At 43.4% G+C, this 144,179-nt stretch overlaps 1 protein-coding gene across 1 annotated transcript; it reads right to left on the bottom strand.

Annotated features, from left to right (window-relative positions):
* Nucleotides 1–45,398: 45,398 nt before the first annotated feature.
* On the bottom strand, nt 45,399–109,120 carry LOC132883383 (fucolectin-like). Its single transcript, XM_060916958.1, has 7 exons — nt 109,087–109,120; nt 102,792–102,836; nt 69,575–69,851; nt 51,834–51,973; nt 51,648–51,736; nt 49,955–50,042; nt 45,399–45,487 (listed from the first exon to the last, which is right to left on the bottom strand). Exons 1-6 carry the CDS (start codon nt 109,100–109,102, stop codon nt 49,965–49,967), a joined length of 645 nt encoding a protein of 214 aa, XP_060772941.1. The 5' UTR covers nt 109,103–109,120; the 3' UTR covers nt 45,399–45,487; nt 49,955–49,964.
* Nucleotides 109,121–144,179: the final 35,059 nt, after the last annotated feature.

The following is a 144,179-nucleotide window of genomic DNA, read 5'->3' on the forward strand; positions in this document are numbered from 1 at the left end:
GGGCTCATTATCACTTGGTTCGTTAGTAGTCCGATTTTATATATATATATATATATATATATATATATATATATATATATATATATATATATATATGGGTCTGTCTCAGAAACTGGGTACTGTGGGGGTACCCCACTAAAGATACTTACAGTCAATAAAATATATGGTTTTGAATGGTGATGTTGGTTTTAATTTGAAATAAAATGATGAAAGAAATAATACAGATAAAACTAAATCTTTGATGTGAATACTCTATTCAGAATTTGGCAAAAATTCTGCAAATTTGTTGAAAAATGGTGGCTTGATCTGGGACATGATAAATGGTTGACTACATCGCATTCCCTTCAAAAGGTTGTAGTCCACTGAAAAGTCTACAGTTATCACTAATTGTATTTTAAGTTGTAAGTTTATACACGTAAGGATTGGTGTGCTCACAGAATAATCATAACCGTAATAAAACATCATGCAAAATATTTGATCACCGTTGTAACTTTTTCCACATACCCAAAATCAATATGATCGTGTGTTTTGATCTAAACGGAAAGCCTCAGGGTCAAGGTCACTACCTCACCAAAAGTAGTAACTTAAAATCACTATGCCATATAAAAATTTAGTTATAAATCTGTGATTTTGTTTTTTAAAACAAAAGCTGAAAATTAGGTATACAATATGTTTCTTACAGAATATGTTACAATGGTAGCTGGTCTTGTATGAATTTCTGAGCTATAAAATGAGTTGTGGTCTATTTTTTTCCATAGTGTGTTATTTGTGTGCAGGGAAAGACACACATTAACAATTTGCATGTGTAGAATGGAATTTTCCACTCCAACAGTTAGAAGTTGATCGTGCTTCCATTTGCGGGCTTTCTGTTACGCGAGTGATCTATTCGGACATTATCACTGAAAAGGTGAGTTTTGACAGTTTTATTTTGTTTTAGTCTTGCAGTATAAGGCAATAGAATGTTTCTTTTTCATCTTACTTTTATATTTCGTAGTGTTTGCGTATTTTTGGCCAATATTTTGCAACCATGGTCAATTTAGATTGAACTTTTGATAGAATCTACGGCCAGTCATTTTGCCCTGCCTCACGCTCCATCCGGTGCAGTAGTCATGTCCCGTTGCTCGCGCGCCGCAGCAGAGACCCGCGCGACCTTCAGCTGGTACAGTTGCTGCTCTTTTACCACCGCCGTTATTCTCATCTTTCTGGTGTGTTCTTGATTTTTCCATTGTGTCCTATTGTTCTATTTCACCATATCAAATACCCAAAATGTATCATATTATTCATATTTAAGTGAATAATCAATTCAGTCATCATAACTTGGCATTTTTAACCCAAGCAATCAAAAAGAGGAAATTTATTCAATATTTTCACTCATCTGTGAAGGAGGGGCTTTAATTCTTCATCTCATCTCATTATCTCTAGCCGCTTTATCCTGTTCTACAGGGTCACAGGCAAGCTGGAGCCTATCCCAGCTGACTACGGGCAAAAGGCGGGGTACACCCTGGACTAGTCGCCAAGTCATCACAGGGCTGACACATAGACACAGACAACTATTCACACTCACTTTAGAGTCACCAGTTAACCTAACCTGCATGTCTTTGGACTGTGGGGGAAACTGGAGCACCCAGAGGAAACCCACGCGGACACAGAGAGAACATGCAAACTCCGTACAGAAAGGCCCTCGTCGGCCACGGGGCTCAAACCTTCTTGCTGTGAGGCGACAGCGCTAAAAGATGATGATCTTCATTTTGATGGTCTAGTTATGGACTCTCAGGTGGCTTATGAATCCAATCTTGGCTTTGAACAGCAGTCAGGATAGGTAGTTCTAGATAACAGATTGGGCTTTGGTTGTTTCTGCCACTTTTTCCATTGTTTTCTCTTTTCTTCTAAATCTGCACATCTGTTGGCTTTGAAAGTTGCTGCTCCTTCTCTGATTATGGTTTACCAGAGTTTTCTGTCCTTGGCATTGTTTTCCCAGTCATTGATGTTGATGTTATATGTCTTTGTAGCAAGTGTTCTAGGTGGGTGGAGCACAGAAGCACGGCAGGCCAGAACTGAGTTCTCAATAACTCTTTTATTGTCAGCTTTTCAGCTTCTACATGTTTACTCATACACACACACACGCCACACACATGTGTTCTGGTCGGGAGAGCTCCCTTCCTCCGCGCTCCCTCTCCTCTTATAGGGCACGGTCACTGGGGAAGACACACAAACACAGGTTAATTCCCATCAGGTGCATTGATTCCGCCACTTACCTTCCCTGACTCCGCCCTCCATTCACATACCGACGCTTGACCACGCCCCCGCTGCCACAGTCTTCATTTTGGCTTTTAAGACATCTTTGAATATTTTCTGTTGTCTGCCTCTTTTACATTTTCACCCAAACAGCATGACTCTTAATGATGGTTGATTCTTAATGATGAAAGCTTCAATGCTTGTTTTTGCTTCATTCAGCACACATATACGGTATTCATTCTTCGGTCTTCCCAGGTATTTCCATTTAAGATATTCAAAGACAGTGGTGATGGTCTGTGAAGGTCATCCAGGCCATCATAATCCATAGATGCCGAAGAAGGCAACTGGGATTGCTTGAAATCCTTGAAGACAGTTCACCTCTCATCCGAAAAGCTTTTTCAGTTCTGAAGAAGCCTTTCAGATGGGAGGTGAAATGTCTTCAAGGATTTCAAACAAGTCCAGTTGCCTTCTTTAGCAGATACGGACAGTGGTGATGGAATTTTTCAAGTGTCTTCAAATGACTTTGGTATGTTGTCCAGGTTTCTGATGCATACAGGAGTGTTGGGATCATCACTGCTTTGTACACTAACACTAATATTTTGGTGTCTGTTCAGATGTCATAATCACGAAAGACTCTTTTTCGGACACACTCAAAAGCTGTTTCAGCAGATTTAAGGCAATGTTGGATCTTGTCAATAAGGTTGACATTATAGGAGAGATGACTTCCAGCATATGAAACATTGTCCATGATTTCCAGGGTTGTTTCTCCAAGTTGAATTGATGGTTTTCTCTGATTTGTCTCAGCTGGTGATGATTGAGAGATGATCTGAGTCTTCCTGGAGTTGATGGCAAGTTTTGTATATGTGATTTTGAAAGCAAAGAGTATCTATTGCAGTGTTTCCCAACCGCTGTGCCGTGGCACATTAGTGTGCCATGAGAGATCATCAGGTGTACCGTGGGATATTATCCAATTTCACTTAATTGTTCCAAAAATTATTTATTTACTGCAAATAATTTGTCTTCATTTGTCTATGCCAGCGACGTATAGTGACCGGAAGAACAATTAAATTCTCTTCCAATAGATGGCAGCAGGTAGCTAATTAACCTGTGTATATACAGTGGGGCAAAAAAGTATTTAGTCAGCCACCAATTGTGCAAGTTCTCCCACTTAAAAAATGAGAGAGGCCTGTAATTTTCATCATAGGTACACTTCAACTATGAGAGACAGAATGGGGGGGGGGGGAAGAATCCAGGAAATCACATTGTAGGATTTTTAATGAATTAATTGGTAAATTCCTTGGTAAAATAAGTATTTGGTCACCTACAAACAAGCAAGATTTCTGGCTCTCACAGACCTGTAACTTCTTCTTTAAGAGGTCCTCTGTCCTCCACTCATTACCTGTATTAATGGCACCTGTTTGAACTCATTATCAGTATAAAAGACACCTGTCCACAACCTCAAACAGTCATACTCCAAACTCCACTATGGCCAAGACCAAAGAGCTGTCAAAGGACACCAGAAACAAAATTGTAAACCTGCACCAGGCTGGGAAGACTGAATCTGCAATAGGTAAGCAGCTTGGTGTGAAGAAATCAACTGTGGGAGCAATTATTAGAAAATGGAAGACATACAAGACCACTGATAATCTCCCTCAATCTGGGGCTCCACGCAAGATCTCAGCCCGTGGGGTCAAAATGACCACAAGAACGGTGAGCAAAAATCCCAGAACCACACGAGGGGACCTAGTGAATGACCTGCAGAGAGCTGGGACCAAAGTAACCAAGGCTACCATCAGTAACACACTACGCCGCCAGGGACTCAAATCCTGCAGTGCCAGACGTGTCCCCCTGCTTAAGCCAGTACATGTCCAGGCCCGTCTGAAGTTTGCTAGAGAGCATTTGGATGATCCAGAAGAGGATTGGGAGAATGTCATATGGTCAGGTGAAACCAAAATAGAACTTTTTGGTAAAAACTCAACTTGTCGTGTTTGGAGGAGAAAGAATGCTGATGTAGGTATCATGCCGCCATTTTGTCTCTTTAAGAAACTACATTTCCCATCAGCCTACTTCCGCGTTGACCTATGTCACGCTGGGGCGGGATCATCTACGTCATCCTCCAGGAAGGCATAAGTCCCGGCGGAAGCTCCGCCATTTTGTCTCTCGCGTCCGGTTTTCAAGGGAGCTAGACGCATAAAAGAGATGCCCTCCCCCAAAAAAGACGTCTTCTTTCTTACAAGATCCATCACTCAGCGCGATTTTCTTTCTTACCCTTGGCAAAGGTAAACTCTAGAGTCACGCGATCCTTAAACTCAACCTGAGTTACAACCGGTGTCTTCGTATAAGAAGTGACATCACGACTGCAGCCCAGGCAGTTAAAAGTTAAGAAGCGATTGAATCCTTTTTAACTCAAAAGCACTGTGCATCTTATTCTGATCAGAGACTTTTCCTCACAAACGCTGAGGTTCGGACCAAGAATCCTCTGCTTTCCACGGGAACCACCCAAGTGCTCCGCTGGACCCGAAAGTTTCTACGCCTCCATCACGAGCGGCTCACGTGCTCCCACGGCGAGGCCCGAGACTACACCGGCGAATATTTCTTCATATCTTGCTAAAGGCAGGATTAAGTAAGATTTTGGCATTTGGGCATAATTATGATAGTCTTAGGAATTTGCTTTTATTTGAAATAGTGTGAATTTAAACCCAGGTTTATCTGTTACACTGTTAGACACGCAGCGTGTTGATTTATTTTGGTTCTATGTTCTCTCAATTGTTTAATAGATAGGCTGCGCATGCTCCTCTCTGACTAACACTTTTTAATTTCCTTATCATACATTTTGATCTTATCAAGGTTTCAGTGAGTTTGGTAATGTTATGAGTGTGGAATCTTTTGTTACTGAGAAAACACGTTCTCAACAGGCCTGACCAGGCCTGATAATAGCTACAGCTTCCCTTTGTCTTTAGCAACATGTGCTCAGTAGGCCTCACCAGGCCTAACAAACACACTTTAGCTAGGCCATAGGGCCTTTCACAAACACACTAGCAACACAAGGCTAATTTAGGCCTCCACCACGTGTAGTTAGCTACACGAGGCTAAACACGTGGTCAAGTCCTTCACACACACACAAGCACACGTTAGCAACAGAGCTAATCCTTTGTTCTATTTAGATAACATTCTTTTGTTTTAGCTAGCAACAAGCTAGGCCATACACACACACACCACACATGTATATACACACCTCACTGCTTGTATATATTGATTTATTATTTTTATCTTTGTTATAATAAATTCATTTATTAAACAAACTGTGTTTATTTGTGTGAACGATATATGAAGTCCCCAATCTTAAAGAATTCAAAAAGGTGCATATAAGTTATGTAATATGGTAAGTGATCGTAATAATTTGGAAATATACCATAATCTAGCTGTTTGGTAATTTATCCAGGATTAATGGTATGATTCACTAAATGATTCATTGAACGATTCACTAAACGATTCACTAAATGATTCACTAAATGATTCATTGTATGATTCACTGAACGATTCAGTAAATGATTCACTGAATGATTCAATTCAAAGGATTCAAAGTAAACGATTCAATGGGATTGATTCTTTTTAATTATTAACCTTCAAATTTAATGAGACTGATTTAATGAGATTGATCACTTAATATCAATAATTAACTGATTGCACCCACAGTTAAATTGGTGCCCCGTGTGAGGCAGATTGGTTTGTTGACTTCTGGAATATTGTTCAACAATAAATAAACTATCAGTTTAATTCAGCAACTGCTAAGGTATATCCCCAGGTGTGCTAAAACGGTTAACAGTAGTGTGATAACCATATCACAAATACTCATAACCTATTTAACTTAGGATAAGAGCATTTCCAAATAAACCTTATTAATTAATTACATAGTTAATGTTAATTATGATTAAATTAATAATTAACTCATTGATTAATCTAGTATCCAGCCTAAGTAAAATGGCATCCCCTCGTGTCTCAAACATGGAAGACAATGCTCAAGATGTGTCTCTCCTTGAGGTCATCGCAGACCTCATTCACTGCTCTGCCTCCGAAAAGGCAAACATTAAGTACACGAGTGAGAGTGAATGCCAAAACAACTTAGATAATTCAAACAAACATGAGAGAGATCCAAAAAGAACAACTTTTAATGTCCAAGCGACACTAGGTAAGCTATTCCTATCATACTTCCAAAATGCTGATTCAGAAATCAGACGCCTCCGTGGAGAGGTTGAAAGGCTGACTACCAGCAATGCTGAGCTGACAGCCGATAATAATGATTTACATAGGGAGCGTGAGCTCTTGAAGACCTCCCTTGATGATTGCACCGAATGGCTAGAGAAAGCCGAAATGGTTGCTAAGAGGGCTGCCCAGGAGCAGACCCCCCAAGAGCAGTGCGAGGGGCGTGAAAGACCCCCAACAATGCGCCAAAGCTCAGAGCGGGAAGAGGCGTCCGAACTGGACACCGTAAATGATCTGGTCGAGAACCAGACATCCCGCCAAACTCCATCAACTCGCTACATGACCCCGTCGTCGTCTAGCCAGGATGGAGCCGCCCTGCGCTCATCCCGAGCCCAGGCCTGTAGCACACCTAGGTCAGTGCGCTTCAGTTTCCCTGATCCATCTTCAGATGAATCAGACCACGCATCTCGTGCGAAGCGGGAGCGATTCCAGAGTAGCTCAGACAGTGAGTACTCAGGAGAGCAAAAGGAGTCGTGTAAGGACGCGCACCAAGCCCTCCGCCTACGGCAAATTGACCTACTTGCCCAAGATATCGAACAATTCGATCCCGACAATCAAAGAACTAATGTAAATAACTATTTACGAGAAATTGATCGATGCCTGATGGACCTGCTGAACGCTACAACACGTGAAAAACTTAGACTAATCTGGAAGACCTCCAGTAGTAGCGTTCGTGCCTTTTTAGAGACACTACCCCCAAACATTCGTGATAGTTATTCAAAACTTCGCAATTACATGAGGGAAGAATATGCGCCATACATGGACGAAACCTCCGCGACATTGTGTGCATTACAAATCAAACAAAAACGGTCTGAGGCGCCTCGTGAATATTACAGACGGCTACGTACTGCCTATTTCCAAGGTAGTAGCGCACCAGGGTTGGAAGAAGATAGAGGTTTCATATCTCTCTTCTTACATAACCTCCACCCAAGTGTGCGGACCCGTGTCACACTGACGTGTCGACGAGGTCGCTATTCGATGAGGGAAATTAGGCGACTAGCCCAAATGACCTGGGAGACCATCGTCAAAACCGCAAACGGAAACGATGATGACCCCAGAGTCCTTAGGCTCCAGGATGCAAATGGGCCCCCGCTAACCTTAGAAAGAGGCGAAGCTCCAAAAGGGGGACCCACCTGGAAAAATTCCGGTCCAGCCCGATCCTTGCCGAGCCATCACAAGGGTGAGTGGAAAAATCGACAAGGTAAGGCCAGGAGGGACCGAGGGCGAGTCCACAGTGACTATGGCAATCGCCCATCACATGAAAAGGGTCGTAGGGAACAAAACGGTTGGCAGCAAAACCGTCATCCCCGCTCTGACCAGAAACGGCAGAAGCGTTCCGACCGTAGCTCTAAACGTAAGGGTAGAGACGACCAACACAGTGACTCAGACCAACCTGGTGAGCTCCCCTCAGAGCTGGACTCTTTAAAAGCCCAGTTGGCTGAGATTAAAGAACTGTTACAGGAGATGTCAGACCCCTCAACAGATAAAACAAAAGAGCCCAAGAAAAATGACAAAAAGCCATTCGCTGGCATGCCTAGGCCAGGAACCATGGGTATATCTCGTGAAAGGGGGAGGAGATCCCTCTGAAACAGCAGGCGAGGGTCAGGATGTAGGGCCCCCCCTGGTGGCGAAGGCAAACACACAAAACACACTTCTCATGTGCGCTAAAGTCTTCACCACCATTTCTCAGACACACGGCTCTCACAAGGCGACCCAATCCCAACCAAGCCCTGCGACATAAACTTAGTCAACTTCACACAAAACAAAACCCCACAGTCGTTGGATCCCACAAAATATGCACAAACCCGTTGCAACGAGATTAGTGCGAACACCCATCAACCGAGTGCCACGCAAGATCAAATTTCCGATGAACTTCAGTTCATGTCTTTGTACACCAAGTCCGATGTCGAAACACCCGACATCGCAACTCCCCCTAGTGGAAAAAAATCTCCCTCTATCCATCGACTCAGACACAGACACCCATTTCACTGCTGGTGTAATGGCTGCGCTGTGGAACATGTTAGGCGTCGAGGCGAAATTCCATATCGCGTACCACCCTCAATTCTCTGGTCAGGCTGAATGAGCATTCAAACCATTGTGAGCATGCTGCGAGAGTATATCACAAACCATGGTAAAATTTGGGACGTGAAACTTCCCTTGGTGCTAAGGGCCATTTGGTCCACCCCTCATTGCGCCACTGAAGTCACACCCTTTGGGATGATGACTGGGCGAGAGTCGGTTCTTCCCCCGCATCTCCTATACAAACCAGAGGCCATGAGTGTCGCTATTGCATACACTGCACATCAATATGTCGCCGACCTACAGTTAACCTTTACAGGTGCCCAAAAGAATCTCGATTCGAGAGTAGAAGGACACAAAGCCTACTACGCCCGAATCTCAGAGAAGTTCCTACCACCCTGGTCGAGACCTTTCGATCGTGGGAAAACCGTTCCCCGTCGCGTATCACATTAGGACATCTAGGCCTAATCAAATGCTTTCATATTGATTTCCATGATAATCGAATCAAACCTTTTGAACAGTCCTCACTCCAAAAGGGGGTGGACGACAGCTAAACCCATTCTGTCCACCTAGCTTGTACGCATCACTCAACCATAAGCGTACACTAACATTCCCAGTCAGACTTCACCAACCCTATGAAGTAATAACCCTTCAGTATAACATGGTAGATAAAATACTAAAATCCGCTATTATTACTAGTGTGTATTCATCGCAAATACACCTGGCATATAGTCTTGGCAGTGCTATCCTCATTTTTGTGAATCCACAAAACTTAGAGATGTGCACCTTCACTAAAGACATCTACTGGGTCTGCCCAGGCAACCCATACATAATACATGCCAAGCTAGATAAGATGGTCTGTGTCCCTGACAGCTTTAGCCGCAGTAGCGCACGCTCTCTGGCCAGACCACCCACTGCTATTACCAAACACAGAAGATTTCTAGAAGATTAGGTTTGCCAACCCAAACACTAACACTTCTTTTCTTCCTTCATTTCTTCTCTTTTCTTGTTTTTTTATGCATAAGAAATTAAACACTACATGTTTCATGTTTAATGTTTTTTTTTTGATGTAGTTTTGATCTAGTTAGTTAGATAGTGATTATATGCCCAAAATGCCTACATAGTGATTATATGCCCAAAATGCCTCTGTCTCCAACTGTCTTACTGGAACTCACAAGTTTACACAGTCTTCACAGGACACCATGAACTGTGTAGAACAAGTCTACCTCAAGGACTATGGACACGGCGATGATACGATATGGTGCTCTCAGTGCTACGACTCCGTCATACCCCTGAGACCAAAAGGGGGACTGTAGGTATCATGCCGTCATCTTGTGTCAGAACTACAATTCCCAGGCAACTTCCGTGTGACCTACGTCACACGTGGGCGGGATCATCTACGTCAGTCCGCCATGCGCACATAAAACAATGGGACAACGCTTCTATTTTGTCTCTCGCGTCCGGTTTCCGAGGAATCTGGACGCATAAAGGGATGCTCTCCACCCAAAAAGACGTCTTCTTTCTTGCAAGATTCACCATCCAGCGCGTTCTGTGCCTAACCACTGGCCAAGGTAAAAGTCCAGAATAGCGCGATCTTTAAACTCAACCTGAGTTACAACCAGTTTACTTGTATTAGAAGTGACGTCACGACTGCAGCCCAGGCAGTTAAGAGTTAAGAAGCGATTGAATCCTTTTTAACTCAAAAGCGCTGTGCGTCTGATTCTGATCAGAGACTTTTCCTCACGAACGCTGAGGTTCGGACCAAGAATCCTCTGCTTTCCACGGGAACCACCCAAGTGCTCCGCTGGACCCGAAAGTTTCTACGCCTCCATCACGAGCGGCTCACGTGCTCCCACGGCGAGGCCCGAGACTACACCGGCGGATAGTCCTTCATATCTTGCTAAAGGCAGGATTAAGTAAGATTTTGGCATTTGGGCATAATTAGGATAGTCTTAGGAATTTGCTTTTATTTGAAATAGTGTGAATCTAAACCCAGGTTTATTGTTACACTTTTAAAACACGCAGCGTGTTGATTTATTTTGGTTCTATGTTCTCTCAATTGTTTAATAGATAGGCTGTGCATGCTTTCTTATTCTGACTAACACCTTCATTTCCTTATCATACATTTTGACCTTATCAAGGCTTCAGTGAGTTTGGTAATGTTATGAGTGTGGAATCTTTTTGTTACCGAGAAAACACGTGCTCAACAGGCCTGACCAGGCCTGATACACTTTAGATAGCTTCCCTTTGTCTTTAGCAACACATGCTCAGTAGGCCTCACCAGGCCTAACAAACACACTTTAGCTAGGCCATAGGGCCTTTCACAAACACACACTAGCAACACAAGGCTAATCTAGGCCTCCACCACGTGTAGTTAGCTACACGAGGCTAAACACATGGTCAAGTCCTTTTCTCTCTCTCTCACACACACACACACACACACACACAAGCACACATGAGCAACAGAGCTAATCCTTTGTTCTATTTAGATAACATTCCTTTGTTTTAGCTAGCAACAAGCTAGGCCATACACACACACACCACACATGTATATACACACCTCACTGCTTGTATATATTGATTTATTATTTTTATCTTTGTTATAATAAATTCATTTATTAAACAAACTGTGTTTATTTGTGTGAACAATATAAAGTCCCCAATCGCCCTCAAATTCAAAAGGGTGCATATAAGTTATGTAATGTGGTAAGTGATTGTAATAATTTGGAAATATACCATAATCGAGCAGTTTGGTAATTTATTATTAAGCACCAGGATTAATGGTGTGATTCACTAAATGATTCACTAAATGATTCATTGGTATGATTCACTAAATGATTCATTGAACGATTCACTAAACGATTCATTGAACGATTCACTAAATGAGACTGATTCTATGGTATGATTCAATTCAAATGAGTCAAAGTAAACGATTCAATGGGATTGATTCATTTTAATTATTGACCTTCAAAATTTAATGAGACTGATTAAATGAGATTGATCACTTAATTTCAATAATTAACTGATTGCACCCACACCTGCGACATAAACTTAGTCAAGTTCACCCAAAACAAAACCCCACAGTCGTTGGATCCCACAAAATATGCGCAAAACCGTTGCGACGAGATTAGTGCGAACACCGATCAACCGAGCGCCACGCGAGATCAAATTTCTGATGAACTTCAGTTCATGTCTTTGCACACCGAGTCCGGTGTCGAAACACTCGACATCGCGTTTCCCCCTAGTGGCCACAATTCTTTGAAAAACCTCCCTCTATCCATCGACTCAGACACAGACACCCATTTCACTGCTGGTGTAATGGCTGCGCTGTGGAACATGTTAGGCGTCGAGGCAAAATTCGATATCGCGCACCACCCTCAATTCTCTGGTCAGGCTGAACGAGCCATTCAAACCATTGTGAGCATGCTGCGAAAGTATATCACAAACCATGGTAAAATTTGGGACGTGAAACTTCCCTTGGTGCTAAGGGCCATTTGGTCCACCCCTCATTGCGCCACTGAAGTCACACCCTTTGGGATGATGACTGGGCGAGAGTTGGTTCTTCCCCTGCATCTCCTATACAAACCAGAGGCCATGAGCGTCGCGATTGCATACACTGCACATCAACATGTCGCCGACATACGACGCCACCTACAGTCAACCTTTACAGGTGCCCAAAAGAATCTCGATTCGAGAGTAGAAGGACACAAAGCCTACTACGCCCGAATCTCAGAGAAGTTCCTACCACCCTGGTCGAGACCTTTCGATCGTGGGAAAACCGTTCCCCGTCGTGTATCACATTAGGACATCTAGGCCTAATCAAACGCTTTCATATCGATTTCCATGATAATCGAATCAAACCTTTTGAACAGTCCTCACTCCAAAAGGGGGTGGACGACAGTTAGGCCCATCATGTCCACCTAGCTTGTACGCATCACTCAACCATAAGCGTACACTAACATTCCCGGTCAGACTTCACCAACTCAATGAAGTAATAACCCTTCGGTATAACATGGTAGATAAATACTAAAATCCGCTATTATTACTAGTGTGTATTCATCGCAAATACACCTGGCATATAGTCTTGGCAGTGCTATCCTCATTTTTTTTTGTGAATCCACAAAACTTAGAGATGTGCACCTTCACTAAAGACATCCACTGGGTCTGCCCAGGCAACCCATACATAATACATGCCAAGCTAGATAAGATGGTCTGTGTCCCTGACAGCTTTAGCCGCAGTAGCGCACACTCTCTGGCCAGACCACCCACTGCGATTACCAAACACAGAAGATTTCTAGAAGTTTAGGTTTGCCAACCCAAACACTAATACTTCTTTCCTTCCTTCATTTCTTCTCTTTTCTTGTTTTTCTTATGCATAAGAAATTGAACACTACATGTTTCATGTTCAATGTTTAATTTTTTTTTGATGTGGTTTTGATCTAGTTAGTTAGTGATTATATGCCCAAAATGCCTACATAGTGATTATATGCCCAAAATGCCTCTGTCTCCAACTGTCTTACTGGAACTCACAAGTTTTCACAGTCTTCACAGGACACCATGGACTGTGCAGAACAAGTCTACCTCAAGGACTATGGACACGGCGATGATACGATACGGTGCTCTCAGTGCTACGACTCCGTCATACCCCTGAGACCAAAAAGGGGACTGTAGGTATCATGCCGCCATTTTGTCTCTTTAAGAAACTACATTTCCCATCAGCCTACTTCCGCGTTGACCTACGTCACGCCAGGGCGGGATCATCTACGTCATCCTCCAGGAAGGCATAAGTCCCGGCGGAAGCTCCGCCATTTTGTCTCTCGCGTCCGGTTTTCAAGGGAGCTAGACGCATTAAAGAGATGCCCTCCCCCAAAAAAGATGTCTTCTTTCTTGCAAGATCCATCACTCAGCGCGATTTTCTTTCTTACCCTTGGCAAAGGTAAACTCTAGAGTCACGCGATCTTTAAACTCAACCTGAGTTACAACCGGTGTGTTCGTATAAGAAGTGACGTCACGACTGCAGCCCAGGCAGTTAAAAGTTAAGAAGCGATTGAATCCTTTTTAACTCAAAAGCGCTGTGCATCTTATTCTGATCAAAGACTTCTCCTCACGAACGCTGAGGTTCGGACCAAGAATCCTCTGCTTTCCACGGGAACCACCCAAGTGCTCCGCTGGACCCGAAAGTTTCTACGCCTCCATCACGAGCGGCTCACGTGCTCCCACGGCGAGGCCCGAGACTACACCGGCGAATATTTCTTCATATCTTGCTAAAAGCAGGATTAAGTAAGATTTTGGCATTTGGGCATAATTATGATAGTCTTAGGAATTTGCTTTTATTTGAAATAGTGTAAATTTAAACCCAGGTTTATCTGTTACACTGTTAGACACGCAGCGTGTTGATTTATTTTGGTTCTATGTTCTCTCAATTGTTTAATAGATAGGCTGCGCATGCTCCTCTCTGACTAACACTTTTTAATTTCCTTATCATACATTTTGATTTTATCAAGGTTTCAGTGAGTTTGGTAATGTTATGAGTGTGGAATCTTTTGTTACTGAGAAAACACGTGCTCAACAGGCCTGACCAGGCCTGATAACTTTAGCTACAGCTTCCCTTTGTCTTTAGCAACATGTGCTCAGTAGGCCTCACCAGGCCTAACAAACACACTTTAGCTAGGCCATAGGGCCTTTCACAAACACACTAGCAACACAAGGCTAATCTAGGCCTCCACCACGTGTAGTTAGCTACACGAGGCTAAACACATGGTCAAGTCCTTCACACACACACAAGCACACGTTAGCAACAGAGCTAATCCTTTGTTCTATTTAGATAACATTCTTTTGTTTTAGCTAGCAACAAGCTAGGCCATACACACACACACCACACATGTATATACACACCTCACTGCTTGTATATATTGATTTATTATTTTTATCTTTGTTATAATAAATTCATTTATTAAACAAACTGTGTTTATTTGTGTGAACGATATATGAAGTCCCCAATCTTAAAGAATTCAAAAAGGTGCATATAAGTTATGTAATATGGTAAGTGATCGTAATAATTTGGAAATATACTATAATCTAGCTGTTTGGTAATTTATCCAGGATTAATGGTATGATTCACTAAATGATTCATTGAACGATTCACTAAACGATTCATTGTATGATTCACTGAACGATTCAGTAAATGATTCACTGAATGATTCAATTCAAAGGAGTCAAAGTAAACGATTCAATGGGATTGATTCATTTTAATTATTAACCTTCAAATTTAATGAGACTGATTTAATGAGATTGATCACTTAATATCAATAATTAACTGATTGCACCCACACTGAGTTGCATCCAAAGAACACCATACCTACTGTGAAGCATGGGGATGGAAACATCATGCTTTAGGGCTGTTTTTCTGCAAAGGGACCAGGACGACTGATCCATGTAAAGGAAAGAATGAATGGGGCCATGTATCGTGAGATTTTGAGTGAAAACCTCCTTCCATCAGCAAGGGCATTGAAGATGAAACGTGGCTGGGTCTTTCAGCATGACAATGATCCCAAACACACCGCCCGGGCAATGAAGGAGTGGCTTCGTAAGAAGCATTTCAAGGTCCTGGAGTGGCTAGCCAGTCTCCAGCTCTCAACCCCATAGAAAATCTTTGGAGAGAGTTGAAAGTCCGTGTTGCCCAGTGACAGCCCCAAAACATCACTGCTCTAGAGGAGATCTGCATGGAGGAATGGGCCAAAATACCAGCAACAGTGTGTGAAAACCTTGTGAAGACTTACAGAAAACGTTTGACCTCTGTCATTGCCAACAAAGGGTATATAACAAAGTATTGAGATGAACTTTTGTTATTGACCAAATACTTATTTTCCACCATAATTATTCTTTAAAAATCAGACAATGTGATTTTCTGGATTTTTTTTCTCATTTTGTTTCTCATAGTTGAGGTATACCTATGATGAAAATTACAGGCCTCTCTCATTTTTTAAGTGGGAGAACTTGCACAATTGGTGACTGACTAAATACATTTTTGCCCCACTGTACCTGTTGCCATTCATCTCATCTCATCATCTCTAGCTGCTTTATCCTTCTACAGGGTCGCAGGCAAGCTGGAGCCTATCCCAGCTGACTACGGGCGAAAGGCGGGGTACACCCTGGACAAGTCGCCAGGTCATCACAGGGCTGACACATAGACACAGACAACCATTCACACTCACACCTATGGTCAATTTAGAGTCACCAGTTAACCTAACCTGCATGTCTTTGGACTGTGGGGGAAACCGGAGCACCCGGAGGAAACCCACGCGGACACGGGGAGAACATGCAAACTCCGCACAGAAAGGCCCTCGCCGGCCCCGGGGCTCGAACCCAGGACCTTCTTGCTGTGAGGCGACAGCGCTAACCACTACACCACCGTGCCGCCTGTTGCCATTCAAACAATAGAATTAGTAATGCTTCGGGTGTGACAGCGGTGATAGCGATAGCAGGGATGAGAGTTTTCCACTTTTCGGCAGATTTCCGCTTTTTCTGAGTAAAAATCGACCTTTTTATATTATGCCAAATCCGTTGAGATTTTTTCTTCATTTATTGAGGGGGTTGGGGTATGTTCCTTCGTGATACTTAAGCATAATTCATTCCGACGACGATGTTACAAGTTTACATTTTCGCCATCTTTAGTCTCGCTAAGTCTCACAGTAGAATACGTGTCATCCACAATGTAATTGGCCAAAACATTGATGGTGAGAACATGATAGCCAATCATAACAGTTCTTACATAAGAGAGGACTGACAAGCTTTTGTCTTTGGCCAAAAATCTGAAGAAGTCGAAATGATCAAATGAAAATGAGAAGTGACTGTGGACTATAAATAATTGTATAAAGTGTACATACACATTATCCCATAAACTTAGCATTCGTTTGATTTAATACATTGAACATGTATATGATAGATAGTCAGTAAATCTGAATTAATGCTGACAGTTTTGAAAACTTAAAGATTTCAAAAGACTTTTTGAAGAAATCATATGCAACTAATAAGAGCATAGGGAGAAAACGTCAGTCACCCTAAGACATTTTATTTTATATATGAACATTTTGATAATTAATAGAACTTAAGTTTAATGTGAATTTAGTTTGTCATTTTTGTTGATCATAAATTATAACCATACCCTTGAATGTAGAATGTGATTTTATTTTGAATTCAAACAATACACCTACTGATTTGAAACATATTTTCATGTAAATATATAAAAAAATACAACAAATATTTTTTTTATCTACTACTGTTAGGGTTTTGCTGGGATTCGAACCTGGTTCGTTGGTGTGATAATCCAGCAAACCCCCACTAGGCCACCAGGGGAATGACTCAAATGCAGAGGCGTGAGGCGGAAGTAGAAAAAGAATCAAAAGGTTTATTTAAACTATATACACTATATACAGGGCAAAACAAAAGACAAAAAAAAACCAAAGAGTATAATCCAAAAGAAAAGCAAAGTGCAAAAATTCAAAAGCTAAGAAGATCAAAAAACACAGTACAAAGGAAACTGGAGATAAACATAACAGCACAAAGACTCCGTGACAAGAGGACTGAACTCAGGGGTATAAATAGACAAACTAATTAAGGACACAGGTGAAGATAATTAGGCAATTAACACAAACACAAAACACAGGAACAGTGGCGGCCTCTAGAGGCCAAAATAAACACGACATGAAAAGGAAATAACAGCGGCCTCTAGAGGCCAAAACAGTCCTAGTCCTAACAGGACCCCCCCCTCTAGGAGCGTCTCCTGACGTTCCCAGGGCGATCCGGATGGGCCGAATGGAAGTCCCGACATAGTTCTTTATCAAGGACATCCCGAGCAGGAACCCAGCAGCGCTCCTCAGGACCATAGCCCTCCCAGTCCACCAGATATTGCAACCCGCCGCGGACCCGGCGGGAGTCAAGCAGGCGATTCACAGTGAACACAGTCTGCCCCTGGAAGATGCGGGGGGGTGGGGGGTTCCTAGGGGCAGGGGCATACGTAGACGTCAGTACGGGCCGTAACAGGGAAACATGGAAAGTGGGGTTGATCCTCAGAGTCCGGGGCAACTGGAGCCGGTAGGAGACAGGGTTCACCCTGCGCACCACCTTGAAGGGACCAATGTAGCGAGGAGCAAGCTTGCGGTTCTCCACCCGCAGTGGAAGGTCCTTAGTGGACAGCCAAACACGCTGCCCAGGGCGGAAAGCGTGTGCAGGTCTTCTATGGCGGTTGGCCTGAGTCTGGTTGGTTCTGGAGGTCTGTATGAGGGTCTTCCTGACCTTGCTCCAGGTCTTGCGACACCGTCTCACATATTGGTTGACCGAGGGCACCCCCGCGTCCTCCTCCTGGTCCGGGAACAGAGGTGGCTGGAACCCGAATTGGCACTGGAATGGCGACAGCTTGGTGGCCGATGACTGCAGGGTGTTGTGGGCGTACTCCGCCCATGGCAGCCAGGTGCTCCACGATGTCGGGTTATCCATAGCCAGGCCTCGCAGGGTGGTTTCCAGGTCCTGGTTGAGCCTCTCCGTCTGACCATTGGACTGTGGGTGAAACCCAGAGGAGAGGCTGGCAGTGGCTCCGATGACCTTGCAGAACCCGTGCCACACTCGGGAGGAGAACTGGGGCCCTCGGTCTGAGACGATGTCCTGTGGAAGACCAAAGACTCGGAAGACATGATTAAACAAAAGTTTCGCAGTTTCAAGAGCAGAGGGGAGTTTGCACAGTGGTATGAAGCGGCAGGCCTTGGAGAATCTGTCAACTAAGACCAAAATGACCGTGTTACCTTGTGACTCAGGGAGACCCGTGATAAAGTCGACTGCCACGTGGGACCAGGGACGCCGGGGAATGGTCAGAGGATGCAGGAGACCCTGGGGACGCTGTCGTGGGTTCTTGGTTCTGGTGCAAACCTCACAGGACAGGACAAATGACCTTACTTCCTTCTCCATGTTAGGCCACCAGAAGCGTCTTTTCAGGAAGTCCAGGGTCCTCCGAGCTCCCGGGTGGGCGGTGAGAGGGGAAGAGTGACCCCACTGGAGAACCTTGGCCCGGGCTTGATGTGGGACGTACAAGAGGCCTGGTGGCCCCGTCCCAGGACCGGGGTCCTGGCGTTGGGCTCGTCGGACAGCCTCCTCAATACCCCAGCGGACAGGGGCCACAATCCGGGACACAGGGATAATAGGCCCGACTTCATTCTCCCTGTTAGTGGCAGAGAACAGTCTGGACAGTGCGTCAGGTTTGGTGTTCTTGGAGCCGGGGCGGTATGAGAGGGTGAAGTCAAACCGACTGAAAAACAGGGCCCACCTAGCCTGTCGAGGGTTCAGTCTCTTGGCTTGCTGGAGGTACTCCAGGTTCTTGTGGTCAGTCCAAACCAGGAATGGATGTTGTGCTCCCTCCAGCCAGTGCCTCCACTCCTCAAGGGCCAGTTTGACCGCTAGCAGTTCTCGATCCCCCACATCGTACCGGGACTCAGCAGGACTCAGGCGGTGGGAGAAGTAAGCGCAGGGGTGCAGCTTTCCTTCCGAACGTTGAGAGAGCACCGCGCCGACACCACTGTCCGAGGCGTCCACCTCCACGATGAATGGTTGGGAGGTGTCCGGGAGAACCAGAATGGGTGCCGTGCAGAAGCGGTCCTTGAGGTCTTTGAACGCCTTTTCTGCCTGAGGAGACCAGCCATAAGATCCACCTGTCCCTTTGGTGAGGTCTGACATGGGTGCTGCCACAGAACTGAAGTTCCTGATGAACTTGCGGTAGAAGTTAGCGAATCCTAAGAACCGCTGAACCTCCTTCACGGACTTGGGAGTAGGCCAGTCCCGGACGGCCAGGGTCTTGGCAGGGTCCATTTGGAGTTGGCCTGTCCGTACAATAAATCCCAGAAAGGAGACCTCGGGAACATGAAATTCGCATTTCTGGGCCTTGGCGAACAGATTGTTCTGTAGCAGCCTCTGGAGAACCTGGCGGACATGGTGGCGGTGCTCCTGCACGGTCTTGGAAAAGATAAGGATGTCGTCGAGGTAGACAAAAACGTATAGGTTAATCATGTCCCTTAAGACGTCGTTGATTAGGGCCTGAAAAACAGCTGGTGCGTTGGTGAGTCCGAAGGGCATCACCTGGTATTCGTAGTGCCCAGACGGGGTGTTAAAGGCAGTCTTCCACTCGTCTCCCTGTCGGATACGGATGAGGTGGTATGCGTTCCGTAGGTCCAACTTGGTGAAGACGGTGGCGCCTTGGAGCAGGTCGAAAGCTGTGGACATCAGCGGAAGGGGATATCGGTTGCGCACAGTGATCTTATTCAGGCCCCTGTAATCAATACATGGTCGGAGCCCCCCATCCTTCTTGCCGACAAAGAAGAAGCCGGCTCCAGCAGGTGAAGTGGAGGGTCGAATAAACCCAGAGACCAGGGCATCTTTGAGGTATTCCTCCATGGCCTTGCGTTCTGGCTGAGAGAGTGAAAACAGTCTGCCACGAGGAGGGGTAGTCCCAGGGAGCAAGTCGATGGCACAGTCGTAGGCCCGGTGCGGAGGAAGAACGGCGGCCCTGCTCTTGCTGAATACCTCCTTGAGATCCCAGTACTCTGTGGGAACTTGAGATAACTCGGTGAGATCAGGGGGCTCGGCAGGAGACACAGGAGAGCTAGAGAGCAGACAAGAGGCATGGCATGCAGGGCCCCATTCCACAACCTGGCTTGTTACCCAGTCTATGCGAGGGTTGTGGCGAGTAAGCCAAGGAAGGCCTAGAATAACTGGGAACTCAGGTGAAGGAATCAGGTGCAGGGATATTTCTTCCTTGTGACCTTGAGACTGGAGGAAAACTGGAGAAGTAACTTGGGTGACTCTTCCATCACCTAACGCTTGGCCATCGAGGGCAGACACAGACAGTGGGACTTCAAGAGGTGCAGTCGGAATATTGATGCTTTGGGCGAAGTGAATATCCATAAAGTTCCCAGCCGCCCCTGAGTCTATCAAAGCTTGACAAGAGTGGACAGACTCACCCCAGGAGATGGAGACCGGGATGTAGATTCCTTGGCCAGGGAGTCCGGGAGAGAGGGTAGGCCCCGTCACAACCCTCCCTCGGCTGGACGGGGCGGTCCTTTTCCCAAGAGTTCGGGACATGATGCTCGGAAGTGACCAGGCTTGCCACAGTAGATGCAGCACTTGTCCCTCCTTCTGCGCTCCCTCTCAGATGCGGAGAGGCGAGTACGACCCACTTGCATGGGTTCTGGACAGTCACTGAAGGAGGTAGACGGTCTCCAGGTAGAGGTAGGGAGGCTGGGGGGGCTCAAGGCTTGGTGGTGTTCTCTCATCCTGTTGTCCAGACGAATAGCATGTGAGATGAGGGTTTCGAGGTCACTTGGGCATCCAATAGAGGCCAGACCGTCCTTGATGGGGTCAGACAGACCATGGTGGAAGGCTGACACCAGGGCAGTCTCGTTCCATCCACTTACTGCTGCGAGTGTTCGGAACGAGATGGCGTAATCTGCGACGCTTCCTCCTTGCCGGATGGACATGAGCTTTCGGGCTGCGTCGGTACTGATGTCTGCCTGATCGAAGACCCGAAGCATCTCTTCAGAAAACAGCTGGAAATCAAAGCACTCAGGTCCCTGTCTTTGCCAGATAGCAGTAGCCCAGGCTCGCGCCTTACCAGCTAATAAGGTGATCACAAAGGCAATCTTGCGGCGATCCGTAGTGTAGGTGGTAGGCTGAAGCTCAAAGGTGAGTTGACACTGGGTAAGGAACTCTCGGCACTCACTGTGCTTGCCGTCATACCTCTGTGGTGCAGGAAGGCTGGGTTCGCGAGGTGAAGAAGGCAGCATTGCAGGAGGCACTGGAGCAGGAGTGGGAGCTGGATCAGGAGCAGGAACTGGATCAGGAGCAGGAGATGCAGGCAGAGATGTCAGCTGTGCCAGGGTTTTCCCAATTTGCTGAAGCAGTTCCTCGTGGCGAGCGAGGGCCTCACGTTGGCTGGTGAGCGTACGTCCATGAGCGTCCATGGTCGCTCCGAAGCGTGTCAAAGCTGCCATAATTCCCTGAAGGTTGGCCGGGTAGACAGTTGAAGCAGCCTCTGCTGAGTCGGTCATGACGGAGTCTTTCTGTTAGGGTTTTGCTGGGATTCGAACCTGGTTCGTTGGTGTGATAATCCAGCAAACCCCCACTAGGCCACCAGGGGAATGACTCAAATGCAGAGGCGTGAGGCGGAAGTAGAAAAAGAATCAAAAGGTTTATTTAAACTATATACACTATATACAGGGCAAAACAAAAGACAAAAAAAAACCAAAGAGTATAATCCAAAAGAAAAGCAAAGTGCAAAAATTCAAAAGCTAAGAAGATCAAAAAACACAGTACAAAGGAAACTGGAGATAAACATAACAGCACAAAGACTCCGTGACAAGAGGACTGAACTCAGGGGTATAAATAGACAAACTAATTAAGGACACAGGTGAAGATAATTAGGCAATTAACACAAACACAAAACACAGGAACAGTGGCGGCCTCTAGAGGCCAAAATAAACACGACATGAAAAGGAAATAACAGCGGCCTCTAGAGGCCAAAACAGTCCTAGTCCTAACAACTACAGCTCAGATTGCAGGAAAAGTGGTTTGTAACGCCTTATTTTTCAAAATTTTCCTGGGGGGGTATCCCTCCCAGACATATATATTAGGGCTGTAACGATACACCCAACTCACGATTCGATTCGTATTGCGATTTTTGACCCACGATTCGATACACCCACGATTTTTTTAAAATGTTTTTTTTAAAGTAGTAAATTTGACTTATTTACTTACTTACATTAACTATTTAATAACAAATAATTCAGACCACTGCAGAGAATGAGTAATATGTATGCAAAAATGAACAAATGTATATCCAAAGACTGTTTTATTTCTCAAAATAATACTGTTGAGCCGGAAGCTCTGTTTTTTTCGGTTCTGAAAAAGTCATTTTTCCAAATCGTGTAAATCCGTTAAGATTATTTTTTTTTTGGGGGGGGGGGGGGGGGGGGGGGGCTCTCTCACTGTCTCACTCTCATAGGGCCAATGATTTTCTGTGATCGCGGATAACAGATGGAAATTACGGAATTTTTATAGTGAAACATTGCTCGCGTGTCAAAATGTAACTGCCGCAGAAGGCTTCCGCCCAAGCAGACATGCCTTCAGTGTTGCCAGATACTGCTAACGTTTTCCACCCCAAAATATGTTCAAAACCAGCCAAAAAGCACCTAAACCTGCCCAATCTGGCAACACTGCATGCCTTTCCGGTCAAGTGATTGTGATTGGCTTGTGGCACACCTAGCCAGCCAATGAGCTGCTTGTTTACAGATTCGCTCCCCGTGTCGCAACCAGAATGGCGACCGCTTAAAAGAAACGAATGCTCTGCCAGTGGCGAGTGTGGACGTTGCGTGACTCGCAGAAGATTGTCGCAGGTCGGCAAAAAAACGACTTACTAATAGATATAAAAAAAAAGTAATTTAAGTAAGTTTAAAATGTAATTTAAATAAAAAGTAAAGTATTCATAAATTGAAGTTTGGAAGCGCCTCTATTTTTGGGCTGAGGAGAAGTTTGAAAGGGTGTACCGCGATTCTCCCTTCTTGTATCGCGATACGGATCATGGCTCTGCGTATCGCGATTTCGATTTCGATACGCATATCGTTACAGCCCTAATATATATAATTATTATTATTTTTTTTTGGTGGTGTGCCGTGGGATTTTTCAAATGTAAAATATGTGCCGTGGCTCAAGAAAGGTTGGGAAACACCGATCTATTGCATGTGTTTTTCTGAGAGCGCTGCAACACTGTTGTCATCTGTGTATTGTAACTCGATGAGGGAACTCGTAGATGTCTTGGTTTAGGACTTAAGATGGACAAAACTGAAAAGTTTCCCATCCATTCTGTTGACAATTTTGATACCTGGGGGTAGGTCATCCTTAATTATGTGAGTGATTGTCACAGTGAAGCTGGTGGAAAGTGTTGGGCCAATCACACATCAATGTTTTACTCCTAATCTGACTTGAAAAGGCTTATAGTTGCCATTGCTGAACTGTGGCAAGCATGTCATAGTGGAAGAGTCTCTGGTTTCAAAGATACTTTTCAAGACATCTATAGCAGTTTTGAATGCCTTTTGAAGGTCATGTCCACTGTTGCACATGATGGTCTACAATGCAAAAAGTAAAATCTAACCAAGATAAAATATCTTAAATCAAGACAAAATATGCTTATTTGTCTGCCAAGATAATTCTCCTTTCCAGGCAGGTTTTGTGTACGAGTATGTCACTTACTTTAAGCATTTTTCCCTCAATTATCTTAATAAGGTATTATAACTTGTTATTGAGATTTTATTACTGGTTATGAGTAAGTTCTGTCTTAAAATGAGAATTACCATAATTTCATCGGTGTTATATTAACCATGACAAGTTTGTCAAAGTCAGAATTTCTTATTTCAAGCATCTTATCCTTTCTTTTAATCTCCTAACACAAAACAGATAATTAAATTAAATGAATTGTTGTATTGTCAATCTGGCAACAAATATAGGCTACAAAATGGATTGGTTTGTTGTTTTGATTTTGATTTATTTGGCGGTCTCAGTTGGTATAAACACTTACTTAAACAGAGCACACCAATATGCCCAGATGAAATAGTCAAACTGTTGGTTGGGGGACAAAGTATCTAGCATGTTAAAATGAGTAGTACAACTTTACTTGTTTTTAGTATAAATACACTAGTTTTAAGACATCTGTGGGGTTTCTAAAGCTAGATATATTTACTTGTTTTTAAAAATCTTGCCAAGTCAAATTTTCTTGTTCTGTTGGCAGATAATTTTGCTTATTTTAAGTAAAATATTCCTAATTTTATTACTTTTTTTTTCTTGTTTTTGTAAGCCGGGTTTTTGCAGTGTAAAGCTTTTTGTCTCTGGAAGGATTGTTGTGGAAACTCTCGAAAACTTAAACTCTCCAAGCAAAAATGATTCAAAGTCCAAGAGGTTGCAAAAAAGTTTAGACTTTTATTAAATCAATTAATAAAAGCCGAGTTTGGTCTGCAGAGTGAACTGACTCGAAATCACAACGTTCTTACTTTACACTGTCTCAAAAAAAAAAGCACGGTGTATACAAGTAGTTTCATTGGTGAGCATATCATGTCATACCACTTCAACATTTTCTATTGGGCAGTACATCTCACGCTTCTCATATTTTGTATCAACCGAGACAAATTTTCCAGTATGAATGGTCAATTCAGAAAGAATCAAAACATATGATAAGGAGTGATACATTGTGAACAACACAGTATTCAGAGTGTACAATACATGATTCAAAATTACTGGGGTCAAATCTGCTTAAAGGTCATAGGCAATGGTCGGAGGTGAAACACAGAATATCAACTTTATTGTCTAGAAGAACGACCCAAAAAGTTAATTCAATCTTCCTAGTGTCTAATTTGCACCCTAAAATTGAATAAAATGGTTAAAATATACTGTTTTGCCCAATTTCCGAAGATTTGTTTACATCTCACTTATGCGCACTTTCGCCGTCGTCGTGACTATATTTAAGCCAAACAGACTGGGAGCAGCTCTGTGTTTACTTGCAAACCGAACACACGTGTACGGACTTTGGTCGTGAGAGGTTGTGTAAAATGTCTGAAAGCGATAGCGATTTTGAAGTAGGAAGTCTCCAAATTAAATATCGAGAGGTGAAACCATATATGTATGAACCTATGGCCGTTGCGAAGCAATGTGTGAATGTGGCTCACTGGTTTGACCGTGCGGCCTCGGAATCGGACAGCAACTCAGCCGACTCTGATCGCGGTGACTCCGGACCTCAACAAGACTCGCGCCCAAATGATTTATCCTGGTAATTATGATAAATTCCTACTTTCATCGTAATACTAAATAAAAGCCCTTTTGAATAATAATTAAACCGCCCTCCCTAGTGGATATAGGTAGAGTAGAGTGGGGTAATACGCCCCCGTGGGGTAAAAGGCCCCCGGCCTGTTTTACCCAAAATAACCACCAGATGGCGCAAAGTTACATTTCTATTGTTGCTATGGACTGGCTTGACAACGGGGATATACAAATATCCACTGTGGATCGCATATCAGCAACGCAACGGAGAGAAATCAAATTTCATGGTAAGTGATATAATTTTCAGATATCAGTAAAACTGTATTTAGATAGCTGCTATTTCATCAGATATCACAGCTGTGTATGTGGTATGAGTAGACAAGTCAGTACGTTAAAAAAATACATTAGGTATAAAAAGTTGAATCACATTTTGAAAGTAAGACCCTTTTTTGTAAAAGTGTAGTCTGTGGGGTAAAACGCCCCCTTAATGGTGGGGTAAATGGCCCCCAGGGGGCATCGTTTCCTTTTATCATAATTAGAGTAGAGTGGGGGGAAAAGACCCCTGAAGGAAAATTCAGTTTTTCTCCAAGTTGAAATGAACCATGTGTTTAGTTTTAATCATAGTTTTTGACAACAGTGACATGAACAATAATGCCACCTAAAGTTTGCCTAAAGTTAATACTTAATTTTTTTTTTTTTTTAACAAAAACAAACATTGTGCCAAGGGGGCCTTTTACCCCCCCCCAGTGGGGTAAAAGGCCCCCTGAGGTGGGGCAATAGGCCCCCTCACTCAAAAAAACAAGAAAATATCCCTGAATTAATGAATAGCTTGTTCTTTGTTAATTCATGTTCAATCCACACAAAATTATATTGAAATTAAAATGCGAAATATAATAAAATAATGCATCTATTCATTAATTCAGGGATATTTTCTTGTTTCTTTCACATTATAGGCTTAAGTAAACATTTTTGCTATCCAAACAGCTTTTTTTGAGTGAGGGGGCCTATTGCCCCACCTCAGGGGGCCTTTTACCCCACTGGGGGGGGTAAAAGGCCCCCTTGGCACAATGTTTGTTTTTGTTAAAAAAAAAAATTTAAGTATTAACTTTAGGCAAACTTTAGGTGGCATTATTGTTCATGTCACTGTTGTCAAAAACTATGATTAAAACAACACATGGTTGATTTCAACTTGGAGAAAAACTGAATTTTCCTTAAGGGGGGGCTTTTCCCCATACTCTAACGATTACTTGACAGTGCACCGGTAGGCCACATTAGCCTGCCATCCGCAGCATTATACTATTTATAGCCTACTCTAAGCGAGGAAATATGCCTTTGTCTCATTTCCACAATGACTGTACAGGATCCCTCAGGATTCTTGACTTGTCAATTGCAAGCAAAAGTAAAAAATGTTTACCTCCAATCTTCTCCTTTTTGCTTGAGCGTTGCTGCTCCGTTTCTTCTTTGACTGCTTGATTTTGCTTCACGTGCACAATCCACTCTCTCTGCCTCATCTCCTTTTCTGGGAAAAAAAAAACCCTCTGGCTTCACACGCACAATCTACTCTCTCTGCCTCGTCTCCTCTTTCGGAAAAAGCCAACCCACTCACTCTGCCTCTTCTCCTTTTTTGGAAAAAGCCAACCCACTCGCTCCGCCTTGTCTCCTTTTTCGGAAAAAGCCAACCCACTCGCTCCGCCTCTTCTCCTTTTTCGGAAACAGCCAACCCACTCGCTCGCCTCTTTTCTTTTTTCGGAAAAAGCCAACCCACTTGCTCCGCCTCTTCTCCTTTTTCGGAAACAGCCAACCCACTCGCTCCGCCTCTTTTCTTTTTTCAGAAAAAGCCAACCCACTCGCTCCGCCTCTTCTCCTTTTTCGGAAACAGCCAACCCACTTGCTCCGCCTCTTCTCCTTTTTCAAAAAAGCCAACCCACTCGCTCCCCCTCTTCTCGTCTCTCAGTAAAAGGTAAAAACTTCTTCCTGAACCGGTCCCCTTGTTACAGTTCACTGCACAACAATAAGGCATGGGGGTTTTCTTTGGAAATTCCTGAATGCATGTCTGCACTCAAGCCAAACAGCAATGTAAGCAGGGCCGTAACCAGGATTTTTCAAATACCGAGGTCAAACATTGCGATACATCTTATTTGCCAAAAAAAAAATGTCCTAATATGGTGACTTTTCATACATTTTGGAAACGAGTCAAAATCACAAGCCCAACAAGATGAACATGTAGGTGAACATGTTCTCATCTCATCTCATTATCTCTAGCTGCTTTATCCTGTTCTACAGGGTCGCAGGCAAGCTGGAGCCTATCCCAGCTGACTACGGGCGAAAGGCGGGGTACACCCTGGACAAGTCGCCAGGTCATCACAGGGCTGACACATAGACACAGACAACCATTCACACTCACATTCACACCTATGGTCAATTTAGAGTCACCAGTTAACCTGCATGTAAGACTGCATGTCTTTGGACTGTGGGGGAAACCGGAGCACCCGGAGGAAACCCACGCGGACACAGGGAGAACATGCAAACTCCACACAGAAAGGCCCTCGCCGGCCATGGGGCTCGAACCCAGGACCTTCTTGCTGTGAGGCGACAGCGCTAATCACTACACCACCGTGCCGCCCGGTGAACATGTTTATTTTAACAATTTCAAAACTGCACGATCACAAAAGTATTTTGTGCACGTGAGTGAGTGAGTGTGGGTGAGTGAGAGAGAGAGTGTGTGAGTGAGTGAGTGAGTGAGTGATGGAGTGTGAGTGAGTGAGTGAGAGTGACAACACAATCTAGCCGAGCCTGAATGGACTTCAATTGCTTTTGAAAAAATATATGCCCTTTTCAATAGCAAAATACTAGACGGTTATTGTACAAAACCGACTAAAACGCACATTCAGAGACTGAGCCTCACTGGAGATGGGAGTCAATAAGAGGGGCGGGACAAGACTTCCCGAGAGGAGGCTCATCTCCAGCTGGTGATTGGAGGAGGAGCTGTGAACGCGGCTGGGCTGTTCATGATTGACAGAAAGCAGTCAGAGGTGGTACATCATGTTGTAAATAAAATGTGCACATAATAAGTTTGCTACCCGTTTTCATTTCCGTTCGAAAATACAATCAATGATCAAAACAATAGTGTCTTGTGTTTACGTTAGCCTATAGTCTGGTAAGTTAGCAAAATAGCTCAAGTCTCGTCAGCACCCAATAACTTCATAAACAACAGGTCACGACCGTCCAGCCTTTTCTGATCTGAAACGCACCAAATCAAATCGAGAGAGAGAATAAAAGAGTTTGTGCCGCCTGGAAAACGAAAATCCTATCTAGCTAAGTGGCTTCGACTGTTGTTGCTTGAAATGCTAATTAAAATTGCACTGTTAATGATCATAAGCATTCCGGCACATAACTGTCAGTGACTGGCAAAATTAACTCACCTTCTTCCCTCTTTCTTTTTCTCTCACTTGTTGACTTTCCAAAGCTGAGTTTGGTTTGTTTTAGTGTAGTAGACTTCTTCATCTTATGTCAATTTTCAGATTCCACGACTAATTGACAAACTGCTTGGCTGCGGAGTCGGACCTTGATGAGAATACTTCTCAACTCTTGTATATCCCGCGGTGCTTAGCTGACTATCGCGAGGCTGCCTAATATGAAATGTTTACAATGTCGGATATTTCAGCTTCGTTTAAAAATGATTATGTGGACTTTATGTTTAGACAAACAAATGAGAACAGGGGGATGCAAGCTGAATTTAGAATTTTCCACCGATCAAAGTCAGAACGATTTTCATCATATATTAATTTCACATTTCTGAGTGAAAAAAAAATACCGTGGGAAAAAAATGCCGAGGACATGACCTCGGTGTCCTCAATGGTAGTTACGGCCCTGAATGTAAGTAACCGGAAGTGGACTCAACTCAAGTGGTTTGTTTGTCTTAAATGACGTCATGCACTGAGTGGTCATGAAAATCGCCGAACAGAAATTCGCCACGATCTGCACTAACTTCTCATCTCTCATCTCATTATCTCTAGCCGCTTTATCCTTCTACAGGGTCGCAGGCAAGCTGGAGCCTATCCCAGCTGACTACGGGCGAAAGGCGGGGTACACCCTGGACAAGTCGCCAGGTCATCACAGGGCTGACACACAGACACAGACAACCATTCACACTCACATTCACACCTACGGTCAATTTAGAGTCACCAGTTAACCTAACCTGCATGTCTTTGGACTGTGGGGGAAACCGGAGCACCCGGAGGAAACCCACACGGACACGGGGAGAACATGCAAACTCCACACAGAAAGGCCCTTGCCGGCCCCGGGGCTCGAACCCAGGACCTTCTTGCTGTGAGGCGACAGCGCTAACCACTACATCACCGTGCCGCCCCCTGCACTAACTTATTTTAATTATTACTTATTAACAATACTTACTGTATTGGGGCGGCATGGTGATGTAGTGGTTAGCGCTGTTGCCTCACAGCAAGAAGGTCCGGGTTCGAGCCCCGTGGCCGGCGAGGACCTTTCTGTGTGGAGTTTGCATGTTCTCCCCGTGTCCGCGTGGGTTTCCTCCGGGTGCTCCGGTTTCCCCCACAGTCCAAAGACATGCAGGTTAGGTTAACCGGTGACTCTAAATTGACCGTAGGTGTGAATGTGAGTGTGAATGGTTGTCTGTGTCTATGTGTCAGCCCTGTGATGACCTGGCGACTTGTCCAGGGTGTACCCCGCCTTTCGCCCGTAGTCAGCTGGGATAGGCTCCAGCTTGCCTGCGACCCTGTAGAACAGGATAAAGCGGCTAGAAATAATGAGATGAGATGAATACTTATTGGGACCAGAAGAAAATTACAGAGGGTTTTTTAACATATAAAGTTTCAAATGTACATAAATTGAAAACCGTTGCCTATGAGCATTAAAGATTGATACAGGCTGCAGGTGCAAATGAGCACAACACTCATGGCCTTGGCCAGTCTACCACAACATAGGATTTAAAAAAAAGAAAATGCACATTGCAGCTTGTAACCATACCTGATTCAGAATAACTTGATAAAATGTATTACGTTAGTATACAAAACACAAAGAGAGACATTATGTACTGTACCATTATATCACTCATTGGGATCAAAATTTATCAGAAGAAGAAAGACATTACTGGTCAATAGAGACTTAATTAAGCACAGAGCAGAATGTGTGGGCGAAGATAAATCTCAAGGATTTAATGAACCAAAACAAGCAGCAATCAGAACAGCCTGCCTGTTCCAATTTGATGAACAGGTAACAATCAGACCAGCTTGTACCAGTTCAGTCATACCAAATATATATTTCTATCACATTTCAGATATACATACAGTGTATATATATGGGTCCGTCTCAGAAACTGGTCTCTCATTTGGGACATTATGGTCAAAAAATAAATTTTCTAATTTTACAAATTTTTTTGCATTTACCTAACACTCAATGTTTCTTTTGTCATGTTTAATAAGAATAAAGATAGTATCTTGCTTTATCTGGCCTCCACTGTGGAAATTATTTTTATTACAATTCAAATGCTTTTGTAAAATTGATTTACATATAAAATAAAATAACTACGGCGGCACGGTGGTGTAGTGGTTAGCGCTGTCGCCTCACAGCAAGAAGGTCCAGGTTCGAGCCCCGTGGCCGATGAGGGCCTTTCTGTGCGGAGTTTGCATGTTCTCCCCATGTCCGCGTGGGTTTCCTCCGGGTGCTCCGGTTTCCCCCACAGTCCAAAGACATGCAGGTTAGGTTAACTGGTGACTCTAAATTGACCGTCGGTGTGAATGCGAGTGTGAATGGTTGTCTGTGTCTATGTGTCAGCCCTGTGATGACCTGGCGACTTGTCCAGGGTGTACCCCGCCTTTCGTCCGTAGTCAGCTGGGATAGGCTCCAGCTTGCCTGTGACCCTGTAGAACAGGATAAAGCGGCTAGAGATAATGAGATGAGATGAGTGGTTAAGGATATTAGATATACAAATAATTCTGCCATTTTATTTGTTTGTTGGGTTGGGAAGCTCCGGAAGCTCTTATGATCTGTGGATGCTGGCTGTAGCAAACTCACATGTATAGACAAGATTGTTTAAAGGCAAAACACCATTAAACAAACTGCTGTTCACCTTTCACACAAAATCACTCTGTGGTTTTCATTATCATCAAAGCTAAGAAAGAGAAACTGAGCTGAAAATGGAGAGGGAAAAGTTAGCAATGCAGACAAAATAAGCTCAATCATGGCAAAGCTAGCATTTGGTGGGACTGAGTGGAATAGTTTGGGAGAGAGAGAGAGAGAGAGAGAGAGAGAGATATTTCATTGGTAGACATGTGCATGTACACCGTTTGGAGCTTGAATATGGAATCTAACAGAATCATCATGCTGAATTATAGAAAACAACTTGTTTTCATTAACATATTTCAGATACAACCTAGAACATTCGAAAGTTAAAGCTCAGGTTTACAAACAGTCAGGTTGGTGTAACAGATGGAAAATCACAACTTATGCAAAAAAGCTGAGCACCTTGTTTTTCCCTAAGTTTTCCCACACCCTTTCTCTGTCCCATTCTCTTTCACTTTTCTTTCTATTTCCTCTCCTTTTCTTCCACTGCTGACTCTGACCCTCCCTCACACTTTCTTTTCTGTTCTGTGTCTGTTTGGAGGAGGTCTCCAGACTTTTCAGATAGAAGCTGCATACTTTCAGGCTTGACAGAAAGAGAGGAAGTTGAGAGGTAAGAGAAGAAGAACAGAAACCCCCTTAACATACACACTCTACTGGACAAAATGCTAGGTCGCACACATACTGACCACCCTGAATATGATATTTCCTTGCTATCAGTGCAATCAGACAGGAGAACACCATGCACAGGTCAATTTTGACCATGCACAGGTCAAAACTCTCATCCATGCTTTCATAACCTCAAGACTGGACTATTGCAATGCCCTCCTTACTGGTCTTCCAGCCAGCTCCCAATGACTTTATAGCACTAAATGAAGCTGTGCCTGCTGGTTATACATTTATTGACAAGCCCCGGCTATCAGGTCGTGGGGGTGGATTGGCTGTGCTTTATCGTTCTTGCTTTAAGCCTGTATATGTGACTTTAAAGGATTTTACATCTTTTGAAAGTCTTGCTCTTAGTTTTAATGGTAGCCAACCACTACTTATTTTACTTGTATATAGGCCCCCGAAAGCGTCAACTGTTTTTATTTCTGAATTTTCTGATCTTCTTTCCTCTGTCTGCCCTAAGTACTCATCTATCCTAGTTTTAGGGGATTTTAATATACATGTTGATTCTAACCACTGTAATTTCTCAAGCCAGTTCTTGAATGTTTTAAATTGTTTTGACTTGGATCAGCATGTAAATTTTCCCACACATGTGAAAGGTCACACACTGGATCTTGTATGCACTAGTGGAAAAGCCCCATCTGATATGTCATCTAAAGACCTTGCCATCTCTGACCACACAGCTGTTCTTTTTGGTTTTGCTATCCCTGAGCCTCAGTCTCGTATGCGCTCAAAGCGCTCCATTACATACAGAAACATAAAACACATAAACACTGCTGAGCTCACTAGTTTATTACAAACACGGCTTATGTCAGAGTCTTATAGCTCCGACTTGGATGACCCATTGCTGATTTACAACTTCCATCTCTCTGAAGCACTGCATCAACTTGCTCCCTTAAAAACCCGCACTGTCTCCTTCACACGATCTGCTCCCTGGTACACACCTGAGCTAAGAAAGATGAAAGCAGCCGGTAGACAGCTTGAGCGGCTTAGCAAGAGGACTGGACTGACTGTGCATGCACAGGCTTATAAAGAGCACATTTTATCCTACAAACAGTCATTAAACGATACTAAATCATTGTACTATTCCTCAGTCATCACTAGTGGTCACAATAACCCCAGAGCTCTATTTTCAGTAATTAACAAACTTGTCCAGCCATCCAAACCCTTCCCGCTTACCCCCACAACTGATCTTTGCTGTGAGTTTCTGGACTTTTTTGACAACAAAATTTGCACCATCTACAAGAAACTCCAGTCATTACCAACTACCCAGTGTGACATTCCATTTCTGACCACACCTGTCATGTCACTCTCATCTTTCTCCCCTGTTGATGACACTACAATTCATGACCTAGTCACCAAGGCTAGGCCCACCACCTGTCTCCTGGATCCCATGCCCACCCCTCTTGTGAAGGCCTGTTTGCCTGCTCTTTGCCCTCTCCTTGTCAACATCATAAACTCATCTCTTGTCTCTGGCATCGTCCCTTGCTCCTTGAAAACTGCTGCCATCACACCAGTCCTTAAGAAACCAGGAGCTGCTTTTGATGATTTTAAAAACTACCGGCCCATCTCTAACTTGCCTTTTATTTCTAAGATTCTTGAGCGTATAGTGGCCCTGCAGCTCCAAGACCACCTTACATCATGTGGCTTGTGGGAAGAGTTTCAGTCTGGTTTTAGAGTGAAGCATAGTACTGAAACAGCCTTGGTCAAAGTGGTTAATAACCTACTTATTGCTGCAGACTCTGGCCATTTTAGCATTCTTTTATTACTGGACCTGACAGCTGCGTTTGACACGGTTTGTCATAATACACTGCTCACTCGATTGGAGACACTTTTGGGTATTACGGGCACTGCACTTTCTTGGTTTAGGTCATATCTCACGGGTAGGGAACAGTTTGTTACTATCGGTGATTTCCGGTCCCATAGCTTGCCCCTTGCTCATGGTGTACCACAAGGTTCTGTCCTAGGCCCCCTGCTCTTCACTATTTATACTCTCCCCCTTGGCCATATCCTTCGCCAGCATAATCTTCATTTCCACAGTTATGCTGATGATACACAAATTTACATCCACACTAAGCCCTCACATCCACTCCCACTTTCTGACCTGGCTGCCTGCCTTCATGATATCAGTAATTGGATGACTTGTAACTTTCTTAAACTCAACCATGATAAGACAGAAGCCATACTCATTGCCACTCCCACCCTCCTTAAAAAGATAAACCATTCTCAGTTCTCCATCCCAGGCTACTTTACCACCACCTCATCTGAAGTGAAGAATCTTGGTGTCATTATTGACTCATCACTTTTTTTTGAATCCCACATAAAACAGGTCACAAAAACAGCATTTTTCCATCTGAAAACCATCTCTAAACTCCGATCTTCTCTCACCCTTGCCACTGCAGAAACTCTCATCCATGCTTTCATAACCTCAAGACTGGACTATTGCAATGCCCTCCTTACTGGTCTTCCAGCCAAATCAATAAACAGATTACAACATATCCAGAACTCTGCAGCAAGACTTCTTACCCACACCAGACCATGGCAACACATCACGCCTGTCCTTCACCAACTCCACTGGCTTCCTGTTCAGTCACGCATTCAATTCAAAATCCTTCTACTCGTCTTTAAGGCACAGCATAATCTAGCACCCCCTTATCTCACTCATCTCCTCTCCCCATACCAGCCCACACGCACCCTACGCTCCACTGACACACACCTCCTTGTCACCCCCTCTACTCGTCTTCATTCCATGGGTGACAGGGCTTTTAGTGTAGCTGGGCCTAAACTCTGGAATTCTCTCCCCCTCTCATTGCGGCAGTGTACCTCTCTCTCTTCTTTTAAGGCACAATTAAAAACCCACCTTTTTACTCTTGCTTTTCCCTTTTAATAGATACTTTTTTTAATCGGTTTTATTATTTTAGTGTCAGAATGGTCCAGCTATTTTATTGTTTTGTTTTTTATTGATAGTTTACTTGTTATATATTCCTGTCCTGCTTCGTTTTATTCATCTTATTTTTAATTATTTCTAATTGTTTATAATTGCTTGATTTTATTTTTACACTTTTATTGTTAAGTGTCCTTGAGTACCCTGAAAGGCGCTTTAAATAAACTATATTATTATTATTATTATTATTATTATTATTATTATTATTATTATTATTATAATTTCCAACAAAGTTGAAGAAAAATTCTGAAAAAATATTTGGACAAACAAAAAACCCAAAAGAGATTTCAATGTGTAGTCATTAAAAAAAATAAATAAACCAACACTCAGAAACTGGAAAAAGAGCAGGTGACCCCCCCATCTTTAACTGTCCAGTTTGGATGAGTCTGTGCCCATGGTAGTCTCAGATTCTTGGCTGAGATGAGTGGTACATTATGTGGTCTTCTACTGTTGTTGTGTACTTGTTGAGATGCTCTTCTGCTCACTACAATTGAAAATAGTGATTATTTGAGTTACTAGAGCCCTCCTGGCAACTCAAACCAATCTGTCCATTTTGTTCTGACCTCTTTGTCAACAAGACATTTCAACCCACGGAACTGTTGTTCACTCAATGTGTTTTTTGTTTTTGGTACCATTCTACAGACTGTGTTTGAAAATCCCAGGAGATCTGCAGTTTCTAAAATACTCAAACCAGCATATCTGGCCCCAATGACAATAATGCCATGATCAAAGTCATTGAGGTCACTTTTTTTTCTTCTTTTAATGCTTGATGTGAAAATTACCAGAGGTTTCAGGTATGGGCTTCTGCTCTCCTAACATGAGTAATTCATCAATGTTGGTGAGGCAAACAGCAACAAACTAGCATGATAATCATAAGACAGGGATAAAAAGACAACAGTCAAAACAAAGAAACAACACATATATGGAAGAAGAAAATAAGGCTTGGACACTAGAAATGAACAATAAGCATTTTCTGTGAATTTCCAATTCATCCAACAGGAGCAAATAAGATCTGGCACTCTATGAGCTTTGAGTAGCCTAATGCAAAATTGATGCAAAATAATATATTTTTCCAATAAATGAATGAATCAGTCAGTGTGTTGGAATAAAACCTGAGGCTGTCAGGAAGAAACAGACAGAATATAACTTAGTATAGTACTTATTGCAAAAGGCCTTCTCTGAACCCAAAGAAGTATTCTCCATCTCCATAGACCCTGTTTTATACTTGCAAAAATAACAATAACATAGTTTGCGTATCATATATCTTCTTAATCTCAGGGTGTTCAGCCTTGGCATCCTCTCTATCACTACCTCGCTATCCTGGGTATCTTCACACGTACACATGTTTACAATAACCTTGCAAAATAAAACAGTGTGACACAAAATGACATTCTTCATCTTACATAAACATGAGACACAGTGTCTGACCTAAGAATCTGAGAGGCACAGATTCTCTAAAAATTATATTTTTCCCCGACACAGTGTCTCTGAAGCTTACCTTTCTAAAGATCACTCAAGTCATAAGAATTGTCTAAAAATTAAATTTTCCAAATAAATAAATAAATAAATAAATAAATAAGAGGCCAAACCCCCTGAAACTGTATCCAAGGCACTTTACACAGTGTTACAACCACTGAAATTACCATTTAATTACAAATGCTTGAAAAGTATATTAAAACATATTTATTATTATTATTATTATTATTATTATTATTATTATTATTATTATAACTACAGCAACAACAGTAATCATGTTTATATCGTACTTTACTCACACCCGCTGTTGTTCTACAAGGAAAAAAAAAACCACTGAACTTTTTTTTTAATTAAAGAATGACCATAATATCCTTGTTCCTTGTTCTAATGAATATTATCCTGTTGTCTAATTACTTCTTGAGAACAAGTTCCTCTTAAAATGTATCTGTACATTTTAATAGTTCAAATGAAGATGTTATTAATGTTTTTTCCCCATTACAGATACTGTGTCTTGGCGGCACGGTGGTGTAGTGGTACCCTGCCTTTCGCCCGTAGTCAGCTGGGATAGGCTTCAGCTTGCCTGCGACCCTGTAGAACAGGATAAAGTGGCTAGAGATAATGAGATGAGATGAGATGAGATAAACTGCAGGTGCTAAAAAGGTGTTGGTGCTGGATAACTGAGAACCTTCACAGACATATATCTGTATTATATATTTCTCTATGTATTTTTTAAACTGTGTTACCGATTATCATCTGAGGCAAACTTACTTGCATTTGTAAAATGCAAAGTGCATTTGCCTTTGAAATAAATGACAATCATTCAACGAAACTTCCAGTGGACGGCTCAGAGTTTCAAAGAGATTGTGGTTGTCGTCGAGTAAGGTAAGAAATTTCTCTAAACTGTGTCTTTATTTCTCTTCATATATTATATATTTATTATATGATGCTGTTCATATAATTGGATGTGCACAGTAGAAGTTTGAGTCTGAAGTGTTTAATGCTACATTGCTTTCTTAGTTGGCTAGTTTCCTGTCCTTCCTTGAGTGCTGGTGTAAACTGTCTGAAGTTGTTATTTTAGTTGAGAAGAAAATGGAGAATTCACAGAGGCCCATGCTTCTTTTTTAGGTAAACTCTAATTTCAAGTAACAAACTGATTTCCAGGTTTTTTTTTTTTAAATAATTGATTTAATGTAATTTATAATTGTCATAACAATTTAATATTACGAGGCATATAACAATTCACCCAGTTCACAATTCAATTTGATTCCTGATATTGGGTTGACAATTCAGTTTTCCTGTGATATTTTTGGAAAATAAATAAATGAAGAAAATTGTATAAACTAAAACTGCAACAATACTGATTATTTTTTTAAATTATATAGTAACCTATAATAATATAATAGTAAAAATATAATAGCCTGTTAAGTAAAATATTCTTTTTATTAAAAATCATAAAGTTAATAATAGGCCTTTTCTTAATAAATCTTTATAAACATTTGTACTGCCTCAATGTGCTTCTCTTTTCTTTTGCTTTCAGAAGTTTGTAAAACGAGAGCTCTGATTTCTTGTTGAATCTATTTTTTTTTACAGTCACTCACACAACACCTTTTTCCCAGTTTATACCTGTTTCCATGTGTGCTTTTGTGGGACAAGAGCTACATTATTTCTGCCGAGGGTGAAATCACATGCAAGCCCTTTATTTTAGGTTATTCTCCCCTCTGCTGTTTATGCAATGCAATTACAGCTACAGTGGATATAAAAAGTGTACACACCCTGTTAAAATGATAGGTTTTTCTGATCTAAAAAAATAAGACCACAATAAATAATTTCAAATTTTTTCCCACCTTTACTGTGACTTATAACCTGTACAATTCAATTGAAAAACAAACAAATCTGTTAGGGGGAAAACATAAAAAATAAAAATGTACAATAAGCTCATTGCATAAGTTTGCACACCCTTAAACTAACATGGAGCACAGTGAAGACAGACATCAAGAAGTGGAGAAAATATGGGGCAACAGTAACATTACTGAGAACTGGACATCCCTCCAAAACTGATCAGGGAGGCTGCCAAGAGGCCTACAGCAACACTGAAGGAGCTGCAGGAATTTCTTGCAAGTACTTGTGTGCAAGTACTACATGTGACAACAATCTCCCGTGTTCTCCATATACCTGGACTATGAGGTAGGGCCAAAGAAAAACATCCAGGCCCGGCTAAACTTTGCAAAAAAAAAAAAAATCATCTCATCAAAAGTGTGTGGGAAAATGTGTTATGATCTGATGAAACCAAGGTTGAACTTTTTGGCCACAATTCCAAAAGGTATGTTTGGCACAAAAACAACACTGCACATCACCAAAAGAACACCATACCCACGGTGAAGCATGGTGGTGGCAGCATCGTGTTTTAGGGTTGTTTTTCTTCAGCTGGAACAGGGGCTTTAGTTAAGGTGGAAGGAATTATGAACAGTTCTAAATACCAGTCAATTTTGGCCCAAAACCTTCAGGTGTCTGCTAGAAAGCTGAAGATAAAGAGGAATTTCATCTTTCAGTATGACAATGACCCCAAAAAAGTTTTGGAATGGCCCAGCCAGAGCCCAGACCTAAATCCAACTGAAAATCTGTGGGGTGACCTGAAGAAGGTTGTGTACAAGAGATGCCCTCGCAATCTGACTGATTTGGAGCGCTTTTGCAAGGAAGAGTGGGCAAATATTGCCAAGTCTAGATGTGGCAGGTTGATAGACTCCGACCCAAAAAGACTGAATGCTGTAATTAAATCAAAAGGTGCTTCAACAAAGTATTAGTTTAAGGGTGTGCACACTTATGCAACCAGGTTATTGTATATTTTTTTTATTTTTTATGTTTTTCTCCCTAACAGGTTTGTTTGTTTTTCAATTGAATTGTACAGGTTATAGGTCACAATAAAGGTGGGAAAAGTTTTGAAATGATTTATCATGGTCTCATTTTTTTAGATTAGAAAAACCTATAATTTTAACGGGGTGTGTACAATTTTTATATCCACTGTAGGAAACTCGAAGAGATTATGCAGTCTAATAGTAAACATGGAAATTTTTTATTTCATGGAATCAAATCATCATAAATTTCTCCCACGATTTATCATTGCATGGTATATATGTATTTACATGCCTATAGATGACCATATGTTTTATAGAATTTTAAAAATATCTCTCACATATGCTTCCTATTATATCTTTCCCTAAGCAGGCACAAAACCAAATGTGTAATTTTAGATAATGTATTTTTACACAGGGATGTGCATTTTCTCCTTGCAGTGGATACTGACCCATCGGCAAGGTAAGGAATATATGGCAACATTGAAAATCTGGGATTTTTTTCTCCTTTATTGTATCAATTGTTTATTATATAAATTGGAAATAAAAAGAAAGTTTTACGATTTTGAATCATTTAAAACAAAGCACATATAAACATTAGAAAATATCTTGAATATTTATTATTCGTAATTCTGCACCATTTCTCATTTCCATATTTGTAAAGTAAATATTAACTGCTTTGTACAAATAGTCAGATTTTCTATATGCCTAATCTCTTCCAGTGAGGCATGTGGTCAGACGACACTGATAGATTTGGTCTAAAATGGATTATAAGGTTTTGTAAAAATTCATGGAGTCCATGCCAGCTTGAATGCAGCTTAAAAGACAGCCCAAATACTAAGTAACTTTGACATTCATGTAAACATTTCTAAGATACTACCTTTCACTGAAGCTGTTGTCAATCATACAATTTGAAAATTTATTCTATTAAATGATGCAGAAAAAAAGTTGTGATGGTATGTTGAAATTGAAATTAAAGCTGTAAATCATCTTGGACTGATATTGCATTCAAAATAATAAAGCAGCACATAATTTTACTTTTTACCTCTTCAATTTTTTTTTAAGTAAAGAATGACTTCAATTTTGATTCTTGCAACACATTTCAAATAAAGTCGGGATGGTAAAACATAGGCGGCACGGTGGTGTAGTGGTTAGCGCTGTCGCCTCACAGCAAGAAGGTCCGGGTTCGAGCCCCGTGGCCGGCGAGGGCCTTTCTGTGCGGAGTTTGCATGTTCTCCCCGTGTCCGCGTGGGTTTCCTCCGGGTGCTCCGGTTTCCCCTACAGTCCAAAGACATGCAGGTTAGGTTAACTGGTGACTCTAAATTGACTGTAGGTGTGAATGGTTGTCTGTGTCTATGTGTCAGCCCTGTGATGACCTGGCGACTTGTCCAGGGTGTACCCCGCCTTTCGCCCGTAGTCAGCTGGGATAGGCTCCAGCTTGCCTGCGACCCTGTAGAACAGGATAAAGCGGCTAGAGATAATGAGAAGAGACTATAAATACTATCAAAATATACTCCACAAAGAAATTCACTTGAATGCAAAATTTTAGTACTACCAAAATACACTCACTAGTAATCTTTTACCTTTATACCTCAAAACTTTATCAAAATCGATCACTTTCCAGATAATTCACTTGTAAACTTTTTCACTGAAAACTTTCAAACATAAATTCAAAATAGCACTAAGACACTACCACACTATTCAAATACACTCATCAAACAAATTCGATAGTTATGGCCACCCGACCCAGCGTTAAAAATTTTCCAACTGAAAATTGCTGCAAACAGGGACTCCAGCAAGACTATGACAGCATCACTAAAAGGGAGAGCCAGAAGGTAACACAGACATGAGGGAGTCCTGGGATATAAAGCAGCCAGCCACTACACTGTCAACAAACCTGAGTGAATGCATTAGAGGTGGGGGTGACAGCATCCATACATCCCAGTTTAGCAAAACACTATGCCCGAGGACCCTCCAGATCTACTCCTTTACCTAATAAAAGCTGTTAATAAAAGGCTTGATGAAACAGACATTTTCAATCTTGACTTAAACACTGAGACTTTGTCCGAGTCCTGAACACTACTTGGAAGGCTATTCCGTAACTGAACATTTGAACTGTAATCTATGACTTCTGGATTAACTGGGGTACAAATATGAGGTGACACAGAGGCGAAATTCCCTTTGTCATCCATCGACATAGGAAAGATAAGAGAACACAAACCAAATTAACGAGAAATGTGTTGACTTTCATAAGTCAGGGAGTGGTTATAAAAAAATAGCTACTTGCTTGAAAATACCCATTCTAGTGTCAGGGCAATAATAATAATAAAAAAAGGACACCAATTGGAACTGATTAGATTAGATTCAACTTTATTTTCATTGTGCAGAGTACAGGTACGGTACAAAGCCAATGAAATGCAGTTAGCATTTAACCAGAAGTGCAAAATAAAGTATTATTTACAGACAAGTGCCAGAAGTAAGCACTATAGTATTGTGATGCTTTATGTTACAGTATATACAGTGATAGACAGTGGAGGGTTACAGTATACATTATAGAATATACAAATACTGTTTGTAAATATTTAAATATATATTTACAGAGTGGAAGTGAACAGGATTAGCGAGTATGTTAGGTTTTATATACAGTTAGCAGTATTTAATACATATGTACAGTTGTTGAAATGTACAATAAAGTGGCAGTCTGTGCAGCAGCAGTATGAACACGTATGTACAGTTGTTTATGTACAGTTGTTTAAAGGTACAGTAATACTATCGGATGATGTCTCACAGTCTGTGCAACAATGTAATTGGTCTATTTCGTACAAGAAATTAAGAGTGCAAATGGCATGTTAAAGTACTGAACAGTTCAGAATAAGTGCAGTGACATTCAAATTCGCCACAGTCTTGCTCATTGGGGATAGATTAGGGATAAAATTAGCTCATATTTTAAGTCGTTCAAATTCTGTAAAGCTGCTTTGCGACAATGTTTATTGTTAAAAGCGCTATACAAATAAACTTCTGGATGATAGCACTATTCTGGAGGAAGATGGAAGTACCTTCAATAAATCTATGGGTGAGGGAGATGGCATTTTGTGTTGTACTGGAAAGACTGACTTACCGTATATAACTAGAGGACAGGCAGGAGAATTTGAAGAAATATGAAAACCTATATTGGACTTTCTTGGGCATCAAGAAACACTTTCACTGTGATGTCGCTGTGTTGTGGGTTTTTTCTTCTTTTTCTTTGTGTGTGTGTGTGTGTGTGTGTGTGTGTGTGTGTGTGTGTGTGTGTGTGTGTGTGTGTGTGAACAGACCATGATTAATCTTATTTGACACTTATTGTCATTGTTTATTCCTGTGTTAATGTTTTATATGTAAAATTCAATAAAAACATTGGTTACAAAAAGTGACTTTGTGGACATTTATTTTTATTATATTTTATGTTTTCATCATTTTAAATTAAGAAACAGTAACGGACCAATCCTCTTCTCTTGTGCTATTTCTAAGATTTGTTGCAGCACAAAATGCATTTCAGAAAACAGTGATAACTAAATGCTAATTTGAGAGTAAATTCAGTACACAATCAGTTGGGTGGCACTGATCTCCATAGCCCTCAGCTCTCACCTATTACATACAGTAGCTCGAGTTACAGTGGGTGCCAGTCCTCTGGTAACCACAAGAGATCGACTCCCTACTTACATCTGTATTGCAGTGTGCCTCACCAGAAGGAAGTAGGTAACATTTTAATGATAGTCTTTGGTATGACCCATCGGTGAGTAGAACTCGCAATCTCCCAGTCAAGAGGCGGACACAGTAATCACAAGGACAGCTCACTGTCTTACGCTTCAGCCAGTTTATACAACAGAATAGTTGAGCAAGCAGTACCTTGTGAATGCCACATATTATTACATGAAATGTAAGTCAATTTGAAAGTAATCCAAAGTATTTAGAATATGTTACTCATATGTAATCTAATGGATTACATTACAAATTACATTGTAGAGCATGTATTCTGTGATCTGTCATGGGATACATTTCAAAACACTGGTTGCTTTTAGGAAACTTATCCCAGCCTTGCAACACCGAGCACAATGAATACACAGGACTATACCCATGAATGGCACTCTTTCACACTTAGGGGCAGTTTAACACGGCCAATTCACCTACTGGTATGGTTTTTGTGGGGTGGGAAACCAGGAAACCCAGAAGGAACCCACAGAAACATGAGATGATGTGAAATTCCATGTCAGATGCACAGCATCTGAACTGAGGCGTGAACTAAGATCTGCGGAATATGCTATCAGATGCCCCACCTGGGAAGAAACATCATGCATCACCCAGCTCACAGCTCAAACTTGCACAAGGAACAAACTAGCTTAATTAATGATTCCAGACCAAAATAAAGGTGCAATGTAATTTTTGTGTTCTAAATTAGTAGTTTAACTCAATATCCTGCATGGACACCAATTAACTATGTCTAGTGAGAGTGCAGTGAGATGGCAATATCCTGATGGATGTGGAATGAGGTGTCTTTAGGCCACAACAGGACATTTTGCAGTAGCAGTGTGAAACATTTGCATTGGCAGATACACTACAAAGCAAATCACAATCTTTGATTTTTTCTTTGATGTTTTTATTTATAAGTAAAGAAAGCTGAGTGAAAATTCATTATCCTGAGTATCCATTACACAAATGCAGAGAGGAGTTTAGATTTGGTGAAATAAACCATACAATCTTGAAACAAACAGAAGGATATTGTCAGTGGTTGATTTCAGACACAATCTGTCCTGATATTTATGATAAATTAGGTGCTGGATTGATTTAAGAACTGAGAATCAGAGGGAAAATCTCCTCAAGGCAATATTAAATGGTTTGGGATTGTGCAGTGGAGTGATGATAAGAAATCCTCACAGTCTGCCAGAAAGTTGTCTCAGGAATCCATAGTGAATCAGAGGCTGAAGTGTTTCAGAGATGTTCTGGATATTGTCGTGATTTTGCGTATTGAGAATTTCTTTCTTGGTATTCGTCATAGATGATTGAATTATTGAATATGCTGCATGCTAAATAATATTTTGATACTAACAGTTGTGAAAAGTTTGTTGAAGGGAATGAAATACTCTGAACAAGGAAGAGCCAAATCAGTTAAGGTGTAAAATCATGTGAATGTACACATATTGAATAAAATAATTTTCAAACTCCCATTAATATGTCATGCAATCCTTTATAAATAAATAAACAAAAAATAAATAGCTAGCCTATTAATAATCAATAATGCACTTTACTTATTTCTGAAGTCTACAAATTTTGGAAATTCTCAAGCAGTTAAGTATTTCAGTGAAGAAACACCCTTTACAGTGAGTAAAACCTCATTCCTACATGATCACACCACTTTCTCTGTGATAAACATGCTTCCAAACATACCCAAATTCATCGAGACTCTGATGATTGGTTGTTTCTCAACATTTCTCATTGGCTGGGAGGTGACAATGATTCTGATTATTGAATTAGGTGTCATGGAAATATTAGAAGGTGATGGTTAAAAAAATAAGAAAATATTCATGATCATTAGTACTATTTACCACTTTACAGTGTTTTGATTTATCCTGTTTTGTAAACCATCTTGGTACTACTGTAATGAAAACTGCAAAGGAGTACAAATGAATTTAAGGCTAATTTGAGTGCATTGCTTTTCTATTATGTTTATACAGAAATTCTCACTTTTCCAGGAAGGCTATGAATATGACTACTGAATTATATTTGGGAGAGAAATGAAACTAACATAGTCCTACCATGAAATCAAGCTATTATCTTAAACTCAAACTTAGATTTAACTATGCTAAATCCAACAATCAAGAGGGCATTTTAAATATCAATCATTCACATAGTACATAGAAAAAGCAATGATTTTTCATAGATAAACCTCTCCCCAAAAAACCCCAAACAAGCCTGTACTTCTAACCAATAAGTATATATCATCCTCTAGCTAGTTGTTCCATACGCTACACCAAAACCTCACACATTTGTTCTTTTTATTGTTGTTGTTCTTTGACCAATTATTCTTCTTCTCAGTGTTGTATTTAAGACGTATTTCTGCCACCTGTAAGTCAGAATAAAAAAAGTTTTGACTGTCATATTGCTCATATAAAATAAATAAATGAATGTACAAGTAAATAGCAGTCAAACTGATGTTCTGCAAAATTCAAAACATAAAGAGATTTACGGTAAGTGTATTCAATACAAATAACACTGCAATGCTGTTGCATTCTTGAATCTGATAGGTCAGAAGGCTGCAAATCATAACCCAGGTTCATATTTCCAAATTTTACTGAGCTGTTATGTATATGTGACAAATAAAGGCTTCTTCTTCTTCTATTAATGTGATGATTCTGATAAGTTATCCATTCTACAATAGCAAATCATTCACAGTAACTCGTAAAGCAAATGCTCCACATAATCAACATCTAATAATTAGAAGAATTTTGTCATTTATGAAAGAAAAATCTTTTAGTTGTTGATATGGTGAAACTTTATGCAAGATGTTTATTTCACATTCATGGAAGGAGTGTCAGGCTTCAAAATTCAGTAAGTTCTTTCACGACAGGGGAATCTTCAAGACAGAGGACTTTGCACATTCCAGTTTCTTGGAATGTGACAAGATGTCTTTTTTTCTTATTACCTCAAATAGAAAGTGAGGAAATTAGTGTTTTTAAGTGCTATAAGATAATAATAGGAACTATTCGTGCATGTCAAACAATTAATATACTAAGAGAAAGTTCTTTTTTTGTAATTGAATTCAAAAAGGTAAACATTCATCAGTTCTATATTCATGACACAAAGTGAAATATTTCAAGCCTTTTTTTTTTTTTTTAGAAATGTTGATAATTATGGCTGAGAGCTCATGGAAATCAGAAATATAGTATCTCAAATCCTTAGAATATTTCCTAAGATCGACGAAAAAAAGAGTTACAATACAGAAATGTCCAACTTCTGTAAAGTATGATCTTTTACACACTCAATACTTGGTTGGGGCTCCTTTACCATGAATTACTGCATCAGTATGGCATGGCATGTAGGTGATTAACCTGTGGCACTGCTGAGGTGTTATTGAAGCCCAGGTTGCTTTGATAGTGGCCTTCAGCTTGTCTGTATTTTTGGGTCAGGCATTTCTCAACTTCCTACTGACAATACCAGATAGATTCTCGATGGGATTCAGGTCACACAAGTTGGCTGGCCAATCAAGCACAGCAATATCATGGCCAGCAAACCATTTGGTAGTAGTTTTGACACTGTCAGAAGGTGCTAAATATTGCTGGAAAAGGAAATTGGCATGTCCATAAAGCTTGCCAGCAGATGGAAGCATGAAGTGCTCTAAAATGTCCTGGTTGACAACTGCATTAACTTTGGACTTGATAAAACACAGTGGACCAACACCAGCAGATGACATGGCACCTCAAATCACAGACTGTGGAAACTTCACACTGGACTTCAAAAACCTTGAATTCTGTGCCTCTCCACTCTTCCTCCAGACTCTAGGACCTTGATTTCCAAATGAAACACAAAACTTACTTTTATCTGAAAAGAGAACTTTGGACCACAAAGAAACAGTCCAGTTCTTTCTCTCTGTATCCCAGATAAGACACTTCTGATGTTGTCTCTGGTACAGGAGTAGCTTGATATTAGGAATGCTACAGTTGTAACCCCTTGCCTGGAGATGTCTGTGCATGGTGGTTCTTGATGCACTGGCACAGCCTCAGTCCACTCCCTGTGAAGCTCTTCTAAGTTCTTGAATCGCCTTTTCTTGACAGTCCTCTCAAGGCTGTGGTCATCTCTGTTGCTTGTGCACTTTTTCCAGCCAGTCATTTCAGCAATGACCTTCTGTGGTTTACCCTCCTTGTGGAGGGTGCCAATGATCATCTTCTGGAAAACTGTCAAGTCAGCAGTCACAATCAGCAGTGATTGTAGTTGTGTGTATTGAACTATACCGAGAGATACATGGTATATGTACTGTTTTGCTCAAACTCAAAAGGAAATATGCTAACATTTGGAGACAAGTTTTTTTGTGTGTGCTGTAGGCCATAATTATCAGAATTAAAACAGAAACAAGAAATGTTTGAATTTGTGTTATGAGTCCAGAATAGGGCAGCACGGTGGTGTAGTGGTTAGCGCTGTCACCTCACAGCAAGAAGGTTCTGGGTTCGCGCCCCGTGGCCGGCGAGGGCCTTTCTGTGTGGAGTTTGCATGTTCTCCCCGTGTCCGCGTGGGTTTCCTCCGGGTGCTCCGGTTTCCCCCACAGTCCAAAGACATGCAGGTTAGGTTAACTGGTGACTCTAAATTGACCGTAGGTGTGAGTGTGAATGGTTGTCTGTGTCTATGTGTCAGCCCTGTGATGACCTGGCGACTTGTCGAGGGTGTACCCCGCCTTTCGCCCGTAGTCAGCTGGGATAGGCTCCAGCTTGCCTGCGACCCTGTAGAACAGGATAAAGCGGCTAGAGATAATGAGATGAGATGAGTCCAGAATATGTCAAATTTTCACTTTCTTCAGTAACTGATGGAAAATATTGAACTTTTTCACAATGTTCTAATTGTTTGCGATGCCATGGTTAGAGAAGCACCTTTGGGACCAAAAGGTCACCGGTTTGATTCCTTGGACCAGGAGGAATGGCTGAAGTGCCCTTGAGCAAGGCACCTCACCCCCAACTGCTCCACAGACTACTCTGGGTATGTTGTATGTCACTCTGGATAAGAGCATCTGCTAAATATCATTAATGTAATGCACTAGTTCCTTGTATTGCACCATTACATATGAACAGCTGAAAGTGTTATTCAATACAACATTTAAAATTGTAATTGTTCCCAAATTGTTGAAGGAAGTACAGGATGTGCTATTTTTGGAAAATAATAAACTTCCAGTGGTAATAGCAAGTCCACTTCACATCAGCCCCCTTCACACCAGTCAATCATTGATTATTTTCCTTTAGCAACTTTCTCCCATTGTGTTTTTGCCTTATTTAAGTCATACAATATTTTACTAAACATACTCTAGCATTAATTGTTCAGAGTCATCACAGGAGCTGGAAATTTTTTTACATCAATTCTAGCCAAAAATATGAACTTCTTTTGAGATGTACCCAGTTAACAAGGCTGACCAGTTTATTGGTGGTAGTGGAGGCATGAGTGAAAGAGTGGAAGAAGGAGTAATGACTGGATTACAGTTTTATTCAGGATCCTACTGGCCTGCCAGTACAAACTTTTCTTCAGCCTGCTGGTTCTGGATTGAATGCTGCGGTCCCTTCTGCATGATGGCGGTCTGATAAACAGTCTGTGTGGTGGATGACTGCAGTCTCTGCTGACTTTGTGAGCCTGCCTCAGTCACCATATATGAATGGACTCCTGTAAAGCTGAGAGTTTGTTGCCAAGGAGGACCTTGCAGTCATGAAGGGATCAGCTGCCTACCAGACAGTTATCCACCCAATCTGGATGCTCTCTGTGGTGCATTTGTAGAAGTTGGTCAGGATTTCTTCCTTCCTGAGCTTCCACAGAAAATAGAGTTTCTGACACACAGATTTCACTACTGTCTTAGTATGAAGAGACAAGGCCAGGTCATGAGTGAGGGGCACACAATCATTTTCTTAGTTTTGCTGATGTTGAAGTAGAGGCTGTTGTCACTGCAACACTCAGATAATGTTCTGACCTCATCTCTGTCTGTGATGAGGTGAAGGATGGTGGTGTTGTCACCAAACTTGATAATGATATTGACAGTGGGGAGGAGATCCAGTCACCGATTTCCAAAGTCCAAATTTCTAAAGTCCACTGAAAGTCCAAAATCCAGTTGCACAGGTGAGTGATAAGTCCTTGAGCTTTGCGATGAGTTTGGATGGGATGATGGTGTTAAAGGCAGGGCTGTAGATAATAAACAGCATTTTCACATAACTGTTTTTTTCTTATCCAGGTGCCTGAGACCACTGTGCGTTGCAAGAGCAATGGCATCGTCCTTTGACCCGTTTTCATATGCAAATTGGAGAGGGTCCATGTTGGCCGGAAGAGAGGAACAGATATGGTTTTTGACTAGCCACTCAAATCTCTTTATGATTGTAGTGGTCAGAGCCACAGGGTAGTCATACTTCAGATATTTGACTGCAAAACTTGAATGATCGGTTCAGGGAAGGACCCTATGCAATACTATTTCATGTTCATGGGGTCATAGTTATCTTCAAATAACCATTTCTCAGAAAATGAAATTCCAGTTGAGCTGAAATTTGGTGTGCTCTATCTTTCTGCTAATCCATAACTGAATTACTTCACAGGTTTTCAGCAGGTAGTTTACAAACCTAACATTGAGCTTTCATTAAAAAAAATGCTCATGTCAGGGCTATTTATTGTGATATGTATCTTGACATGAACTGGCCACTTGGGATGCTATGTGCAAGGAGAGCTTGGAAGCTGCAGATTGCTGGAACAACATTATTATTATTATTATTATTATTATTATTATTATTATTATTTATAGTAGTAGTAGTCATTGTCATAGGAGGAAGAGGAGAAGTAGTATTCTAATCTTTCTTACTTTTTTTGTTTTAAGTTTCAGTTTCCAGTTCTGGTTCCTTTGTCCAACTGATCTGAAATATTGATGACTGGACATTGGCAGATTTCATCTGTGGAAAAGAATTACTATTATGTGCTACTATTATGTACAAATACTTCATTTGCAGTATACATCATAACACACACACACACACACACACACACACACACACACACACACACACACACACACACACACACACTCAATTCTTGAAGTTGACATGCTGGAAGCAGGAAAAATGGGCAAACATAAGGATGTGAACAACTTTGACAAGAGCCAAATTGTGATGCCTCGATGACTGGGTCTGAGCATCTCCAAAATGGAACATCTTGTGGGGTATTCCTGGTATGCAGTCGATAATATTTACCAAAAGTGGTCCAAGGAAGGACAACTGCTGAACCGGCGACAGGGCCAAGGGTGTCAAAGGCTCACTGATTTGCATGGGGCATGAAGACTTTTATGTTATGGCTGATCGGTATATATTTAACAGCTATTCCACAAAATTGAGTCATAGCACATGAGCTCAGAGCTGATGAGGCATGTTGCGCTGAGTCGGCTATAAGCCATGTACGATGACATTGAGTAGAATAACTTTTATTCTGTCCACATTCACTGGATTTTGAGATACAGAGCATTTTTATTTTTAGCAAATTTGATAAATAAAAACTTTATACAAAACGTCCGACAAAATCAGTTCCACTAAGAATGTAAACAAACCGGCAAAATGACAGTCGCAATTTGTGAAAACTGAGATAATTCTTGAAAAATAAAAAGGATACTTTCTTATCATCAAATGCTTTTATTCCATATTTTGTTGCTTTTTTGTATTTTGGGGGTTTTGTTTTCAAGTAGAGTTTTTATTTCATCCTGGGTTAGTTCAGGAAAATGCACCACCTTTTTGTTTTTCTCTACTCACGGTATACGAGCCAATAGCCTAGTAGCAGAGTAGCCAATCAGAGTGTGCTACTGCTCGTATCCAGTGAATGTGGACAGAATATAGATATAAATTCACGAGTAAAGGTTTGGAAAATATGTTAATCAGGTCTGGGATGTATTTTGTCTGAAAAATATGAGTTTATCAAAACCCAAAGATAAACTTCATATCTTCAAGCCAATGTGTAGTTTTCTTTTTCTTATATCGACACATTCAAAACTATGCAAGTTAATCAAAACAATTCATCGATATCATCACAAGTGAAGATATTGAAAAATATGTCCAGGATGTAATTATATAGTTCATATGAAAAATACGAGTGGCATATTCCCCGGGAAAACACTCGTGTGTAATATCCATCCATTATCCGTAACTGCTTATCCTCTGTGTGTGTCCCCCCCGAGAGGTGGGGACTACCAAAGGATCACCACTGACAAAATATATTATTTGGATGTAATATATTATTAATATATTCTTTAAACCACTTTCAACAAAGCTGTGACACAAATATGGTGGTGGAATGTTTGCATGTCACTGGTATGTGTGCAACAAGTGCAGTAGTAGCAATGGGTGGGTCACTGCTGGGTTCTCGGTTGAGAAATAGTTAAATGTGAACCAGCTAACAGTGAGTCCCTTTCTACAAATAGAGGACAGGCAACAAGCCATGCAGTGCAACATGGAGAGGACAATCAGTCATGGCCAATGTGTACATTTTCACTGTACATTCTCACAAACACACACCTTTTGAAGAACGTTGTCCCTCATGGTAGACTTGGTGAGATCCTCACTGCTGTTAAATTTTAGTCTCAGAAATGCTGTCTTAGCAAGTACTAAAAAAGTCAATGATGTTGATATTTAGCAACTGTTGTGAAACTTATTTTGACTTAAAATTTATATGAAAGTGTGAGGTGAATATAAAAATCTAACCTGGAAACCCGTATACTTCCACTTCACAGAAATTGAGATACCTGGAAACATTGGGAGCGATCATGTTCACGTAACGACCCCGCATATTGCAGATGTAATTTTCAGAGGCGCCAGCAGGGATGCTAGAGATAACAACACATCTGCAGAGAGAAAAACAATGGAGGGATCATGTATTGAGTTCATGTTAAATATGAAGTTAAATATAAAGTTTCTAAGATTTTAGAAAGCTGTCACCACCCTGAAGTTGTTTATTTTCATACCAGAGTGTGTTGAAGAACTATGTTATTAAATAATGACACATACTTTTTCTCAGTTTATAGTCATGTTTAATGTTCGAGAAAATCTGTGAAACAAGTTGGTTCCTGTTATCCCTTACATTATGGCAGCTATAGACAGTTGTTTCCTCACTCTTTTGTCTCTCCCCTGAAGTTAAGAAGACAAAAATGCAACCTTCCATCCTAAAGACTTTCCCATGACAGGAAGAAAAAAAATAGCCTTCCCAAATAATCCCTTCTCTGATAAAATTAATATTGCTCACTATTCCTTCCAAGGAATAGAAGGATTCGCCATTAGCTGTAGGGAAGATATGAGAAAATTTTATATATATATATATATATATATATATATATATATATATACACACACATATATACATACACACACATACATATATGTGTGTGTGTGTGTATATATATATATATATATATATATATATATATATATATATACACACACACACATACACACAGCTTGCCTGCGACCCTGTACAGGATAAGCGGCTACAGATGATGGATGGATGGATGGGAGATGGAAAGACAACATTACATATGGTAAATACAATTACCTTCCCTTTACCTTCCCATTTTTTAAAAAAATGTGCTGTAATAATCAAAATTGAAATTAGTTTATTTTGATTGATAAATAAATAAATAAATAAATAAATAAATTTGGTAAAATGTCAAATAATGGGCTGTTGTATTGTTTTGAGTGCAATACAGATCAAAGGTTATTCACAAATCATTGTTTTCAGTTTTAAATTCAATTACAACTTACTGTACTGTCCCAACATTTTCTGATTTGGGGTTGTATATTTTTCCTTGTGGATTTAAATGTTGCCTTGTCTGAACAAGAGTGCTCTGAGAGCACAATATCCCCCACTGGCAATGATACCATAACTCTGGTAAAATATGACTGAATTGAACAAAATTGTAATATGCGTATTACCGACATATAACAAATAATCCTGTCAAGTTTTATGAAATTCCTCCAGAAATTGTGAGAGGAGTTGATTTCAGAAGGTGAGTACCCTTTCTGGGACAGATGGACAGACGGACGCAGTGTTTCCCCTAGAAAATGTTTGAAGGTGCGGTGGCAAGACCTGCACTCAGACGTCCCACCCCAGTATGAGGACAAAAACAGCCAACAGCACAGAAGGCTATACATAGTTTAATCTATCGGTCATGACTTTAGCCCACAACATGCCAGCACATAACTGCGCAGAATAAAATGCTAAAACAGCCAACAGTACACAACAAAAGCACCTCAGTAGTAGGCTAACTCAACTTAAACAGCTTGCTTGTATCAGTACCAATGCAGTATAGAAACATTGAAAATAGAGGAAGCAGTGCACTCGGCGGTGCTAATAGAAGTAACCAATGACTTACGCTTAAAACTTCCCAAAGGCCTGCCTGCGTCTGTCATTGGCCTGCATGAACTCCTTTGCGATGGCTGTCATGTCAGTTTGTTCCAGAATGTCACGGTGAATATGGCAGTTCATCAAGTCATTCAGTCGCTTGTGTCATTGTGGATCGGAGGTATGATTTCAGTCGACGAAGTGTGGAAAACAAACGCTCTGCTGATGCCGAGGGCACGAAGGCCAAAAGCCAGGGCACCGAGGCCATAAAATAAAACAATGATTTTAAGTTCATGTCTATAATGAATTTAATTTAAGGACTAATGACTCTTCTGAGGAAGATTGGAGTCCCAGTCAAAACTATCAAGCAGGTAAAGAAACATCTACAATATTATGTCTGAAGATAAGAAAATATTGAACACATCTAAACTTATCAATCCATCACTCACTTCAAAAATTGTAAAACTTAAAGGCGTCGTGCGGTAATTTCAGCAATCAGGCTATATCGTGTCAAAATGTCGGGTTTGGTGGGTTATTCAAGCCCCTCGGTTTCCCGCGATCTCAGTGTCACGATGCGCCCGCTACAAGCATTTAAAGTTGACGCACACAGCCAAATTTAGGCAGCCAGCCGTTAACTAGGTCAACTTATGTGTGACGTCATACCAGTAACCTCCCTTGGGTGATGCTGGCCTGTCGCCATGTTTTCTCTATAGCGTGCGTTTACCAGAGTTGTTTACATTGCGGATTTTGTGGATTTATTCAGTTTGTGGATAGTTTTGAACACTCAAAACACTATGAAATGATGTATTAATATTCTGTGATACAAAATGCCTAATCGGTGTATTGTGTTTGGCTGTAACAATGAACACTGAACACTATTTGTGACTGTTGTTATCAATGGATCTGATTTCAAGGTCATGGCTAGGTATTGATAGAAAAACAATATTTTTTTAAAAACACGTTTTAAGTGTTTCTATGTATCAATCATTAATTGTACAAAATGATTTTCATACATTTATGTATTTGTCATATCTTTCTTTGTCACATGAAGTGTTGTCTTGATAACATATGTGGCACATAATTTTAGCAAATGGATGACAGAAGATTAATTGAAAGATTTATGCCACAGAGCTGCCTTTAACTAATAATTATCACTTATTACTGACGATTGTACGTTTACTAAACAATACAATACAAAGCTCAATACTCCCAGCCTATAACATACTGAATATCAAGTTAAAATCAACCGCAATAAAAGGAAAATGATGAAAACTGGAATATCAAGGGGTCTACTGTATCAGAAGGCCCACTGCATTTCGCGAGATCGCAAGCTGTCAAGTTGCTAGAATTCAATCTTTCTAGCTATACTTTCACCCCCTACAGCTATCAGTATTACACATAATCATAGATTAATCACACAGCATTCTAATTCAAGTGAAAATGGTCTTTTAAAATACACACAAGTAGTGATTTAGTCAGAGAAACCAACCAAAACAAGTCTTCAAGTCGCCGGTCTTCTTCATTCTCGTCTTCGTTTCTGTTGTCGTCAGAACTGTCCTCATTTTCTTCTGAAGATGAGCGCTCAGGTTCAAATCTGTAAGGCTGGATACCACCAGGACATTCAGCTGTCAAAATCTCTACTTGTGGGCCATTTTCTTCTTCTGTATCGGTAAAATCAAAGCTAATTTCCTCAGCATCGCTCCTATTTTCTGGTGTGTCCGCCATTGCAACTGCACTGAGTGGTTACTGGTATGACGTCACGCAGCTGTTCCATTGACCGAGAGGGGGCGCTGTGAACGCGGGAAATTTCAAGTGATGGGCATGACCAAATGAGGACCGATTACAACCGTGGGAAGCTTTTGAAAAATCGACGGTCAATTTATTTCGAATCTCGAAAGCATTCTGGTGCAGAATAATGCGACTTTTATCGCCACTGCGTGATGCCTTTAAACCTATATCCTCCCATAATTTTTGTTCAATTGACACTGAATGTGCAAGAGCATCTTCAGACTGTATTACTACGCAGATTTTCGATTAATCAAAATTGAGCCTGGAGTACATCAAAATGTTTGACTGTAAATGGAACATATACTAGCATGCAGGCTACTGATTAACCCATAAGAGCCCAGACCGATTTCTCAATCAAGGAAAATTATTGAGGAAAAAAAATGAACTAAATAGACGACAAAGAAAACATTTCTGACCTTTTTTTTTTTTAAATAGCACTTTCATGTCTCAAGATCTGAAATATTAAATTGCAAATTTGCAGAACACTGCAATGCTATTACACTGTTAACCCTAAAGTTCATTCTATGAAAACAGTTTGAGTAAATACCACTTTTAAAGATTCGTTTTATTGCATTACTTAAACAGTATGAGTATATGAGACAGTCATTGGGTGTACTCATTTTTGTAATTTAAACAAACTAAAACTATCATGTTTTACCTCAGGCCACAGTGTTGCCCTGTTGAGCTCAAAACTCAAGACAAGTTGAGTTGACGGCTACAGAGGAAGTTGCGCCATTTTCTAATTTACACAGAGCAATTTAAAGTCTTTGCACTTTTGACAGCAAGCTAATTAGCATGTTAGCGGCTACAGTTGGTACTCGGCACGTTAAAAGTGGGTCAACGTTGTAACGACATAACGCTACTGTACAAGCAATGCTTATTTAACGGTAACAAACTTAAGCCCTATATGTTGAAATTCCTGTCTTATTCGTTCGTTAATTTATCACACAGTCTTACCTCAGTCAACTTCTTCCCTCCTTCTGTAAAAATTCAACGTCTCAGACGCGGACACAAGTGGGCGGGAGATGCGTTTGATTAAGTCTTCTGATTGGCTGGTGATAGATTGGTGGGCGGGGGATGCATTTGATTAAGTCTCCTGATTGGCTGGTGATAGATTGGTGTCATTATAGTGCGTCAGAGCGGTTCATGCCAGGCTCGAGTCCGCTCAACGTCAAAAAATATTGGTTTAGCCTATTTTTTAAATAATTTTCAAAAATAATTTTCAAAAGGTTACCCGGGCCACGGCCCCCCTTCAGGAATTCCTGAAGGTGCGGCGGCAAAAATCAAGGTGCGGCGGCCCGCCGCAGCCAATTGTACATAGCGGAAACATTGGGACGGATGGACATTGCCACAACATAATCCCCCGTCAGGCATTTCAGCCAGCAGGGGATAAAAATTTATTTACTTTATTTTTTACTTCAGAAAAATAAAGTGTACAATACTATAAAATCAACAATACTAATCTTATGATGGCATTTAAAATATTTCCAAATTACTTAATGTAACATGGCTGTGACAAACCAGACGTTCGCAAATTGTGAATGAACTCAAGGTTTTAATGAACACAGTGAGAAAAGACAATGTACAAAAGCCAGGCCAGGTCAATACCAAGAAATCCAAAACAGTAATGAGGGCTAGACAAATCATGGTCAGGAAACGGGCAATAGTCCAAGAACCGGGAATCAGAAAAACACAGGCAATCAAAACACAAGGGCTAGGCAAATTGTAATCAGAAAACAGGCGAGGGTCGAGAAACCTGGAAGCAAGAGAAACGAGCAAGCAAACAAGGGCTAGGCAAAGCAGGAAAAAAACAGAAGGCAAAAAGGGTCATACACAGGAACACAATCAGAAGAATAATGCTCAGTAGACTCATGAAATGTGGAAGCAATACTTTGTGATGAACAAAACAAACAAAGGGGTATAAATACTAGTGGAAACAAAAAGGTATAGATGATGATGATTAGAACTCGGGGGGAGCCACTCCGAGGAAGTGGTTCCGGATTGGCTGACAGAGTGCAGTGTGGTAGTGACTGGTGTGTGAGGGGGATTGTGGGAAGTGGAGTCCTGAGTGTTGGGTGAGCCCAGAAGCATGACAGTACCCCCCCAAAGGAGTCCAAGGAGGCCGAGGGACAAGGATGACGACCATGACGACCGCCACCCACGCTGCTGGGAACACTCCTGAGGGAGCATTCAGAACTGCCATGGTGCTGGACAGAGGGCCATCATCACGGACGACCTCTGAAACCACCATTCCGCAGACTGCCGGGAGGGCTGGACACACGGCCCCTGGGACAGCCCATAGGCCGAGGCGCTGGCTTCTCTGGATGATGTTGATGGAACTCCTCCACCAAACCCAGATCCAGCATATTTTGCACGGGAACCCAGCTATGCTCCCCGGGCCCATAGCCCTCCCAGTCCACTAGGTAGTGCAGAGTCCCTCCTCTCCTTCTGGAGTCCAGCAACCGGTGGACAGCATACACTGGGGTGCCTTCCACGTACAGACTGGGGATAGTAACCGGAGGTGAGCTAGACATTAACTCACAGTCTCTCAAAGAATGCTAACCATACATGAGAGGTGAATTGAGGCCCTTGACACTATATCTTCTGGAATATCAAATATATGGAACACATAGTTAAAAAGGGCTTTGGCTGTTTAAAAGGCAGTAGGTAGGCTAATGAAGGGAATACATCTAACTCCTCATGAGAACCTATCAACAATGGTCAGAATGACTGTGTAGTTCTGTGAGGGGGGAAAGTCAGTAACAAAGTCTACCGCTATATGTGACCATGGATGAGAAGGGACAGGCAAGGACATGAGTTTACCGCCAGGGAGAGTTTTGGGTGTTTTGCACTTTGAACAGGTGGTGCACGAGGAGACAAACCTATAGATATCTGATAGCATATTTTCCCACCAATACCTGCCAGACAATAACTGGTATGTACGTGTCTCACCCGGATGCCCAGAAGTCAACGAGGAGTGGGCCCATGTAATTAATTTGTCCCTGCATTGAGTGGGTACATCCTTCCTACGGGGAAAGATTTGGGGGCAGGAGTGACAGATAGCTCTTGGTCGATCTCTTTGTCTATTTCCCATCTAATTGGAGTGACCACAACCGATGGGGGTAGTACATTAACTACCTCAGGGGATGATTCAGGACTGGGATATATACGAGACAGGGCATCTGCTTTAGTATTACGGGAATTGGGATGATAAGAAATGGAAAAATTAAATCGGGAAAAGAATAGAGACAACCAAGCCTGACGGGGATTAAGCCGTTAAGCTGACCATAAATATTCAAGGTTTTTATGATCCGTTAACATGAGGAAGGGATGCGTAGCTCCCTCTAGCCAATGACACCATTCTTCGAAAGCTAGTTTCATGGCCAGCAATTCTCTATCCCCAATACTGTAATTATATTCGGCAAGGATCAATTTATGGGAGTAGAAGGCGATCAGATGTAGTTTACAGGGGTCACTGATGCACTGGGACAGGACCGCTCCTGTGCCTACCTCGGAGGCGTCCACCTCCACCACGAAAGGCTGAGTGGGATCAGGATGCTTCAGAATGGAGGCAGAGGTGAAGGCTACCTTGAGGGATTAGAACGCTTCCTGCGCCCGGGGATTCCATGAGAGTTTTTTGGCATTTCCTTTCAGTAAGGTGGTAAGAGGAGCTGCTAGACTACTGAAATTGCGAATGAAATGACGATAGAAATTAGCAAACCCAAGAAATCGCTGGAGTTCCTTTATGGAAGTAGGGACGGGCCAATTAGTTATGGCTTCGACTTTCTCATCATCCATAACAACGTCCTCCGGACTGATGACATAGCCTAGGAAAGAAGGAGAGGGGAGATGAAATTCACACTTCTCCCCTTTAACATACAGCTGGTTCTCAAGCAGACGCATGAGGACAGAATGAACATTACGAATATGAGTTTCGAGATAAGGGGAATAAATCAAGATGTCGTCAATGTAGGCAACAACATATTTGCCAAGCATATCCCTGAGGACATCATTTATAAACGCTTGAAACACACACGGGACATTACACAACCTGAAGGGCATTACGAAATACTCATAGTGCCCCCAAGTGGTAAGAAATGCAGTTTTCCATTTGTCACCTTCCTTTATACGGACTAAATTGTATGCACTTCTTAAGTCAAGTTTTGTAAATATAGACACTCCATGAAGTTGTTCTAGCGCTATGGGGACTAAAGGCAGCGGTTTAGTGATCTGATTTAACCCATGATAATCAATGCAGGGCCTAAGTCCCCCCCATCTTAGTTGTTGACAACAGAGGTGGAAAAACTGGATTGACAGAGTAAAAGTCCTGCTTAGGTTTTCCTTCTGCCTGTGCTCTCAACACAGGTGATTTCACCAATTAGCTCATCAACCTGGCTTAGGGGATGTGGTAATTAGGATCAGCTGGTTCATTGAATTGGCTGGAGCAAAAACGTGGCAGGGTTTTTACTTTCTGCACCCGGGTTTTTCCACCTCTGGTTGACAATAAAGAACCCTGCAGCTGCAGGAGAAGTAGAAGAATGGATGAAACCCTGTTCTAAAGCCTCCGTAGACAATTGGAATGAGTCACACTGCATGGGTTCTAGGGATTCTGGATCCTCACAAGTCTGGGTCAGAGGTGGATACGGGCAGTGAGAAGTCAGTGCAGCAGCTGGAACCGTAGGGGATTTACGAAGACCTCTCCTGTGCTTCAGTTGGTCTAGGCGAATGGCTAATGAAATCAGCTTCTCTAGTGAAAGACCGTCATCCTTACAGACTATTTCCACTAGGATGTCGGAGTTCAAGCCGTTACAAAATGTCACTAGTAAAGCTGGCTCATTCCAACCACTCCCAGCCGCAAGAGTGTGAAATTTCAAAGTGTAGTCAGAAACTGAGTGATTACCCTGACGTAAACAGGTGAGTAATTCCCCATGAGAGTGGCCCTCATTGGCTTGATCAAAAACTGCTTTAAATTCTTTAACGAAATTGTCGTAAGTGTCGGACTGGACTATGGGCCAAACTGCGGTAGCCCAGTCTAAGGCCTTGCCCATAAGGCGAGAAATCATAAAAGAAATACGAGCCTTGTCAGAGCTTGGAGAGGAATTCGCGAAAAATATCGAACATTGTAACAAAAACCCTTTACACTGATTAGGTGAGCCATCAAATTTATCTGGTTTACTGACGATAAACGAACTGGCAACAGCTGTGGAGGGAGCAGCTTGGTTGGTAACCATAGGCGAGCCGGAGGAGCTGAGGCATTGGAGTTGGGTGGTGATTTCTCTCATGCTTTCAACAATCTGCATCAACTGTTTTTGTTGCTCACCTTGCTGTTGCATAAGAGTCTGGATGGACTGAGTCACAGTGTCAAAACGCTGGTGATGTTGTCCCAGCATCTGTCCTTGGCTGCTAAGCGCTATCTGTAGCTCCTTGTAATCCACCATCTGCATGAAGGCACAGTATTCTGTAACGTGGCTGTGACAAACCAGATGCTCATGGATTGTGAATGAACTCAAGGTTTAAATGAGCACAATAGGAAAAGACAATGTACAAAAGCCAGGCTAGGTCAATGCCGAGAAATCCAAAACAGTAATGAGGGCTAGACAAATTGTGGTCAGGAAATGGGCAATAGCCCAAGAACCAGGAATCAGAAAAACAAAGGCAATCAAAACACAAGGGCTAGGCAAATCATAATCGGAAAACAGGCGAGGATCGAGAAACCGGGAAGCAAGAGAAATGAACAAACAAACACAAGGGCTAGGCGAAGCGGGAAAAAAACGGAAGGCAAAAAGTGTCATACACAGGAATACAATCAGAATAGTAATGCTCAGTAGGCTCATGGAATGTGGAGGCAATACTGTACGACATAGACGTCGCCAGACCCATTTTAGGGTAGCTCCAGCCACCCTATCTTATGGCAAAGCCACCCTATATTTTTTGACCTTTTTTAAATTATTTATTTATTTTTCCCCAAAAAAAACAAAGGCAGTAAAGCACTGAACATGAGCCATCAAGAACGCAAGTTAATCCGAACAACAGTTTCTGCTTGCTTATTTATTGTTTAATGCAATATTATTAATATCGTTCTGATTCCTCCTCACTGGCTCTGTGTCAAGCGTCACGTCGAGTGGTAGGCTAGTAGGACTTAAAAAACTACGCGGGCATTCTGCAGCAGGCGCGGTGCGGGCTTCCATTGAGTTGGGTTTGCAGAGAGTCAGAATTCTATGCTTTCATTTGCAGACACACACGGTGAGATTGTAATTTGCTGTCAGTGGTTTGCATTTGCTTAACTTTACCTAGGCTATATTGAGTCTTCTGTAGAATGTTTACAGGATGATTTGTGAAGCACTTGCCCTCTTCAGTTTGCGCAGGAATGCATGACACCTACCATTGTTTTTTTTTTCACATTTTTGTAGTTTAGCTGGTGAAGTTGCTTCAGCAAGCAATTAAATGATGAAAGCAATTTTAAAATAGAATAGAAATGGTGGGAAGTGTGTCCCCAAGGTGTGATGCTCTTGAAATAATGAATTGATTGACAGCCTTAGTAGGTGCTCTGAAAAATGTTCGGCGCGCGCTGCGCGCGCACAATACCTTTTCTCCTCTGGGTGCTAAGCTACCCCTGTCTCTCAAACCTAGTGACGTCCCTGCTGTACGACGAACAAAACAAACAAAGGGGTATAAATACAAATGGAAACAAAAAAGTATAGGTGATTATTAGAACTCGGGGGAGCCACTCCTAGGAAGTTGCTCCGGGTTGGCTGATGGAGTGCACGTGGTAGTGACTGGTGTGTGAGGGGGATTGTGGGAAGTGGAGTCCTGAGTGTTGGGTGAGCCCGGAAGCGTGACACTTAAAAACTTTTTAAAAAGTTGTCAAGTTTATTTGTATAGTGCTTTTAACAATAAACATTGTTGCAAAGCAGCTTTACAGAATTTGAACAACTTAAAATATGAGCTAATTTTATCCCTAATCTATCCCCAATGAGCAAGCCTGTGGCAACGGTGGCAAGGAAAAACTCCCTCAGTCAACATGAGGAAGAAATCTCGAGAGGAACCAGACTCAAAAGGGAACCCATCCTCATATGGGCAACAACAGACAACATGACTATAACATTAACAGTCCTCACATAAAGTCAGCTTCGTTGATGCTATAAATCCCCCACCGACGGAAACTCGAGCACAAAACTTCCTCACACTTCGCAGTCCCAAAGTCAGCAAGTCAACTGCAGTCCTAAAGTCAGCAAGTCAACTGCAGTCCCCAGCCACAAAAGCACCACTGCAAGAGTCCAGAGCGTTCTCCAGGCGCGACCCCCAACTGTCCATATGGGCCGTCCTCCACAGGAGCGATGTGATGAGACTCCAACCAGACACAGGGCACCGGGATGGATCAGGCAGGTCCGAGGAGCAGAAGAGGTCAGCATCTCAATCCCAGGACCGACATGTAACTCAGAGGGACAGATTTTTTTTTTTGGGGGGGGGGGGAGAGAGAGAGAGAGAGAAAAAAAACCACAGGTTGTTAGGTATGCCCAATGTCACCTGAATAAGTAGGAGCAGTATAGATATTGCACTGAGTACAAGCAGGGACTCCAGCAACTAACTATGACAGCATAACTAAAAGGGGAGTGCCAGAAAGTAACACAGGCATGAGGGAGCCCCGGGACATAAAGCAGCCAGCCACTACATCGTCAACAAACTCGAGTGAGCAAGCAAGTGGGGGACTGACAGCATCCATACATCCCAGTTTACCAAAACACTCTATGCCTGAGGACCCTCCAGATCTACACCTTTACCTCATAAACACCATTAACAAAAGGCTTGACTAAACAGATATGTTTTCAGCCTAGACTTTTTTTTTTTAAAGATTTTTTTTGGGCTTTTTTCACCTTTATTGGATAGGACAGTGTAAAGACAGGAAATGAGCGGGAGAGAGAGACGGGGAGGGATCGGAAAATGACCTCGGGGTAAAATCGAACCTGGGTCCCTGGATTTATGGTATGGCGCCTTAGCCACCTGAGCCACGACACTCCCAGTTTTCAGCCTAGACTTAAACACTGAGACTGTGTCTGATTCCCGAACACTACTTGGAAGGCTGTTCCATAACTGTGGGCCTTTGTAAGAAAAGGCTCTGCCCCCTGATGTAGCTTTCACTATATGAGGTACCAGCAGATAGCCTGCACCTTTTGATCTAAGTAGACATGGCGGGTCATAGAGGACCAGAAGTTCACTCAGGTGCTGTGGTGCAAGACCATTCAGTACTTTAAAGGTCAATAGTAGTATTTTATAATCAATACGAAATTTGATTGGGAGCCAATGCAGTGTGGATAAGACAGGGGTGATGTGATGTCATATTTTCTAGTTCTAGTAAGGACTCTTGCTGCTGCATTTTGAACTAACTGGAGCTTGTTTATGCACTTATTGGAACATCCAGACAGTAAGGCATTACAATAATCCAACCTGGAGGTAACGAAAGCATGAACTATTTTTTCCGCGTCACGTAGTGACATTAAATTTCTTATCTTAGCAATATTTCTGAGATGAAAGAAAGCTATCCGGGTAATGTTATCAATGTGAGTTTCGAATGAAAGACTGGGGTCAATAATCACTCTGAGGTCTTTTACTGCTGCATGTGAAGAAACAGAAAGGCCATCCAGAGATACTGTGTAATCAGAAAACTTACTTCTAGCTGCATGTGGTCCTAGTACTTCAGTCTTGTCAGAGTTAAGCAGAAGGAATTAATAAGCATCCAGTGTCTAATGTCCTTCACACATTCCTCAATTCTATTAAGCTGGTGTCTCTCATCAGGTTTTGCAGAAACATACAACTGTATGTCATCAGCATAACAGTGGAAACTAATACAATGTTTATGAATAATATCACCCAAAGGTAACATATATAAAGAAAAAAGCAGTGGACCCAAGACAGAACCTTGTGAAACACCAAACATTACCTCAGTATGTCTAGAAATATCACCATTTACATCAACATACTGATAGTGATCAGTTAAATAGGACCTGAGCCAGGAGAGGGCTGTTCCCTTAACTCCCACAACATTTTCTAGTCAATCCAGAAGAATGGAATGATCAATGGTATCAAATGCTGCACTAAGGTCAAGCAACACAAGCAGCGAGACACAGCCCTGATCAGACGCCAACAGTAGGTTGTTTACTACTTTAACCAGAGCTGTCTCTGTGCTATGATGAGGTCTAAATCCTGACTGATACATTTCATGGATGTTATTCCTATGTAAATATAAGTGACCCCTCACCGAATCCAGGGACACATGTCGGCCGAAACGAATCTGAGATAATCGCAAAAGAAGCATTTTTTTTTCGAAATTTGTGATTTTTGTTTTTTTCCATCATGTGCAAGTTGAGATCTTGAAGAATGCAATCAGTATTTCAGATAATATATTGTTTTGTTGGAAAAGCATACTTTTTTTTGTTGCAAATTGTCTCGTTTTTGTCAGGACTGTAGCCTGCTGGGGGGTGTGGGTAAATTACAATATGGGCCATTCACATGATGATTTAAGTCGTTTTTTTTTTTCCCGCGAATCAGCTGTATGATACGGGCTGAGCACATGGCTACTTAACTGCATACAGGCATGTGATTTCACTATGGAATGAGTTACTAAACAGAGCGCAGAGGAGCTGACACACCGCGAAGCAAACAGACACACGGTATTTACATCGGAGATAACCATTTCTAGCAAAAAAAAAATGCAACCTCGTTTTCCAGATTGAATGGAATACTTGAATGATTGGATGATACACGGACCGTTCTAGGATTACATTCCATCGGAGGCATTGGTGTGTGCAAGGCGCCGTTTCTTTTTCTGATGGGGTAAGTTTATTAATCTAAGGCTGTGTGGTTATTTTTGCATGTAACGGAGAGTGTTGTGGTTTGGTTAAGCCTAGGTCACAACCGGACGTACGATTTTTTGGCCGTGTGATTTTTGGCGTTTCCCAAATCGCTGCGTTTTTTTTTTTGTTCACGGAGAAAGATGCGCATTGGCCGTAAGTTTGTCTTGCAACCTGAAAAAAACATAAGCGCCCGTAGAGTTTGTTTGACATGACAAAGAACCTCTGCGGCCGGTCTGCGGCTCGAAAATCAGCACATCACACGCGCGCTCTCGTGCTTTTCACACGCGCGCTCTCGTGCGTTTCATGCGCACTCTCCATGTGTTTCTTGAGTTTTTTGCATGTAGACCGGCTGTAGGAGCACATACAGCCGGTTGTGACCGAGGCTTTACATGAAACTAGTGTTGTGTTAGTTGTGTCATCATCGTGCTATCTTTCTTTCTTACGGTGTGAGTAATTTTTCAACCACAAAACGTTAAAGTATACTTTAGGACTTATTTTTGTACTTCATAATTGTCGTGGGCATACTTTGCATAGAAGGAAAATTGACGTGGTGATCTTTGTTTACATGAAAGTAGTATCGTGCTAGCTAGTAGGGGGTAGGGCTTTCCTTAATGTCATGCAAATGAGCACCATTATGTGCCCGCCCTACACCCAGAGTAGCTGAGATGGAAAACTTTGAGGGTGATTTTCTTCCTTTTCTGTTTTAAGAAGTATACACTTTCAAAAGGCCACACATTCTTCAAATATTGTCAGATCTCCACATGGAAGGCATCATTGGAAAGCTTAGAAACTGTACTTTCTGAATCTGTCAATAACTCAAAATGCCCCCGGGCAGACATGTGTCCCTGAATTCTGTGATCTGCCACATAAGCATAACTGCTGTGCCACAGCTTTTTCAAGGATCTTGGAGATAAAGGGGAGGTTTGATATTGGCTGATAATTGGACAGCTGACAAGGATCAAGGTCAGGTTTTTTTTAATCAGGGGTTTGATAACTGCTAGTTTAAAGGATTTGGGTACATAGCCTAGCCTGGCAAGCCAGACTAAATGTGAATATTTAGTCTGGCCTCGATCCGTAGACATTTCTGAAGGGTGTAGGAGGAACAACCCGCTGTCTTTCAAACTGTCTCTGTGTGTATAGGCCAACGCTCTGACCAATCAGCGCAACAGTGACTGTGACGTAGTCAGAGCGCGCAGTGGGGGAGACCTTGAAATAAATAATTTTTCAAAATGCGTATTAATTAATAAACAGGTTCTAGATATTAAGAAGTTTGGAGATAATGACCACAAGTTTGGAGTCTGTACCACATACTTAACATACACTCATTTTTTTCAAGGGTTTGCTTAAACTGTTTTTGAGAGTTTTTATTTAGTGGTGTTTGGTGAAATAATTTCCCTTAAATTTAAAATAACGGGAAAATAAGAAACAATCAAAAAGTAATGTTTCAAAGCTGTTTATTAATTCTTCGTACTGCACAAACTAGCCATCCTTTTGGCTATGAGCGGAGCTAGCTGGTAGATCAGACTTTTGCCATAGCCAGTCGGCAAAACAGCGAAAACGTCCTTCTTGAAAAGGAATGAGCGGAGAGCCTCTTCCTGCTCATGTTTCAACAAAAACTCCAAGTCTAATTCTTCTTAAACTGATTCCAAAGCGGAGTCAAACGCGCGCTGTTCACTAGCCGTAGCCATTTTTCCTGCTGTGCTTTCTCCAGCGTTGCACAGCTTTGTCGTCACTCCTGCAAAAGCCCGCCCAAAGAATCCAAACAAAAACCTTGCGTTGTGATTGGCGGGCACGATTTGATGCCCGGGGTGTTTTTGTTTATATGGTGCGAGGCTAGACCCATTCGTTAGGCAAAAATATTTTTGGCCGCTAGGCGGGTGGGTCTAGTTTACTAGGCTATACATAGCCAATCATAAGAGAAGAATTTATTATTTTTAGAAGCAGTTCAATTACTTCAGGTATTATCTGTTTGAATAAACGTGTAGGTAAGGGATCTAGAACACAAGTTGAGACTTTTGATGCCGAGATTAATGAAAGTAATTCAGTTTCTCTAAGAGGAGTAAAACATTCTAATTGTTGATCTGATACAGTTACATTGTTGACTACAGGGTCTCTTACATTGTCTGACCTTAAATTAGTAATTTTAATTTTTTGTTGGATATTCTCAACTTTAGGGGTGGCACAGTGGTGTAGTGGTTAGCGCTGTTGCCTCACAGCAAGAAGGTCCGGGTTCGAACTCTGTGGTCGGCGAGGGCCTTTCTATGCGGAGTTTGCATGGTGTCTGTGTGGGTTTCCTCTGGGTGTTCCGGTTTCCCCCACAGTCCAAAGATATGCAGATTAGGTTAACTGGTGACTCTAAATTGACCATAGGTGTGAGTGTGAATGGTTGTCTGTGTCTGCCCTGTGATGACCTGGCGACTTGTCCAGGGTGTACCCTGCCTTTCGCCTGTAGTCAGCTGGGATAGGCTCCAGCTTGCCTGTGACCCTGTAGAACAGGATAAAGCGGCTAGAGATAATGAGAGGAGATATTCTCAATTTTGTCATTAAAAAAAAATCATGAAATTGTTGCTACTACATACTGCAGGTGTGCATGTGTCTATAGTGGACTTATTCCTGGTTAATTTTGCTACAGTATTAAATAGGAATCTAGGATTATTTTTGTTATCTTCTATTAGGGTGGAGAGATATGTTGATCTAGCAGCACTAAGAGCTTTTCTATACTTCAGGAAGCTCTCCTTCCACGCTAATTTGAACACTACCAATTTTGTTTGACACCATTTACGTTCCAATTTTTGAGTGGTCTGTTTTAAAGTGCGAGTGTCATCATTATTCCAGGGTGCTCATTTTTTGTCTCTTACCATTTTCCATTTAAGAGGAGCTACATTATCTAAAGTATAGCGGAATGTTGACTCTAAGCATTCAGTTGCCTGATCAAGTTCTGCAGGGGCTGACAGTGACCCAATCAAAGTTGATAACTCTGGGAGATCATTTATAAAGCTCTGTGCAGTAGTTGACGTGAATGTACATTTAATACAGTAGCGTGGTGAGGTGCATATATTATTACTCAGACATATTTTGAATGAGATGAAATAATGATCTGAGATAACTTCAGACTGTGGAAATATGACTATATTTCCTACATTTAACCCGAATGTTAGTATTAGAGCGAGGGTGTGACCACCATTATGGGTTGGTCCTATGACATTCTGATTAATCCCTACTGAATCTAAAATGGACACAAACGCTGTTTTCAAAGGGTCTTCTGGGTTATCGAAGTGAATATTAAACTCTCCGACAACTAAAGTTTTGTCTAAGGAAATAACCATATCTGAGATAAAATCTGCAAATTCAGAAAGAAACTCAGAATATGGCCCCAGGGGCCCATAAATAATAAGTAACAGAATTAACTGGGTAGACCTATTTTTCGAGGCTACTGTACATACATTATATTAGTATGAAGAACTTCAAATGTATAAAATTTATAACCAGGTTTTTGTGTTACACCTAGATAATCATTATAAATAACCGCGACACCTCCTCTACCAGTTAGACGAGGCTGGTGTATGTAACTGTATCCAGGAGGACTAGTTTCATTTAATGCTATATATTCATTTGGCTTAATCCATGTTTCAGTTAAACAAAGTACATTAAACTCATGATCAGTAATGAGTTCATTAACCATTAGCACTTTAGATGCAAGAGATCTAATATTTAATAGCCCCACCTTTAGATCAAAGGTGCTGGCAGTGGCTGTACAGTCAGTATGATCTAATTTTATATTGATTAGGTTACTGGAACAAACTCTCTGAATATTTCTACTTTTTTGTTGAGCTCGGGGAACAGACACAGTCTCGATGTAGTGGACCCTGAGTGACGATTCTGTGTAGCTAGCAGACAGTCGGTTTAGCCTGTTCATCTGCTCCCTGGCCTTGGCTCTGGATTGTCAGAAATTAACTAGGCCTGTTCTGAGACTATGACCTATGCTGCAGGAAATGAGAGCAGCACCTTCCCGAGTGGAATGGATACCATCCCGCCCTAACAGGCCAGCAGTGCCCTCAAAATTAGCCCAATTATCTATAAAGCCCACACTGTCTATAAAGCCCACACTGTTTTCAGAGCACCACCTGGACAACCAGCAGTTCAGCGCCCATAACCTGCTGTAAGCTACATTGCCACGCCATATTTAATATGTTTTAGAATTCTGTACAAAGATAATTATCAGTCACAACTTCACATTACATTCTGAGCAATTTAACTGAATGTTGTAATGCATTATTAAAGTTGTAAAAGCATACAAAGAATTGTTAGCAGATTACAAAGACTTACAGGCAGCAATCTTTCTGAAATGTTAATATAGCTCTCTAAGTAAACTCTTACTCCTTTATGCTAGTATTCTTTTTTAAATTTATAAAAAAAATTATATATATATATATATATATATATATATATATATATATATATATAGTCACCTGGGGTTATTGTTGCCGTTGTTGACTATGGAGTTGCCAATGTGAATCTCCACACCATTTATCCGCTCTGCGGCGCTGTCCCTGTTTGTGACGATTACATTCTTAATATCATACACTCCCAACAAATCCACCCTCCACCATGGGTTGTAGTCCAGATTTGTGTGTGCACATGAGCCGGAACTCAGGGATGATGCTCTGTTGCCGTCGATAGCACGGGAAGCATAAAATCTCTGATATAGAGAAGATTGTGTTGCTATTCCTTTTACAGCCACATTGTCTGGAGAGGAGATGGAGAGAAAATTTTAGTGTCATACTGTTTTGTAATTTTCCTTTTCCCTGAGTGTTGCCTCTTCAAGTACTAACGACTCAGAACATTCTGCACTGAAACATGTTCATCTTATCATGCTCGTTACGTGTGTAGCAGACGTGCATACAAGTCAGCGATTAGAGACGATCCAAATCAGGTTTAGGGCTGATCACGCTCCCAGCACATGATCAGGGCATGTAAGTGCAGTGATGTAATGCATCACTGATGTAATGTCTCCTTTTTATTTAGTAAAGAGATAGATTTGAGAACAAAGGGACGGTATGAGGGGTGTGCCGAACTCTCATCACTTGTCCGTTTCTGCAATAAACCTTCTTTCTCTTGCAAAAGGACGAGACTGGTGTTGGTGTTTGTCATTTTTCCATGAGAAATCTTGGCATCCTTGGGTGGGCTGCATGACTTCTGCGGTCTTCTGGGCAGCAAGCGGACCGGAGGACACTCATGGAGAAACAAACATCCATCCTTAACCTCGTATTCTTCAGAGAAGAGGCAGTACACCCTTTGCCACCCAGAGGCAGGAAACACTGCAGTCCACCATTAAATAGGTAGGAACCACTAATTCTGTTTGACCTTATTTAAAGGTCACAAAATTAAAGGAGTACTGAAATTACTGATCAGTGAAGTTTAATGTCTGTGTCATGGCAAAGATATATCAGTGAGGAGTCAATGATCTAGAAACTGGGTTTCCAAGATAGAAGTTCTGGGAACTCTGACTTCTGCGATGGCTAAGGATTCAAGTTTCCCTTAGTTCTTGAGAAAAACTAAGGATTTATACCGACAGGTATATCTTATGGAACTACGGTAAGTTTGTTAACCTAATGAAAGCAAGTTGGTTAAGAGGTAGTTTGGTTGAATGGCGTTACTTGTGACGGGTAGTTGCCAGCAAAAGATGGATCCGCCATTGACGCTCAGTAGGGCTGTAACAATATGCGTATCGAAATCGAAATCGCGATACGCAGAGCCACGATCCGTGTCGCGATACAAGAAGGCAGAATCGCGGTACACCCTTTCAAACTTCTCCTCAGCCCAAAAACAGAGGCACTTCCAAACTTCAATTTATGAATACTTTACTTTTTATTTAAATTACATTTTAAACTTACTTAAATTACTTTTATTTTTTATATCTATTAGTAAGTCATTTTTTCGCCGACCTGCAACAATCTTCTGCGAGTCACGCAATGTCCACACTCACCACTGGCAGCCATATGGTGTCCTTGGCCACCAGAGCATTAATTTCTTTTAAGCGTTCACCATTCTGGTTGCGACGCGGGGAGCGAATCTGTAAACAAGCAGCTCATTGGCTGGCTAGGTGTGCCACAAGCCAATCACAATCACTTGACCGGAAAGGCATGCAGTGTTGCCAGATTGGGAGGTTTTAGGTGCTTTTTGGCTGGTTTTGAACATATTTTGGGGTGGAAAACGTTAGCAGTATCTGGCAACACTGAAGGCATGTCTGCTTGGGCGGAAGCCTTCTGCGGCAGTTACATTTTGACACGCGAGCAATGTTTCACTATAAAAATTCCGTAATTTCCATCTGTTTTCCACGATCACAGAAAATCATTGGCCCTATGAGAGTGAGACAGTGAGAGAGCCACCCCTATACCCCCCAAAAAAAAGAAAAAAAAATCTTAATGGATTTACACGATTTGGAAAAATTACTTTTTCAGAACCGAAAAAACAGAGCTTCCGGCTCAACAGTATTATTTTGAGAAATAAAACAATCTTTGGATATACATTTGTTCATTTTTGCATACATATTACTCATTCTCTGCAGTGGTCTGAATTATTTGTTATGTAATAGTTAATGTAAGTAAGTAAATGTTAATAAGTCAAATTTACTACTTTAAAAAAACATTAAAAAAAAATCGTGGGTGTATCGAATCGTGGGTCAAAAATCGCGATACGAATCGAATCGTGAGTTGGGTGTATCGTTACAGCCCTAACGCTCAGTCAGTGTTATGCCCATGACGTTAAATTGTTCCTACATAGATAATAAGAACACCAGGCTCGTCCTATATACACCAGTGTGCTCTCCTTTGTATACTCTGATCTCCTGTGTGTGTGGGGGAGAGAGAGAGAGAGTTGCGCTGCGAGAGTGAGAGATCTCCTGTGTGTGCGCGCATTTCTATTTTTAATGCAGCGTGGATGATGCAAGTTTTATATACAAGTTTTATTTCATTATTCTATGCATGCAGTTGTAATAAGAGTTTCCCTTTGTAACAAGGAGTCAAGTAATTTGTAGTAAAAGGGGTTTGTGCCATAACAAAGGCACTGAAGACACAACACGGCACACGATAAGGCACTCTGGTTGTTCATATGATAGTCCTAACATAATAAAAAAATAAAAATAAAATAAAATAATAATAATAATAAAACATTTTATTTATAAGCGCCTTTCAAGGTACCCAAGGACACTGAACAGTAAAAAACAAACAATAAAAAGCAAAAACAATAGGATAAGAACAACAATAATAAGATCATGAGAAATCAATAATAATAATAATGTTATTAAAAATCAGAGAGAAAAGGCCAAACTAAAGACATGTGTTTTTAGCTGTTTTTTGAAAGTGGACAGTGTTGAGCATTGGCGCAACGCTAGTGGTGGGGCATTCCACAGCTTAGGGCCATTAACACTGAAAGCCCTGTCACCCAGAGCAGAGCCGAGAGTAAGGGACTGCTAAATAGGTGGACATCTGTGGAGCGAAGATTTAGAGGTAGCTGATATGGAGTTAGGAGATTTGATAAATAGGGAGGGGCCAGGTTATGTAGAGATTTGTAGACAAGCAGGATAATTTTGTACTGGATGTGGTATTTGACTGGGAGCCAGTGAAGGTTGTAGAGAATAGGAGTAATATGATCCCAGGGCCTGGAGTGAGTGAGTACCCTAGCAGCTGAGTTTTGGACATACTGCAGCCTATTTAGTCGTTTGGCTGGGATACCATCGAGTAGGGCATTGCAGTAGTCCAGTCTTGAGGTGATAAAAGCATGTATAAGCGTTTCAGCTGCAGATGAAGTTAAAGAGGGACGGAGTTTGGAGAGACTTTTCAGGTGAAAGAAAGCTGTTTTAGTAATATTTTTAATGTGTGAGTCAAAAGAGAGAGTAGAGTCCAGAATAACACCCAAATTTCTTACTTCAACAGTAGTGAAGGTGAAATAACCAGGAATAGATAGCTGTGAGTGCTCCAGTTTTTTTTCAAAATAGAAGGGGTGGAAATGAGGATGGCTTCTGTTTTGTCTTGATTTAATTTAAGAAAGTTCTGCACCATCCAATTGTTAACTGCATTTAGACAGTTGACAAGATTGGACGGAGGGAGTGGGTGAGAGGGTTTGGTTTGAATGTAAATTTGGGTGTCATCTGCATAACAATAAAAGTTGAGCCCATGATGCTGTATTATGTGGCCAAGAGGGAGGATGTATATTATAAATAGTAAGGGTCACAGGACAGAGCCCTGAGGGACCCCATGAAGAAGGGGTGATTTAGGGGATCTAAAGTCTCCAACTGACACAAACTGTTCTCTCATGGTAAGATAAGATTTGAACCAGGCTAAAGAAGAACCAGTGATGCCAAGCAAAGTTTCTAAGCGGCTCAATAAAAGATTATGACATACAGTGTCAAAAGCTGCTGTAAGGTCGAGGAGAACAAGTATACTGACATGGCCAGTGTCAGCAGCTAACAGCAAATCGTTGACAACCTTGACCAGGGCAGTCTCGGTGCTGTGCATGGCCCTAAACCCAGACTGAAACTTCTCCCAAAGATTATATTGGGCTAAATCAGAGGTGGGCAAACTACAGCCCGCGGGCCACATCCGACCCGTTGGCGTTTTTAATCCGGCCCGTGGACGACAATCATATAAACACGATTGAGCAGATCTATAAACTATAAGCGTCAGTGTTATCACGTAGACAGGTGTTCTAGAGATCCGTCTTTCCAGTCAGTCGTATTCACGCGAGATTACATTTGCAGAGTGGTGCAGCGTGTGCCATGGAAGTCATTCTGGCGCCCGTGCCACTGATGATCTCGAGAACACAGGATAAAACTTTACAATGAGTGGTCCTAAAAAAAGAAAAGTGGACAGTGAGTGCAGGGTGTTCAATAAAGAATGGACAACTAAGTTTTTTTTTGCTGAAGTCCGATCAAAGGCTGTATGCCTCATTTGCAAAGAAACCGTTGCAGTTTTAAAGGAATATAACATCAAACGGCACTTTTCCTCCAAGCATGCTAATTATGCTAACAACCAGTCAGCACAAGCACGGACGAATACAGCTCAGTGGTTGCTGAGTGAATGTGAGTATTAACACTTTCTCTTCTTAAAACTATGTTGGAGCTGTAATAAGATGGTAGTCACATGTTTACAGACATAATAATATAAAAAGTATAACTCTTAGTAATTTTGGTTGTCGTGGGTGGCTGCTGTAGTGCTGGTGTTTGTTTTTAAGTACCATGTGCTTTTGGGTGTCTGCTCCGCCCCTTATTTATGTCCCTGTCTGCTATTATTCTGTTCCTGGACTTTTGCCTGTGGAGGTTATTCTGATCTATGAGTGGCCTTTTGGAATATGAAAACCTGTTTGGAACCTGTGTTTTGATTTTTTGAGGACTGGAAATATCTCAGTGAGTGACTTTGAACCTGAAAACCAGTTTGGAGTTTTTTGCTTTCTTGAGCCGTTTTGTTTGATTTTGTGGGCTGGATGGATCCAGTGCCAAACCATTGAACTGCAAACATGTTGGCATGGTGTGGTACCTCTCCTACTAATGGTGGTTGGTTGTACTGGCAGGCTGGAAGTAGATGGTTAAAAAAAAAAAAACACTCAGGTGTACGGTAAATCTACGAGTTCAGTGAAATGTACAAAAATTATGTGTACTGATATGTAATTTAGTTCAATTTAATGATATGCAATTTAGTTGTATGTATAAAATGATACAAATATACAAATACACTGGCATCCTACTCATCCTGGCAGCTCAAAGATGTAATTTAAGAATTAAGTGTGCTACTTTTCTTACTGTCACGTGTGTGTGTGTGTGTATTACTTTTCTGGATGGATCCATTGCCAATCTATTGAACTGCAAGCATTTTTCTGCTCTGCCTTTGTTGACTGAGAACTAAAATAAATGTCAATCTGATCTGCATTTGGGTCTCTGTCAGTGAAGGCCTTACAATAACACTAAAGCTTTTCCGGTTTATGTTCGATATGTATGAATTTGGTGTTGGCCCGGCCCGCCTGGCAAATTTCAAAAGTCAATGTGGCCCCTGAGCCAAAAAGTTTGCCCACCCCTGGGCTAAATGCTCTTGAAGCTGATTGGCAACAATACGCTCTAGGACTTTTGCAATGTGAGGGAAGATTGGAAATGGGGTGATAATTTTTAAAATCATCAATAGCTGCTCCAGGTTTTTTCAAGACAGGAGTGATGGCTGCTGTTTTGAGAGCCTGAGGGACTAATCTAGTTGAAAGGGACGAGTTTATTATCTTGACCAGCAGGGGGCAGAGAACTGGCAGGCAAATCTTGACCAAAGGGGTGGGGATAGGGTCGAGGAGACAGGTGGTAGGCCTGGATTTAGATGCTAAGCCGAGGACATACTGCTCATCGACTAATGAGAAAGCAGAGAAAGATCCAGCTGGTGGTGAGCAGGGAAAGGGGACATTAGAGGGAGTGATGGGAGTGGATTTGATCTGCTTGTACATAGAGCTAATTTTGTTTTGAAAAAATTCAAGAAATTTACAACAAAGATCAGTGGAAGGAGTAAGAAGTTTTTAGCAGGCAAGAGAAGTTTGTTTACAGTAGAAAAAAGGGCTCTAGGGTTTCCTTGGCCTCTGGTAATGATGGTGGTGTAATAGCTGGTCTTGGCATCAATTAGAGACTCTTTGTAGGTAGAGACATGGTCACTGTATGCCAGCGCATGAACTGTTAGGCCAGTTTTACGACTAAGTCTCTCCAGCTGCCAACCAGCAGCCTTCATTTTACAAAGCTCAGGTGTGAACCATGGAGCAGAGTGAGAGAGACAGTACGTGTCTTCAGGGGGGCAAGGTGATTGACAGAGTCAGCAAGGTGAGAGTTGTAGAGCATGACTAACTCCTCAGGGGATGAGTTTAATGATTTAATGGTCAAAATAGGATGTCGTATGTCAAATAAATCAGCTGTAACTATGTTTTTTGTGTTCCTGTATGTGATGGTGCGAAATGCACGCCTGTGATGGAGAGGCTCAGGGACAGCAATATTAAATAAAATAGCCATGTGATCAGAAACACAGAAATCTCTGGAATATAAATTTGATGGTGTAATGCCAGAGATACAAACAAGATCTAAGATATGACCCTTTGAGTGGGTGGGAAAATCTACATGTTGGGTGAAATCAAAACAATCAAGGACAGCCACAAAGTTTTTAGCAAAATCACAGTTATCTGAGTCAACATGAATGTTCAAATCACCAAGCACCAGTATAGATGGACATAGAGCACTGACAGATGAAAGCAGCTCAGACAACTCATTAATAAAAACAGAGGAAACTCTGGGAGGCCGGTAAATGAGCAAAAGCAGTAGAGGTAGACCACCAGTAAATTTCAAAGCAAGACATTCAAATGATGAAAAATCCTGCAAGAGCATAGATACACAAATAGATACCCCTCCTAGAACTGCCACCTTATTGTGGTGGAGGGATTTGTGTGCTTGAATGATCCTAGGAGCTATGTTGTCGGGGGCATTATGCCCCTGTCAGGGTTTCCCAAGGCAGACAGGTCCTAGGTGACAGGCCAGACCAAGAGCAGTTCACCAAAACCCTTATGGAGAAACCATCAAGGACTGTGACGTCACCTGGTATGGCGCAGCCGGGGCCCCACCCTGGAGCCAGGCCTGGGGTTGGGGCTCGTATGCAAGCGCTTGGTGGCCGGGCCTTTGCCCATGGGGCCTGGCCGGGCTCAGTCCGAAGAGGTGACGTGGGCCCGACCTCCTGTGGGTTCACCACCCACAGAGGTAGCAGTAGGGGACTGGTGCAGTGTGGATTGGGTGGCAGTCGAAGGCAGGGGCCTTGACGACCTGATCCCCGGACACAGCGGCTAGCTGTTGGGACATGGAATGTCACTTCGCTGGGGGGGAAAGAGCCTGAGCTTGTGCGGAAGGTTGAGAGGTACCGGCTAGAGATAGTCGGGCTCACCTCCATGCACAGCTTGGGCTCTGGAACCCAGCTCCTCGACAGGGGCTGGACTCTCCACTTCTCTGGAGTCGCCCATGGTGAGTGGCGGCGGGCTGGTGTGGGCTTGCTTATAGCTCCCCAGCTCAGCCACCATGTGTTGGAGTTTACCCCAGTGAACGAGAGGGTCGCCCCTCTGCGCCTTCGGATTGGGGAGAGGGCTCTTGCTGTTGTTTGTGCCTACGGGCCGAATAGCAGCATAGAGTATCTGGCCTTCTTGGAGTCCCTGGGAGAGGTACTGAGGGGTGCTCAGACTGGGGACTCCATTGTGTTACTGGGGGACTTCAATGCTCACGTGGGCGATGACAGTGACACCTGGAGGGGCGTGGTTGGGAGGAACGGCCTCCCCGATCTGAACCCAAGTGGTGTTTTGTTATTGGACTTCTGTGCTAGTCATGGTTTGTCCATAACGAACACCATGTTCGAGCATAGGGGTGTCCATAAGTGCACGTGGCACCAGGACACCTTAGGTCGGAGGTCGATGATAGACTTTGTTGTCATTTCATCTGATCTCCGGCCCTATGTCTTGGACACTCGGGTGAAGAGAGGGGCTGAGCTGTCAACTGATCACCACCTGGTGGTGAGTTGGATCCACTGGCGGAGGAGGAAGCCGGACAGACCTGGCAGGCCCAAACGTATGGCGAGGGTCTGCTGGGAACGTCTGGCCGAGCACTCTGTTGGGGAGGTCTTTAACTCCCACCTCCAGGAGAGCTTTTCCCAGCTTCCGAGGGAGGTGGGGGACATTGAGTCTGAGTGGACCATGTTCTCTACCTCCATTGTGGACGCAGCTGTTTGGAGCTGTGGCCGCAAGGTCTCCGGTGCCTGTCGTGGCAGCAATCCCCGAACCCGGTGGTGGACACCGGAAGTAAGGGATGCCGTCAAGCTGAAGAAGGAGTCCTATCGGGCCATGTTGACCTCCGGGACCCCTGAGGCAGCTGACGGGTATCGGCAGGCCAGGCGTGCTGCAGCTCGGGCAGTTGCGGAGGCAAAAACTCGGAACTGGGAGGAGTTCGGGGAGGCCATGGAGAAGGACTATCCGTCAGCCTTGAAGAAATTCTGGCAAACCGTCCGGCGCCTCAGGAGGGGGAAGCAGTACTCTGCCAACACTGTTTACAGTGCGGGTGGGGAGCTGTTGACCTCGACTGGGGACATTGTCGGGCGGTGGACGGAATACTTTGAGGATCTCCTCAATCCCACCATCATGTCTTCCATTGAGGAGACTGAGGCTGATGACTCAGAGGTGGACTCGTCCATTATCCAAGCCGAAGTCACTGAGGTGGTTTGCAAGCTCCTCGGTGGCAAGGCACCGGGGGTGGATGAGATCCGCCCTGAGTATCTCAAGTCTCTGGATGTTGTGGGGCTGTCTTGGTTGACACGCCTCTGCAACATCGCGTGGCGGTCGGGGACAGTGCCTCTGGAGTGGCAGACTGGGGTGGTGGTCCCTCTTTTTAAGAAAGGGGACCGGAGAGTGTGCTCCAATTATAGGGGAATCACACTTCTCAGCCTCCCGGGGAAAGTTTACTCTAGGGTACTGGAGAAGAGAATTCGACCAATAGTCAAACCTCAGATCCAGGAGGAACAATGCGGTTTTCGTCCTGGTCGCGGAACACTGGACCAGCTCTATACCCTTCATAGGGTGCTCGAGGGTTTATGGGAGTTTGCCCAACCAGTCCACATGTACTTTGTGGATCTGGAGAAGGCATTCGACCGTGTCCCCCGTGGTATTCTGTGGGGGGTGCTTCGGGAGTATGGGGTTCGGGGCTCTTTGCTAAGGGCTGCCTGGTCCCTGTATGAACGGAGCAGGAGTCTGGTTTGCATTGCCGGCAGTAAGTCAGACCTGTTCCCAGTGCATGTTGGACTCTGGCAGGGCTGCCCTCTGTCACCAGTTCTGTTCATAATTTTTATGGACAGAATTTCTAGGCGCAGCCAGGGGCCGGAAGGAATCCTGTTTGGGAACCACAGGATTGCATCTCTGCTTTTTGCAGATGATGATGTCCTGTTGGCTTCTTCAAAACAGGACCTCCAGCATGCACTGGGGCGGTTTGCAGTAGAGTGTGAAGCGGCTGGGATGAGAATCAGCACCTCCAAGTCCGAGGCCATGGTTCTCGACCGGAAAAGGGTGGCTTGCCCTCTCCAGGTTGGTGGAGAAGTCCTGCCTCAAGTGGAAGAGTTTAAGTATCTCGGGATCTTGTTCACGAGTGAGGGAAGGATGGAGCGTGAGATCGACAGCCAGATCGGTGCAGCCTCCGCAGTGATGCGGTCGCTTTACTGGTCCATCATGGTGAAGAAGGAGCTGAGCCAAAAGGCGAAGCTCTCAATTTACCGGTCGATCTATGTTCCGACTCTCACCTATGGTCATGAGCTTTGGGTAATGACCGAAAGAACAAGATCGCAGATACAAGCAGCCGAAATGAGTTTCCTTTGCAGGGTGGCTGGGCGCTCCCTTAGAGATAGGGTGAGAAGCACAGTCACTGGGGAGGAGCTTGGAGTAGAGCTGCTGCTCCTCCACATCAAGAGGAACTAGCTGAGGTGGCTCGGGCATCTTTTTTGGATGCCTCCTGGACGCCTCCCTGGGGAGGTGTTCCAGGCATGTCCCCCCGGGAGGAGGCCCCGGGGAAGACCCAGGACACGCTGGAGGGACTATGTCTCTCGGCTGGCCTGGGAACACCTTGGTGTTCTTCCCGAGGAGCTGACCGAGGTGTCTGGGGAGAGGGAAGTTTGGGCTTCCATGCTTAGACTGCTGCCTCCGTGACCCAGTCCCGGATAAAGCGGAAGAAGACGAGATGAGAGATGAGATGAGCATAGATACAATCCTGTAACTGGAGCGATAGATCACAGCAAGACCGCCCCCCACCCAGTTAAACGTAGAGTCTCCATATACTCATATCCTACAGAAGTAGCTTCATTTAAAGCCAGAAAATCATTTGGTATTTGCCAAGTTTCAGTTAAACATAGCAGATCTATGCCAACATCAGTGATCAAGTCATTAATGTAGAGTGTTTTTTTATTAAGAGATCGCACATTTAATAAAGCAAACTGCGCATTTCTTGAGGAAGGGCAATTCTGTGAAGTTTTAACTAAATTTATGGAACACAAGTTCGTAAAGTCAACAGAGCGCCTCTCAATGACAGTCCGTTTGATGTTACGATTCCAGCTCCAAAATGAATCAATGTTGTTTGGATGTTGGTGGTGAGCAAACGTCCATCCAGAGCCCCTATGTATATATTTAGGCCGACACAGGAACCCAAGATGTTTGTGCGCAAGCAGAGTGTCAGGGAATTTATGTGTTTTATTCCCCAAATAGTGGAGATAGGCAGACAAATATTTAAGCGCCATGGAGAAGTCCCAGGAAAGCCGATGCGAAAGTTTTGGCTCACTGTGAAGCCAGTGTAGGAGACTTAGATCAAAACAAGGAGCCAGAGTAGAATCACTGTTGCATGCATTTGAACAGAGTAACCTACATGTGACAGGTCACCATCCAAGCAACCAAACATAGGCTACACACAGATCAGCTAGCCAGACACCTGTGCCCTGATCTTAACACGTTAGCCAACAGGATACACCACTTGACACTCCAGAGGGCAGGCAACAGAAATAGCCAGCCCTAGGGAGAGCAATAGTTCATTCTAACAAGAAGCTTACCCACATAGCAAGTAAGAGGCTTACCCAAAAGAACAGTTAAGGCGGACACACCTAAGAGGGCTCACGCAAGGTAACACAGAGTAGTCAGCGTTAGTAGTAGCCTAGTCCATCAGTTTGGCCAACAGTTCAGTAAACTCCCATTTTAAAGTCCAGACAGGTAGATAAGATGAATCCCCAGTCAGTACACAGTCTATATCCTGATTTCAGCAGTAGCAGATGGCTTATCTTAGGTTGTCAAGAGCAAAAAGGTTTCCGAGGGCGTTGGAAATATCTGACACAGGTAGTCCTGGAATCTGCTCAGCAGGTAACATTACTGTTTAGGCTAGTATTTGCAGATGACATTCAAGGAAGCATGAGATAAGAAACCCATCTCCCAGAGAAGGTTTGGGAAAATAAAACACACAGATAGCGTGAAAGTAAAATACTTAAAATGCTAAAAATAACAAATCAAACAAATGCAGGACCAGGGAGTAGCGACAGCCAAATGCGCCAGCGTTCACTGAGAGACCTCGAGTAAAAAACAACATTCATGAGAGTTAACTATGGGGAAGACTCTTTCGCACAGTTTGATATCTGGGTAAAAGAATGTGGGTTTCCTGAAAAGGGAAGTTTTAGTATGAGGTAGCTGGAAAGCTTAGAAAAAGGCTTTAGATAAGAAAGAGAAGGATGAATTAGACAAAAAATTTAAAAAAGAAAGAATGAGGCATTTTTAGTGAACTGGAAAGCATTTGGAGAGTGGCAGAGTGAGGCCCATAAGAGATATAAATGACAGGTAGGGCCCTCATCTGTTTCTCAGTGTTTTAAGTTGCAGGCTGATCCTGACCTCAACTCTGCCCCGCTGAGACGATGACTACCACAGCCAGATGAGAATGACCCAACACTTCCTGTTACAACATGACCAGTAGGAGAGGGAGGAGCCCCAGTCCTCATATCATCTATGCCCAGCGCACCTCCCCTGCAGGCCCTGGCACAGTGCCCACTCTACCCAAACCTGGCAGAGGTCACAGGTCCACCACCCAGATATGAGAACTGCCCCACGACATCTCATCAGAGCAAGCCATCACCACTGATGACAAGGAAACAGAGAAAAGCTAAAGAGCATGCAGCAGGCTCACATCCAGAGATGATAGTGATGAGGCGCTGAATATGCTGATGGTGGAAGTGGCTTGGACAGATGGGACCATGCTGGTTCATCACCTATGGACTCTGGCAGATATCAAGGAAAGCATGACACACCTCCCTAATGTGCGTGAAGTGGGAGGAAGGAAGCTTGGGGAAGAGCTGTTGATCTTCTGCAGAGAATTCAGACCTACCACACATGAACTGAGACTTATGGCCAAGATGGGCCTAGACTGGAGACTTAATAGAGGAAGAGTCAACAGATCTGATGTGTTACAACTGTGGGAAGATAAGACACTTTGCGAGAGAGTGTATGGCAGAGCAACCCAAAGCTGACTGATGGGCGGGGGAGAGGGATGGAGAGGTGGCTGAGAACAGAGGAGGTAACACACAACATAAAACCAACCAGGTCGTTCACATTATACAGGAACATACACCCCAGCCTAATCACACAGACAACATTAGACAGCTATATGACCTCCAAATGCAGCAAGGTGATGAAAACTTATCTTTCCTTAAATATGCAGCCTTCCCACCTACTCAGCTTCCATGCATGCCATTGACAATATGGGGAAAGAAGTTTCATTTCCTGGTAGATTCAGGAGCTTCCTAGTCAGTCATTAAACAGGGAGAATTGCATTTATCATTTAAACTAAGTTCTCGATCAATTTGCACAATTGGGGCAACAGGCCATTCAGTAGTAGAAAAGTTCTCAAAACCTGTGTCATGTCAGGATGAAGATGGACAGGAGGTGGAGCACTCATTCTTGATCTCCTCTTCCTGCCCAGTTACCGTAATTTACTAGGGCAAGATTTAATGTACAAGTTTGGCTTGGTTCTTACATCATCCCCAGAGGGCATTACAGTGACAAATACCATGCTGATGTGTGTTTTACATGAACAAAAGCTCCCTGTTTATGAATATAAGTGGAATCTCTGTCCAGACACTTTAACTAATGTAACTCAGTACCTTGTACAGCAAGCACATGACAGAGTTGTAGCACATGATTTTGACTATATGGAGCATACGGACCTTCACTGCACGGCCCATGTGCATGATGGAAAGGATGCTGCATATGAGAGAGTATGGTTTAAAGGCACCTGCAAGTGAGAACGTATTCACCTTAGATTTATATTGGTCAAAAGAATATTGTGTGTTCTGTTGAATTACAACACTGCACAGACATTTGTGCCTGGATAAAATTGGAGGGCATAATCAAATTCCCTAGGTGCTGCCAAAAGGAGCTGTTTGATGTCCCATCATCTACACCCCACGTTTCTTTAGCCAAACCAAAGGCAGTCCTATGGAAGGAGGTGGGACATTGGCTTTGAGGGTGTGCAAGTAAGAAAGCCTCTGATTGGGTTAGTACAATGGATCCTTCTGTATTTTATAATCCAGAAAAGGATGTCTTTAAACAATCTCTCTCTATGCTAGTACACGTACAGCACAGCATACAGCTCTCCACATGGCTTTTGCAAGCGTTTCAGGAGACATCTCCCCAGCCCAAGTCCATCCTAGGCTGGTAGAGATTCCACCAGAGCTCTGGGCCACAGGTAAACACGATGTGGGTTTAATGAAGCATGCTGAATTGGTTGTGATAACTCCCAAGTCAGATTTTAGACCTAGACAGACAATACCCACTAAAGCCAGAGACCATAGAAGGCGTTAGGCCTGTCTTTGAGTCTTTGTTGCAGGCAGGAGTAATTGTCCCTTGCCCGGACTCACCAGTGCACACTCCTATATTTCCTGTAAAGAAAGCCAGAAAACCTCCCCAACCTGATGAGTGGCATTTTGTACAATACTTACAAGCAGTGAATGCAGCTGTCAGACAGAGTGCACCAGATGTTCCAAACCCCTACACCATTCTAGGTCAAGTGCCACCTGATAGTAGATGTTTTTTAGTAGTGGACCTAGCGAATGCATTCTTCACACCTGTGACATGGACTCCGGAAGCAGAAAAGGCCTTCCAGGATTTGAAACTAGCATTGCGTATGGCCATGTACAGAGAAGCAATGGGTGGACGGGACAGATTTTGGATTTCCAAGTTAGAGGAAATAAGAAGAGGGGTAGACCCCGTAAGACCTGGGGTGAGCGTGTGACAAAGGAGCTCAAAGTGTCAGGTCTCAGAGCTGTTGATGCTAAGGAGCGACAAGTATGGAAGAGGGCGTTATGTCGTCATGCAACATCAGACCCGTTAGGAAGTGGAAAATGTGACGTTAAACCGGATAGTGAGTGAGTGAGTGAATGAGTGAGTGAGTGAGTGATTGCAAACAACCCCAACATTAGGTCTGCCAGACCCACTCAAACCTTTTGTTCAAACTATTGATGAAAAGAATGGCTGTATGACCTCTGTTCTTTTGCAGAAACAGGGAAACAGACTTAGGCCAGTTACCTACTTCTCTGGGAAACTGGACCCCATGGCAGCAGGTCTTCCCCTCTACATCAGAGCTGTAGCAGCAGCTGAAAAGGCTGTAGTGGCCTCCCGAGATCTGGTAGGGTACTCTAAATTGACCCTTTTGGTCCCACATGCAGTCTCCATGCTTCTGCTAGAACAGAAAACTTCACACTTGTCAACACAACAGTGGCTAAGATATAACAGTCCTGCTTGACATACCGACCATGACAGTAAAATGTTGTACTGTCCTTAACCCCGCTACTTTGCTCCCTACAGAGGAGGATGGTGAACCACATGACTGTGTGGCACTTACTAGCCAGTTATGTTCCCCTAGGTTGGACTTCAAGGATAAACCACTCACGAATCCAGACATGTTTCTGTGTGTGGATGGGTCAGCATCATGACACTGAGAAACAGGTAAAAATAAAGTGGGCTATGCTGTAGTTTCAGACAAAGAATTAATCACAGTGGGAGCATTACCTAGTCATTTGTCAGCTCAAGCAGCAGAGCTATATGCCTTGACAGAAGCATGTAAACATGCAACAGGTAAATCAGTCACTATCTACACAGACAGCAAATATGCCTTTGGTGTAGTACATGACTTCGACACAATCTGGAAACATAGAAACCAGCTCCGGCACACAAATAGCCCACCACAAGCTGTTTCTGACCTGCTGGATGCTGTCCTACTCCCATCTGCTCTTGCTATATGCAAGTGTGATGTGCATACTAACAAATCTGATCCAGTCTCTCTAGGTAACGCACGAGCTGACGCAGCGGCAAAACAGGCAGCCACAAGGACCCCAACTTCATTAATGCTTTCAACTAACCCTTCTACACCTCCCTTACAGGTTTCTGACTTCCAGCAGTGGGCCACAGCAGAGCAAAAGGCTGTGTGGCAGAAAGAAGGGTGTAATATTAAAGATGGGGTCTGGGCAAGCCCAGACAGTCAACCTTGTCTCCCCAAATACATGTTTCCATATTATGTCAAATTGACACACGGGAAAGACCATGTGTCAAAAGGGGGAATGATAGCAGCAGTAACAAAGCATTGGTTCACTAAAGGATTCTCCAATTACTCTCAAAATGTTTGTCAAAAATGTCTCGTATATGTGTGCAACACAGTGTAAGACAAGGGCTAAAATTAGAGCAGGCTGCACACCCAACCCCAAATAGCCCCTTTGACCATCTACAAATGGACTTTATGGAACTCTCACCTAGTGAGGGGAAAAGGCATTGCTTGGTGATGGTTGATATGTTCTCCAAGTGGATAGAAGTTTTCCCTACAGCAAAACAGGACTCAGATGCAGTGGCCAAGGCCCTCCAATGAGATATAATTCCCTGATGGGGCATTCCAAGGAAGATTTCCAGTGATAATGGCACACCATTAAAAAGCCAGGCATTAAAACAATTGGGTAACTATCTGGGAATAGACCTAAGACAACATTGTGCATACCACCCTGCTAGTGGAAGAGTGGTAGAAAGGGAGAATGGGACATTGAAGAATAAACTGAGCAAATGCTGTGCTGAAACAGGACTAGGGTGGACAAAGGTCCTACCCATAGTATTAATGCAGATGAGAATGAGATTAAGACCAAAACATGGTTTGAGCCCCTTTGAGATATTGTTTGGAAGACCCCCAAACACAGGGATAGGTCCCATTACGCCAGGATGCCCTGACATGTCCTTATGTGATGATGTGATGTTGAATTACTGTGCAACCCTCTCTTCTGCTCTGAATAATATTCACAAACAGGTGAGATCAGCCTTACCAGTCCCGACACTGGGACCGCTGCATGACCTGAAACCTGGTGACTGGGTGGTGATAAAGGGCTTCAGAAGGATGAAGTGGAACAAGCCCAGGTGGACAGGACCATCCCAAGTGCTGCTCACCACACAGTCAGCTGCAAAGGTGGACAACAGATCCACGTGGGTACACGCCAGCCACTGCAGAAGAGTACCTGAACCAACGGGCAGGCAGCACAAGGAGGCCCTGGTACAGGAAGGAGATTAAGACAGCATTCAAGAAGCCCTCAAGGGGCCTCATCGCACCGTTAGTGGACACTCCGCTATCAAGAAGCCCTTAGGGGGACCAATGAACACGAGAAACGACACACACAGGCACATGACAGACTGTGCATTCCAACACATTCTTCATTCTGTACCTAATTGTGAACCTCATACATGGTATAAGTAATATTTGGTAGTTTGTCCAGTGACAGAGACTAATACACGTATTACAAGAGCAGTGTCTGACACCACAGGTACTCCAGGTGGCAAACTTCTCAGCTGGAAAGATAAGATAGAAAGAGATCAAACTGTTAACTGGGTTCATGACATATTGACTGATAATACCAATCACATGGTGGTAGCTGAAAGAGTACATTCTGACTACACATATGCTAGCATACGATACCTAGCTGATTTAGGTGAAGGGACTAAGTATCTTAAGTGTAGAGACTCCTATAGAAAACACCCAACACCATGTAGTTCGTTGACTGACTATTGCCACTGACTGAACAGTAACCAGTAGGTGAACTCTGTATGACAGGATTATAGATTTAAATGTTATCATTTACATGATAGAAGGGGGAATTGTTAAGAAAATTTTAGTGTCATACTGTTTCATAATTTTCCTTTTCTTTGAGTGTTGCCTCTTCAAGGACTAACGACTCAGAACATTTTGCACCGAAACATGTTCAACTTATCATGCTCGGTACGTGCATAGCAGAAATGCCTAGCAGATGTGCATACAAGCCAGCGATTAGAGATGATCCAATCAGCTTTAGAGCTGATCACGCTCCCAGCACATGATCAGTGCATGTAATTGCAATGATGTAATGCAATAGATGTAATGTCTCCTTTTTATCTAGTAAAGAGTATATATATAGATTTGAGAACAAAGGGACGGTATGAGGGGTGTGCCAAACTCTCATCACTTGTCCATTTCTGCAATAAATCTTCTTTCTCTTGTAAAAGGACGAGACTGTTGTTGGTGTGTGTCATTCTTCCATGAAAGGAGACGAAAAAAAAAGTGTGTGCGCGCACGTGCGCGTGTGTGTATGGGCACCACGGGATTTTTATACCAGATGTATTGTTTACAGAATGCATAGAAACAGTATTGAAAAGTGGTTTGGGAGCTGGGTCTTGCTTTGGCTCTGGTGCTGGCTCTAGCAGTGGCTCTGGCTTGTGCTCTGGTTCAGGCGCTAGCTCTGACACAGGCTCTGGCTCTTGCAATAGCTCTGGCTCTGATTCAGGCACTGGCTCTGATGCAGGCTCTGGCTCTTGTACTGGTTCTAGCTCTGACTCAGGTTCTGGTTCTGGCTCTAGTTCAGGTGCTGGCTCAGGGATTGACTGTGGAATGGCCTGTGGGATTGTCTCGGGAGCGACAGCCTCTAGGAGCAGCTCAGGAGCAACTGCCTCCTCTGCTGTCGCTGCGTTGGCCATTGGGAGGAATTCTGGAGCAACCGCCTCCTCGTCTGCTGCTGTGTCAGCCTCAGACGTGGCAGTCACCCCTTAAAAATTTTTCATGGGAGTCCTCCATCTCTAGTACCTCACTGATATACCAAAGCATGACTTGAAAAGCCTGTGAACTCCGAAGGCATGGGTGCTCTACTCTTATGAGGTACTTGGCCCATCGGCATGCTCGTCCAGTAAGCCAGCAGACCATGCAGCTTACCCAGACAGATTCTGGAGGCTTAGGCTCTTCAAGACCCGCATATAAGAAGGCACACTGCATGGCGAATCGACAAGACTGATATTCTCCATCATAGCGTGTTGGGGTATCTACTTCAGTATGCTGCCAGAAAAATAAGGCTAGGGGCTGAGGTATAAAAATCAGGAAGTGGCATGGAATGGCATACTGGAACACTTCTGCTACATTCATAGTTTGGTGAAGTATCCTGTCAGGGAGGGGTTGGAGTCAGATGTAAGTGCAGAAGCTGATTTTATTAATAAAAAAGACAAAAGGCAAACAATCCAAATCGGCGAGTAGAAATCATAAACGGTAAACAAGCAAAAGGTCTAGTGAGGCACAAACAGATTATCCATGGCACAGATGAAAGCACAATCAGAAAACAGGAACAGGAATCAGGAAACCAGGAGAACAATACAGGAAATAAGGCTCGGTAATAAGTTTGCAATGTAATGCAATACTTCGCACTGTGTGTCAACAAAGTCTTTATATAGGCAGACTGATTGCGCCTTCATCTTGTGCAGTGTGCATGGTTAACTGCGTGTGTGCAAGAGTCCACTCTGCATGCGCACAGTCTGGGCCAAAACTACTACCAAATGGTTTGCTGACCATAATATTACGGTGCTTGATTGGCCAGCCAACTCACCTGACCCGAACCCCATATTGTCAAGAGGAAGATGAGAAACACACAACCCCAAAATACTGATGAGCTGAAGGCTGCTATCAAAGCAACCTGGGTTTCAATAGCACCTCAGCAGTGTAACAGGCTGACATTGAAGGTGTTAGTAGTCCGGAAAAAATAGCTGAGCTTTGGCGCGAGCACTATTGTAACCTTTTTAATTGTGTTAAAAGTAATTCTGTTATAATTAATCATGAACATACTGGTCTCTTTGCAGATATGATAGGGCAGCAGATGTCTGTGATGCCATTAACATATTGGATAACAACAAAGCCTGCGGTATGGACTGCATCACTGCAGAACATTTAAAATATGCCAGCTATAAGCTCTGCCCTTTGCTTTCCATGTGCTTTACTGGGTGTCTGGTTTATGGGGTTCTGCCCAACTCCATTATGTCTGTAATACTAGTGCCTGTGCTTAAAGGAACAGTCCACCGTACTTCCATAATGAAATATGCTCTTATCTGATTGAGACGAGCTGCTCCGTACCTCTCCGAGCTTTGCGCGACCTCCCAGTCAGTCAGACGCGCTGTCACTCCTGTTAGCAAGGTAGCTAGACTCAGCATGGCCAATGGTATTTTTTGGAGCTGTAATTAGATGCGACCAAACTCTTCCACGTTTTTCCTGTTTACATAGTGTTAGGGTTTTGCTGGGATTCGAACCTGGTTCGTTGGTGTGATAATCCAGCAAACCCCCACTAGGCCACCAGGGGGATTACTCAAATGCAGAAGCGTGAGGCGGAAGTAGAAAAAGTATCAAAAGGTTTATTTATACTATATACACTATATACAGGGCAAAACAAAAAAAAACCAAAACAAAGAGTATAATCCAATACTGGGAAGACAAAGGGAAAATAAAAATATCCAAAAGGTACAAAACAAAAGCCAAAAAACCAGAAAAGCAAAGTACAAAACAAAGAACACGGTACAGAGGAAACTGGAGATAAACATAACAGCACAAAGACTCCGTGACAAGAGGACTGAACTCAGGGGTATAAATACACAAACTAATTAAGGACACAGGTGAAGATAATTAGGACTAAACAGGCAATTAACAAAAACACAAAACACAGGAACAGTGGCGGCCTCTAGAGGCCAAAATAAACATGACATGAAAAGGAAATAACAGCGGCCTCTAGAGGCCAAAACAGTCCAAGTCCTAACAGGACCCCCCCCCCTCTAGGAGCGTCTCCTGACGTTCCCAGGGCGATCCGGATGGGCCGAATGGAAGTCCCGACACAGTTCTTTATCTAGGACATCCCGAGCAGGAACCCAGCAGCGCTCCTCAGGACCATAGCCCTCCCAGTCCATCAGATATTGCAAGCCGCCGCGGACCCGGCGGGAGTCAAGCAGGCGATGCACAGTGAACACAGTCTGCCCCTGGAAGATGCGGGGGGGTGGGGGTTCCTAGGGGCAGGGGCATACGTAGATGTCAGTACGGGCCGCAACAGGGAAACATGGAAAGTGGGGTTGATCCTCAGAGTCCGGGGCAACTGGAGCCGGTAGGAGACAGGGTTCACCCTGCGCACCACCTTGAAGGGGCCAATGTAGCGAGGAGCAAGCTTGCGGTTCTCCACTCGCAGCGGAAGGTCCTTAGTGGACAGCCAAACCCGCTGCCCAGGGCGGAAAGTGTGTGCAGGTCTTCTATGGCGGTTGGCCTGAGTCTGGTTGGTTCTGGAGGTCTGTATGAGGGTCTTCCTGACCTTGCTCCAGGTCTTGCGACACCGTCTCACATATTGGTTGACCGAGGGCACCCCCGCGTCCTCCTCCTGGTCCAGGAACAGAGGTGGCTGGAACCCGAATTGGCACTGGAATGGCGACAGCTTGGTGGCCGATGACTGCAGGGTGTTGTGGGCGTACTCTGCCCATGGCAGCCAGGTGCTCCACGATGTCGGGTTATCCATAGCCAGGCCTCGCAGGGTGGTTTCCAGGTCCTGGTTGAGCCTCTCCGTCTGACCATTGGACTGTGGGTGAAACCCAGAGGAGAGGCTGGCAGTGGCTCCGATGACCTTGCAGAACCCGTGCCACACTCGGGAGGAGAACTGGGGCCCTCAGTCTGAGACGATGTCCTGTGGGAGACCAAAGACTCGGAAGACATGATTAAACAAAAGTTTCGCTGTTTCAAGAGCAGAGGGGAGTTTGCACAGTGGTATGAAGCGGCAGGCCTTGGAGAATCTGTCAACTATGACCAAAATGACCGTGTTACCTTGTGACTCAGGGAGACCCGTGATGAAGTCGACTGCCATGTGGGACCAGGGACGCCGGGGAATGGTCAGAGGATGCAGAAGACCCTGGGGACGCTGTCGTGGGTTCTTGGTTCTGGTGCAAACCTCACAGGACAGGACAAATGACCTTACTTCCTGCTCCATGTTAGGCCACCAGAAGCGTCTTTTCAGGAAGTCCAGGGTCCTTCGAGCTCCCGGGTGGGCGGTGAGAGGGGAAGAGTGACCCCACTGGAGAACCTTGGCCCGGGCTTGATGTGGGACGTACAAGAGGCCCGGTGGCCCCGTCCCAGGACCGGGGTCCTGGCGTTGGGCTCGTCGGACAGCCTCCTCAATACCCCAGTGGACAGGGTCCACAATCCGGGACACAGGGATAATAGGCCCGACTTCATTCTCCCTGTTAGTGGCAGAGAACAGCCTGGACAGTGCGTCAGGCTTGGTGTTCTTGGAGCCGGGGCGGTACGAGAGGGTGAAGTCAAACCGACTGAAAAACAGGGCCCACCTAGCCTGTCGAGGGTTAAGTCTCTTGGCTTGCTGGAGGTACTCCAGGTTCTTGTGGTCAGTCCAAACCAGGAATGGATGTTGCGCTCCCTCCAGCCAGTGCCTCCACTCCTCAAGGGCCAGTTTGACCGCTAGCAGTTCTCGATCCCCCACATCGTACCGGGACTCTGCAGGACTCAGGCGGTGGGAGAAGTAAGCGCAGGGGTGCAGCTTTCCTTCCAAACGTTGAGAGAGCACCGCGCCGACACCACTGTCCGAGGCGTCCACCTCCACGATGAATGGTTGGGAGGTGTCCGGGAGGACCAGAATGGGTGCCATGCAGAAGCGGTCCTTGAGGTCTCTGAATGCCTTTTCCGCCTGAGGAGACCAGACATAAGATCCACCTGTCCCTTTGGTGAGGTCTGACATGGGTGCTGCCACAGAACTGAAGTTCCTGATGAACTTGCGGTAGAAGTTAGCGAATCCTAAGAACCGCTGAACCTCCTTAACGGACTTGGGAGTAGGCCAATCCCGGATGGCCAGGGTCTTGGCAGGGTCCATTTGGAGTTGGCCTGTCCGTACAATAAATCCCAGAAAGGAGACCTCGGGAACATGAAATTCGCATTTCTGGGCCTTGGCGAACAGATTGTTCTGTAGCAGCCTCTGGAGAACCTGGCGGACATGGTGGCGGTGCTCCTGCATGGTCTTGGAGAAGATAAGGATGTCGTCGAGGTAGACAAAAACGTACAGGTTAATCATGTCCCTTAAGACGTCGTTGATTAGGGCCTGAAAAACAGCTGGTGCGTTGGTGAGTCCGAAGGGCATCACCTGGTATTCGTAGTGCCCAGACGGGGTGTTAAAGGCAGTCTTCCACTCGTCTCCCTGTCGGATACGGATGAGGTGGTATGCGTTCCGTAGGTCCAACTTGGTGAAGACGGTGGCGCCTTGGAGCAGGTCGAAAGCAGTGGACATCAGCGGAAGGGGATATCGGTTGCGCACAGTGATCTTGTTCAGGCCCCTGTAGTCAATACATGGTCGGAGCCCCCCATCCTTCTTGCCGACAAAGAAGAAGCCGGCACCAGCAGGTGAGGTGGAGGGTCGAATGAACCCAGAGACCAGGGCGTCTTTGAGGTATTCCTCCATGGCCTTGCGTTCTGGCTGAGAGAGGGAAAACAGTCTGCCACGAGGAGGGGTAGTCCCAGGGAGCAAGTCAATGGCACAGTCGTAGGCCCGGTGCGGAGGAAGAACGGCGGCCCTGCTCTTGCTGAATACCTCCTTGAGATCCCAGTACTCTGTGGGAACTTGAGATAACTCGGTGAGATCAGGGGGCTCGGCAGGAGACACAGGAGAGCTAGAGAGCAGACAAGAGGCATGGCATGCAGGGCCCCATTCCACAACCTGGCTTGTTACCCAGTCTATGCGAGGGTTGTGGCGAGTAAGCCAAGGAAGGCCTAGAATAACTGGGAACTCAGGTGAAGGAATCAGGTGCAGGGATATTTCTTCCTTGTGACCTTGAGACTGGAGGAAGACTGGAGAAGTAACTTGGGTGACTCTTCCATCACCTAACGCTTAGCCATCGAGGGCAGACACAGACAGTGGGACTTCAAGAGGTGCAGTCGGAATATTGATGCTTTGGGCGAAGTGAATATCCATAAAATTCCCAGCCGCCCCTGAGTCTATCAAAGCTTGACAAGAGTGGACAGACTCACCCCAGGAGATAGAGACCGGGATGTAGATTCCTTGGCCAGGGAGTCCGGGAGAGAGGGTAGGCCCCGTCACAACCCTCCCTCGGCTGGACGGGGCGGTCCTTTTCCCAAGAGTTCGGGACATGATGCTCTGAAGTGACCAGGCTTGCCACAGTAGATGCAGCACTTGTCCCTCCTTCTGCGCTCCCTCTCAGATGCGGAGAGGCGAGTACGACCCACTTGCATGGGTTCTGGACAGTCACTGAAGGAGGTAGACGGTCTCCAGGTAGAGGTAGGGAGGCTGGGGGGGCTCAAGGCTTGGTGGCGTTCTCTCATCCTGTTGTCCAGACGAATAGCATGTGAGATGAGGTTTTCAAGGTCACTTGGGCATCCAATAGAGGCCAGACCGTCCTTGATGGGGTCAGACAGACCATGGTGGAAGGCTGACACCAGGGCAGTCTCGTTCCATCCACTTACTGCTGCGAGTGTTCGGAACGAGATGGCGTAATCTGCGACGCTTCCTCCTTGCCGGATGGACATGAGCTTTTGGGCTGCGTCGGTAGTGATGTCCGCCTGATCGAAGACCCGAAGCATCTCTTCAGAGAACAGCTGGAAATCAAGGCACTCAGGTCCCTGTCTTTGCCAGATAGCAGTAGCCCAGGCTCGCGCCTTACCAGCTAATAAGGTGATCACAAAGGCAATCTTGCGGCGATCCGTAGTGTAGGTGGTAGGCTGAAGCTCAAAGGTGAGTTGACACTGGGTAAGGAACTCTCGGCACTCACTGTGCTTGCCGTCGTACCTCTGTGGTGCAGGAAGGCTGGGTTCGCACGGTGAAGAAGGCAGCATGGCAGGAGGCACAGGAGCAGGAGCTGGATCAGGAGATGCAGGCAGAGATGTCAGCTGTGCCAGGGTTTTCCCGATTTGCTGAAGCAGTTCCTCGTGGCGAGTAAGGGCCTCACGTTGGCTGGTAAGCGTACGTCCATGAGCATCCATGGTTGCTCCGAAGCGTGTCAAAGCTGCCGTAATTCCCTGAAGGTTGGCCGGGTAGACAGTTGGAGCAGCCTCTGCTGAGTCGGTCATGACGGAGTCTTTCTGTTAGGGTTTTGCTGGGATTCGAACCTGGTTCGTTGGTGTGATAATCCAGCAAACCCCCACTAGGCCACCGGGGGATGACTCAAATGCAGAAGCATGAGGCGGAAGTAGAAAAAGTATCAAAAGGTTTATTTATACTATATACACTATATACAGGGCAAAAAACAAAAACAAAGAGTATAATCCAATACTGGGAAGACAAAGGGAAAAATAAAAATATCCAAAAGGTACAAAACAAAAGCCAAAAAACCAGAAAAGCAAAGTACAAAACAAAGAACACGGTACAGAGGAAACTGGAGATAAACATAACAGCACAAAGACTCCGTGACAAGAGGACTGAACTCAGGGGTATAAATACACAAACTAATTAAGGACACAGGTGAAGATAATTAGGACTAAACAGGCAATTAACAAAAACACAAAACACAGGAACAGTGGCGGCCTCTAGAGGCCAAAATAAACATGACATTAAAAGGAAATAACAGCGGCCTCTAGAGGCCAAAACAGTCCAAGTCCTAACACATAGGTTTATATGACCAGTGATATGAAACAAGTTCAGTTACACAAATTGAAACGTAGCGATTTTCTATGCTATAGAAAGTCCGCACTATAATGACAGGCATACTAACACCTTCTGCGCGCTTCAGCAGCGCATTGATATCTGAGCTCCGTATCAATGCGCTGCCGAAGCACGCAGAAGGTGTTAGTACGCCTGTCATTATAGTGCGGACTTTCCATAGCATAGAAAATCGCTATGTTTCAATTTGTCTAACTGAACTTTTTTCATATCACTGGTCATATAAACCTATGTAAACAGGAAAAACGTGGAAGAGTTTGGTCGCATCTAACTACAGCCCCAAAAAATACCATTGTCCATACTGAGCCTAGCTACATTGCTAACAGGAGTGACAGCACGTCTGACTGCGTCTGACTGACTGGGAGGTCGCGCGAAGCTCGGAGAGGTACGGAGCAGCTCGTCTCAATTCAGATAAGAGCATATTTCATTATGGAAGTACGGTGGACTGTTCCTTTAAAGACAAGGTGGGTAAGCTCAATAGCATTGACAATTATCGACCTATTGCATTGGCCAGCATCTTGTCAAAAGTACTGGAGAGAATACTGTTAACAAAGCTAGAAATGTATGTTCTTACTTCTGACAACCAGTTTGGCTTTAAAAGAAAACATGGAACTGACCTGTGTATCTATGCTCTTAAAGAGATTGTATTTAAGTCCACAAGCCTGAACTCATCTGTATTTTTATGTTTCATTGACACATCAAAGGCATTTGATAGAATTAATCATGAAAAATTATTTATAAAATTGCTAGTTAGAGGTGTCCCTAAATTCTTGGTGAGAATTTTAGTGTTTTGGTATGTCCATTAAACATTTCAGGTTAAATGGGAAAATGTGGTATCTGCTCCATTTTTTGTCAGTAATGGTGTGCGGCAGGGAGGAATTTTGTCTCCTATTTTATTTAATGTCTATATGGATGAATTATCAAATCAGTTAAATAGGTCAAAAACTGGTTGCCTTGTGGGCAACATTACTGTTAGTCATGTATGCAGATGACTTGGTCCTGCTTTGTCCATATGTGACTGGTTTGGTTTGTGTCCCACTAGGGCTCATATGGACATCACAGGAGGCAAATTTGGTCACAGCAGTATTCCCCTTTTTATTGCTGAAATACATAAAGTAGTGGTACAAGGCGGGCATGAATTACGGCAGCAGGTCTCTGACAGGATTCTAATCAGTCTTCCAGAATGTTCTGAATAACTCGTGTGTGTGTGTGAGAGAGAGAGAGAGAGAGAGAGAGTGGAAAGGCTATAGCACCTATCATAGGAAACACATTAGGCACATAAAACAATAAACACTGAGGTTACTTCTATATGTATGATCACATTGTGGGATAAAATAACATAAAAACATAAAACAATAGACTGGGTTTACATAAAGTGATCGTATGGACCCTTTTCACGTGACGTCACGACAAACGCGGCCGCCATTTTGGACATGTACTACCAGTAGTCTACCACAGCCAACAACGAGGAACGACGGCGAAGCATCGAAAGGAATATAGCCATCAAAGAAAGTTTTTACTTTCAGCAAGACTTCCATCATGCCATTATATTGTTGTGCACCTGGATGTAGTAACCATCAACACACAAGGCAAGATTTATCATTTTATCGGATCCTGACAGATGCTGACTGACGGAGAAGATGGATGGTCTCTAAAATATTGGCAAAATGATGTTTATTGACATAGCAATCATGTGTAATGTGAAGCATTTGCATATCCGAAGTGTTGTGTTTACATCAAAAATAAAATAAACCGATATGACAACGACTGCTGCTGCCAGGTTGGGGACACAAACTAGTAGAAAGGAAGTGTGCCAACAGACTTCCTTTGTGGTCGATTCTGCTTTAAGGTAAGATGCATTTAATTATTCGTCTGCTGTGGGTTTGGAATCGGTAGCCTGACCGATTTGTTCATGTTTGTGGTGCCATTTGTTTGTTGACGCGTGTTGAAATGGAATATTGGTTGTTGACATGATTTCCAGTGATGCTTTGGTGCTGCTGTGGATTAGACCCCGAAGCCGTTTGTTTTCAGGATAATGGCTGGCTGATGAAATTATTGGCTGGCTAGCTGACTCAGCCAAAACCTTAATGGCTGCTGCAGCCACCAAAATGTTTATGGCTACAAATGGCTGATACTGTTTCTTCACGCCTATGGTCTACGTTCAATTGATTATAAGATGCAGTGTACTGGTTACACAGATACATAGGCTATTTCCACAACACAGTTTGGTTAAAAAACTGATTGTACTACAACAAATGGTGTATTTATGATAGCATTTATTGATTATAAGTTATTTATTTATTACATTTATTTATTATAAGTACTTAGATGTATTATTATTATCTCTCTCTCTCTCTCTCACACACACACACACACACACACACACACACACACACACACACGGGTCATTTAACGTGAAATCATATTTACCACAGGTCCCCTGGTCTCTTACTTCATTGTAAATATAAATCTAGCAAGATTGTAGTTCAATGCTAATAATAAGCTAATCTGGATTGTTCGAGGAAGGCATCTAGCTATCTACTCTCACTAGCAATGACCAGTGAAGGACTGGCAGCTATCTTACTATGATGAAAGTAGAGTGGTGGAGTACTTTTTTTTTATCAATCTCGAAGTATGTGAAACAAACAAACAAACAAACAACAACAAAAAAATACCTTTACACTTTCCCTCAGCAGCGGCAAAGAATGCAGCCATCTCGTCGATATCGGAGTCGATTGATGCTCTGGGTGGGTTCCCGGGTTCCCCAGTGTATCGTGGTAACGGTGTGAGGGGCGGGAAGCCAGACAGGTAGTCACAACGGCAAGCTTGTGGTGGCTCTCTGTGCTATGATATCAGTTCTAAATCTCTACAGTGTATGCCTATACGTCTCTATTGTGTTACTACTAGTGTGTACAGTTGATCATGTTTGTGTCACTTTTCTTGTAGCTCATGATGTGGATAAACCCATTATTTGATGTACACAATTCTTAGTGGCTCAGCCAAATTTTATTAGATAGCGGCTCAAATTGGCTTACAAAATTATTGGCTGGCGGCGGCTCAAATTCTAAATGGCAGTTTTAGCGGCGCCTGGCGGCGGCTTCGGGGTCTACTGTGGATCAGATATGTTGAGTAGCCTGACTGTTTTTTTTTTTTCTTGCGTGTGGTATCATTGTTGACGCAAAAGGGGAAAAGGACCTTTCAGACTGTTACCAGTAACAAGTCCAAAAGCCAGAGTATGGGTTTGTGTATGGGGTTTGTGTAATGCATGGTATAAGGTTGTGTCAGTACATTGAGATTTTGGCACAATGTATTCTGCCTTCAAGAAAACATCTTTTCCAGAGATACTGTATTTCAACAAGACAAATGCTAAACCACATTATGCACACATTACCAAGGAATGGCTGTGGAAAGAGAGTGTGTCTGCCCTGTTTGTCCCCAACAGAGAATATGTGGCAAATTTTTAAACAAAAAATATGACAGTGAAGAGTGGGACAAATGATATTTGCACACCTTAAGACATGTTTGCAGGAAGAATGGGACAAAATAACACCTGAAACATTTCATCACTTGGTGCCTTTAGTCCCTCAACATCTTTTAAGAGTTGTGAGAAGGAATGGCAATATTACAAAGTGGTAAGTGTTTTGCCGTCCCAATTTTATTTGAAATGTGTTACAAGAATCAAAATTGAAACAAGTCTTTATTGTAAAGAAAGTAAACAATGAAAAAATAAAACTGATGAGGTAAGTGTCAGTCCTGTGTGCTGTGGCGCATGCACCTGAAGGTGCGCCTTGGGCTGCGTGCACGCTGAGTGAGCTCCAGCACGCGCGCCGTGAACAAGGCGCACCTGTTCTCAATTAATGAACTAAGTGTTGGGCTATTTAAGGACTGAGCTGATGCTAAGGTGATGCGAAGTATTATGCAATGTTCAGTGCACATTACCGAGCCTTGTTTCCTGTGTTTGTGGTTTTCCTGGTTTCTCGACTCCTGTTCCTGTTTCTAGTTCTCATTTTGCCTTCTATATACTGTTTGTGCCTCGACTGACCTTTTGCCTGTTTTCTCATTTATGACCTTGCCTGCTGATTTGGACTGCTTGCTTTTGTGTGTGTTTCATGCACTTCATGTATAGATCGCACTGTATTATAATAAACACTTCTGCAGTTACATCCACCTCCCTTGCGCACTTGGCAGAATACTTTGACATACAATGGATGTAGCAGATGTGTATCAGTTTGTGATCCCACGCCGATTCCAGGTTTCCTTGTCCCTGCCACTAGCCTCATATTTCCGCCAACGTAACGATGCTTACCCTCCTACACCCTATGATGGAGAATATCACCTGTGTGGATTCCGCATCCAGTGTGGGGTTCTCTACGATGACGTCTTAAAGCCCAAGCCACCCAAACCCATCCGGGTAAGCTTCATCCTGACCTTCACTGCTGGATGAGCACACAGATGGGTGGAATATCTGATTCGGGTGGAACACCCATGCCTTTGAAACTCTCAGACTTTCTTTGCCATGCTCAAGTTTATCTATGAATCATTAGTAAAGGAGGAACCCCTTGAAAATTTTTGGGGAGGGGCAATCAGGCCAGTGGTTGATGCAGTGGAGGAGGCCATTGCTCTAGAGCACCTCCTAAAGGCAACCACTCCAGTGGTCGACTCAGCTAAGGAAGTTGTCGCTCCCAGGCTCCCTTCAGTGGCTGACTCAGCTGAGGAGGCTGTCGCCCCAGAGTTCAAAAGAGAGCCAAGTCCACAGTCTGAGCCCACTCCAGTGCCAGAGCCTGCTCCTGTGCCAGAGGCAGAGCCAGAGTCAGCACCAGTGCCTACTCATGTGCCAGAGGCAGAGCCAGAGTCAGTGCCAGCACCTGCTTCCGAGTCAGAGGCGGAGCCAGAGCCAGCACCTGCTCCCAAGCCAGAGTCAGCGCCTGCTCCTGTGCCAGAGGCGGAGCCAGAGCCAGCGTCAGACTCTACTCCAGAGCTAGTGCCAGAGCCAGCATCAGAGTCTACTCCATAGCTCAAGCCCGAGTCGTCTCCAGAGCCCAAGCCAGAGCCTGCTCCAGTGCCTGCATCAGGGCCTGGTCCAGTGCCAGAGCCTACTCCAGAGCCAGTGCCGTCGCCAGAGCTTGAGTCCAGTCCCGAGCCCAAGCCAGAGCCCAAGCCAGAGCCAGAGCTCAAGCCCAGTCCAGAGCCACCTACTCCAGAGCTCGTGCCTAGTCCAGAGTCCACGTCAATTCCCGAGGTCAAGCCTACTCCTAGCCAAGAACCCAAGGTGTGTCCAGAGCCTGAGCCCGAACCCCCACTGGGGACAAGTAGGATGGATTTTCGCTCCCAGACGGAGCTCTTTGGGTTGGGGTTCTGTCAGTCCTGTGCGCTGTGGTGCGTGCACCTGAAGGCGCACCTTGGGCTGTGTGCATACTGAGTGAGCTCCAGTACGCGTGCCGTGAGCAAAGCGCACCTGTTCTCAATTAATGAACTAAGTGTTGGGCTATTTAAGGACTGCACTGATGCTAAGGCGATGCCAAGTATTACGCCACATTCAGTGCGCATTACCAAGCCTTGTTTCCCGTGTTTGTGGTTTTCTTGGTTTCTCAACTCCTGTTCCTGTTTCTAGTTCTTGTTCTCGTTTTGCCTCCTACATACTGTTTGCACCTCGATTGACCTTTTGCCCATTTTCGCTTTTATGACCTTACCTGCAGATTTGGACTGTTTGCTTTTGTGTGTGTTTCATGCACTTACAGTGGTGCTTGAAAGTTTGTGAACCCTTTAGAATTTTCTATATTTCTGCATAAATATGACCTAAAACATCATCAGATTTTCACACAAGTCCTAAAAGTAGATAAAGAGAACCCAGTTAAACAAATGAGACAAAAATATTATACGTGGTCATTTATTTATTGAGGAAAATGATCCAATATTACATATCTGTGAGTGGCAAAAGTATGTGAACCTCTAGGATTAGCAGGTAATTTGAAGGTGAAATTAGAGTCCGGTGTTGTCAATCAATGGGATGACAATCAGGTGTGAGTGGGCACCCTGTTTTATTTAAAGAACAGGGATCTATCAAAGTCTGATCTTCACAACACATGTTTGTGGAAGTGTGTCATGGCACGAACAAAGGAGATTTCTGAGGACCTCAGAAAAAGCATTGTTGATGCTCATCAGGCTGGAAAAGGTTACAAAAGCATCTCTAAAGAGTTTGGACTCCACCAATCCACAGTCAGACAGATTGTGTACAAATGGAGGAAAATCAAGACCATTGTTACCCTCCCCAGGAGTGGTCGACCAACAAAGATCACTCCAAGAGCAAGGCGTGTGATAGTCAGCAAGGTCACAAGGGACCCCAGGGTAACTTCTAAGCAACTGAAGGCCTCGCTCACATTGGCTAATGTTAATGTTCATGAGTCCACCATCAGGAGAACACTGAACAACAAATAGTGTGCATGGCAGGGTTGCAAGGAAAAAGCCACTGCTCTCCAAAAAGAACATTGCTGCTCATCTTCAGTTTGCTAAAGATCACGTGGACAAGCCAGAAGGTTATTGGAAAGTGTTTTGTGGATGGATGAGACCAAAATAGAACTTTTTGGTTTAAATGAGAAATGTTATGTTTGGAGAAAGGAAAACACTGCATTCTAGCACAAGAACCTTATCCCATCTGTGAAACATGGTGGTGGTAGTATCATGGTTTGGGCCTGTTTTGCTGCATCTGGGCCAGGACAGCTTGCCATCATTGATGGAACAATGAATTCTGAATTATACCAGCAAATTCTAAAGGAAAATGTCAGGACATCTGTCCATGAACTGAATCTCAAGAGAAGGTGGGTCATGCAGCAAGACAACGACCCTAAGCACACAAGTCATTCTACCAAAGAATGGTTAAAGAAGAATAAAGTTAATGTTTTGGAATGGCCAAGTCAAAGTCCTGACCTTAATCCAATCAAAATGCTGTGGAAGGACCTGAAGTGAGCAGTTCATGTGAGGAAACCCACCAACATCCCAGAGTTGAAGTTGTTCTGTATGGAGGAACGGGCTAAAATTCCTCCAAGCCGGTGTGCAGGACTGATCAACAGTTACCGCAAACGTTTAGTTGCAGTTATTGCTGCACAAGGGGGTCACACCAGATACTGAAAGCAAAGGTTCACATACTTTTGCCACTCACAGATATGCAATATTGGATCATTTTCCTCAATAAATAAATAACCAAGTATAATATTTTTGTCTCATTTGTTTAACTTGGTTCTCTTTATCTACTTTTAGGACTTGTGTGAAAATCTGATGATGTTTTAGGTCATATTTATGTTGAAATATAGAAAATTCTAAAGGGTTCACAAACTTTCAAGCACCACTGTATGTATGGATCACACTGTATTATAATAAACACTTCTGCACTTACATCCGCCTCCCTCGTGCACTTGACAGAAAGACATCAAATAATGTACTGCAATTTTCTTTTGAATGCAATATATGTCAAAGATTATTTACAAATCATTATTTTCAGCTTTATTTTCAATTTCAACATACCAGCCCAACTTTGTTCTGTGTTGGAGTTGTGTACACACGCACACGCACACACAGAGGTCCAAAAGTCTGAGACTACAAGTTAAAATGCTTCAATTTTGCATAATTTAATGTAAGAAGGTTTCAAATTATATGATTAGCTACAACTTTAGGAAAAAGTAGTACCTTAGAAATAGTTACATGAGTTTCAGAGTTTTTTTTAGTATTAGCTATATCTTAGTATACGTCCCCTTTTTAATTTAATGATTGTGTGCATTCAAGCTGGCATGGATGCCAAAAATTTGTACAAATCCTTATGATCCATTTTAGACCAAATCCATCAGCGTGTCATCTGAACACATGCCTCATTGGAAGAGATGAGGCATATGGAAAATCTGACCATTTGTACAAAGTAGTTAACATTTACTTTCCAAATATGGGACCAAGAAATAGTGCAGAATTATGAATAATAAATATTCAAAATATTTTTTAATGCTTATACTATCTTTGTTTTAAATAATTCAAAATTGTAAAACCTTCTGTTTGTTTCCAATTTATATAATAAGCAATTTATACAATAAATGAGAAAAACAAAAATCCCAGATTTTCAATGTTGTCATATATTCCTTACCTTGCTGATGGGTCAGTATCCACTGCAATGAGAAAATGCACATCCCTGCGTAAAAATACATGATCTAAAATTACACATTTGATTATGTGCCTGCTTAGGGAAATACATAATAGGAAGCACATGTGACCGATATTTTTAAAAATCCATACAATATATTGTCATTTTTAGGCATGTAACAATATATCATGCAGTGATAAATCATAGAAGAAATTTATGATAATTTGATTCAATGAAATAAAAATCTTAACCGTGATTATTATTAGGCTACATCATATCTTCATGTTTCCTCGCTATAACTGCATTGTTTAGATAGCAGATGGAAGAATAACCTAAAATAAAGGGATTGCATGTGACTACACCCAATGCGGAAATAACGCAGCTCTTATCCCACAAAATTGGCATCAGCAAGCTCAACGAGAACGGCCAGCGACTGCTTGAGCTTTGCTCCTACCATGACCTCTGCCTCACCAACACCTTCTCCACCAAGCCTCACCACAGGGTGTCCTGGAGGCCTGGTTGTCAGCAAGGTATGTCTTCGCCCCAGACGAATCCACTGCTCCAAGCAGAAGGGTTGTCCCCGTATCAATACAGCTAGGATGTCAATGCCTGAACTGCGTGAGCGCTTTGCCAGAGTCGCCGACGGTGCCCTCGAGGATTGCCCCACCGACAGTGCCACATCGCGGTGGAACTACTTCCGCGACGCTGTGTACCGGTCTGCCACGGACACCTTCGGGAAGAGAGAGAGGAAGAATGAGGGCTGGTTCGAGGCAGGGATTGTCGAGATGGAGCCTGCCATTGCCGCCAAGCGAGCCACTCTCCTCACTTACAATAGAGAGCCCTCAGCGAAGACGCTTACTGCTTTACGCACAGCCCGAAGCAATGCCCAGCGGACCACCAGGAGATGCGCCAACTAGTACTGGCTGAAGTTGTGCCAATACATCCAGGTCTCGGCAGACCTTGGCAATGTCCGAGCCATGTACGATGGCATGAAGAAAGCTTTCGGCCCAAGCATCATCAAGACTGCTCCCCTCAAATCTGCCTCTGGGCAAGTCATTACTGACCGCAGCAAACAGAAGGAGAGGTGGGTGGAGCATTACCAGGAGCTCTACTCCAGGGAGAACACTGTCACACACATGGCCATCGAAGAGACCACCCCACTATCCATCATGGAGGAGCTGGACACCCCACCCACCATTGAGGAGCTCAGCAAGGCCATTGACTCACTTGTCTGTGGTAAAGCTCCAGGTAGCGATGGCATCCTGCCTTAAGTCATCAAAGCCGGCAAGGAAAGCTCTCTCTTGGGTCACCTATGTGAGCTTCTGCTGCAGTGCTGGGGGGAAGGGACAGTACCCCAGGACATGTGTGATGCCAAGATCATCATGCTGTACAAGAAGAAAGGGGACCACAGCGATTGCAACAACTATCACAGTATCTTGTGCCTCAGCAAAGCCTTCACCCACATTGTCCTCAACAGACTGCAGCTCCTCACTGAGCAGGTGTACCCAGAGGCACAGTGCAGCTTTAGAACAGCCAGATCAACCATCAACATGGTTTTCTCCCTGAAACAGCTATAAGAGAAGTGCCATGAGCAGAGACGACCCTTGCTCATCGCCTTCATCGACCTGACCAAGGCGTTCGACTTGGTCAGAAGAGAAGGACTCTTCACCCTCCTACACCAGATTGGATGTCCCCCCAAGCTCCTGAGGATGATCACGTCCTTCCATAACAACGAGTGGCACTGTTCAGTACGAAGGATCATCCTCAGACCCCTTCCCAATCAAGAGCAGTGTCAAGCAGGGGTGTGTCCTCGCTCCAACTCTCTTCAGCATGTTCTTCTCCCTGCTGTTGCACCACGCCTTCCGACAGTCCGAAGACGGCATCTTCCTCCACACCAGGAGTGACGGGGGCCTCTTCAACCTGGCACGCCTCCGAGCAAAGACGAAGGTGTGGAAGGTCCTCATCAGAGAGATGCTCTTCACAGATGATGCCACCCTCACTGCCCACACCTAGGAAGCACTACAGTGACTCATCACCCGCTTCACAGACGCCTGCAACGAGTTTGGGCTCACTATAAGCCTGAAGAAGACCAATGGGCCAGGATGTCAGTAGAGCTCCCGACATCACCATCGGCAACCACACCCTCGAAGTGGTGGATAGGTTCACCTATCTGGGCTCCACCATCTCCAGCAACCTCTCTCTCGACACCGAGCTAAGTGTGCGGATCAGCAAAGCAGTAACAGCAATGGCCCGTCTTGCGAAGAGAATCTGGGACAACACCATGCTCACCGCCAACACCAAACTGAAAGTGTATCAGGCCTGTGTGCTGAGCACTCTCCTCTATGGAAGCAAAGCATGGACCCTCTACTCCCGCCAAGAACGCAGACTGAACGCCTTCCACATGCGCTGTCTCAGAAGACTGCCGGGCATCACCTGGCAGGACTGTGTCACCAACACCAATGTCCTGGCCAAGGCAGGGATGCCCAGCATGTTTGCCATGCTTACCCAGAGATGCCTGCGCTGGCTAGGCCACATCAGCCGCATGGACGACGGCCGCATCCCAAAGGATGTGCTGTATGGTGAGCTGGCCACAGGCTCCAGACCCACAGGACGACCTGCACTATGCTACAAGGATGTGTGGAAGTGCGACCTGAGGGCAGGCGGCTTCAACCCCGCAGACCTGGAGACGGCGGCCTCAGACCGCACCGGCTGGCGGTCTACCACCAAGGCTGTCATTGGGGAAGCCGAGGAAAGGAGAGAAACCCGGTGGGGGGAGAGGAGGCTCTGATGACAGTGGAAACTGCAGACGGCATCAACAGACACCCGACCAAGCAACTTCACCTGCAGCGACTGTAGCTGACCGTGCGCAGAGGCGATTCTAGAGTCTGTTGTGGCCCCAAGCAAAAATTTCCAGGGGGCCCTTCTGACCAGTGTTCATCACCAATATGTTATAAATAATCTGACACCAATGAAAAATTTATGAAATCAAAGTTTTTTAAATTCTAAATGTGAAAATACAATGGTAAAGAACAATAAAAACAATAAAAAACAAAATAAATAAGCCCTTGGGCCCCAACTCTCGGGGGGCCCCTGGGCCAGGGGGCCCCAAGCAGTTGCCTGCCTTGCCTGTTCACAAGCTGCGCGTCTGACCGTGCGGCTCATGCATCGGCCTATACAGGCATACTAGGCGCTGCAACTCAACAACTGATGGATGACCCCTGGCGCAAATCACCATGATCTTTCGAGATCGAAGGAAGGAGCCAACAACAACAGTATCCTACAAAAGCACTTGTGAAAATAGGTATCCACAACTTTCCAGAACTCTGATCTTTTCCATGATTCATTGCTGTATCATAGCAGAAGCCATGATCTTTCTTTTGCTCCATTGTGTTGATGTTTGTAGTTAACACTAACTGCTGGGTAAGGAAGATCAAAGATGACTAAACGATGGTTACACGGGTCCGATTTTCTGACATGTTCTAGGGATAATACGATCAAAGTGCCCCATCGGTCTACCCTCACGGAATGGCTAGATGACATGAAGTTGTGGCCTGACATCAGCAGTGTTGGGCACGTTACTTTCAAAAAGTAATTAGTTATAGTTACTAGTTACTTTTCCCAAAAAGTAACTGAGTTACTAACGGAGTTACTTTGTCATAAAAGTAATTAATTACCAGGGAAAGTAATTATTCCGTTACATTTCGTTCCCCCTCAAAAAAAAAATCAAATTCAATTAGTGTAATCATAATAAAAGTGAATGTTAAATGTGTTTAATGACTGAAATGGACACTTAACCGAACCAATTAGTAATGTTATCTACACTATATTAATAATTTTGTGGGACAATGTGAGATAAGACATCTATCAAATGTAATATATTTTTGTAGTTATTAAAATTATGTTACTAATTACTGGCCAGTGAAGAGGACAAACGCTTTGTTCCTCGACATAATGTGCATTGCACGTAAACACTCTTGCCTTTTATTTCAAGTAATGAAAAGTAATGGCTGTATTTCCAATGTGAAAGCGCAGTGCTGGGCTGACCGCTCGCCATCACTGTGTCTTCCGATTGAAAGAGCGCGCAGTAGTGCAGTAGGCGTGGCCTACACACGTATGTTGTCCAAATCTACTCTGATTGGCTTACTGTGCCGTTGTCTCGCGTCTCCCCGCCCCACACGAAAGCAGAGTAAAGAAAGGCTGAGCGAGCAGCGTGCCAGATGAGAACAGCTTTAATAAAGTAACGCATAGTATTTTATTGTAAGTAACGGGAACAGCGTTATAACGATGTAAAAAGTAATTAGTTAGATTACTCGTTACTAAAAAAAGTAACGCCGTTAGTAACGCCGTTTATTTGTAACGCCGTTATTCCCATCACTGGACATCAGCTGCATTGACATTGTTGATTATTTTATTCTTAGTGAGGGCATTGAAGGCGAGGAGCTCAGGAACAAAAGCACAGAGGTGTACAATTACCTACACAGTAATAAAATTAGCAAAACTGTGTGCAAAAGAAAGGGTGAGTTTGTTTGCTTAAAGGCTGAGGTTGAACCTAGCCAGAGTATGAACAAACCCAAACACCTGGTGTGATAGAAACAGTCGGCTGTTCCTGCATTGCAGGGTTAGGGAAACTCTTCAGTCATGCAGCAGCTATTATGATTTACAAATTATCATGGAAGGTATGTTATGTCAGAGAAGAACGATTGTATTATTGTTTTGGTTTACTAATAATGTAGTGTTTATATATTATCAGTCGCTTTGGACAAAAGCATCTGCCAAATGCCATATAGGCTCAATATGTATAGGCTCAAGAAGCAAAAGCTAGGAGAGAAGCATAGGCTAACCATTTTAATGCAAACTTTGGAAACAAAACATCTCATCTCATTATCTCTAGCTGCTTTATCCTTCTACAGGGTTGCAGGCAAGCTGGAGCCTATCCCAGCTGACTACGGGCGAAAGGCGGGGTACACCCTGGACAAGTCGCCAGGTCATCACAGGGCTGACACATAGACACAGACAACTATTCACACCTACTGTCAATTTAGAGTCACCAGTTAACCTAACCTGCATGTCTTTGGACTGTGGGGGAAACCGGAGCACCCGGAGGAAACCCACGCGGACACGGGGAGAACATGCAAACTCCCTCGCCGGCCACGGGGCTTGAACCTGGACCTTCTTGCTGTGAGGCGACAGCGCTAACCACTACACCACCGTGCCGCCCCAGAAACAAAACATACCATACTTAAATAATTCTTTGTCCATGTATTTGTCCAAGCTTCTTCAACTTCTTAACTACCCTGATCATTCCAGATATTGGATGGTATTTGTTTACACTAGTACTTCAGCACTGGTTGTTCTTGGATTCTCTTGGCTACCGAGGCTACATACGCTTATTGTTAGTCGCTTTGAATAAAAACGTCAGCTAAATGACTTATGCAGTGTAATGTTTGAATAATGTACAATATTGAAAGAACATTTACATCAAATTAATGTTGTTGATTCAGGTCCAAAATGCAGTGGTTAGTGGAAAGACAGGAATCACATGTACTGTACAGATGAGCAGTGTATGGTGCTGGACAACACATTTTGCGAGTCCGTTTGTGCTCAAAACAGATTCCATTCATAAAATCTTTAAGCTTTCGCGAGTTGTTTGTGCAACCGATGGCACATGTTGAACCAGAAAAAGACATAATTTAAAAAGACATTATCATCTGACTGAAACATGGCTGTCGTACGGCTCTGTTTAGCTCCGTCAGCCTCAGCTCCTTGGATAAAGCAGAAATCAAAGACTGGCATCTGGGAGAGGCGGTGTCATGGCAACCCCCGCTGTCTCTCACAGGAAAGTTGTGGATAAAACGAGAAAGAAGTGTTGTGTGATTGACTGTACAAACAGATTGAATAAGAAATCAGAGCACTCTTTTTACAAACTTCCAAAAGCAAAAGAAAAGAGAAGCAATTTAACGTAGTGCAAATGTTTATCAATGTTTATTAAGAAAAGGCCTATGATTATTATTTTTAACAAAAGGAAAATTTGACTTATAACGTTATTATATTTTTACTCCAACCTTTACAAATGTGCGTCAGTAATTACTGTTGCAGTTTTAGATAATTTTTTTCATTTATTTGTTTTCAAAAATGTAAAATCGAACTGTGAACCCAAAATCTGGAATCAAATCAAATTGTGAATTTGGTGAATTGTTATATGCCTAGTCATTTTAAATTGTTATGACAATTACAAGTGACATTAAATCAATATTACTAAATACTTGAAATCAGTTTGAGACTTGAAATTAGAGTTTACCTGAAAGAAGAAGCATGGGCCTCTGTGAATTCTTCATTTTCTGCTCAACTAGAAAAGAAACAACTTGAGATCATTTACACCAGCACTCAAGGAAGGAAAGGAAAATGCCAACTGAGGAAGCAATGTAGGCTCACACTTCTCCTGTGCACATCCAATTATATTAACTGCATCATATAACAAACATATATGAAGACAAATAAAGCCACGGTTTAGAGAGATGTCTTACCTTCCTGGACACAGATCACAACGTAATCTCTTTGACCCTTTTAAACTCTGAGCTGTCCACTGGGTGTATCACGAAATGATTATGTAGTAATTTATTTAAAAGGCAAATGCCTCTTGTGTTTTACAAATGCAAATAAGTTTGCCTCAGATGACAGTCTGTAACAAAGTTTAAAAAATACACACACACACACACACACACACACATATATATATATATATATATATATATATATATATATATATATATATATATATATATATATATATGAAGAGTTCAGAAGCGGCGGCATGGTGGTGTAGTGGTTAGCGCTGTCGCCTCACAGCAAGAAGGTCCGGGTTCGAGCCCCGTGGCCAGCGAGGGCCTTTCTGTGCGGAGTTTGCATGTTCTCCCCGTGTCCGTGTGGGTTTCCTCCGGGTGCTCCGGTTTCCCCCACAGTCCAAAGACATGCAGGTTAGGTTAACTGGTGACTCTAAATTGACCGTAGGTGTGAATGGTTGTCTGTGTCTATGTGTCAGCCCTGTGATGACCTGGCGACTTGTCCAGGGTGTACCCCACCTTTCGCCTGTAGTCAGCTGGGATAGGCTCCAGCTTGCCTGCGACCCTGTAGAACAGGATAAAGCGGCTAGAGATAATGAGATGAGATGAGATGAGTTCAGATGCAAAACCCTCTAACTCCACTTGACCACTTTTTGAGAAAAAGGCCATTTTTTATCAGGCCTTTGTATTTAAGTATAGAAACCTAGATTAATTTGAAATCACAAGGTTATTAGTTAGGGAAAACACTGTGTTAATCTCACAAATGTTACTTCAGCAAAATTACTGTTTTTAACAAATATTTTCTTTCTTTTGCGTCAAAACCAGCTAAATCCATAGGTTCTTTGTGTGCAAAAACCTCTAAATCGATTTTTTCCTTACAGACATGGGCAAGTGTTACAAAATCACCAGAGATACAACTGGAAACATTGAAAATTAGTATGCCACACATATAGGGTGGTTGTAATAGTGATGGTGGTGTGGTTGGCACATTCATAGCTAAGTTAATGGACCTATGATCATGAGATAATCGTGTCATGTTTTTAAGCAATACCTAAATAAATACCAACACTCCTCTTCATAAATGAAGGCAAAAGGCCTGTCATGTCAACATTTAAGAAATTCGAAATCCACACAGTTTAAACAACGCCAATAGGTTTATTTTCTTCACATCAGCAGACTTTCGCTTTCCAAGCAAATGATACAAAGTACTAAACCAAATAAAATACATTGGAATAATACTGAAGTGCAATAAAAACCTGGTGTAAACAACATGAAAATCTTAACACAAATACATGTACAGTAAATGCAACAAGCAATATTCTGCCAAGAAGGGCAAGTTTAAGTTAGTAACATTAACAACATTGACACAATAACTGTGATAATAATAATAATAATAATAATAATAATAATAATAATAATAATAAAATGCTCAGGAAAGACGCTTGGCAGACAGGAACCCTTGTTTTATCCTCCTTCAAAACGGAGTATTTGATGGTCACGTCTCTTTGTCGTCTCTTCCCCTCGTCGTCAACTTGTTCTCCGCTTAACCGGCATAATATTCAAGTGAGACAGAAGTATAGCGTCCTGTTCAACCTTATCTTTGGACGTGTATAACTGTTTTTTGAAGTAAGCCAGGTCGATCTGAGTTAAGCTTACCGCGGCGCACATCAAGCTGTTGTGATGGCAGACTATTCCATTTTCAACATTTTCGCCGCTATATCGCTTCATTTTCGCTAAATAGCGACCATGATTTTCCACAACACGACGTTTCCTCTGCCCATTCACTGTCTGGAGGACAGGTTCATTCATGCCATCGTAATTCATGTCGGTATTAGCTGCCATTTCGCAAAAATCTTCCTGTGAATAAAGTTTTCCTGACGATACTTTGTTTACAAACGTTATGGCACGCGAGTCCAGGTCACGTTCTGATTGGTTGTTGAAAGTAGAGGCTTTTGCTGCTAAAGTGAAGTGGCATTTAGAGGTTTTTGATACTAAACCGATATTTTAGACAAGACGGGGAGTGGTTTTTATGTAATTTTTTTACAAAATTATTTCAGTTACATATACTAGATGTAGACAGGATTCACACAACATCATTAACTCATTTTTCACAGAGATGGCGTTTAGGGGGTTTTGCATCTGAACTCTTCATATATATATATATATATATATATATATATATATATATATATATATATATATATATATATATACACACACACACACAAATATCAGTGTTGTTTTTGGCAGCCATTTTTAATTTAGTTTTAGTCTTAGTCTTTTGGACGAAATGCTTATTAGTTTTAGTCACATTTTAGTCAAGTCCATCCTTGATAGTTTTGGTCTAGTTTTAGTCAACAAAAACTAAAAGGGTTTTAGTCCAGTTTTAGTCATTCATTTTATTAGAAAAAATAATTACTTTAAAATGTTAAATTAGGGGCGGCACGGTGGTGTAGTGGTTAGCGCTGTCGCCTCACAGCAAGAAGGTCCGGGTTCGAGCCCCGTGGCCGGTGAGGGCCTTTCTGTGCGGAGTTTGCATGTTCTCCCCGTGCCCGCGTGGGTTTCTTCCGGGTGCTCCGGTTTCCCCCACAGTCCAAAGACATGCAGGTTAGGTTAACTGGTAACTCTAAATTGACTGTAGGTGTGAATGTGAGTGTGAATGGTTGTCTGTGTCTATGTGTCAGCCTTGCGATGACCTGGCGACTTGTCCAGGGTGTACCCCGCCTTTCGCCCGTCGTCAGCTGGGATAGGCTCCAGTTTGCCTGCGACCCTGTAGAACAGGATAAAGCGACTAGAGATAATGAGATGAGATGTTAAATTAGGCCAATACAGAGATAGGAAAATGTAATCGAGGTTGACAGGTTGTGCATAACATACTCTCAAAACAGTGTCTCAAAACAAACTTGTTTCACTTGACCGTAAAAAGTATGTCAAATATTTGGGTTTAATAATCGATGACAATCTTTCTTGGAAGCCTCATATTGATTTTATTTGCAACAAAATAAGCAAGGTTGTCGGCCTTTTGGCCAAGCTTAGACATTTTATTCCACTACATACCCTTATGACATTATATCGCTCTCTGATTCAAGCTTATTTAACATATGGTCTTAATTCTTGGGGACAGGCTTGTAAAACTCGTATAAATAAAGTATTAATCCTACAAAAATGAGCTTTAAGATTAATCCATTTTGTTGATAATAGAGAAAGTGCCCTTCCATTGTTTTCCAAAACCAATATTTTACCAGTAAATCGTCTTTTCTATGAATGTATTTCTAAATTAATGTATGACATTGTTAATCAAAGTGCACCCTCAAACATTTGTAAATTATTTTCTTCTATTTCTAGTATCCATTCTTATAACACTAGGTTATCTTACTCCAAGAACTTATATACTCAGTATTCTCGTACAAATCTACAAAAGAACTCATTTTCCCGTGTTGGTGTTAGGGTATGGAACCAGATTCCAACTTCTATAAGATCTTCATCTAAATTGCTATTCAAGAAAAAAGTCAGACACCACCTTTTTTCTGATTTAAGTAGAAATAGATATGATGTTGACATCTCCAAACTCTCTTTTTCTACATAACTTTATTTCTATATATAATTAAGAGCTATATATATTTATTTATTTATCTTAGTTTTAACTTTAAATATTATTTAATACCATGCATGAATTATTATCAGTATGACAAGTATACCGCTCTCTCTCTCTCTTATATATCTCATCTCATTATCTCTAGCCGCTTTATCCTTCTACAGGGTCGCAGGCAAGCTGGAGCCTATCCCAGCTGACTACGGGCGAAAGGCGGGGTACACCCTGGACAAGTCGCCAGGTCATCACAGGGCTGACACATAGACACAGACAACCATTCACACTCACATTCACACCTACGGTCAATTTAGAGTCACCAGTTAACCTAACCTGCATGTCTTTGGACTGTGGGGGAAACCGGAGCACCCGGAGGAAACCCACGCGAACACGGGGAGAACATGCAAACTCCACACATAAAGGCCCTCGCCGGCCCCGGGGCTCGAACCCAGGACCTTCTTGCTGTGAGGCGACAGAGCAAACCACTACACCACCGTGCCACCCTCTCTTATATATATATATATATATATATATATATATATTTTTTTTTTTTTTCTTTTTTCAATGTTATTGAATGATATATTACTGTACCTTTATATCGAATAACAAGTATTGTCTGTTACCAAATAGTTGTTAATTTGTCAAGTATGTTTTATTATCTTTTTCATACATATTTAAGTATTATATTAATTCATATAAAATATTTTTTTTCTTTGTAGACATGAGTCTGCCTTGATTAGCAGTGCGCTATTTGCAGACTCGTGTAGTCTATTATATGTTTATATGTAATTGAAATAAAAGATTGATTGATTGATTGATTGATTGATTGAAGTGCGCATACTCTCTACATAAACACTGTCTAGTGCGAATGCTCTCTCCATAAACACTGTCTAGTGCAGACATCCCAAGTCTCCTGGAAGTTCTGGGAGTCTCCCGCATATTGATAGTGGCTCCCTGATGCCCGCAAATTGGAGAATATCTCCTGGAATCTAGAGCAAGCGAGTAAGAGCGTGCACACGAAACATTAATGTCTGCATCGCGCATATGACGGAGAGAGGGCGAGAGAGACTGCGTGTGTACCTGTTCATGTAGTGCATGCTAGACAAAGAGCATCCTGATTGGTTTACAGACATCCAAACTCATTTCAGGGAGGTGTCATGACACCCCCCTTCGCTGATGGGAAAAAAGTCATGCGTCACGACACCTCCCTGAAATGAGTTTCTGCAGGCTGGGATGTCTGCTAGTGTGCATGCTCCATTGTTCACAGACTCGTGTTTCTGCCTCCCTTTAACATGTCGCAATATATTAAGGCACAGCAACAGGTCTGAAAAGCTACATTTCCCCCATATGTTTCACAGTAACTCAAATATGGGTCAATATATGACAAAGCATTCAGTTGCTGTCCCACCAATAATCCCTGCAGGACAAGTTTTACTCATGACATGTTAATTGAATTTAAGTTAGCTTAACCAAGCCAACTTTAGCATGAAGCTAGCGGTCCCATTCATTTTCGCCAGGTCACAGTGTTTTGGAAAACTTCATAGGAAATTCATCACAGCCCGATTGTTGAGTGACATTAACCAAAGCTAGCAAACGTATACATGATCTGTTAACAGAACTTCTTGTAACATTAACTTACCATCGCAGAAATAGCATCATGGTGAGCTTTAGATGCCTCTTGAGGTTGGCCGTATTCTTGCCACGTAGTTTACAGCCACAGCGTGTACCTCTGTCTCCCACTACAAGGCATTCTGTTTAATTTCTGCTGGATTATGTGTAAAGTATGTCCATAAATCATCGCGTCTTTTCCGCCCACCAAGCCCTTGTGCTGGCGTTGCAGCCGCCATGGTCCATGAACTGTGTGCACTGTGCCTGGTGGGCGTGGCCAAACAAGGACGGGATGCAGGTGCATTGTTGATATTTTCAGTATTTGGCAGACAGGTTGCACGTGCTATTGGAGGAAATGCCATGCATTTTGATAGTCCTATAGCCAACCCACTAACATTTTCGTCTCGTCTCGTCAACGAAAACAACAGATACGTCTGGTCATATTTTCGTGATCAAAGAGTTATGTTTAGCTCGTCACTGTCTTGTTTTAGTCATGAAAAAAAGTGCGTTAATGAAATAATTTTGTCATCGTCATTGTTAACGAAAACAACACTGATACACACACACACACACACACACACACACACACACACACACACATATATATGTACAGAATCAACTTATATTGTTGCATTCAGACTGTCTAGTGTCATTCAGACACTTCAGTCATTCAGACACTAGAGTGAGAGAGTTTGTGAATGATGGAAAAATGTTTATAAATTCAAATTTTCCTCATGAATGTACTGTATATTTACCAGTGAGTTATTGCATTTTCCTGGAAAACATCTTTATGAGCTGTGTGGCTGGAGAAATGTATTTATTTGGGTTTTGTATTTGTAAGGCAGTAGCACACCTGTCAACCCTCCCGTTTTTCCCAGGAAATCCCTTATTTTGACTTATTTCCCACTGTCTTCCCGTTTTTTTATTTTCCCGAAAATATCCCGTATTTTCACATTATATAAAAGTCCCGTATTTTCACAATATAAAAAAGTCGGTCCAGAATTCATGACGCGCCTCTGACAGGAGTTTACAGCAGGAAGTCGGGCCATGAATTCACGTCCCCACCCTCTCAGGCATCAGTAATTACAGAACTACGTCCGAGGCGAGGCTGAACAAGTGATTAGCTCCAGTGTTGCCAGATTGGGAGGTTTCCCGCCCAAGTTGGGCAGTTTCAAATGCATTTTGGCGGGTTTTGAACATAATTTGGGCTGGAAAACGTCAGCAGTATCTGGCAACACTGATTAGGTCTGAGGTGAAGATGGCGATGCTAATAGCTAAGAAAAACATTAGCCTCTCTTTCTTTGATGATTTCAATAAGTGCGTGGCTGGAATGTTCCCAGACTCTTCCATCGCAAAGAAATTTTCCATGGGGAAAATGAAAGCCTCCCAAATAATCAAAGGTAAGCTACACATGTTTAAATTAAGTATGTCCTGGCTAAGACCTCATAAATAGCCTAGTGTAAACTAATTGGTGTATTAACTGTTTTATCCACTCATTGTCTATTTTATTTTCTATCTGAAACTTACCCATTTTAAATCACTCTTGGTTTAATATCTTATATTACTCTTTATCTCTTTATTACTCTATCTCTCTATCTCTCTATCTCTCTATCTATCTATCTATCTATCTATCTATCTATCTATCTAGTGTTCCGAGGCCATGACTATGGTAAAACCATAATAAATTGCAATGGAATTGAATTTATTGACTGGTTATATAATGACCTTTCTTATTTTAACATAAGATACGTATTTTAGCCCTTAATTTGGGAAATAACTGGTACCACTGAAAGCAAATAAAAATAAATGTACAGTTTATTCACAAATGCACTCTATAAACCATAAGCATATTGAGTTTGGATCTTGGCTATCACCAACATGCACCAGAGTACAGGAAATCACAAATACTAGATAGAAAATTGCCCCCATTCAACTACACACTCACTTTTGGTGAAGGGTATGACTTTCCGAAATTTTCCCTTATTTTGAGTTAAAAATCTGGGAAATATCCCTTTTTTTCAAACCTCAAAGTTGACAGGTATGGGCAGTAGCCTAATTAACCCGCATGGCAGCACTGTGGCGCCATCAATTCCTTCGGTAAACCTGATGTTTGTCCTTTACAGGACACCGTAATTCGGCGATTCCTGTTGTGCGGGACACCATCTTGTTTAAATGATTTTGCATATGGATCTGAAAAGGTAAGCAATATTAGTGGCGGCCGCCATAATCTTAAAATAATTTAACTTAAAATCGGCCCTCTATTTGTTCATCGGAAGTGTTAATTAAGCTGTTTATCTACAATTCAGCGTGGGTTTGAGAAGCGAACACGTTAATATCTTTATGAAAAATATGTTGGTGGTAAGGTTGGCTAGTTTGCTGTGCCGCGAGTAGAATGTACATTCTGTGGGAATAGTGCAGGGTGGAATATTATTTTAATCAATTGCTTTATGCCATTTAAGCTTTTTTTTTTTTTACCATGTCATATATTTTGAGTGCATTCGTTAATGTGCATGTACCATAATGTATTATTTAAAGTCTTGGAGTATTATTTTGACACAGTAGGTTCATTCATTCATTTATTTTTGCACATGAATATCATTTCTAAAGAGAAAAATGTTTTTGTATATGGATCTGAAAGGGTGACAGAGCCAGCAGCCAATAAAGTGTCGACAAGTCTCAGCCAGAATCCAGAACCCCTGTCTCCGGTGCTTCATTCTCTCCCCACTCATCTCCCCATCACAACAATAAAACACAATGCAGACAGGGGCGTAACTAGGATTTTTCAAAGTGGGGGTCACACACTGACTGGCAGCCTGAGTACATTATGTAATAAAAAATAATTACCATTGCTAGTTTTGGGTAGCTGTAGGTGCAGTGGGAGAGTTCGCCAAACTAGAGCGTGATGTAATATTGCGCATGCGCAGAAAATTGGTTGGCAAGAACCATTCACAATAGCCGAAAAAATAACCATCACCTGGTTTTCGTGGTGACTTATCGCAGTATGCAACTTCGTTGCCAACTGATGCTAAGCAGAGATATGCAGCAAAGCTTCTGTACAACAGACTTTGTGTATGTATTTAAATCAAACTCTTTGGATATTTTAAACGGCTCCTGACAGCAAAAAAATTGTTAAATTGTTAATTTCAGCCATATTGAGTTGAATAAAATGACATATTTACTTCACAAATCGCACGACAGAATAGTAACAAACATCGTTTTGAATGGCCCGCCACACAGATAAATCGATATCATAGCGAGCCAACCCATGGCTGAGGAAGAAGGCGGATATGACGTCACATGCAGAACCACTGACAGACATTTTCTCAACTTCTCGTTGTTCACCAGTGCTTTGCAAGTGAATATTTTTGCGTCTGAGTCGTTTATTTTGGTAAATATGCCTGCTCTTTGTGTGGCTGGATTATGCTCAAACACCAGGGAAGCCGGGTATAGTCTGTATACCTTTCCCAAGGATCCCATCAGACGCGAAGAGTGGGCAAAACAAGTGCACCGGACACGGGACATGTGGACTCCCAATGACAGGTGGGCCTCTGACAGACATGTGACACTTGTTTGATTAGTTGTTGATTGATGATTTTTTGGTGTAGATCTCCATCTTGTAATGAGATATTTACTAATAAATAATAGCAATAGGTGAATTTGTTCATGATTCAAAGTTCTGCCACAGTTCCGCTGCAATACCATGTTGGCTGGACCTTATAGGCCTAACATGCAATTGAATTTCATCAGTTCATAGAAGTTTTTATTCTTATCAAATAAAAATGTGAGAAAACGGCTCAAATCTGAAAGACCATGAACTTTCAAGGGAGCATATTTTTTAAAAAGGAAATCGGTGCGGTAATATTGTCCGCATGCGCCCCCCCCAGAGGACTAGCTCTATTATTATTATATTAGCATTCAGTGTTTTGGAGCCTCCCGATGTCAGCTGGGATCACGACGTCCTCTGCATTGGGCCCATTGTCGTCTGTGTCCGAGTCGGAAATCTCGCCTTCTGCAGGCAAATCGTCCAGATACAGCTCAAAATGATAAGGCAAAATGCCACCCACTGCTTCGTCTTCATGTAATCCGACATGTCCAGTGTCAACCTCAAAAAGGGCCTCAGTTTCTGAAGACTGGTCAGAAAATCGCTCTGTTACATCGGCCATAGCTGCCTTGAAGGCCGAGCAGTCATTCTGCATGTGACCTCACGGCAAATATGGCGGCCACTGACAGCGGCTTAGCGCTTGGCCAGATTGACGCAACTTTGCACAAAGACAAATCTACTGATTTCGTTCTGTTGGTGGTTAGTTCTATCATGAAAGTGATCAGTGGTGTTTGTAGTTTTATTACAGAAACCTATTTTAGAGCATAATTTTGCTGTCAGGAGCCCTTTAAAACATCAGTGTTGTTGCTTCACACACACACACACACCAAAGATATACAGTACAGTACTAAACTTAAGCAAGTTCTACATTTAGAATGCACAAGTAGTGTTTTAAATCCAGGCTATGCTATTTATCTTCAAATACATATCATGAAAAGTTCGACCAATCTTCTAATGTCAAATATTTATACTGCAAAAAGTACATAAATTTGCCGCGAGTGCATTTGTGGAAATCGTACTCGTGTACTGCATACAAATCAGCTGTTCATGCGTTTTTACTCATCTTTTGGTTGATATCTAAGCAGTGTCATAGCACAACAAATTATTTCTGATGAGGAAAGTTTATCTAATATAATATAATATAATATAATATAATATTATTTATTTATTTATTTGCACAACAAAAAAGAACATAATACAATAAACAATAAAAAAACAGGTGCAGGAGGAGGGGAAAACGCGTTTATTGCTTATACTAGGCCCTCCTCCTCTATACTTATTTAAAATTGATTATAGTCTTAATTACCAATAATCGTGACTATAGATGAAATAGTAATATACATTAACAAGTAATATAATACATAGTGATAACAATACAATAAGGACAATTAAATACTTAATGATATAAATCAAAATAAAAACTGATCATATGAGGCTATTACAAGGGACTATGTATTAAACTGCAAAACAAAATAAATCATGTGTCTTACCAGATATAAAGTGTCGAAAGCAAACACGGTCGTTGTCAGTAGGTTCCCACTTGTCATGCTTAATTGCTGCGATCCAAAGCTTTTGGCGAGCTTCAGGTTTCTTTGGAATACGGTAAAAGCTCTTGGGATCATTCTTGTCAAATCTGTATGTACAGCCGATAACACAACATGGCACTACTATAATTGATTAATAACCCGATAACTCCGATTGGCCATTTATAAATAGTCTCTTGCCAACCAAAACATCACATGACCATTTGGTGACGTCACGCCGAACTCTCCTATAGGCTTACACGGCTTGAAATTCGCGGTGGTCCGGTCACCCGAGGCGACTTAATTTGTCATTTGGCGGGTAATTCCTGTCACTAGCCAGCTGGGCTGGCTAGTTGAAAATAAAAAATATATATGAAGCGAAGATTCAGACACACCGTCAACTAAAGCCGCCACATATTAAGCGTGTGCCATGTCTGTGTTCATCGATGTGTTTATCGGCAGGATGGAAACTACCGAAGAATTCCGAATCATATCGTGTACGAGTCAGGCTGTCGTTTTTTTCACTACTGCACATGCATATAACGCATCTCGTTGAATATCGCGGTAATTACGTGTAGTATTGGACCAGGTGGGTGGAGCACAGAAGCACGGCAGGCCAGAACTGTGTTCTCAATGAACTATTTATTGCTAGCTTTTCAGCCTTTTATCACTTCCCAGCCACGCGCGCACGCACACACACACACACACACGTGTACACGTGTTCTGGTTGGGGAGAGAGAACTCCCTTTCTCTGCTCTCCTCTCCTTTTAAAGGGTGCGGTCACTGGGGAAGACACACAAACACAGGTTAATCCCCATCAGGTGCAATGATTCCACCACTTACCTTCCCTGGCTCTGCCCTCCATTCACAGACCAACACTTGGCCACGCCCCCGCTGCCACGTCATGTTATCAAATTCAATAGATGTGGCCGCATTATCGCCCATTTAAACACACGTGTTGTTTTGTTGTTTACATCTACATCTGCCAAAGCTACGTTGCGATGTGGAATTTTCTGAAAGGTGTACAGAAACCGCCAGAGACGGGGACAAAGAGACCTCGGTCTGAAGAGGAGATAAAGGCCGCCGATAAAGTGTACGAGAAGGAGAAACAACAAAGGACTTATAAGCAAACGTGGGAGCAGGGTAGGCCTTGGCTGCGATACAATTTTTATGGAATAATTAATTTTTTCCAAGTTGATTCCTAGTCAGTCTGAAGCTCCTAATGCTTTGTCTCTCATAAATGGTTAAATGCAGAAAGCATGTTGGACATATTTTGGGTGCTATAGTCATGATAGTAAGTATATTTGTTTTCAATACTCATACACCAAGTTGCCAAGTTTTCCAATATATTATTATTTGTTGATATTATATTATGGTGCTCTGTGTTGTTCTCATTTATGTATTTAACAACAGTATCAAAATACTCGGGTCTTGAAATAAATGCACATTAGTCATGAACAATGGTAACTACTCTCTTTTGCATTATTTTTGACAGAAGTAAAATTCATACATGAACAAATTTTGGCTAGTTGATTTTCTGTTTGGCTAGTTACTTTGGAAGGTAACTAGTCTGGCTGGCTGGTAAAAAAATATATGAATTTCTAGTCCTGGCTTATCAAATCAGTCTCATGTAAAAAAGGATCAGTCTCATAAATTCATTAATCATTAATTCAAGCGTCTAATAGTTTATAGCTAAACTGTTAAAATCACTGGAATAACTTGATGTTACTATAGTTTGAGTATTGTAGCTCTAATGTAATATGTTTACTCTAGCTCTATAACATTCACATAACAACCAAATGGGCAAAGGCAATTAGAATACTTGTTTGGCAGAGGTTGGCACTTCAGTGGGTGTTGTAGCAATAAACAGGACACAGTTTATTCCAAAGATGCCATTTATTGAAATAGCTGACATGAATTACCAAATTAATACTGATCAGATATAGGAACAATAGCAGCCAAGGAATAATTCAATATAAATGGTGATACAATGTATACAAATAAGAATCAGTAGTGTATATGATGATAATTAAGGCACTAATGGTGATCAGAAGTAATAAGCTATATGCCAGTGTTACAGTGTAGGGGAGAGTGGATGTTAAAATGTGAGAGGGAAATCACATGTTTGTGTGAGGGTGTGTGTATGAGTAGGTGTGTGTATGTGTTTATGGAATGCGAATGGAATGCGCAAGCCTTGTGCCAGGCCCCGCCTAGAGGGGGATGGTCAACAAGGAGAGCACACAAAGGAATCTGTAGCTTAAACTAGTCTAGCTAGGCCTTAAACCCAACTTCTACTCAACCCTTAGCTATTCCTGAAATCCCAATGTTGAGAAATGTAGTATGACGGAGGGAGTTAAAAAGAGAGAGAGAGAGAGAGAGAGAGAGAGAGCATGCACAATCTAACTAAATAGATAAAGTAAATCAAAGAACACATGGTCTAAGACCAACTTTCATATGAATCGAAATGCGTACATTTAAACCATAAATGAATTCAAATAAACAACACTCCACATTAACTAGCTACAACTAAGACTAACAATTGCCCAGATGTCAGCCTTACTTGAGATCACTCTTGTTTGGCGGCTGAAAGTGCGCCATCTTTTATCTGAAGACAGCACGGAGCGCAGGTCCAGGGAGAAGACAGTTCTGTTCCTTTCACTTTTACAGCTCGTCAGCTGAAGCTCTTCAGTGTCCCATCGGTCATCTGATGATCTGGAAGGAATCTTGTTTATAGTTCGTCGACGTTGAGAAAGGGAAAAGGGATCCGGTCGCCTTTTCTCTTTAAAATACTGCATAGGCTGCAGTAACTAACCGGTTCAGTTATTACTGCAACTATGCGAATATCAAATACATTGAATTTTGGCTAAAGGTCCGGTATCAATAGCTCATTCTTTGTTCTTTGTTCTGTAGCACAGATGCATGATGTCTGTCTTTCACGCGTGGAAACCCACCGCCAGAGAGACAGAATTTCGATTCCGCCATGGGTTTAAAGCACAGTCGTGATGTCACTATATTTGGTATCCAGTATCATCTCTGTATCCAATACCATTGCAGGGAGTCAGAAGAATGGGCGGAGATAGAACATGGCATCAAGTACAGGGATTGGAGTGTTTAATGCTGTACAGTGAAAGGGAGAAGATGGTTCTTATGGCTACGGCATGGCAGTCCATTAGAAACCGGATCTTCCATTATTGCTGTTTCTTCTACGTTTCTAGAAACGGCACACTAAAACTTAGCTTCGAAGCCACAAAATGCAACTTTGATGGAAAAAAAAAAATCATAAATTGCTTACCTCTCGTCATGTTGAAAGAAGGATGAAAATTTAGCTTGTTTTGACATGGTGAATTATGAACATCAGGAAATACTTGTAATTTGCAACTAAAAAGACTGCAGCTACACTGGCAACTTGACCATGCTTTCCAGTGTGATCGTGTTGCGCTTGCGCAGAACTGTATCAGTCCTGCGCGCCTTGGCTCGTGCACCTGAAGGCGCACCTCGGACTGCATGCGCGCCTAACGAGCTCCGGCGCGCGTGCCGTTAACAAAGAACACCTGTCTATAATCAATGAACTATGTTTGGGCTATTTAAGGACTGCATCCATGCAAGGATGATGCGAAGTATTATGCCGCGTCTAGTGTGCCTTAGAGAGCCCTGTTTCCTGTCCCTGTTCTTGTTGACCTCCTTGTTTTTCGACTCCTGTTTCTCGTCCCTTGACCTTGTATAGTTTTGTCTCTGATATTCTGTACACGCCTTGATTGACCTCCTGCCTGTTTCCTCGATTACCACTTTGCCTGCTGTTTCGGATTGTTTCCCTGTTGTGTGCGTTTCATGCACTTTATGCTCATGTCGCACTGTGTATTATTTAACATATCTGCACTTACATCCGCCTCTCCCGCACACACTCTGACAAACTGGGTTTTTGTGCCCGAACCATAGGAAGTTCATACAAGGTTATTGAAACCCTAATGAGGCTGAGGTGACAATCTAGTTTAAAAAAAAACAAGTTAGAAAAATTACAGTGGGCACTTTTCTAATATTCTTATTAGAAAAAATGTATGGTCCGACAAGGGGGGGGGGGGTGTCATGGGCACCCCAGGGCACCCCCCCCCAGCTACGCCCCTGGCAGAGTACCTGGGTTTATTAGGGAGGCTTCAGCATGTCAGAGAGTTACATTTTTATTTTCTTTATTTAAAGATCACCACTACTATCGTCCAGAGTCCACATCAGAGTTTTAGTTTATTGTTTAGTTTGAGGCTGGAAGTTAAGTTACAGAATTGGAGGAAAATATGATTTTGTTTTGTTCACACTGAATTGTGCCAAACCTTCAAAGTTAATGCAGCTTTATTATTATTTTTTTTTAATGCAGTGGGGGAATAAAATGCCCACAAAAAAAATTATTTTTGCTGTATCCAGCTTCCTAACATTTGCAGAAAGCAAGTGTGGTTGTCCACTCCCATTCCCTCAAAACTTGAAAAATATCCCTTTAAAGTACATTTAAAACATAAAAATGTGTGATTAATTTGCGATGAATTGCAAGTTAACTGTGGGCAATATTATGATGAGCTGTGATTAAATATTTTAATTGATTGACAGCCAGAATTATTATTATTATTATTATTATTATTATTAATAAAATGTTTTAATATACTCTTCAAGTATATGTGGTATGGCAATTTCAGTAATTTTAAATGGTAATTTCAGTGGTTGGAACACTATGTAAAGTGCATTGAATCCACTTTCAGGGGTTTTGGCCACTTTTTTTTTTTTAAGAAAAATAGTTGTGGCAGCGGGGGCGTGGTCAAGCATCGGTCTGTGACAGGAGGGTGGAGCCGGGGAAGGTGAGTGGCAGATTCGCTACACCTGACGGTAATTAACCTGTGTTTTGTGTGTGTTTTCCCAGTAAACCGCTCCCTATTTTAAGAGGCTGAGAGAGAGCAGAGGGAGCGCGACCCGGGAGTGGAGGCTGAGAGTGTGTCTGTGTGCTGCGAGTTCTTTTTAAACTGAAAAGTTTATTAATAAAATAAGCTGTTACTACCTCCAAACGTTGTCCTGCCGTCCTCTGTGCTCCACCCACGCATTGTCCGCGCTACAGTGGTGCCGAAACCCGGGAAAAGGTGGAGCACCAGTGCTACAGCTCCATGGAATCCTCCCCGTTCGCGGACTTGGTCCACGCCCTCGCCACGGCTCAGCAGAGCCAGCACCAGGCACTCGTCACGCTCCAAACGGAGCAGGAGCGCCGCTTCGAAGCCCTGGTGCTGGCTCAACAGGAAGATCGAGAGGCGTTCCGGCGGCTCCTCGCGTCGGCGGGGTCCACCAGCGCCCCGGCCGCGGGCCCGTCTCCCCTCACTGTGACCAAGATGGGCCCGCAGGACGACCCCGAGGCTTTCATCACCTTGTTCGAGCAGGTCGCCGAAGCCTCGGGGTGGCCGATGGAGCAGCGCGCAGCGCGCCTCCTCCCCCTCCTGACTGGAGAGGCGCAGCTGGCCGCATTACAGCTCCCCGCCGACCGCCGGCTGGCCTACGCCGACCTTCGCCGGGCCGTCCTCCAGCGCGTGGGGCGCACGCCGGAGCAGCAGCGCCAGCGCTTCCGCGCGCTGCGGATGGAGGAAGCCGGCAGCCCGTTCGCGTTTGGCCAGCAGCTCCGGGACGCCTGCTGGCGGTGGCTGAGGGCCGAAGATCGCGACGCCGAGGGAATCATCGACCAGGTGGCGCTGGAACAGTTCGTTGCCCGCTTACCAGCCGGAACCGCGGAGTGGGTCCGGTGCCACCGCCCGGCGTCGCTGGATCAGGCCGTAGGACTGGCGGAGGATCATCTGGCGGCTGTACCGGCGGCAGGACAACGGATGACGTCGTCTTCTGTCTCCTCTTCTCTCTCTCTGTCTTCCCCCCCTCCTCCCGTGTCCCGTCCTCGCCCCATTCCCCCACCACGGAGGCGGGGGCCGGCCCCACCCCAGCCGGCCCGCCGCACCCGTGGTGCCCTCCCGTTTCTCCCTTCTGTGTCTGTCTCTCCCCCCCCTCAGGTGAGTGAGCCCCAGAACACAGTTGCAGAGGGGAGGCCCGGGCCGGTTTGCTGGGGCTGCGGGGAACCGGGCCACCTGCAGCAACAATGTGCAGCGATGGAGGTGGGGGCGGTGGTGCGGATCCCCGACGCGCCAGAGGCTGCCCTCGATCGGGCCGGAGCGTATCGCATACCGGTAAGTGTACAAGGGGCTACATATCAGGCGTTGGTGGATTCAGGCTGCAATCAGACCTCGATCTGCCAAAGCCTGGTGCAAGACGAGGCATTGGGGGGAGCACAAGGGGTGAAGGTGTTGTGTGTGCACGGGGATATTCACAGCTACCCGTTGGTGTCAGTCCACATATATTTTAGAGGGGAAAAATCTATAGTGAAGGCGGCGGTTAATCCTCGCCTTACCCACTCTTTGATCTTGGGGACCGATTGGCCGGGATTTCGGGGTTTAATGGCACGCCTAGTAAAGAGTGGGTCCTGCCGGTTGACGGGGGAGGGTCCCGGTGTCGCTTTGGCTGGAGCGGCGGTTGCAGAGCCGTCTACGTCGCCTCCGCGACAGGGGGAGGAGCCGCCGGCCCCTCCTCTTTCTATTGGGGAATCCCTCGTGGATTTCCCACTGGAACAATCGCGAGACGAGACTCTGCGACATGCGTTTGACCAAGTGAGAGTAATCGATGGTCAAACGCTCCAGCTGAACGCCACCCCGTCCTTCCCCTATTTTTCCATTTTGAAGGATAGATTATATCGAGTGACGCAGGACACTCAGACGAAAGAGCGAGTCACCCAGTTATTAATTCCAAAGAGCCGCCGGGAATTGGTATTCCAGGCGGCCCACTTTAATCCCATGGCTGGACACCTCGGGCAGGATAAGACACTCGCCCGGATAATGGCCCGATTCTATTGGCCGGGGATTCGCGGCGACGTCCGTAAGTGGTGTACGGCGTGCCGCGAATGCCAGTTAGTAAATCCAGCGGCCATTCCAAAAGCGCCCTTGCGCCCCCTACCATTAATCGAGACCCCGTTCGAAAGAATTGGGATGGATCTCGTTGGGCCATTAGATCGGTCAACACGAGGGTACCGCTTTATATTAGTCCTGGTGGACTATGCAACGCGATACCCAGAAGCGGTGCCTCTTCGCAATATCTCAGCACGCAGTATTGCAGAGGCCCTCTTCCACGTCATCTCCCGGGTTGGAATCCCGAAAGAGATTCTGACTGACCAAGGCACCTCGTTTATGTCACGAACACTGAGCGAACTGTATGGGCTACTAGGTATTAAGCCGATCCGCACCAGCGTTTATCACCCACAGACGGACGGTTTAGTTGAACGGTTCAATCGCACCCTCAAGAATATTATTAAAAAATTCGTAAGTGAGGACGCACGTAACTGGGATAAGTGGCTCGAACCCTTGTTGTTTGCAGTGCGAGAGGTCCCCCAAGCCTCCACGGGGTTTTCCCCGTTTGAATTATTATACGGGCGTATGCCGCGCGGCATCTTAGATGTACTGCGGGAAAATTGGGAGGAGGGACCTTCACAGAGCAAAAACGAAATTCAGTACGTTATGGATCTGCGCGCAAAACTCCACACGCTCACCCACCTAACCCAGGAGAATTTGCGGCAGGCCCAGGAACGGCAAGTCCGCCTGTACAACAAGGGCACGCGCCTTAGAGAGTTCACTCCGGGAGAGAAGGTACTCGTCCTGTTGCCCACGTCGAGCTCCAAATTAATCGCCAAGTGGCAAGGACCCTTTGAGGTCACACGGCGAGTCGGGGACGTCGACTACGAGGTTAGGCGAACGGACAGGGAGGGGGCGCTACAGATCTACCACCTCAATCTGCTGAAACTCTGGAATGAGGAGGTCCCCGTGGCGTTGGTGTCGGTAGTTCCGGAGAAGGCGGAGCTGGGGCCGGAGGTCCCCAAAGGGTCATTGGCATCACGTACCTCTCCGGTCCCCTGTGGAGACCACCTCTCCCCGACCCAACTCGCGGAGGTCGCCCAGTTGCAGGCCGAGTTTTCGGATGTGTTCTCGCCCCTGCCCGGTCGCACGAACCTCATAGAACACCACATAGAGACGCCCCCGGGGGTGGTAGTGCGTAGCCGCCCTTATAGACTACCCGAACACAAAAAAAAGGTGGTTCGGGAAGAACTTCAGGCCATGCTCGAAATGGGCATCGTCGAGGAGTCCCACAGTGACTGGAGCAGCCCAGTGGTCTTGGTTCCCAAGGCCGACGGGTCGGTCCGGTTCTGTGTGGACTATAGAAAAGTCAACGCGGTGTCTAAATTCGACGCATACCCAATGCCTCGTATTGATGAGCTGCTCGATCGACTAGGCACGGCTCGCTTTTACTCGACACTGGATTTGACGAAGGGATATTGGCAGATCCCCTTGACTCCATTATCCCGAGAGAAAACGGCCTTTTCCACACCGTTCGGCTTACACCAGTTCGTCACACTTCCGTTTGGGCTGTTTGGGGCGCCCGCTACGTTTCAGCGGCTGATGGACCGGGTCCTCCGGCCGCACGCCACCTATGCGGCCGCGTACCTAGACGACATCATCATTTATAGCAATGACTGGCAGCGGCACCTGCAACACCTGAGGGCCGTCCTTAGGTCGCTGAGGCGGGCGGGACTCACTGCCAACCCGAAGAAGTGTGCGATTGGGCGGGTGGAAGTACGGTATCTGGGCTTCCACTTGGGCAACGGGCAGGTGCGTCCCCAAATTAATAAGACTGCAGCGATTGCGGCCTGCCCGAGGCCCAAGACCAAAAAGGGGGTGAGACAGTTCCTGGGGCTGGCTGGCTACTATCGTAGGTTTATACCTAATTATTCGGACGTCACCAGCCCGCTGACTGACCTCACTAAAAAGGGGGCACCAGATCCGGTCCAGTGGACGGAGCAGTGCCAGCGGGCTTTCTCTGAGGTAAAGGCTGCACTGTGTGGGGGGCCACTCTTACACTCCCCTGACTTCTCTCTCCCTTTTTTGTTGCAGACGGATGCGTCGGACAGAGGGCTGGGGGCCGTTTTGTCCCAGCAGGTGGAGGGGGAGGACCGCCCAGTCCTATACATCAGCCGCAAGCTGTCAGTGCGTGAGGGGCGCTACAGCACCATTGAGAAGGAGTGCCTGGCGATCAAGTGGGCGGTCCTCGCCCTCCGTTACTACCTGCTGGGGCGCTCTTTCACCCTCTGTTCGGACCACGCGCCCCTCCAGTGGCTCCACCGCATGAAGGATGCCAACGCGCGGATCACCCGTTGGTATCTGGCACTCCAACCCTTCAACTTCAAGGTGGTCCACAGGCCGGGGGCGCAGATGGTCGTGGCGGACTTCCTCTCCCGTCAAGGGGGGGGGGGAGTCGGCTGCGGGCCGGACGGGCGCCCGGCCTGAGTCGGGCGGTGGGGGTATGTGGCAGCGGGGGCGTGGTCAAGCATCGGTCTGTGACAGGAGGGTGGAGCCGGGGAAGGTGAGTGGCAGATTCGCTACACCTGACGGTAATTAACCTGTGTTTTGTGTGTGTTTTCCCAGTAAACCGCTCCCTATTTTAAGAGGCTGAGAGAGAGCAGAGGGAGCGCGACCCGGGAGTGGAGGCTGAGAGTGTGTCTGTGTGCTGCGAGTTCTTTTTAAACTGAAAAGTTTATTAATAAAATAAGCTGTTACTACCTCCAAACGTTGTCCTGCCGTCCTCTGTGCTCCACCCACGCATTGTCCGCGCTACAATAGTATTTTGCATGAATTTTGCATTAGGCTACTCAAAGCTCCTGGAGTCCCACATTTGTTTCTGTAGAATTGGAAAAAGAACTAATCTCATTCATGTGGCAGCAGCTCAATGCATAAAATCATGCAGATACAGATAAGAGCTTCAGTTAGTATTCACATCAAACATCAGAATGGTGAAAAGTGTGATCTTTGATGATGGTATGGTTGTTGGTGCCAGATGAGCTGGGTTGAAAATTTCTAGCGGCTGATCTGGGATTTTCACACAGCAATTTCTCAGACCCTCCAGGATTTCGCGATGTTGCGATTTACAACCTCAACGCAAATTCAACCAATCCCCGCGAATTCAGGGCGGTGTTGCAATTATATCCAATCACCGCAACTTTCCCGCAAATTTGACCAATCGTTGGCGTCATCTTGAGGTGACGTTGACAAACTACCTTCCGCCTTACTTCCAGTGTTGCCAGATTGGGCGGTTTCAAGTGCATTTTGGCGGGTTTTGAACATATTTTGGGCTGGAAAACGTCAGCAGTATCTGGCAACACTGCTTACTTCCATGTTTCCATTCAAGAGAAGCAGCATGCGCGAGTCAGTGTTTATGTAGGCTTAAATTCTGTTACTGAAAGTGTGTTATGTTTACAGTGAAGGACTGTGTGCACTTTACATTATTTTTTTACTTAATACAAGAAATTAATGGATGCCAACATTTTTGCCAAAATGGTATTTTATTTTCCATTGTTTAAGCAGCTTCAGCATCATGTTTCCATCCAAGATGGCGCCGCAGACGGCTGCCACGGGACTTTGCTCTCTCATACTTTCTATGTTTTTGTGTAATTGTTGTGTTAATTCTTCTCTGTGCTTCACGGAATGCTGCGCTGAGGGTTTTTTTTAATGCCTACACAGTCCGGTCCTGATAGGAGCGAAATGTGTGTGTGTTTTTTCCTCTCACCTCTCATTTTTTCAGCCTCTCCCTTCCTGACAAGCCTCTCTCCTGCTTTGCTTCTGCGGACTCGTCTTGTCTGAGAGACCCTTCCTGCGCTGCTCTCCAAATCGAAATTATGGATCTGATCAACTGGTCACTTCACGCAATTGACACAATCTTCTTGACTCGAAGTTTAGGTTTGGGGGAACCTGTTTGTCCTGCCGGAACGTTTGCAGCCGGATACACCATGGATGCCTGGGAGAAGTGGCGTGTGGTGTGCTTGGCGATTCTTTCCGTGGAGGACATTGAGGATATTTACCTATTCGGAACCATGATCACAGGATTTTTGCTGATTGGACTTGGCATTGCCCTGGTGTATCGAGGAAATCAGTTAATGGTGGCAGCTGTTCAAAGCCCCACAAGGCTGCCTGATATGATCGAAGCGGTGGGCAGAGCCGTTAGCGCTCAGACTGTAGCTATTCAGAACTTGAATCGCAACTTGGATAACATCATGGAGAAGTTGATGTCTTTTCAAAGAGAAATGGATCGTTTTGGTGGCCAGAATGGACAAGCGGGTTAGGCGAAAAAGGACACGTCTAAACAAATTCCAATCTTATCTTGGCTTTCCCAGCCAGCACTGCCTCAAGGCCGTTGCTGTAGAAACATTTTCCCCCTAGAGTTCACTGCAGTGAGACTCTGTGTGTGTGTTGTTGTTTTTTTCCTTCCTTCTATACTTTTTTTTCTGTCTGTACTATGAAAGCTAAGTCGAACCGGAGTCAAATTCCTCGTGTGTGTAACATACCTGGCAATAAAGTGCTTCTGATTCTGATGTGAGATTCTGTTCAAATTGTTTTTTTTCTTCTATGAAGCCTGAGCCATTTATTTAATTAGTTTATAATTATTGTTGAATTTAGTCTTCAGGAGAGACTGCCTGCACACAGTACTAGTATTAATAGTTTTTTTCTTACATGAAAGCTGAGGCATTTATATTATATTTTAAGGTAACTTCATGTTGTGCTGTGAGGTTCTCTGCACTTTAACTTTTGAACCAACAGGTGCATTTGGGGGCGGCACGGTGGTGTAGTGGTTAGCGCTGTCGCCTCACAGCAAGAAGGTCCGGGTTTGAGCCCCGTGGCCGGTGAGGGCCTTTCTGTGTGGAGTTTGCATGTTCTCCCCGTGTCCGTGTGGGTTTCCTCCGGGTGCTCCGGTTTCCCCCACAGTCCAAAGACATGCAGGTTAGGTTAACTGGTGACTCTAAATTGACCGTAGGTGTGAATGTGAGAGTGAATGGTTGTCTGTGTCTATGTGTCAGCCCTGTGATGACCTGGCCACTTGTCCAGGGTGTATACTGCCTTTCGCCCATAGTCAGCTGGGATAGGCTCCAGCTTGCCTGCGACCCTGTAGAACAGGATAAAGCGGCTAGAGATAACGAGATGAGATGAGATGAGTTGAGATGAGATGAGGTGCATTTGGATAAGTAAAGCCTATTTTTCTACATTTTTGTAGTCCTGGTAATCTTTTATATTGGTAAAGTTGTTTATAGGACCATTTCTCAGTGTCTTTGTTTTTTTAATCAATAATTTTTCAGTAATAACTTGAATATTTAACATATCACTCAATTTTAATCACAAAAAGAGAAAATCGTAAAAATTTCTCGCAACTTTCACTTCCTCCCGCAATGTAATCGCAACAAAAACCTAAAAAACACCGCAACTTTCATCGCAATTTTTTAGAAACCCCCCCGCAACATCAGACATTTTAGCCCGCAACAATCACAAAAAAGGCCCGCGAAATCCTGGGGGGACTGATTTCTTGAGTTTACACACAATGATGGGAAGAAAAAAGTCGACAGTAAGTAAGCCAAGAACAGGAATGTGAGGCTACAGTTGGAATGGGCTCATTGAAACAGGACAGTTGATGTTTGGGGAAAAATGTTACCTGATCTGACGATTCTTCATTTCTGTTGTGATGTATCCAGGCTGCTGGTATATTAGTGTGGGGAATGTTTTCTGTCTTACTCGACATACATTAAAAAGTAAATCTCTTTGACCCTTTTAAACTCTGAGCTGTCTACTGGTTGCTTTGCTAAATTATGAGGTAATTTATGTAAAATGCAAATGCACTGTGTTTTACAAATGCAAATAAATTTGCCTCAAATGCCAGTCTGTAACAAAGTTTAAAAAAATAAATTTAGAAATATACAGGGTTAGTCAAAATTATGTTAACAGTAATGGATTATTTTTCTCCTGAATGTGTGGTGTGCCGTGACCACTGCTGGCATAATTGGGCCCTACTGTTTTGACACCCCAACAGTGATGTCAGACGTCTGCTTACAGATGGTGCAGCAGTACGCCATTGATGAACGTCTGCTACAGATCCGATTGGCGGGGTATTTCCAACAGGATGGCGTACCACCGCATTTTGGCCGTACTGTTCATGCTTATCTTGACCACACATTTCCAAGTTGATGGATAGGTTGCGGTGGACCATTGCCATGGCCTCCACACTCCCTTGATTTGACTCCCTGTGATTTCTGGTTATTGGGTATGGTGAAGGAGTGCGTGTATAACAGGAAAGTTTATGATATCACTGACCTCAAGGACAGAATAAGGACTGTGGTATCATCTATTCCCCATGAAATGTGTGTCTGGTACTGTTTAAATGGTGCCGTTGCTCGCTGGTTTTTGTGGGTTGAACACAATGGTGAACAGGTTGAGACTGTCCTGTAAATCACCTTGCACATATGATGTATGTTTTGTGAATAAATGGTTTCTACCATTTAAGCGTTAACATAATTTTGACTAACCTTGTATAATACAGATGTATAGGTTTTAGCCAGGATGACATTTGTTTCATCCATCCATCCATTATCTGTAACTGCTTATCCTGTACAGGGTCGCAGGCAAGCTGGAGCCTGTCCCAGCTGACTGTGGGCGAGAGGCGGGGTACACCCTGGACAAGTCGCCAGATCAGCGTAGAGCGGATACATAGAGACAAACAACCATTCACACTCAGATTCACACCTACGGTCAATTTAGAGCCACCAATTAGCCTAATCTGCATGTCTTTGGACTGTAGGGGAAACCGGAGCACCCGGAGGAAACCGACACAGTGAGAACATGCAAACTCCACACCGAAAGGCCCTCGTCAGCCACTGGGTTCGAATCCAGAACCTTCTTGCTGTGAGGCAACAGTGCTGACCACCACACCACTGTGCTACTACATTTTTTTCATGAATCAATTTGTCTGATTCATGAAAACTGTTCTAAAAATTTACTGTTACACAAATGCAAAAACAAAAATGTCACAGCCAAAACTGTTGTGATGAGTCACCCAGCATTCCTTTTGGTCCTCTGATTCATTATTGTTACTCCTTCAAGAGATGAATATTTCTTTAATTGACTTTCAGGATTAAGAACTTTTCATTTTCAGCAGTGAGACACAGTACTTGTAATGGGACAAAACATGAACATCTTCATTTGAACTGTTAAGATGTGCAGATGCCTTTTATTTTAAGACGAAGCTGTTCTCAAAAAATAATAGTAGACAACAGGATAATATTCATTCGAACAAGGATATAATGGTAATTCTTTTTTTTTTAAGTCCCTGTGTTCGAAATCACTCAGTACTCACTACATAGTGGACTATATAGTGAGTTCACCATTTTGTAGTGCTGTCCGAATATATAGTGTGAATTATTACACCCTATAGTGGACTCACAGTATCCCGTAATGCACTGTTAAAATTCGTGTACAATCAATGGTCACTAACTAAGCAACGATCATGCATTGCAATTGCGCTGAAAGAAAAAAAAAAGTGTGTGTTTGGGGTGAATAGACAGAGGAAAAAACACATTATAAACAGACATTCAAGTACAATTAAAAAGAGTAAGAGAACAGACAATAAGGTAAAATAGAATAAGACATAAAATACAAGAATAAAAGTTTGAGTGCAGAGCGTCAAATTAATCAAAAGCCAAAAAATTTCACTGAATAAAAAGCAGCAGCAAAGAAGAAAGTATTTAGCCTTGATTTAAAAGAACTGAAAGATGCAGCAGACATAAAGTACTTTGTATTTATTAATGTGGGAAATACACTCAGTATAACATGGATTTATTATTTTTGAAAACCCACCAAATGACTGATCTGGCACATTTTAATTGTGCAACAGTAATGACGTAAATAACGGCGTGGCGGAGTAGTGTCTGAAAGGGTTTTTTTTCTCCATTTTACCAGTGAGCTCACCATATAGTCCTCAATATAGAATTCCCTATATCGTGAGTAGGGAGTAGTCAATGAGTGAGTGATTTCAGACACAGCCTTTGTGTTTAGAGAATCCTTATCAGTGTGCACAATGATTGCACTCTAATGTGGAACAGGTGCATGATAATTAGTCCTTGCTACATGCCCTGTGCCGTCATAGTACCTGTGGCAGCGGGGGCATGGTCAAGCATCGGTCTGTGACCGGAGGGCGGAGTCAGGGAAGGTAAGTGGCAGAATCTCTGCACCTGATGTCTATTAACGTGTGTTTGTGTGTCTTCCCCAGTGACTGCACCCTATTTAAAGAGAGAGGAGAGGGGAGAAGAGGATGTCCGCTGTCCTGCCGTCGGAACAGTCACCAAATGGTCCCCCGCCAGCTCAATGGCCTGATCTAGCGACGCCGGGCGGTGGCACTCGACCCACTCCGCGGTCCCTTCTGGTAGACGGGCGATGAACTGCTCCAGTACCACCTGATCGATGATTGATTCCCTCGGCATCGCGGTTGTCAGCCCTCAACCACCGCCAGCAGGCGTCCCGGAGTTGCTGGCCAAACACGAATGGCCGGCCGATTTCCTCCAGGAGCAGAGCGCGGAAGCGCTGTCGCTGCTGTTTGGGGGTGCGCCCCACACGCTGGAGAACGGCCCAGTGGAGGTCCGCATGGACCAGCCAGTGGTCGGCAGGGAGCTGTAGTGCGGCCAGCTGCGCCTCGCCCGTTAGCAGGGGGAGGAGGCGCGCCGCGCGCTGTTCCACCGGCCAGCCCGAGGCCTCTGCTGCCTGCTCAAAGAGCGTGAGGAAGGCCTCGGGGTCGTCCTGCGAGCTCATCTTAGTTAGGGTGAGGGGAGAAGGGCCCGTGGCAGTGGAGGTGGTGGACCCCGCCGACGCGAGGAGGTGCCGGATCTTCCTGCTGCGCCAACACCAGGGCCTCGAACCGTTGTTCTTGCTCCTTCTGGAGGGTGACTAACGCCTGGTGCTGGCTCTGCTGGGCTGTGGCGAGGGCGTGGACCAGGTCCGCGAAGGGGGAGGACTCCATGGGGCTGTTCTTTTCTGTGCTCCGATCCTGGGTTTCAGCACCACTGTGACAGTTTGTATGAGTGGGAGGAGCACAGAAGGACGGCAGGCCAGAACTGAGTTCACAAAACTTTATTTTGCACTTTTCAGTCACAATTCACTCTCCCAGCCACGCAAGCACACACACAAGTCGTCTGGTTGGGGAGAGAGCTCTCCTCCTCTGCTCTCTCTCTCTCTTTAAATAGGGCGCGGTCACTGGGGAAGACACACAAACACACATTAATAGACATCAGGTGCAGTGATTCTGCCACTTACCTTCCCTGACTCCTCCCTCTGGTCACAGACCGATGCTTGACCACGCCCCCGCTGCCACAGTACCAATGCACATGGATGTGACACAACAGCAACACAACAACAACAATGTTTATATAGCACCTTACTTACACCCAATGTTGCTGTACAATTACAAGGGGGGGACACAGACTTGCTGCGTCCGACAAATACATTACACTGAGCGTATTTCCTACATTAATACATACAAAGTACTCTGTGTCTGCTGCATCTTTCAGTTCTTTTAAATCAAGGCTGAATACTTACTTCTTTGCTGCTGCCTTTTATTAAATCAAATTTGAGGCTTTTGATTAATTCCTCGCTCTCTGAACTTTTATTCTTGTATTTTATCTCATTCTATTTTACCTTTTTCTATTCTCTTACTGTTTTAATTGTACTTGAATGTCTGTTTATAATATGTTTCTTCCTCCATCTATTCATCCCAACACACTTTTCTTCCAGCGCGACTGCAATCCATGATGGTATATATTACTTGGTTAGTGACTATCAGTTGTACACTACTTTTCACAATGTATTGTGGGATACAATGAGTCCACCACAGAGGGTGTAATAATTCTCACTGTACATTCGGACAGCACTACAAAATGGCAAACTCACTATATTGTTCACTATATAGCGAGTAGTAAGTGATTTCGTACACAGGGAAGGTTGTCGCACCCTCTAGTGGACCTGCAGACTAACGTATTACTGTCAAATATCACACAGTTTTGTATTTTTATTTTATTTATTTAAAGATGGTCACTACTGTTGTCCAGAGTCCACATCACCAAGTTTTAGTTTATTTTCTTGCATAGTTTGAGGTTGGAAATTAAGTTACAGAACTAGAGGAAAATGCCATATTATTTTGTTCACACTGAAATGTGTTGATTGGTAATGGACGTTGGAAGAACCACATTTTTAGAGTTAAACTCTGAACACAGAGAAGAGCTATGAGTCTGCGGTCTGCTCAGGAGGCCGGCACCATCACCGACCCCCACTCCACCTCGTCCACAGTGGAAGCACCACAAGCGGCACGAGAGGAAGCAGAAGGGGGTAAGTGCGGAGGTATCCGAGCTAAGCTAGCAGCTAGCCCACACAAGCCAGCCATTCCCACCATGGTACTGGCTAACATACGCTCTTTGGACAATAAACTGGACTACAACTCAGAAGACTGTGAGAGATTGTTGTGTTTTTGTGTTTATGGAAACATGGCTCAACAACAATGTCCCGGACCATGCCATTCAGCTCGAGTGGCTAACATGCTATCGAGCAGACAGAGCTCTCATTGAAGGAGGTAAGACCAGAGGGGGGCTTTGTGTTTACATCAGTGATGCCTGGTGTGGCGATGCTGCTGTGGTCTGCAAACACTGCTCACCGTTAGTGGAGTGTATAGTTATTAAGGGCCGACCATTCTATCTACCGAGAGAATTTACAACCATTATAATCATCGCTCTTTGTATCCTTCTGAGCTCCAACAACAATAGGAGTAAAACAATGAATGAACTGTATCAGCACATCAGTGAGCAGCAGACAGCCCACTCAGATGCTTTTCTCATCTTGGCTGGCAATTTCAACCATGAAGATCCAAAGAGTGTTTTTCCCCAAGACATATCAACACACAGACTTTCCAACACAGGGAACAACACACTGGACCAAGCCTACACCAGCCTGAGAGGAGCTTACAAGGCCCTTCCCCTTCCCCCACATCGGCGCCTCTGACCACATTGCTGTTATGCTAATGCCAGCATACAGACCACTGGTCAAACTCATCAAACCAGTTCACAAGCAGGTATGAGTGTGGCTGGAAGGGTCTTCTGAGGCACTTCAGGACTGTTTTAACACCACAGATTGGAATGTGTTTAAAAAAGCTGCTACCTACTGTATAACACCACAGATCTCCAGGAGTACACAGATACTGTCTCTGCCTACATCACCAAGTGTATTGATGATGTAACTGACCTCAAGACCATCACTGTTCTGGCCAATCAGAAGCCATGGCTGACAGGAGAGGTCTATAGGCTCCTGAAGGCTAGGAACGCTGCTTTCACAGCAGGAGATCAGGTGGGCCTGAGGACAGCTAGAAACAACCTGTCCTGGGGCATCAGAACAGCTAAGAGGCAGTACTCCAGGAAGATAGCTCATCGCTTCAGCGACAGAAGAGATACATGGAGCCTATGGCGGGGGATACAGACCATCACAGATTACAAGCCCCCCCACCGCAGACCTGCGACAGCACCACTTCTATGCTGAACGACTTCTTCGCTCGGTTTGAGGCATACAACAGCACACCCACACAGAAATCCTCTCCCCTCCTGATGACCAGGTGCTGACACTGTCCCCAGTCAGTGTGAGATCATTATTCAGCAGGATCAACGCTCGGAAAGCTCCTGGTCCTGACAACATACCTGGTCATCTGCTGAGGTACTGTGTGGGGGAAACTCGCAGTTGTCTTCACAGACATCTTTAACATCTCATTGAGTCAGACCGTTGTCCCCACAAGCTTCAAAGCCACCACCATCATCCCTGTCCCAAAGAAGGCATCGCCCTCCTGTTTCAATGACTACCATGCGGTGGCACTCACCGCCATCCTAATGAAGTGCTTTGAACGGCTAGTCATGCAACATATCAAGTCTGTCCTTCCCCCTCCCTGGACCCCTTCCAATTTGCATATCGGGACAATCGCTCGACCGATGATAACAACACAGCTCTCACACATCTAGACACAAAAAAGACTCTTATGTTAGAATGCTATTCATTGATTTCAGCTCGGCATTCAACACTATCATCCCCCAACAGCTCATTTTCAAACTGGACAGGCTGGGGCTGAACACCTCACTGTGCTACCTGCTGTTAGACTTCCTGACCAGGAGACCACAGACAGTATGGGTCGGCAGTAACGCATCCAGCACCATCGCACTGAATGCGGGGGCCCCCCAAGGATGTGTGCTGAGCCCCCTTCTATTCACTCTGCTGACACATGACTGCACACTGTCGCACAGTTCTAACCTCTTCATCAAGTTTGCAGACGACATGACTGTGGTGGGTCTCATCAGCAACAGTGAGACAAACTACAGGAGCAAGGTGAACCGCCTGGCCTTGTGGTACAGACACAATCTCTCTGAACGTTGATAAGACAAATGAGATTGTTGTGGACTTCAGGAAAATGCACACCCAGCATGCTCCTCTGAGCATCAATGGTACTGCCATGGAGAGGGTGAGCAGCACCAAGTTTCCTGGGAGTGCATATCTCAGAGGACCTGTCCTGGAGCAACAACTAGCCAGGAAGGCTCACCAGCACCTCTACTTCCTCTGCAAGCAGACAAGAGCTAGAGCCCCAACCCTCATCATGTGCACCTTTTACAGAGGTGCCATCGAGAGCATCCTGACCAGCTGTATCACTGTGTGGTACGGCGCCTGCACTGCATCCTGACGCAAGACCCTCCAGCACATTGTGAGAGCAGCTGAGAAGATTGTCAACACCTCTTTCCCTTCCCTCCAAGACATACACAGCACCCACCTCACTCGGAAAGCCATTTGCATGGCAGGTGATCCTACCCACCCACTACACAGCTTCTTCAGCGTGCTGCCATCAGGGAGGAGACTGCAGAGTCTCCGGGCTAGAACCAGTAGACTGAGGGACAGCTCCATCCACCAGGCTGTCAGGATGCTCAACTCTCTCCCTGCTCTGCCCACCTCCTCCTTTTGCCCCCTGCACACACTCTCCATCAATACACAAACTCAGTATCCCGACACCCCCCCCCCATCAGTACCGGACTTTGCCATCGTCAAGAACTGGTTATGCACACATCACTTTAGGCAGTCTATAAGCTCATCCAATTTGCACTACTGTTTATAATTGCACTAGCCATACCCACAGACTTTAATCTGTTAGGTGCCTATGTCACTTTATTGTTCTGATATCGATATCAGGGACCTTTATATTTTAGATCTTTACGATTAGTGTGTATTCGTCATATATTTTATGCTTAGTGTTTATTTAATGTTTTAATGTTTATTGCTACACCATGGGTTTGAGAGTAATTCAGTTTCAATCTTCTGTATGTCCTGTACATATTGCAGTATTGACAATAAAGTAGACAGCGACTAAACCCTCAAAATTATAAAGTTAATGCAGTTTTATTTTTTAAATGCAGTGGGAGAATAAAATACCCACAAAAATAATTTTTGCTGCATCCAGCCTGATCCTTCCTGACCCGGCTGCATACATTTGTTCAGGGTGCAGGCACTTATGGGTGCAGGCGAGAGTGGGCACGTCACAAACGGGAAATCAACTCCAAATCGGCAAACTAAAGACATACAAAATTCCTGACTATCTGGTATAGTCCAAGCAGCAAGCGAATCAGACATTTGCAATAAAATCGACAAGAAAAGTCTCTGTTCAGAGACATTAGACTAAGTGTAATGGTAATGTTGACAATGTTAAGTTTACGTCTATGTTTGGCTTTTTCTTACTGCATGTTTAAAGTGAATGTAATGCTCTATTGTAATGCTTTAAAATTAATATATATTAGTAACAAACAAAATGAATGAATAAAGTGGGGGGAAATTAATATTAATTATTTGTCATTTTATTATCAAGCTCAAAATTACTGATAAATCGCGGCGTCCAGATCCCAAAAAAAGGCAGCCTTGCCCCAGGGCTAATCTCGCATGATGTCACACGTGGAATCCTGGTTATCTGGGTCATTTCCATTCATTGTGCTTGTTTACTCACTTAAATTGAATATTGTTGATGGAATCTTGCAAAAATAATGATGGGAAAGTGCTGCGTTGTGTTTGGATGTTCAATTTCATATAAAACAAGACATTCAGTTCATAAATTTCCGAGAAATGATACTAAACTAAAGCGACAGTGGGTGAAGTTTGTGCAAACAAAGCGGGCAGATTTTCTGTCGCCACCAGAGAAGAGTCAAGTGGGAATTTGTGAGCAGCATTTCGACAAGAACTGCTATGAAGGACAGGTGTTCTTAATGGAATAGATGACAGGGCCAAAAGAGGAAAAAAAAAAGTTTTGAAACCAGGAAGTGTGCCAACTATCCAGACATCTACATGTGCCAGTGCAGTGTCTAATCCCAGTGCCGAACGATCTGAGCTCACCAGCTGAGGACAACTTACACCCCCTGTCAAGAAGTGGAGAGCTGTTGGCAAGTTGATGACAGCCCGTGTAAATATGCATTTTTTTAATTGTTATCAGTTAATAATCACTAGCTAATGATCTAGATTGATTAGAATATATTTACATTGGTATTAGAGTCAAGGCATGAAATAATGGACACAAATTTTTGAATATTTCTACCTATTATAAAATTATAATTGTGATATTTATTAGTACATGTAGTGGTACATGAAATATACCCTATATGCACATATATTACAAATACATGTAGCTTGGTGAAATATAGATCTACATGTATCAGATATATACATGTACATGTATGTACACTGATGCATCATAACATGCACAGTTACCATGCAGTTGTTAACCTGCACAGACAGTAGGGACGCTAGAGTCTAGACCCACTGTTTACCAGTGTTTATCGCACGTAGATCTACATATGACTAGGCCTACTAATAAAAAATCTGATTCATCAAGTGTTCATTACCACCAGAACAACCACATGGGAATTACTGGAGCAAAAAAGAAACCCATTGATTGAATAGATGATATTTGAACTGACATTTGGACAGTTTGTTGATTCCCCTATTATATGCCCACTTCATATTTTCTTTAAATAATTACACTGAATAAGTGTACGTTTTTAAGATTATATTTCTGGATTTATTGAGGTACATGTAAATATTTTCCCTATATTTTGCAGTGGCCAGCTTAGAATAAAAATCCACAAACCAATCTGTGTTTCCAATTATCTCTGGCTGGTGCTGCACTGTTGGTGGAGAGTGGAACTGTCATGAACTGACATCAGCTTCTCATCTTCAGGGCTCGAAAAGATAACCATATGGCCGGTATTTCCGGTATGGCCACTTGACCTGGCCATTCGACCTGGTCGAATGGCCATACCTATTTGCAGTCATGAAGAAATTCAATATGGGTGATAAGTTTAGGTCTTGGACTAAATTAGTAACCCTTGTGCTAGGATACTTACAAATCAGACTCTTCACAATTTCAGCTCAGCTGGGGTACAAGACAGGGATGCCCACTCAGCCCTTTGTTGTTCGCCCTAGCCATGGAGCTATTGGCTGAAACTATTTGATCACATCCTGAGATTCGTGGTTATAATACAAAGTATACTAAAAATAAGATTTATCTGTATGTGGATGACATTGTTATATGGCACTCATCCACAGACCACAATCCCATTAATAATTAATGTATTTAATGTATTTGGCACTTTCTCTGGGTATAAGATTAATTGGGGTAAAAGTGAATTAATGCAGGTGCAACTGGAAAATCACGATTGGCTTAAACAACTTCCCTTTAGAATTATCTTAGACAAAGTTACCTACTTGGGGATCGTTGTTACTAAGAAATATAGCAGTCTCTTTAAAGCTAACTTTACTCTCCTATTTAGTAAACTACAACACAATATTCAATTTTGGAGGATGCTTCCAATTTCATTATTAGGCAGAATCAATGCAATTCAGATCTTTCTACCACAATTGCTTTATCTTTTCCAAAATATGCCTATATTCCTCAATAATCCTTCTTTCAAAAACTGGATTCTATTATTCTCCCATTTCTATGGAATTATAAATTGCACAGGATAAAAAAGAACCATCTTTACAAGTGTAAAACTAATGGAGGGCTTGCACTGCCTAACTTTATATGGTATTACTGTTCAACTGGTATCCACTCTGTTGCCCACTGGTTGGATAATACTCGGTTGCCCTAGGATGGGTTAGAGATAGAGCGTGAGGACTGCCTGCCATACTCTATTAGTGCAGTCATTTTATCACCTGTGCCACCTAATAGAACATGTTATAAACATAACCCCATCATTCACAACACCTTAAGGATCTGGAAACAAGTGGGTAAACATTTCTTTTTTTTTTTGTTACCCATAGCAGCAAACCCCTCTTTTGCTCCCTCCAATATGGATGGAACCTTTCCCACATGGAGGCAAATAGGGATTTGTAATATAGGAGACCCATATATAGAAGGGACATATGCATCTTTCCACCAGCTTCAAGAAAGATATAATCTGCCAAAAGATCACTTCTTTAGATACTTGCAGATTAGAAACTATGTAAGAACACATCTCCCCAGTTTCGAGAGTACAACACCAGATAAATTGGATGGGTGCTAAAAATGGTTCACCAAGTCAGACCATCTCAAATATAGAATTAATTGCAGGACATGTGCCAGCCAGCTATGGACCATATAAAAGCAGCATGGGAAAATGAATTGCATATCCCAATATCCAAAGATATTTGGGATGAGAGTATGGAGTATATCCACACGTGTTCCATTAATGCCTGTCATTGTTTAATGCAATTTAAAATTCTACATAGATTACATTATTCTAAGGTGAAATTACATAAGATATTTCCAGAGATATCACCCCAATGTGAGAAGTGTGACTCCCCAGAAATTACCTTACCCCATAGCTATGCTCCATGTCCCAAAGTACAAGAATACTGGATTGAAATATTTGTTTTTCTCTCCCAAGGTTTTAAACATCCAGATTGAACCTCAGCCCATTCTAATTTTTCTGGGAGTGTTTGAGGACTTAAAGAAACTCAAGATGGAACAACAGCATTTCCTAACATATGATGTTATTACTGCAAAAACTTATTTTACTATTCTGGAAAAAGAAAGAGGTTCCCTCACTGAAGCATTGGCTGACAGAATTAAGAGACACTCTTTACCTAGAGAGAATTAGATTTATGTTGAAAGACAGGCTTTGGGAGTTTGAAAAAGTCTGGCAACCTTTGATTTCTCATCTTGAAGGAGAAACCAACTGAGATGCAATCAAGAATGCACTCTTTGGGGAGAATGAGGGACAGGGGGCTCTTGGGCCCCCTTGGGCTAAGGGTTCTGTAAATTGTTTTACATATGTCACTGTTGTGCTGGTTGTCATATATATGTTATGTATGTCACTGTGTGCTGGCTTGTATGAACCTTGTATGTTTATACTTAAAGAAACGTGAATGTCATGCAAAAGCACCTGATGAATGAGATGTTTCTCAATAAATATATTTGAATCAAGTACAAAGAAAATATTTGCAATAGTTTTACTGACCAGCTTAATTGTATTTTGAAAATATAAATGAAGTTAGGAATCAATTTCTG

This window comes from Neoarius graeffei, chromosome 3 (assembly GCF_027579695.1).
Source record: "Neoarius graeffei isolate fNeoGra1 chromosome 3, fNeoGra1.pri, whole genome shotgun sequence".
Lineage (NCBI taxonomy): Eukaryota > Metazoa > Chordata > Actinopteri > Siluriformes > Ariidae > Neoarius > Neoarius graeffei.

Coding starts and splice junctions, on each gene's coding strand:
- LOC132883383 (XM_060916958.1), bottom strand. Junction 51,737..51,833: donor GGAAGTATACGGGTTTCCAG/GTTAGATTTTTA, acceptor TGACTTTTTTAG/TACTTGCTAAGACAGCATTT. Junction 50,043..51,647: donor GGGACAACGTTCTTCAAAAG/GTGTGTGTTTGT, acceptor TCTTTTCCACAG/ATGAAATCTGCCAATGTCCA.